The sequence below is a fragment of the Triturus cristatus genome, chromosome 4_1, assembly GCF_964204655.1.
Source record: "Triturus cristatus chromosome 4_1, aTriCri1.1, whole genome shotgun sequence".
Lineage (NCBI taxonomy): Eukaryota > Metazoa > Chordata > Amphibia > Caudata > Salamandridae > Triturus > Triturus cristatus.
In genome coordinates, this window is record NC_140585.1 from 363,744,333 (window position 1) to 363,888,511 (window position 144,179).

Sequence of the window (144,179 nt, forward strand, 5' to 3'; positions counted from 1 at the left end):
TGTTCATCAGCATAGGTACCTAAATCCTTATATGCCCAGCTTAGGATCAGATGCCTTGAGTGCACAAAGTTCAAATGCTGCCAAAACAACCTTCTGCCATAAAGGAACAAAATACTACATACAAAATAATAGTAGTCAAAACCACATCTCTGCTGTTGTGATTCTTAAGGCTAACTTTGCTTTGCGATAACTATTTTCACACTTTTAAAAAGGCACAATATTCTTTGTTTTATAAATGTCAATAGTTTCTGGGTACTACGGGAAAACTCGCCGTAACACTCAAGATGATGTGTTTTCCTTCTGTCCAAGAAATATGGTTCTAATAATATGCGCAGTTCAAAGAGCAATGTTCCAAGTTCTAAAACAAATGTTCCAAGTTCTAATGCAAGCAGACTCACCGTGGGATAGTTGTCTTCCAAAAAATACCTTAAAGCATGTATTCTCTGTGCGCTTCCTTTCAGGGAACACGCCACGGAAGAAGACGTCGGACCTGAGACTCAGCCCGGAACCAGGAAGCCAGGAAATTGCTGATGCAAGGCTGTCAAGCAGGAGATGTCAATCGGAAAAGCTGGAGCCAGGTAAGTGTTTTGAAGCAACGAGGCCAAGCACTGAATAGTGAAGGGGAGTGGTTTAAATAGCCTCCTAAGCAGGTGCTGGGTGTGATCCAGAGTGTGGCCCATCTGTCTTTCAGGCCCAGGGTTTGTGGTAAACCGGGTGTGGCTTCCAACTGTCTTTCAGGCCCAGGGATTGCTGGGTGTGGTCCTGGGTGTGGCCCAACTGTCTTTCAGGCCCAGGGTTTGCACAGAATAACTACACATTATTCTATTACTTATCGCATGATAGAGCCACAGTTTAAGAACATGACATAATACATGAACATAATTTACAGTAAACACATATATGAACAGGATGGTATTCCATGAGTTGAAATGGAAGAAATCCATAAATTAACAGGATGCCTTCTACAAGATACCAGTGTTATATTACCTGTTTCTGCTGATATGTGTTCAAATCAAGGTGGACAGGGAAGGAGACGTGCATGGGACAATGCACCTGTAACAATTTCTCCCTTCATTTACTATGGTATTGTAACAATACTGATGGTTTTAATCATTTGTCTGCTTATGTTAGCCAAAGTACTGCATCTTGGGCACGTAGTTAAAAATAAACATTTTAAACTTTACTGTGTCTTTGGTTACTCTTGTTGTGGACTGATATGAGAATAATAACGAAACGGTGTTTCTGATTCCCACCATTCCTGAGAGTACTCTAAGTCGCTTGTTCTGGGTTGTCTAATCATTGTTAGCTTCAAGATGTTACGGAGAACGAATGAGACACTGATGCTAGTCGGATAGGGGTTCTGGGTACTAAGGTGAGTTTTTGGTACACCACCATTCACTGAGGTCCTGGTTTCCTGCGCATAGTTCTGTGCATGAGCAGAATCCCTGCAACAGCACCTCCTTCAGACCCCCAGCTGCACTTTCAGGGGCTCTGCACTGCGGCAACACCCAGGGAAGACAGCTCGGGTGATAAGATGCGTCGGAATGCGGGATGCCGCAGTCCTGGCAGGTTCACTGTGGGCCCAAAACGGAAGTCATCTAAAGATCGTCCAATGCGGCCGCCATCTTGGACACCCCCCCATTCCTTCATGGAGGTTACCATTCATTGAGGCTATCATAGACACAGTGCAATTCAAGGCCTCCCCTCTGCCACAGTAAGTCTGGGACATTTGGACTATGATCCCTATGTTTCAGCCTTGCTCCTATATGTCAGTGAGAGTAGTTGAGAGACATCTTGGCCTCTTTGCTTCCTGCATCTCCCTAGTCGACTACACCAGTTGGCTCTTGTGTGTGCTGCAATAGAACTTGAGATGCAAGTGGGTGAGCTCCAAGGAGATCGGGTCGACGCCGTCCAGATTTCAGAATAGATCTGCATCTGTGGCTGTTTGAATGTAATTAGTCCAGGGCAGGTTCTTCTCCTTTCCCCAGCCAGAGCTGATGATGTTGATGGATGCAGCATTGCTGGGTTGTAATGGAATCCGGGGGAGGAGGATATCAGGAGACTCTGGTCTCTTGTGGAAGCCCAGCTCAATATCAGGAGTTGTAGGCCGCTGGTCTGTCTTTGAAGTTCTTCCTGCCATCCATCAAAGGGAGGCTGATGCAGGTTCTCGTGGACAACACCACCGTCATGTAGTACTGAAAGAAGCAGGGCAGAGTAGGGCCCTGGGTCCTGTACCAAGAGTTGCGGTGCCTTTGAAGTTGACTGCAGCATCAGGGCATTTCACTAGTTGTGAACCACCTGGCGGGATCGTTTAATGCCAGAGCGGATGAGTTCAGCCAGTTTTGTCTGGCAGATCATGAATGGAGTCACATTGCAAGTTGGCGCAGGGCATCTCCAAAGAGTAGGGAGAACCCTGGCTAGATCTTTTGGCAACCATCGAGAATGTGCAGTGTCTAAGATTTTACGAGTTGGAGTTTCTGTGAAGACTGGAATGGAACACAGGACTCCTTTACGCATTCCCACCCACACCTCATCTGTCCTGAGTTCTGAAAAAGATGAGGAACCACCGACCCCAAGTTATCCTAGTAGTTCTGGATTTGGCCAGTGGAGTGTGGAACATAAAACCTCTGACTATGAGCATCTGCACTCCGATCAGCAGGACAGGGCCCTTCACCCAAACCTGTGGAATCTACACTTCCATGCGTGCAGATTGAGCAGCAACAGTTAATTGTGTTTGATCTTCCGCTGGAAGTGTCAGATGTCATCCTCACTGACAGAGACCCTTCCATTAAGGCCTGAACTTGGTCTTGATGTTTAACATGTGTACGCCCTTAGAGCAGATGCACAGCTGTTCATTACATGTTCTGACTCTAAAGCAGGAGTCTCCAACTCTTGGTGTAAAAAGAGCTACTTATTTTTAATGAAAATCTTCACAAGCTACGAATATTAGGGATATAATATTAACCATATCGGATAAGATTACATCTGTGGTAACCATATAAAAGATTATCAGCAGTGATCACAGAGCATCAGGCACAGTTGCGAGCTGTAATGTAAACAAGTTTTTGCAATGCAGTCGGTCTCACATTTGTTTGAGTTAGAGCATTTGTCAATGTCAATGGCAATGATTTTTACTAATGTGTTATAGAGTGTATGTTTGTGGTGCATAGTGGAATTATGTGGGTTGGATTCGTTATTTGTGAAATTGTGTGGTGTGGAATTGCATGTTTTGAAGTGGATTTGTGTTGTGGAATTATGTGGCATGATGTGATGTGTAGTTACGTGTCATGGTGTAATGTGGAATTATGTGGTTAGTAATTATGTGGGATTGAGTGTACTGGAACTATGTGGGGTAGGATTGTGTGTTAGGGAGTGTAATTATGTGGAATGGTATTTTGTGTTGTAGAGTGGTATGTAGTGGAGTTTAATTATGTGGTCTGCTGTTGAATTTTGTGGCATGTTGTGGAATTGTGTGTTGTGGATTGGATGCATGTTGTGTGTTGTGAAATTGTGTTGTTGAGTTGAATTATGGGTTTTGTGTGGAATTATGTTGTGTGGATTGGAAATTTGTGGTGTTGAAATTTGTCTACGTGGAACTGTGTGGAAAGCTTTTCCCTTTTGGTGATTACTACTATCGCCTCAAGCTCTGATATGAAAGTTAATGCAAATCAGGAATTAAACTTTCATTAATTGTTGGCATCTGTGCTTAAGCAAAGAGGAGTTAGGTACCTGGTGGTATGGGCTACAGGCTTCTGCAAAATATGTCGGGGGGAACCATAAACCTGGTACATAACATCCAAACAGCTCATGGCTGTAGGCAGCTGATGTTTTCATTAGTGTCCTTGCAACTCTTGTTCTGCAGGGGACAAGTGGTAGCTTCTTGGCAGACCTCCCTCAATAACGTTAAAAATATAATCTTAATATTGGCTGGGCAACTCATATTTTTCTCTCGTATGTTATTTTACATCATGCCTGCTTTGGTGAGGATAAGATATTTTATTTTTGCTACAAATGTGAGACTGGAGATTATCATTGTGTTAACCCCACATTGGATGTAGTGGTTTTATTTGTTTGCAGTATCTGGATGTCTAATGTCATCTAGACATAGAGTCCAGAGTGTAGAGTGTGGTTAATCCTGGCATGCATTGTTTGTGCAGGTTTATGGCTTAAATTAATTATGGTGCTGCCCCATCTCTGGTTAAATTCTGTTCATTTAATATTTTGTATATGTTGTGTAACATGGTAGTGAGTCCATTATATGTCTTTCTTTTGCTGAGGCAGAAGTTGATAAACCTTCTCCTTATTCCTTTGCGTGTGCTTAATGCATTGTGTTTTGGACTACGAGTAAATCTGTATGGTGGTCATGGGATGTGAAAGGACTGCAGCTGGCCTATCTAATGTGGAATTATACTTATTTAAAGACCTGTAGATGCACCCACTCACTCACCAATACAGTCACTCGCACAACCAGTCATATCGACATACAAACACTTACACACCCACTCATATGCCCATATTGCTGCTCACACACAGTCCGTCACTCATACAGCTACTCACACTCCTACTCACTCACCCATACAGTCACTCACATAGCCATCCACTCACCCATACAGTTACTTACAGCCGCACACTCACTCAGTAATACAGATACTATCACATGTAGTCACTCACCTATATAGTCACTAACATAGCCATTCACACATCCACTCACTCACCCATACATCACTGACACACCAACTCACTCACCCACACACAGTCACTCACTCACCCATACAGCCACTCACACTCACACACCAGTACAGACACTCACCCATACAACCACTCACACATACCAATAGAGCCACTGAGACACCTACTCACACATGGATACACATTGTCACACAGCCACTCACATAATATGTGTTAAAAATAGTATCACTCATCAGTGGTGCACAAAGTATACTAGTTTATCTTCGGTAGTATCTTAGTGTATATCTTAAAAACACAGAAACGTTCAGAAAACACTCATGATCACTGGATGATGTCATCAGGGGTGTGATTTGAAATGTCATCAGTGATGTCACTGACCATGGCATGAGTGAGGTCAGACGCAGTGCATTGCGGGAACGTATGTTATAGTTAGCGCAGGTAGCTATAACTGCTGAATTCCTAAGGTTTTGTACAAGTGAAATCTGAGCCTAACTATAACGTCGCTGTAACATTTGTTTTTTTAGTGAGAAAAAAAGAATATATATATATATGTCATGTGATCAAGGCCCGAGTGGGGGCTGAAACGCGTCATGTCGGACTGGCTTAGACATACTTTGGTTCCTCAACGACCACCGCCTGTCAGATGATCTAGCCGCACTCTCTGCCACCTCTCCAAATAACGGCACTGCACAAAGTCAAGGTGATAGTGAATATTTATATTTATATTATGGTATTTGTCATAGCAAAACCCCCCATGGAACGCCTATGCGTTTTGGCTCACGCCTTCCACCGGGCTATCCGTTAACCCACAAACTCTGTGTTTAAAAAGAAACGAGGGACTGATACATCCTCTTGGCTCTCTTCCTGTTGACAGAATCTAGAGCACCTACTTATCCATAGTGTCACAGGCCTTCAGCCATATTGGAATTACAAATTATGCAATATGAGTCTATACAGACACCATTATCATTATGCAACACATCAAATGGGGATATATTATTCATTTATAATGCATTTACGAAAGGATACCTCCAATTATTCCCTCATACATAGACAATGTATATATAACATCTCTTTGGAACATGTGATTGTTATAAGCAGTGTTTAGGGCTCATTTCCTGTTGTAAAATATTGTTTCAACATCAGTAGCTGATAAGTGGCACCTGCCTTTCAGTTATCTAATATACTAACCATTCAATCATAACAAATAAAATATAATTCAATTATGCATGGTAATTTTTATATAAATATCCTGTGCATCCACGTAAAGTGCAAGTGCCTCCTTTCCTACCGATAATGCACCAACCCCATAAAGTGCAAATGCTTCTTCCTAAACAGTGTTGTTATGCATACTAATGGTCACTGAGCTACACTGTTAATACCATTATCAAACTATTCTGCAGTTCCCATATCCACTGTAAAGTGCAAGTGCTACTGTAAACAACCTATTTCATTCACAATATCAAAAAGATACTTCCAATTCATGTCTAAACAATAAAAATAATAACTAAGTACTCAATTATGAACATGAATAATAAAAAAAAATGCAGACCAAAGTGTTATAGATCCCTATTCAACATAGCCCAATATTATATAATGTGCAAGTGTAGTACAGGACTGGAGATCAGAGATGTATAAATAAAAACCAATTCATATTAAGCAAATTTCACATAATTCTCAGATCAAGGAGGGTCACATATTAAAATCTTTGAAAAGCTCAGAATTGAGTTGTAATTTCTGGACTATGACTGTCCCAGATAGATGGATATGTAGCTCAACATCAAGATGATGTCACCATGGTCTCTCAGAGCCTAAGAGAATAATCATCTGTGATTCGCACTGGCGTACTTCCAAGTCCCTATTGCCTCTACGTGGATGGGCTTCAATATGTTTTATAATTAATTACCACCAACAGGGGCAGCCCTAAGACCTGAACCTGGAGCAAAGTGAAGACTAGAATCCTAACATAGGTTCAAGTTAAAATTCTAACGTAAAATACACATTAACAATAACCATAAGTTAAACCCAAAATTAATAGATTAAAGAAAAACAAGACAATATTAAAAACTGTTTTGTGAAATCAAAATTGTGAATAGATTTCTAACAAATGACACCCCTACGTAAATTCACAGAAATATATACCAAATGTTTAATAAGACAAAAACAACAATGGCGCTCAATAAGTTATAGAAACAACCATACAGACAATACACTCTGTAAACAGAAGATGTAGCTGAGGAAAATTACAGATATGTAGTTTGTACAAAACAAAAACAAAACATAGCAAAGAATGTGTCCTCTACAATCAGGGCCACAGGAAGGCATCAACGGCGTTTCAACCACATTAAAATTTGGTGGTCATCATCAGGATGTCAGGATCCCTCGGACTGCCCACCGCCTTCAGCACTCCAGCAATAGTGGGGGAACTATTCAGGGTGAAACCCAGGGTGCTAGGTGCATTTCACTCACTTACATCCTACCTAGGAAGACTGCCTGTTGGGTGTGGGCTCCCAGCAGGTTCTCAACACATGCCTCTCGTCCCCTCTTTTACTCCCCGTGTTCCCTGAGGAAGAAAAGCTGACTTATATTTCTTTAATTCTCTGCTCCGGTATGTGGTGGTGTTTTCCTTATCTTTGTTTCCCAGGCCACACCAGAGTTCGACTCCGCAACCTCCATGACTCAGCAGCCTCCGTGACTCAACAAGCCTTCGTGACTCAGCAACCCTCATGACTCAGCAGCCTCCATGACTCAGGTAAGCTACTTGGCTGGATTCTGGTAATTTCCTCCTCATATCATTTATGTAATTCGTGCAAAGTTCTTGCTGATAAAAGTGTATATTATTATTGCAGTGTTTATTGTTATCCTGTTACGTCTCTGTTTGTTTCTCGCTGAAAGAAGGTCTTGGTAATGCTCTCAAGCCTTGGACATACTTCAGCTGAAGGATACAGATTATGTCTTATCTCATTGAAATAAGAATGTATGGTGTGTTTATGTGTAATCTTCGTTGGCACAATATTGTGTGTGTGTGTATTTATCTTTGGCGCCATATGGTGTGAGTGCAGTTCTGATTTATTTTAATCATTCAAAATTAAGTCATTGATTATTTGTTTTCTTATTGATGTCTTTTACTACTGCTACAGGAGCTGGTCTCCATACTCATTCCTAGCTTTAGGACAGATGTCCCAGATTGGTCTGTGACCCGGAGTTTGCTTCTCCACTGGCACGAACGCGCACCAGTTGTTTCTTTATTTTAGCTTCTTATTTTAACAATTTATTTTAGTTTATTGTTCATTCCCCCTTCCCTTGAGATTATCGGATGAGCACTGATGTCTCTGGTTCAGTGTTCGTCGGATGATTTTCGGGGAATTGTTGGTGTCCAGCTGCCTTTGCGTGTCCAGTAGAGAGAAGAACGCGTTCCAACGTTCATCTTCCCAGATTGGTTCCTGATACAGGACAGACTTGATCCTTGTCCCTCATGACCACTGTTCCCATTAAGCTGCGCGCATGCGCGCCCGCGCACCTCTGTTGCCATGAGCGCGCAGTGCCGTGTGTGAAGCGTGCACAAACACACACATGATCCCGCAAGAGCATTCGCGCCGCTGCTTTTAATAAAGTGAGTGGCACGAATAATTGGTATTGCCTGGGCGGAATAAACTAATTTGAAAAGAAGATGAGGGAGTGGCAGGTAAGTCTTGCAGCAGCATGTGGGATTATGGAGGGCACTTGCTTTATTCTTTTGCACCTAGAGCGCGCAGCGGGGCATTTTGTGTGCTTTTGTTTAAGTATTCATGTTAATTGCAGCACCCGTCATGAGCTGCGATTAACACGAATACTTTAAACAAAACCTTACAATCTGCCCACAGCAGCGCTTTAGTAACAAAAGAAATTCAGCAAGTCTACAAACACAGCGTGTAAAGCACACGTCCTGTTTGTGGACTTGCTGAATTTCTCTTCTTAACAGAGCTGGGCTGCAGGGTGATTGTGTGACTTTGTTAAACTTTTCTTGTTAATTGCAGCTCCTGACGGGCGCTGGGATTAACCTGAAAACTTTAGCTAAGTCACACAATCACCCCGCTGCCCAGCTCTATTAAGAAAAGATATGCAGCAACTCTACAAACACGGCGTGTGTAGACTTGCTGGATTTCTCTTCTTAATAGAGCACAGCTTGGGGGTGATTGTGTGACTTATTCAACTTTTCTGTGCTGGGCATATTGTGCAACTCGACTTGTATTTTCCTGTTTCTGTCATTGCATCCAGATTTATGATACACATTTTTTCTGAAGAAAATATAGTCTAAGGCAGGGGTACTCACAAACTTTCTCTCGGGGGCCAAATTTACAGTGTGGTTTGTGGCCGAGGGCTGGACCGGTGGGGGCGGGGGCAGTGGGGGAGGGGGCGGGGCTAGAGCAAAAAAAAAAACTGTGACCATGAGGTTGAACACAGGCCCCTGCAGCAGACGCCTTCGTCCACTGAGCCACCAGACCTGGCATTCACACATCTCTATCTATCTATCTATCTATCTATCTATCTATCTATCTATCTATCTATCTATCTATCTATCTATCTATCTATCTATCTATCTATCTATCCATCCATCCATCCATCCATCCATCCATCCATCCATCCATCCATCCATCCATCCATCCATCCATCCATCCATCCATCCATCCATCCATCCATCCATCCATCCATCCATCCATCCATCCATCCATCCATCTATCTATCTATCTATCTATCTATCTATCTATCTATCTATCTATCTATCTATCTATCTATCTATCTATCTCTGTCTCCCTCCCTCCCTCTATCACTCTCCCTCTTTCACTCTCCCTATCTCTGTCTCCCTCTCTCTCTATCTATTTCTCTCTCTCTCTCTCCCTGTCTCCCTTTCTCTCTCTCTCCCTTCCTCAGTCTCCATCTCCCTCTGTCTCACTAACTCTGTCTCCCTCCCTCTCTCTGTCTCAGTCCCTCCCTCCATCCCTCCCTCTCCCTCCCTCTTGTCTCCCTCCCTCTATCTCCCTCCCTCTGTGTCTCCCTCTCTCTCTGTCTCCCTCCCTCTGTCTCCCTCTCTCCCTCGGTCTCCCTCTCTCTCCCTCCCTCTCCCTGTCTCCCTCCCTCTCCCTGTCTCCCTCCCTCTCCCTGTCTCCCTCCCTCTCCCTCTTCCTCTATCTCTCTCTCTCTCCCTCTGCCTCACTCACTGTGTTTGTCTCCCTCCCTCTCTGTCTCCCTCCATGTCTCCCTCCCTCCCCCTGTCTCCCTCCTTCCCTCTCTCTCTCTCCCTCCCTCTCTGTCTCCCTCCCTCTCTCTCCCTCCCTCCCTCTCCCTCTCTCTCCTTCCCTCTCTCTCTCCCTGTCTCCCTCCCTCTCTCTATCTCCCTCTCTCTCAATCAGTTTGTCTCCCTTTCTCTCTGTCTCCATCCCTCTGTCTCCCTCCCTCTCTGTCTCCCACCCTCTCCATCTGTTCTCCCTCTGTCCCCCTCCCTCCCTCTCCCAACTTGTCTGTCTCTCTCTCGCTGTCTCTCCCTCCCTGTCTCCTGCTCTGTCTTCCCCCTCTCCCTCTCTCCCTCCCTCTGTCGCACTCTGTCTTCCTCCCGCTTTAAACTCACTGCCTGCTCTCACTAGCTGCTGCCCCCTCCCCCCCCCCTCCGTCACCTCACCCGGCGCTGAGTCAGCTTCCCTGGAACACAAACAGCCGCCGCACCCAAGTACTTCACAGGTCTTTTAAAGGCCAAGTCACTTGTTAATGAGGCTTTGTTGTATATCATCTCTTCTTAGCGCCCCTGTATCTCCACTCATTCAGAGGGGAGATGCAGGGGCGCTAAGAAGAGGTGAAATACAACAAAGCCTCATTAACAAGTGACTTGGCTTTTAAAAGAATCGCCCGGCCCCCATAGCTCTGCGCTGCTGCAACAGGCGGTGCTTGCACAGGTACGATGTCTGCAAGGTCCGCGGGCCGCCAGGGAAGGCTTGCCGGGCCGCTGGTGGCCCGCGGGCCGTACTAGGAGTACCCCTGGTCTAAGGTGTTCATTCTCTCTCTCTTACTCTCTCTCTCTCCCTCCCTAACTACGGCCTAAGCCTTTCCCTGGCTGGCACTTATAAACTCTAATTGTTGTAAATTGCAACTTCGATGTGATTAAGCATTTACTAAAGACATGAATTCTCCTCCCTTACACATGTTCCTTTTGTTATGTTGACTGAAGTCTGGACTCCATTTTGTATTGTCATGTCTCCACGTGCTCAGCACGAGAAGAGTCTTATCTTTGTGTTAGTTGCTCTTGTAATCTGCCTAGTAACAGTCTATAAATAGTTCCTTTGTCCGTCTGGCGCATGCCCAGACTTGACCACATCTGTTATCAGTTAGTCCTTGCTTGACCATGTTTTCGCGGGCTTAAGGAGTATGTCAGCTCCGCCCACATATCGATCTAGTATTGCAAATGTCCATAAAAGGTAACATTCCTCGTCTCATGTCGTATAAAAGGGGACCGTGTATGCAAGTTCTGTGTGCTACTCTATGCAATACTGAAGGGTATTGTATGGATTGTAGGACCACCCTTAAGGGTTAATAAACCGTGTCTTTGTACTTTGCAGTTTCCGTGCCAACTTCCTTATAGGTTTCCTTACAGGAGAGCGAACCCTTGCGTCCTGCGGGCCTAGCTGGGGCCTGTATTCATCAATTGGCGCCCGTCACGTGGGGCTCATCGGCGACTCGGATGCTCGAAGGATTGGTCGCGACGAAGGTGAGGAATTTGGCCGGGGATGTGATCACTGCCAGAGGCACTTTAGTCCTGGCATCCCGAGGTTTTTCTTCCTTCCCTTCCGAGCTGACCATCTGGGTGGCGCCGGTCCTCGACTGAGACCTCTTCTGTCGGTTCTGCCGTGACAGCCGTTTGGGCGAATTTCGGAGCTTGGCAGTTGGAATCTGGACTCTTGATTGGTAAGAACCGTTGTACGGTACTTGCTCCGAGTTTTTGAAGCCTGGGTTGGCTATTTGAGTTTGATTTGTGATGACCGGTCATATTTTGTATTGATTATTGTGAGAATATATGCGTTGCAACACATATAGGCAGGTAATGTGGAGATATTTCTCCGGAACTGTGTAACTTTGACCAGCACAACGTTTAAGTGCCATTTTTTTTGATAATACTGCATATTCTGCATTATTTTTGAGCATGCCTGCTTTTAGCGCACTCCGTAAGTGGTGCTGCTGCTTTGGAAACCGGTTAAACCTCGAGGAATCTGCTCCAGCTCCCCCAGAGGGGACTCCTAATAGGGATATGTATGTGAAGCATGGTCTTTCCTCCATAATGTACAGCACAGTATGGAGGAAATATACCAAGAAGGATCCTGAGTTGCGGTGGCCGTTGTATGGGTCGTTTGATATACGTAAGATTGAGTATGTGGAACAGTGTATGTGTAAACGGCGTGCACGTCAAGACATGTTTGAATGTGTGCGACTATGGGTGAAGGAAGTGCGTGAGCGAGAGAAACGCGAGAAAGCGCTGTTTGATAAAGAGCAACGAAAGAATGATCATGTGAGAGCGCAGGAAGCAAAGCGTCGGGAGGAAAGAGAACAGACGGAGAAACAAGAGAAAGAACATAGGTTACAAGTCTCGGGTCAATATGCTGTTCGTCAGCCACTTTATCCTGTCCTTAATAATCATGACGATGATTTTTATTTATTAGATCGTTCTCCGCCTCCGTATGTTGGCGCGTCTGCCCCGAGGCCACAAGATTCTGGATCGGGTTCGAGTAAGGTAGACACGCGGTCCATGTTATCGGCCGAGCGAATGGGTGAGCTTCGACAGTTTTCCTATCGTGCATGTAAGGGCAAGTTATCCCTTGATGAACTGTTGGCTTCTTGGGAGTCGTGGCAGGATAGAGAAAGGTTGTATTTCTTGGGACACTTTTCTGATGAAGTGATTGCTGCCTTTCGGAAATATTCCAGTGTCTTTGAACCTGCTGATGTGGTATTAGATTCTAAAGCATTGCGTAATGGTGTTTTCTCTCCCTCTAAGGCGCCTGAGGCGGTTCGGCGACTGTTTGCGTTGCGGGATGCGGCAGCAGACCTTAAAGAGAAAGCGCGCCAGCATCTTGAGGAGGAAAAGCGGTCGGATTCGCGTACTGGAGGCGGCCATTCATCCACCTCTCAATCAGATAAGAGCGATCCAGTACATGCTAAACCAATGCGCGAGGCGGCGCCTTTGTATGTTCCTCCTAAAGGAGCGGGGACTAGCTCGGATATTACCTCCGCCGATGCTAAGGGATATTTTGTGTATAATTGGGTCTATACTCCCTGGCACAGGGCTGACGTCATGGCATTAAAGAATGCGTTGCCTGATCCCCGCAAGAATCCAGCGGCCTTTTACGAAGAAGTCGAGGGGGCCTTGAATTCTTGTATTATGACTTTAGCAGATATAGATTTGTTCTTTGGGCTTATTCTACCACCAGATATGTGGCGATCCGTGCGGAAGGTGGATGATGCTGCCACTTTTAAGGCTCGATGGTCTGAACTTGAGGATGAGGATAGGGAGAGAAAGCCCGCGCAGAAACCACCTCAGATTATCTTAGACCTCCCCACTGCTATTCTGACTAAGTTGAAGACCATCATTCCTCCTAAAAAGATTGACTGGAATATGCTAGCCTCGTGTAAGCAGAAAGCCGATGAATCAGTTGCAGATTTCTTTACGCGCTTTGAGGAGACGTTCCATGATTTTAGTGGTCAGTCGCTTACGGATGATACGGGTCGGCACCTTTTTGCTGACAAATATGTGGCGAATCTATTACCGGCAATTGCAGCTCGCCTTAAAGCGAGTGAAAGTTCTTGGTCTACTACGACCCCGACAGCCCTCCTGACTATAGCTCAGTACTATGAGCGCCAGGAGCTAGAAGCGAAGGGGCAGGAGGAAAAGAAATCGAAGGATTTAAAAACGAAGGTGATGTTAGCACAGGTATATGGTCCGCCCCGACGGGGTGTAAATAGAGGTAGGGGAGGATTTTATGGTCCTCCCTCGGGCCGATCTGATCTGAATAGGAATCAATGTGCGTATTGTAAGCAATCGGGGCACTGGGCCAGAGAATGCCCAGCGTTGCATGCTTCACGGCAGGGACACAGTCAGGGACACACTCAGGGCGGCCCGAGAGGTAGAGGGGGTTTCTCGAATTTTAGAGGGAATTCTAATGATCACGCTCGTTTTGACCTTGCTGGGCAGCAACGAGATAGGTCAAATGTTTTTGATCGACAAAATCAGTATCAAGTGTCGGGGATTGACCGTTCTGGGTACCATGATTCTCAGCATGCATAGGAATGCGTTGGATGGGGGTTGGAATCAGTCGAGGTGCCAGTTGATCAGAGGGGTCCTTACGTATCAGCTGAGGTTTTGGGCTCCACTGATCAGTTTCTAGTGGACACAGGAGCGACTCGTAGTGCGCTGTCTAAACAATTGGTTCCGAGGGCTCCCCCATCTGGCTTAATGGTTACATCGGTAGGGTTCGATGGAACACTCTCCCGAAGCCCTCTTTCGCAGCCCCTCACATTTCAGGTTAATTCCTTTTCTGCACCCTGTCCGTTTTTGTTAGCTCCGAACACGCCGGATAATATTATGGGCCTTGATATGCTGAAGCACTTCAGAGCTACGATCCGGTGTTCTCCTGCTGGAGTGCGGGTGATATTGAATGACAATTACCCCCTGTCTGAACGGACGTGTGTGGTTACAGAAGATGCTGTGTTAGCTGCCCTCCCTCGTGCTCTGTGGGCCACCTCGGATACTGATGTGGGACAGATGGTGATTCCGCCCGTTCACATTAGTGTCCAGGAGGGGGCGGTGTTACCACGCCTTCCCCAGTATCGTATTTCGCAGGAGGGGGAAGAGGCTCTTATACAGATTGTGCAGGATTTGATTAAGGTGGGAGTGGTGGAAGAAGTTCCCTATAATGTTTGTAATAGCCCGATTCTACCCATTCTGAAAAAGGATACGGATGCCAAAGTTTATCGGTTTATCATTGATTTGAGAGAAGTGAACAAGATCGTGATACCTCAGTACCCAGTGGTTTCGGATATCACGACGTTGCTTACTTTGGTCCCGCCTACGGCGACCACGTTTTCAGTTATTGATTTGAAAAATGCATTCTTTTCGATTCCCATTCATCCCGATAGTCGATACCTTTTTGGTTTCACTCTCAATAATAGGTCTTACCGATTTTGTAGAATTCCCCAGGGCTATACGGAAAGCCCTAGCATCTACAGTCAAGCCTTGAAAAGACAATTGGACTCCTTTGTTCTGCCCGAGGGTGTCGCCCTCATTCAATATGTCGATGACATCTTGCTGGCGGCTGACACCCCGGAGTTGTGTGAAACGAGTACGTTGTCCTTGCTTTCCTTTTTGGCATCCCACAATCACAAAGTTTCTCGGAAAAAGTTGCAATTCTGTAGACCAAAGGTGACTTATTTAGGTCACCTTTTGTCTAAGGAGGGCCGTGCACTCACATCAGACCGTGTTCAAGTGATTCTGGATACACCGACGCCGTCCACGCAGAAGGACGTGCGCGCATTTTTGGGTCTTGTTTCTTTTTGCAGGCAGTGGATATTAGGGTTTTCGTACATAGCCAAGCCATTATTAGCTCTTTTGACAAAAGATACACCTATCCCGCTTCCTTGGACGAATGAGTGTGATACTGCCTTTCAGAAACTGCGACAGGCCCTCTGTTCAGCACCAGTATTAGGGACTCCTGATTATACCAAGCCTTTTTCGCTGTATGTGCATGAGAAAGATGGATGCTCATTATCAGTTTTAGTGCAGATGCACGGCGACAAGCAGCGCCCTTGTGCATATTTTTCGGCTGTACTTGATCCTGTTGCTCGAGCATTGCCTGGTTGTTTTCGCTCGGTTGCGGCGACAGCTGTGTCAATACGCCAGAGCGAGGGAATTGTGTTATCTCATAAGCTGTTGGTATTAGTCCCCCATGCTGTTGATGCCCTGCTTAATCAGACAAAGACGCAGCATTTGACCAGTGCCCGTTTAACGGGATATGAGCTGACGCTTTTGGCTCCTCATATCACGTTGAAGAGGTGCGTGACGTTAAATCCTGCCACATTGCTGCCATACCCCGAGACTCGGTCTGAAGCACGAGAAGCACATGATTGTATCCTTGTGACCGAGGAACAAACAAAGGGTCGTATTGATCTCCAGGATACGCCCTTTTCAGATGTAGATGGAGAACTGTGGGTGGATGGGTCATGCCTGAAGCTACCAGATGGTACGACTTCGGCAGCGTATGCGATTACCACATTGCAAACAATAGTGGAGACAGCACGCATACCACAGAAATCAGCTCAAGCAGCGGAACTGATAGCATTAACACGAGCATGTGAGCTCAGTACAGGATTGTGTGTGAATGTTTATACAGATAGCCGCTATGCCTTCGGAGTAGCGCACGATTTCGGCCTGCTCTGGAAGAAAAGAGGGTTCTTAACGTCGCATGGAGTACAAATAATGCATGGGGAGTTAGTTCATAATCTTTTAACTGCATTGACATATCCGAAGAGAATTGCCATCATTAAATGTAGCGCCCATAGGAAAGTAGTCGATAAAGTTGGAGAAGGGAATGCGTTAGCAGACCGGGTGGCGCGGGAGACTGCGATGCAGCCCGGTGCTACTGCCATGTATGTAGTGAAGTCACAAGTAGAAAGATGGCATGATGCGAAGGAAGAAGTGCGAGAAATACAGAGGACCGCTTCTGATAAAGAACGGGAGCAATGGTCCAGTGAGGGAGAATTGGATGATGAGGGTTGCTGGAGAAATAAGCAGATGGATCGATGGAAATTACCCACAGCTTTTGTACAACCTATGGTTCAGATGGCGCATGGGCTAGCACATGTTGGAGCTTCCGCAATTGTAAAATTGCTTACCCAAGTCTGGGAGCATCCAGAGATTGCTAGCACGGCAAAGAGGGTGGTACACACCTGTATGATCTGCCTGAGGTACAACCCAGGAAAGGGGACTCGGACCCCAGCAGGAGGGTTCGTAACGCCTACTGCACCCTTTGAGGTTTTACAGATGGATTACATTCAGCTCGAGCGTTGTAACAATTTGAAGTATGTTCTAGTGGTGGTGTGTGCCTTTAGCAAATGGGTTTAGGCCTACCCTACGAAAGACAATACTGCAATGACTACCGCTAAGATGCTGTTGAAGGAGTTCTTCCCTCGATATGGCGTTTGTAGACTTCTGTGGAGTGATAACGGGCCCCACTTTATAGCGGATGTTATAAAGTATGTTCTGAAGGGTCTAGGCATCACCCAGAAGTTCCACGCAGTATTCCACCCTCAATCTGCAGGACTAGTCGAGAAGTATAATGGTACACTGAAGCTCAAGATCGCTAAAATTCAAGCTTCAACGTCTTTGACTTGGCCAGATGCTTTACCGCTGGCATTGTTGTCAATTAGATCGGTACCGCACTCTCGAATCGGTCTTACACCGTATGAGATTGTCTTTGGACGTCCAATGAATATTTGGGGTCCACCAAAACCTAAGACTGTGTATGATGTACCTTGTGTAATGATGAATGATTATCTGGCACAGTTAACGGATAACTTGGTTTCCATTCATCAACAGGTCCGGGAGGCGCTCCCTGATCGGTCCACCGGCGAAGGACATAGTCTCCGGCCTGGAGACTATGTCATGTTGAAAATCTTCGACAGGACGAACAGCCTGGAGCCGAGATGGGTTGGCCCTGAGCAAGTCTTACTGGCAACGAGGACGGCTGTGCGAGTTTCCAACAGAAAGAATTGGATCCATTCCCTGCACTGCCGCAAAGTACCGCCCGGATTGGTGGAGCCCGCTGTACTGACCGATCAACGAGAGATTCTGACCACAGAGAAAGGCCGTGCTGTGGAATCGAACGATGCTGAGGAGCTCTTTCCGGACCACGCGACTTCTGGAGGAAGGCGATATCATCTGAGGCCAAGAAAGTGAATCCTTCAGTATCGGGACATGTTGTCAGAACGACCCTTGGGTTAGTGAAACGGAGAGCCAGTGAGGCAAGGGGGGGGGATCAGCCCTGCATTAGTGTAGCGACACCCGTCTTGGCCCGTTGGTGAAGAAATCGACCGCTGCCCAAGGGGAAGAGTTCTGACAAACCTTTAGTTTCAGGAAGATATTGATTTTCTATTTTTGACATGGAGAAAAAGAAGATCCTTTGTGCAATAGGTTTTATGCTCACAGTAGCTATTGTTGGGATAACCACATGGTTTGTGGAGAATGTGACTCCTGCCCGAGAGTTGCTTGTGTTGACCACTCCAGTGCCTGCGGAGCACTATTTCTATACCCTTCCGTATCAAGAATTGAAGCATCGTCAGTCCTATTTGAATAACACTTTCATTCAGATGTTACACCATACCCATGTTGCCACCAATGCTACGAACTGTTGGATATGTGGTATGATGCCAGCTCATCAGAAGAAGGGAGGAACGCCATTCATACCTCTTCCTTTCTCTCATAATGGCTCTTGTAGAGCATGGTACACTTTGCTTTTTGCCACTCGGAAACCCACAGTGGGACGATTACTCTTCAGACTCAATAAAGAATGTCATCAGGATAAAGATGGATATCCGCAAGCGAATGGGACAATTTGGGAATGGGAAGAGTATCGACCAGACAATGAATCGATTCCATATGTTTTCACGAACACCAGAGACACTGTGGGAAAAGACAGATTTGTGATTCAAGTGGCACAAGCTCAAGCGGACCTGTGTGTCCAAAGTGTGGGTTATATTCCTGTCGGTGTTAGCGATTGTATTACCATATTAAACATCGATGGGTTGAATAACAGTACTTTCTTAGCATCCCATAATACGTATTTTGTGTGTGGAACTAAAGGTTATTACCGTTTGCCAGCCGGTTGGTCTGGAGTATGTTATGTATCATTTTTGTTACCTCCTGTATTTCTGGCACCTGCATCCTATCATAAGGATTTAAAGTTGTTAAATAATGTGACTGTAAATAGGTATAAACGTACTTTATCAATTGATGATGTGGATCAGACTGACACCAGTTTACAGCAGTATATCGACTTCAATCTAGGATTGTTTTTCTTCGTTGGAGCTGCCCTAAATAGTAGGAAAGTTCGAAGATTAACACGAGTGGTAGAGGCTGTGACAAACCAAACCGCTGCTGCTCTTGGGAATCTTACGGAAGAATTACAGATTACCAGAATTGTTGCATTGCAGAATCGTATGGTGTTAGATGTTATGTTAGCTGATCGAGGTGGAGCTTGTAAAATTATCGGAAGCAGTTGCTGTGTGTTTATTCCTGACCACACACCTTCAGTCTATAATGCAATTAATAGGTTGCATAAAATTGCAGCTGAAATCCATACAGAAAACGGCACTTGGTCCTTTTCTGGATGGGTTTGGGCATTGATCACTGCTTGGGGTTGGAAGGTTTTGACTGGCCTCTGCATAATTATAGCAGTTCTGTTTTCTTGCTGTATCTGTATTCAATGTGGTCCCTTGCTCTGTTCCGTATGTGTATCATTTTGTATCCCCGATAAAAAAGCTATTGCCAATGTCACCTATCAGAAACGTTTAGCTAAGGAAGTAGAAGAAATGATGATAATCGATATATATGATGATTATTTTAACAAGCCGGATGTCTTCAGTAAATGCTGAAAGGGTCGTCTGTTGTAAATTGCAACTTCGATGTGATTAAGCATTTACTAAAGACATGAATTCTCCTCCCTTACACATGTTCCTTTTGTTATGTTGACTGAAGTCTGGACTCCATTTTGTATTGTCATGTCTCCACGTGCTCAGCACGAGAAGAGTCTTATCTTTGTGTTAGTTGCTCTTGTAATCTGCCTAGTAACAGTCTATAAATAGTTCCTTTGTCCGTCTGGCGCATGCCCAGACTTGACCACATCTGTTATCAGTTAGTCCTTGCTTGACCATGTTTTCGCGGGCTTAAGGAGTATGTCAGCTCCGCCCACATATCGATCTAGTATTGCAAATGTCCATAAAAGGTAACATTCCTCGTCTCATGTCGTATCCTCCCACTTATGAGCCCCTCTGTTGTGTTTAAAAGGGGACCGTGTATGCAAGTTCTGTGTGCTACTCTATGCAATACTGAAGGGTATTGTATGGATTGTAGGACCACCCTTAAGGGTTAATAAACCGTGTCTTTGTACTTTGCAGTTTCCGTGCCAACTTCCTTATAGGTTTCCTTACAGGAGAGCGAACCCTTGCGTCCTGCGGGCCTAGCTGGGGCCTGTATTCATCATAATGTGCCACTGCTGACTCATGCCTGTTTACCTGCTCTGAGGCCCTCCAGAAAGTAACTCTTGCAGAAAGCAATTACAGCTAGAACTTGAACTCAGATACCCTGCGGCTGAGAGTGCAACACTCTTCATAAGAGCAGTTATGAGTTGTACTCGTCTGGTGCTTTGACATTATGCACACAGGGTTTAATCATATCTGAATATTAAGCGCCCTTTATTCCTTACACTCACATTCCAATCCACTCGGGTGACAACTGTTTAAATCCCCAAACGAAGATATATGTCCAGTCTGACACAATAGTATGTTACGCCTAAATCAGCATTATTTCCCTTTATCCAGGGCTTTAAGTGGGATTTAAAAAACTGGGGGGTCTCATAAAGGGGCGTGACCAATGTAATTAAGGGTGTGGCTTAAAAACATCTAAGCTAAAAAAATCTGTGTTTAGCATAGTGTGCCGCCTGACTTGTATTTTGCTGTTTCTGTCATTGCATCCAGCTATGATACAGCAAGTAACATCATACCTACAACAAGTTGGACTATTGGCTTCGTCAGTGGTTGTTAGTTGCATAAGATAAATAAGCAGCAACTATGGCTTGTGTATAATATTGAAAAAGCTTCCACTTAAAGCCCTGGTGACACCACAACAATGTTGCTGCTCCTGCATTTCAAAAAGAGAAGGGAAATCCAGAGAGAAAATGACTCTTTGAAGCATTTCCCTTCCCCTACAACGCTCAGCTGGCATGACGTCATGCCATAACTTCTTCACTAGTGAGAAGTGAGCAGTGTGAGTACGCACACATTGATGTGCCTGCTGTCACTGCAGTCTGGAAAAAAAGAGGACCGCCTGTGCCAGGACACAAAACAGAGCCCGATAGAGACTCATTTAGAGACCCTCTTTAAAAAGCTGCCGGTGCTCAGCACCGGTGAGACACAGCCCACTTAAAGCCCTGAATGTAGTGTCCATCGTAAGTCACCCACTGTCAGAGTTTATATCTGCCAGTTAGCACATGAGACCTGGCACCATATGTGAGATTTGGAGACTACCAGGAACAAGGGAGCTTTCTCGGTGGAAGCCAAAAACTGCTGGAAGCGTTGAGTCTTCCATGCAGGGGGGGTTACTCTGGATAGACTACGTGCCAGTGCAAGACTAGTCCATTCATAGCACCTGCAGCCGGAGCTCGTGCCTGCAGGAAGTGGTTTGGAGAGTGTTGTAGGAAATGAGCAAGTGTTAGTGAAGAGAATACTCCCGACAGATGGATCAGTCATTTACACACTTGAAGCTGCCATCTGCTCAGACCTGCATCTTGGCAAAATTCAAAATCTTGGCAAGGCCTAACCAGCCTTCCACCCTTCTTAGTTCGTTCAAGTGAGCACGGTTACATAGAGCGAGTGTTTAAAAATGACAAGATGGTGAAAAAGTCTTCTTTAGAACCCCAACGTCAATATGCAGAGATGCTACTTCTGAAGCCTTGCCGTATCACACTCGCTGTCTTCTCTGACATATCTTTTGTCCTTTTTTCTTCCACTCCTCAGCTGCTCTCGCCGTTTCCCTCTCTTCTTTTTCCTCTTACTCATATCTGTCCCACTCCACGTTTACCCACTTTCTCTTTCTCCCCCATCCCATTCTTGTCTCCATTTCCCTCTCGCTTCCTGTTCTTTGCTTTCTCTCTTACCGGTTTTCCATTCTCCATTCTCCCTCCCAGTTCTCCACACCCTCTGGCTGCCTTTCTTTTTCCATCCCTCTCTTACCAATTTCTCCATTACGCCACTCATACCAGTGAAAGGTGTTAAGCACTTTACATTGCATACACATTACACAGAGACACTGAATCATAGTATGTAAATCAATGTTTATGAAATGTTACATCAGACAGAGGAATACAATTTCTCTTCTTAACAGAGCTGGGCTGTAGGGTGAATGGTTTTTTAAGCAAAAGTTTGGAGTGATATCTGGCGCTGCACACACGTGCGGTCTGGTTCCTGGCGCACGTAGCCATGGCTGCAGCGCACAGAGACCCTACACTGCCGCTCACATAGGAAAGAAATTTGAGGGAACATTGCTCATGACCCCTGTTGCGGTTGTGGATTTAGCCTGGGTGTACAGCAACTGCTCCCTATTTTTGGTTTGGACCCTCTGCTTAGCTTCTGTGAGAACTCATGTTGGATATCCCCTTTTGGAGAATCGAATAATCATCATCCTGGCTTCCATTCCAAACAACACCTCAGTTGAGCAGATCCTGCGTGCCCTGAGTAACTAACTATACGGCTTACTCCATTTCAGAGAGAGAGGATGGCCACTATTACCATGCAGAATGGAATTGCAAGTGGTCTTTTTCCAGAAAACCTTAGTCTGAATGGAGTTCCCAACCACTTGTAGTTTTACATCCAGAAAATCTATTTCCTGTGTGCTCCAATTTGCAGTCAACTGCATATTGTAAGGATTAGCATTTAAAATGGCAATGTACTCATTCAACAACGACTTATCTCCCTCCCACAGAATGAACAAATCGTCAATAAAAAGCACCCAAATTGCAATCCTTCTAGTGTAGTGTGCATTACATTCTGCCCAATCAACTTCTTTCTCCCACCTGCCGATAAAGATGTTAGGGGCGAAGGCTGCCCCTATCACTGTACCCTATGTCTGGAGATATGTTTTTTTTAATCAAAGAGAAAGACGTTGTGGGTACTGCAGAAGAACAGCATCGTGAGGAACATCGTAGTGTGCTAAGGAACTTGATATTAGGAAATAGTGGCATGCCTCTATACCACTCTATACCGTACTTATGAGAAATCGAAGTAGTCAGAGAGCAGAGATCCATCATTACCATGATGTAACCACTACGCCAGGGGATGTTATTTACCTTACTTAAAAAGTAATTAGTATCTTGTATATATGATGCAAGGCGGGTGACACAATGACATAAAAACAGATCTAAAAATCTGGAGCTGTTCTCTAATAGTGACCTGTTCATGCTGACAATAGGCCTCCCCGGGGTTCTTGAAGGTTTTTGTGCACCTTCCGGAGACAATAAACGACCAGCATCGTGGGTTGATGAATCTTTAAATACAAATGTTGCTCAAGTGATAACAAACCCTGTTTTGCCCATCCTTGGAGCATGACGTTATATTCTTTTTGATAGTCACAAATTGGGTTACTTCTCAGTTCTTGGTAATGCTTTTTATCCTTCAGCTGCCTTCTCATTTCCCTGGTATATTGGTTGGTGCCTCCTTTGTCTGAGGGCTTGAGGATGATAGATTTGTTATTCCTCAATGCATTTAATTCACGCCAATCCTGAGCTGTAAAGTTATTATGACTCTTCCATAATTCTGCTGCTCTTAGTTTGTTGATATCATCTGTGAGCATCTCATAAAACACATCAACCAAATTACCAGTCGGCAGTTGTGGTTTAAACCTACTACCAGGCCTCAGACCACTGTCAATGGTATGATCAGTAGAGAACCCTATTTGATTAAGCAGAGGGATATTGGTTTCGTTAAAGGCCAGTGTGGGGTCACTTGCCTCTCCTCCTATGTCTTTATTGTAAATTTTTGATATGTCCAAAAACCCATACCCACCCTGAACCTAAAAATTCCCTTGCCACCCAAAAACCCAAACTAACCTACAACCCTAAAAATTCACTCGGCACCCAGCTTAAACCCGATAATTATAGTTGGGACCTAGTTTCCATTGGAAAAGCATTTTTTGATTTGCCAATATTATCCATCTATCTATCTATCTATCTATCTATCTATCTATCTATCTATCTATCTATCTATCTATCTATCTATCTATCTATCTATCTATCTATCTATCTATCTATCTATCTACATTCATGTTAGACTTGGGGGTCTATAGTTGTCAAAGGTATGCACTTGTGACAAATAGGGACCCTCGCCTCTAGTCAGGGTAAAGGGGTACACTCCTAAAATAACACATGCTTACCCCCTTGGTAGCTTGGCACGTGCAGACAGGCTTATCTCAGAGGCAGTGTGTAAAACATTTGTGAACACATACAGTAATCAAGTGACAACACTACAGATGGACACCACACAGGTTTTATATAAAAAATAAGTATTCCTTATATAGATTTACCACAAGTCCATAAATGACAAAAATCCACAATACTGTTACTTTAAGATGGTAGAATTTAGCTTAGTTCTCTTTAGTTCTTAAATGCAACACTTTAAGTCAATATATCTTTTAGATGCGACACGCAGGGCAACAAAAGTGTTGCAACGATGTTGATGCGTTGAAGATTTTGGTGCAAAGAAATAAAGACTTAAAGATCTTCCAGAAGCGGCACACTTCTCCGATATTGCGAGAAGACTCGACTCGATGCGTCAGCTACAGCGGCGACACCCCTTTACGCGATGGGACGACAGCGGCTTTGGCGGCTACACTCTTCTCCGACGTTGCGAGACGCTTCCGCTTGATATGACAACTGCAGTGGCGACACCCCTTTACGCGATGCGACAACAACATCTCCGACGGCGGTACGCTTCTCCGTGGATGCGAGGCACTTTACTTGATGCGGTGCAATGCGACAGCTACAGCGGCGTCATCCAAGATGCGACGGCAGAGGCTGCGATGGCGACACGCTTCTTCCTCGATGCAAGACTCTTCTCTTCATGCGGGGCAATGCGTCAGCTACGATGGCTGCGATGGGTACACGGTTCTACGGCTTTGCAAGACCCTTCTTCGAAGATGCGAGATGCTTTTCGCTCGATGCGACAACTGTGTTATCCCTTTACGCGATGCGACAAGAACAGCTCCCACGGCAGCACGCTTCTCCTTCTTGATTCGCGCTTCCAGCTCCTTGCAACACGCAGTCCCTCAGAAGGCCCCAAAACAGCAGCAGGCACTTCCAAAGAACTCACTTTGGGGAGCTGGTGGTTGAAGTCTGTTGTCCCTGAGACTTCAGCAGGAGGCAAGCTCTTTTCTTGGAGATCCTTCACAAGTTGAGCAAAAGTACCCACAAAGTTCCTTTCTCCTCTCTTTGGCAGTAGGCAACCCCTGCAGGCCAAGCCCCCCAGTTTCAGGGATAGTCTCTCCTCAGTTTCTTCTTGGTTCCTCTCCTCAGCAGAGGTTTCTTCTTGTTTTCCGAAAGTGATCTAAATTCTTGGGATCAGGGTCCCAATACCTATACCCCAAAATCCTTTGTCCTTTGAGGGCAGAAACCAGTTCTGGTCAGTCCTGGAGCACTTTGTTTACCTGACTCCTTCTTTCCTTTCAGAGTGCAGGGCAGATACATCAGACGCACCACAGGGGGTGGAGCCAGCAATGTGGAGGTAAGGCACAGCCCTATTCAGGTCCCAGGTGCAACTCCTCCCTCCCATCTAGATGCAGATCTCTCTATTCACCACTGGGCTACCTCACCCTGTCTCCTGGAATTCCCCAGCCCTGTCACTCAAATGCCAGACAAAGAATACACAGCCTAGCAGAGGCAGGTTTGAATGGTTAGACAAGAAAATACCTACTTTCTAAAAGTTGAATTTAAAACACAGAATGTTAAAACGAACTTCACTAAAAGATGTATTTTTATCATTCTGAGTTCAGGCATACTAAATTCGAATTTCTACCATGTTCCCTGAGTCAGTTAGGATTATAAAATGTAATAATCAAATTGCCCATTCTGGCCTATGGAGAACAGGTAGCCTTGCAATAGTGAAAAACGAAAATGGCTGTAATTCACTTTTAGAACATGCCACACACACACCTGGGCATGTCCTACCTTATCCTTACAATGCACCCTGCCATTGGGCCTACCATAGGGGTGTCTGATATGAAGAAAAGGTTAGGTTTAGGGACTGGCAAGTGGGTGCACTTACCCAGTCAGCATGACAGTACCAGACAGATCGCAGGCTCTGCAATGGCAGACCCTAGACACACTTTTACAGGCTGCTTCTGTGGGTGGCACACCCAGTGCTGCAAGCCCACCAGCAGTATTTGGATTTACAAGCCCTGGGAACTCCTGGTGCACTGTACTAGGGTCTGACAGGTAAACCAAACCACCCAATCATGGGATCACAAATTCATACATCAATTTACATTAGGGAGAGCATATGCACTTTAGCACTGATCAGCAGTGATAAAGTGCCCAGAGTCATAAAACAGCCAACAGCAGGTCAGAATAAATATAGGAGGAAGGCAAAAAGTTCAGGGATGACCCTGCAAAAAGGGCCAAGTCCAACAATTCACTCAAAAAAACAAAGGTTACAGTGACATTATAGTTAGACTCAGATTTCTCATGCACAAAACCAGAGAAATTCAGCACTTATAGTTAGCTGATCTAACTATAACTCACGCCGTGCAGTGCACTGCTTATGAACTCACAAATTAGATCACTCATGACATGGTCAGTAACATCACTGATAACATCACTGATGACATCTCAAATTGCATCACTGATGATCCACAGAATCTCTGACGCACCCACTCACACCCCATGTAACCTTTCATACACCCACTCCAACTTCCATACTACCTTTCTCAAAACCATTGACACACCCATACCAGTACTTACATTAGAGGTGGGCGGAGATCTCCGCTCCGCCCGTCGAGTCTGCGGAGATTTGCCTACACCGCAATCCACAAAGAACGCAGAGTAGGCAAATCCCCGCACACTCTGCAGCGAGGCGGAGCGGGCCCGCCTCCACCCCCCTATTAAGATATAAGTTAAAAGTAATTTAAAAAAAGTTAAACACACTTACCTGTTTACTGCGGCGTCCCCGGGCTTCCCTCCTCCTCTTCTTTGCCATATGGGTACTGCTTGATAGAAGCGCGCATGCACACGCGCCCGCACATGCGCATTTCTCATGAGAAATGCGCATGTGCGGGCGCACGCGCATGCACGTTTCTATCAAGCAGTACCCGTATAGCACGAGGAAGAGGAGTAGGGCAGCCCGGGGATGCCACGGTAAACAGGTAAGTGTTTTTAACTTTTTTAAAATTATTTTTAACTTATATCATTAATGGAGGGTTGGAGGCGGGCGGCGTAGCGGAGCTCCGCGGAGTTTGTTTTCAACTCCATGGCCCTCTGTGTAGCCCCGCTATGCACACTACGCCCAGGGCTAACCTATATACCCAATCATTGATTCATGGGATGCACAAGAACACGCGGAGGCACAAGATCATCGCCAAAATTGTTGTGTTGAATCGTGGACACAATAGACAGGAATCAGGATCCTTTTATGGTAAGTTTAATCCTTAGCACAACCTGGCATCCGACCACCTCGACAGTCCAGCAGCAACTGACAACTGTTGAGTGCCTTCAACCTCACCTTCTATGGAACAGAGGAGAGAGAACGTGCATGACACAGAAATTAAGCTCCACGAGGAAAGAGCTCGCTTCACTCAGGTAAGTGACATCATAACATCTACACAAACATCCACTCAATCACCCATACAGCCACTCATACACCAACTCACTCACTAATAAAGCCACTGATATATCTACTCATGCAGCCAAAAGCCACTCACATACTCTCCATCACCCATAGATCTACTCACACACCACTCACTCACCCATAGAGTCAATCACACAGCCACTTACGAACCTATACAGTTATATACATACACCAACTCACATATTAATACAGATACTAATACTCACCTATACAGCCACTGACACAAGCACACATTCACCCATACAACCACTCTCACAATCACTCACTCACACATACAGTCACTAATATACTCCAACACTCACCTATACTGCCTTTCACATATGCAGTTACCCATAAACCGCTGACACACTCATTAACTCACTGGCAGCCATACGCACACTCACAAACCCATACAGCCCCTCACAGATGCCCTCACAAACCCATACAGCCACTGATTCACCCACTCACTCATCCATGCAGGGAGTGACACACTTCCTCACCCACCCACACAGACACTCATACACCCACACAGGTACTCATTTGAGATGTCATCAGTGATGTCACTGACCATGTCCTGAGTGATGCAATATGTGAGCTCATAAGCAGTGCATTACGGGGGCACGAGTTATCTATAACTGCTGAATTTCCTTGGTTTTGTGTGTGTTAAATCTGAGCCTAACTATAACGTCCCTGTAACCTTTGGTTTTTCTTTTAGTACATATCAAAGGTGCTAATTCCCAACTATAACTTACTGGTAACCTTTGTTTTTTTCAGTGAATTTCCATGTTTTTTAAAGTAGAAATTGTGTTTGCAGAATGGTGTGGAAAGGTGGTGGGGCCTCTGACCGGCTCTCAGGAATCCCGCTTTGTAGTACTTACAGAAAGTACCAGGAGGGCTTCTTGGTCCCCAAGGTACTTTGGGATCCCAGAGAACTTTATTCTCCAACCAGTAGTGTGCCAGGAAATGCCTTTGCAGAGTGGTGCAGAAGAGGGCGTGGCCTCCGAAGACCTCTTAGGAAAGGGACTTGTGAGGGACTTGCTGGAGGTAACAGGAGGGATAGTTGGCCCCCAAATATCCTCATTAGCCAAGGGGACTTCATACCCCAACTAGTCCCGAAACCTGACGCCCTCCCCTGGTTTCCTCCGGTGACTGCTCGATCTGCGGACCTCCCTCCTATGGTGGAGTTCTGCCTGTCCGGAACAGGAATCCCCCCTCTCATCTGTGACACATTTCAGCATTTAAATGATGGCAGTGAGGGGTTTTCTGGGACCCCCCCCAACAAAACGATCTGGCCTTGGAGACTTTGTTCAAAGCTGAAATATTCTATGTAGAGCCCTCTCAGGACAGTGCCTGACCTCAAGATGTCATCTGGACTTTGCTCCGACTGTGATTTCTCACCGCTCCAACTCCCCTGCTCTACCATGACATTCTCTGATTACACCTGACCACTATCAAAACAGCGGAGTCCGAGCATTATGGCCAATGTCCGGTGGAGCTGCCTTCACAGCTTTTGAGGAGATTGGCGCTGGTTAATCCTGCCGGCCGTCATCTACCCAGCCGGACATTGGACACAGTTTCTCCCCGACTCCCTGTTCCATCTCCTTCCTCCCCCTCCCTTGACGAATTTCCTTAACATTGTCTTTTTATCCTATGTTTGTCTATGGTTAATCCTGCCGGCCGTCACCTACCCAGCTGAACATTGGACACAGTTTCTCCCCATCTCCCTGGTTTGTCTCCTTCCTTCCCCTCCCTTGACGAATTTCCTTAACATTGTTTTTTTAATCCTATGTTTGTCTATGCTCTTGTAACAAATGTAATTCATAACCTGCAACTCTCCGATCCTCATGTAAAGCGCTCTGATACCTCCGGGTCTAGTCAGCGCTATGTAAAATTCATTAAATAAAATTAACTAGTACTATGCCAGGAGGCACGTTTGCAGAGTGGTGGAGGAAGGACATCTGTGATGATTGCGCAGGTAGTGCCTGTATGATTCTATTTATGCCATTGCTAAGGACGCACTGTGAATACAGGGTGTTATTAACAAAGTGTAAAACACATATACAGACATATGTTACATAAGGTGTCAGTGTAGCTATTTAGTAAGATACTAATTTAACTTTCCCCTTTGTATTCATTTGTCAAAATAACTAAATCAAAAATGCATTTTCCTTCTTCACAGCAGCAACGGAGGTCGCAATTACATCAGTAGTGACAAATACAAATGGCAAAGTGTAAAACAGATATATAGATATGTTTTGCAAAAAGTTTGAGTCTAACTGTTTAGTAACATATTGGCTTAGCTTTATTTTAACAACACATTTATAAAAAAGAACAGTTTCAAAAAATAACTCAACATCTGAACTCACGAATAGAACATAACTACCAAATACCCATCAAACCATCCATTGGTACCCAAACTCATGGGGAATTAAAAACTGCTGCAAAGCTAGTGCAATGCACAATCTGCAAATATCAAATGAGTGGTAAAGTAAGGAATATCATTGGATAATATTCGTTTCAATAAAATGAATTGGAAGTATATACACACTCCTCCTTCTTGAATCTTCTTTTCCAAAACTTTATTGTGAGCAGGTGGTAGATTTTGGCTGGAGACTTTTTTTCATGTTATATCATCTTAAAACCTATCATTGACTATCATCTTAAAACCTATCATTGAAAACATCTCCAACTTCCGATCAAGCAGAGGGAAGCTGGAGGACCATCTACATCAGTGGCAGAAGCAACAATTCCCGGCCAGAAAGTCCCTTCAGAGGTACAGACTACTACAACAGATATTGCTCCATAGTTTTCAAGAATGGGCACGTATTGAATGGACTGTAGTTTTGCTATAAGAGCTGGTGAGCAGTGTGTTACAGCTATTCGCAATGCTGCCAAAAATCATACATGCTAAATGTTTTCCCCTTTTATATTTTTGCCCATTTCTCAGTGCACGTTTATCGAATTCCTCCTGTCCCAGATGCCATTTTTACTACCATAAAAAAATATGTTTTAAACTTTACAAAACCACAAATAAAAGTACAAAACAAAACAGAAAATGATGTCAGCTTTAAATAAAGGAATATCATTGGATAATACACTTTTCAACTAAGAGAATAAGAAGAACACACCCATTTATCTATCTAGAACATTATTTAACGGGAGGTTATAGGAAGCCTTTATAGAAGGCAACGCAAAGCTAAAGGTCCCTTGACTTCAATAGCAGCCATAACAACTCCGAAGCAAAGAGTCCATTCAAAAGTCCAATATCAACTTCAAGATTTGGCTCCACAGTTTTCTCCGATAGCAGCCTATGGCATGGATTGTGGAGTTGTAGTGAGTGCTGAAGAGCAGTTCAAAACGGCCCTTCGCAATGCAGCAATGAATAATAAATGTTGATTGTTTTTTATTTATGGGCCTTCATAGTTTGTCTACATTAGCATGCATTTTATTATCTTACAAAATGGGTATCTAATATCTATGTGTTATTCATTTTATTATCTTCTAATTTATTGTAACACTTCTAACATATAACTTGCCATATAGACAAGTCAAACCGTCCCTCTACAAATAAATACGCAGCTAACTTTTGCCAGTTATCATTATTTGTTTTCACTTTTTAAATATAAGTCAACAGTCTAATAGTAAGTGCATCAACAACATATACAAACATACTCTGGTGTGAACTATACTATTGTCCTGTTCTGCAACTCCACCTCTTAACAGCTTTTCTTTTTCCTTAGAATTCTTATCAGGACCAAAAAAACGAAACTGCACATTACCACAAACCTTTTCTACGTCTGCCACACTACCATGCAAAAGTGCTCTATTCATTTCTCTTAAACATTAAGCAGGAGTTTTCACAGATACAACCACCTAACTAAAGTTCGCATTGTTGAGTGGTATAGCTTATTTTGTGTTTTAAACTTCGACTTGGAAAGAGACGTAGGAATTTACTTACTATATCAATAGATTGCTGTCTAATACTACAAACACTACTACAATTCCATTTGTATACAAGACCCTGACTATGCCTTCCTTGTACCTCTTCTGCAATAACTTCTTCTACATTTCTAGATACCATCACCTCTTTTGCTATATTACTACCATTCTTCATTTCATAACATCGTCCTCTTTCATCAATAGCATGAGCTAATTGGTTATCCTGGAGATAACTTTCTTCATTAAAGAAAGGCTCTGTATGTATCCATTCTCAAATAAAAACTGTACAAAAGTTGCTTCTACTCACTGATCTTTTCTTCTGGTTTTGTCTCCTCGTGCACAACACTATTTTCTAAAGAGTCTTCATTCTATTTAGAATCAAAATGAAAAGCTTCTTCTTCAAAGCAAAGGCCTTATCAACTACTCTCTGAACTCGTTCTTTCTGTTTCACTGCATCTCTCCTTCTACACTTTAAAAAAAAAAATCTAAATTTAATACAGCTCTCCTATGAAACATCCTGGCTTTGATTTCCTTAAACTGTGTCTGTCTCCTGGTTATGTTGTGCCCATGTTTGTTACAATCTTTTCTCTTCTTCCAATGTACACTTTGTCCACTCTTGTTGTTTCTTATAGTCATAATTGCATTTCCTTTATTTTGTAATCTTTGTAAATGTCAACACATATTTTTAAGAAAGGACTTTGTCCTCTTACCAGTAGCTCTTTTTTCTTTCAGCACTTTTTTCTGCATGTTGCTACTTCTGTAACACATTTCTGTAGAGATACTGTAGTTGCTTCTGTTGCTTTTTCGTCTGAGCTTGTGTAGGCATTCTAACTGTTGTAGTTATGTATATCATGTTCTGTAAAAAAAAACCAGCGTATTTGAATTTTTAGCCTAGCCAGTGTACAAACTACTTTACTACTAACTTGCACATAATACAAAAACAGCTTTTATGGTATGTTGAAGTTTTAAATCTACAGATGAACCTAGCTATATTATTACATGCACCTACTTCAATATAGCAAACCCAAAGCAAAACACAAAAATTAATTAATTAGTTACCTTTTAACATTTTAGCACCCTGTCCTACAACACAGCTGCACCATGTCTCACTTCTAACTTCTACACGGTAAAAGGAAAGTTTTTCCCGTCTGCAGTAAATTTCAAAATGAACATCAAGCCAAGGGAGCATATTTACGAGCCCCATGCGCCAAAGCGTCCCTTTTTTTGACACACCATTGGCATAGTGTGATGCTCCACATTTACAAGGCCACGTAAAGCCACTCTGCGCCTTTTAAATACGGGTCCTTCTCACGCAGCACTTTGCGTGAAACGAGCATACCATGGGTGTTGCTGTGGGTGTCCAGATGCAACACATGCATTTTGCCACATTCCCTGAAGATTTACAACGATTTGTACACCTGGGAATGCGTCAGAATTCTACTCCTCCCCAGGGGAGGTGTAGGGAGGCATAACAAGGAGAAATACTTTCATTTCTCCTCTATTTTTCCTCTTTCTATGCATGCTGCATTCTGCAGAACCCACAGAAAGAGGAAAACACCTCTTGTGATTGTTTTTGTGCAGGAACATAGGCCCCCTTGCACCACGGTACAAGGGAGCCTTCATTGGAGCATTACAGCCAGTTGTGCACCAGTGCAGGGGAGAGCACAGGGATCCACCATATTGTTGTAAATATGATGCATCCCTGTGCTTTGAAAGTAATGCATCATGACGCAGCCAAATGGATTGCGGCTTTCTGCCGCATTACCCAGGTGTAGAAGTACATACAGTGTCTCAACACTGTAAATCCAAAAACACACCATAAGAGCTATTTTTGTCCCTCTCTACCAGTGTGTCACTGGTGTGTTTAGTACCTCAGTACTTTCTACTTAAATGTATCAGATTAAAATGTTAGGAAACACTGCATATAAAAATATGCACATCTATATCCAACCATATAGCTTACTAATTCTTCTGAGCACTTGCAAAGAGTGTGTGACAGGTTGCTTTTATAATGACCCACATGGTTCTTAAAGACTACGTATTCCTCAGTAAAACTTGTAAATACACGGGCTTGTGGTTGAATACATCAATACTCCCTGGATGATTGAATGAGTGCATAGGTAGTGCCTAGGTGATTCCCTGAGGATACAAGTAGTGCCTAGATGATTCCCCGAGGATACAAGTAGTGCCTTGATGATTCCCTGACTGTGTCATAACTCCATGGGTCATTCCATATCTGCCTGTGTGTTTGCATGAGTATACCACTAGTGTCTGGATGTTTGGATGAGTGCATGAGTAGAGCCTGAATGATTAGACAAGTGCGTGGGTAATGCTTTAATAATTCAATACATGTGTGGGATGATTAAATGATGACAACTCTAGTGAATGGATGATTGCAACAATGCATACATAGTATATAGGTGACTTATAGAGTGCATGGATAGTGCATACATGATTGTTTAAGTCCATGCATAACACCTAGCCTATTGGATGAGTGCATAAATAGTGGTTCAGTGATTGGATGCTGCTTATTTGTTTTTGGTTGCATAAACAGGTAGTGCCTGGATGTTTAGATAACTACATGGGTAGTGCCTGGATAATTGAATAAGTGCACCAGTAGTGCCTGGCTAATGGGACGAGTGCATGACCAGTGTCTAGTGCATGAGTCCATTGTTAAAGCTTGAGAGATTGGCTGAAAGTAAGTGTACTGCTGGGGTGATTGTATTAGTGCAAGACTATTGCCTCAGTAATTAAATGACTGCATAGGTACTGGATGGGTGATATGTTTACTACAATGGTGCTCTCTACGTAATTAGATGAGTGCATGAGTAGTGCCTGAGTGGTTCATCAGTACGTGTGTGTGCCTAATTTTTCAATAACTGCATGGGTTGTTAGTGGGTGTTTAGATGGCTGAATAAGTTCTGCGCAAATGTTATAATGATTGCATAGTTACAGCCTTGTTAATTGTATAAGCAAATAGTTTATACCTAGGTGCTTAGATGAATGTTTAGGTAGTGCCTGCATAGTTCAATGACCACATAATTTCAGCCTGCCCGATTGCAAGAGTAATCAATCAATCAATCAATGAAATAATTTGTAAAGCGCACTACATACCCGCAAGGGTTTCAAGGGGCTGAGGGTGGGGAGAGGGGGGGTGCTGTTGTTACTAGTCGAACAGCCAGGTCTTGAGTTGTCTCCTGAAGGTTAGAAGGTCTTCGGTTTGTCGTAGGATGAGGGGGAGGGTGTTCCAGGTCTTGGCGGCACGGTGCGAGAAGGATTTGCCTCTGGCTGTGGTTCTACGGATGCGTGGGACGGTAGCCAGGGAGAGGTCTGCAGAGCGGAGTTTACTGTTGGGTATGTAGAAGGAGAGTCGACTGTTGAGATAGGCTGGGCCGGTCTTGTGGAGTGCCTTGTGTGCGTGGATCAGGAGCTTGAAGGAGATCCTTTTGTCGACAGGGAGCCAGTGCAGGTTCCTCAGGTGGGGGGTGATGTGGTCGCGGTGAGGGACGTCGAGGATCAGGCGTGCAGAGGCATTCAGGATTCTTTGCAGTCTGTTGATGAGCTTGGTCGGGGCTCTGGCGTAGAGGGCGTTTCCGTAGTAGAGTCTGCTGCTGACTAGGGCCTGGGTGACTGTTTTCCTTTTGTCTGTCGGGATCCATCTGTAGATCTTGCGGATCATACGGAGGGTGTTGAAGCAGGTGGAGGAGACAGCATTGACTTGTTTGGTCATGGTGAGTTTCGAGTCGAGGATGACTCCCAGGTTGCGTGTGTGGTTAGTGGGTGTGGGGGGTGTCCCCAGCGATGCGGGCCACCAGGAGTCGTCCCATGCTGAGGGGTTGGGCCTGAGGATGAGGATCTCCGTCTTGTCTGTGTTCAGCTTAAGGCGGCTATCCTCCATCCAGTCGGCGACGGCCTTCATTCCCTGGTGGAGATTGGATTTGGCAGTGAGGGGGTCCTTGGTGATGGAGAGGATCAGTTGTGTGTCATCGGCGTAGGAGATTATGTTGAGGTCGTGATGTCGGGCGATGCGTGCGAGAGGCGCCATGTACGTTGAACAGCGTCGGGCTGAGGGAGGATCCATGCGGGACGCCGCAGATGATCTCGGAGGCTTCGGATCGGAACGGAGGGAGGCGGACTCTCTGGGTTCTGCCGGAGAGGAAGGAGGAGGTCCAGTCCAGGGCCTTGTCTCGGATCCCTGGTCATGGAGTCGTGTGCGTAGTGTGCGGTGGCAGACTGTGTCGAAGGCGGCGGAGAGGTCCAGAAGTGTGAGGGCCGCCGTGTCGCCGTTGTCCAGTAGGATCCTGATGTCGTCTGTGGCGGCAATGAGGGTGGTTTCTGCAGAATCCTGACTGGGAGGGGTCCAGGATGCTGTTGTCTTCGAGGTAGCGGGTGAGCTGGATGTTGACTATCTTCTCGATGACCTTAGCTGGGAACGGAAGCAGGGAGGTGGGCCGGATGTTTTTCAGTTCGCTCGGGTCCGCCTTGGGTTTCTTCAGTAGGGCGTTGATCTCGGCGTGTTTCCAGCTTTCAGGGAAGGTTGCGGTCTCGAAGGAGAGGTTGATGATGTTGCGTAGGTGGGGTGCGATGGAGCTGCTGGCTTTGTTGAAGATGTGGTGTGGAAAAGGGTCAGACGGCGAGCCGGAGTGGATTGTGCCCATGGTCTTGATTGTGTCTTCGATGCTCATGTTGGACCAGGTTGTCAGGGGGTTGTAGTCAATGGGGTGTGGTGGTTCCGGTGTGTTGGGGCCTGTTAGGGTCATCCGGGGGTTGAAGCTATCGTGGATGTCAGCAATCTTGTGGTGGAAGAAGGTGGCGAGGGAGTCGCACAGGGCTTGCGACGGTGGGATGTTGTTGGCGTTGGAGCTGGGGTTGGAAAGTTCCTTCACGACGTTGGAGAGCTCCTTGCTGTTTTGTGCGTTGTTGTCGAGGCGGTCTTTGAAGGAGGTCCTCCTGGCGGTCCTGATAAGGTGGTGGTGGTTGCGGATGGCGTCTTTGTGGGCTGCGCGGCTGCCCGGCGACTTCTCGCTGTGCCATATGTTCTCCAACTTTCCGGCAGGTGCGCTTTGACGCTAGGAGTTCCGGGGTGAACCAGTTGGCTCTCTTGCTGGTGTCTTTGAGGGTTTGTTTTTTCAACGGGGCTAAGGTGTTGGCGCAGTCGTCCATCCATTGTCTGAGGGTGCATGCACCATCATCGGGGTTGGTCGGTGGGTTGAGTGTGAGGTTTGTCTGTAGTTGTACTTCGGTGATTTTGCCCCAGCGGCGACGGGGGATCTGTAGGGTGCGGTGATGTGCGACGGGTTTCCGGAAGGTGAAGTGGATGCAGTGGTGGTCGGTCCAGGTGGGTTCGTAGATGTGGCTGAAGGAGACGTGTGGGCTAGAGGAGAAGATGGCGTTGGGCGTGTGTCTGGTGATGTGGGTCGGCGTCGTGACGAGCTGTTCCAGTCCGAGGTTGGCGAGGTTGTCTATCAGGGTGGAGGAGTTGCTGTTGTTGTTGTTCTCCAGATGGAAGTTCAGGTCTCTGAGGAGGATGTAGTTGGTGGAGGTCAGTGCGTGCGTGCTGATGAAGTCGGTGATGGTGTCGCAGAATTGTGGTCGGGGTCCGGGTGGTCTGTAGACGAGGGTGCCTCTTAGGGTGGTCTTAGGGTCCGTGTGGATCTGGAAGTGCATGTGTTCGGTGGTGCTGAGAGTGTCGTCGGTGTTTGTTGAGACCCTGATGGTCTTCTTGTGGACGATGGCGATTCCTCCTCCGACTCCGTTGGTGTGGTCTCTGCGGGCAATCTTGTATCCGTTCGGGATGGCTATTGCGATGTCTGGAGAGGAGGCTTCGTTCATCCAGGTCTCATTCAGGAAGGCAACGTCTGGAGATGCGGTGTCGAGTAGGTCCCAGAGCTCGACGGTGTGTTTGCGTGCGGAGCAGGTGTTGATCAGGATGCATCGGAGCTGGTTGTGTTTTGTCGTGGTGGGTGTCTCTGCGTCTTTGATGCAGGAGAAGCTGCAGTTCTGGCAGGCGAAGGGACTGTGGGTGCCCTTCAGGGTGTCCCTGCAGCAAGTGGGTGTTCGTCCTGGGTTGAGAGCGATGAGGGTGCTGGTGTCGTATCGGAGGCGGTCTTCATGGCTGGTGTGGGGGCCAGGGGTTCTGGCGCTGGGAGCGGTCCAGGCGCGGACAGGCGCAGACGGGCTTGCCTTAGGCACGGCCCCGCAGCGGCCACCATTTTAAGGGAGGAGCAGCTGGGAGGCGGGTGGCAGGGGGCAGCGAATGGGCACGGGGGGCGGCTGCAGGGGATGCAACAGCGGTAACGGGAGCGGCGCGAGCAGGCACAACAGGGGGCACGGAAGGCAAGTGGGCAGCGGGGCATAGAGGAGCAAAAAGGCACACAAGAACGGGCCACAGAAGGCAAGTGGGCAGCGGGGCACAGAGGAGCAAAAGGCACACAAGAATGGGTCACAGAAGGCAAGGGGGAAGCGGGGCACAGAAGAGCAAAAGGCACACAAGAACGGGTCACAGAAGGCAAGTGGGCAGCGGGGTACAGAGGAGCAAAAGGCACACAAGAACGGGTCACAGAAGGCAAGTGGGCAGCGGGGCACAGAGGAGCAAAAGGCGCACAAGAACGGGTCACAGAAGGCAAGTGGGCAGCGGGGCACAGAGGAGCAAAAAGGCACAGAGACACTCAGGGAGCAGGTGGAGCTGCAGCGGGGGGGAGCGACCTACCTGGCAAGGTCAAGGGTCGCTCTCCTCACCACGCAGCGGCCGCCATTTTAAGGGGAGGTGGGAGGGAGGAGCAGTTGGGAGGCGGGTGGCAGGGGGCAGCGAATGGGCGTGGGGGGGCGGGGCCACAGGGGATGCAGCGGCGGGAACGGGAGCGGCGCGAGCAGGCACAACATGGGTCACAGAAGGCAAGTGGGCAGCGGGGCACAGAGGAGCAAAAGGCACACAAGAACGGGTCACAGAAGGCAAGTGGGCAGTGGGGCACAGAGGAGCAAAAAAGCACAGAGACACTCAAGGAGCAGGTGGAGCTGCAGCGGGGGGGAGTGACCTACCTGGCAAGGTCAAGGGTCACTCCCGTACATGTGTAGTGTCTTGTTAATTGAATAACTCCATGGATAGTGAATCACTGATTTGATGACTGCTTGGCTAGAGGCTGGGTGATTGCATGAGTTCCTGAATACTGCCTGACTGACTGTGAAAGTACCTTCTTTGCTGTTAGATATATTACAGTTGTCACTATATCTCTGACTCATTGATTATCTCCTTCTGTCAGTATCAAACTACCTGTTTTACTGAATATATGTTTTTCTTCTGAGCTATGTGTAAGTGAAGCCTAGGTATCACACTTGATATATAATTGCATACATGGCTCTCTAGAAACATACATTGCTTTGTTACTGAGTGTGCACATGCATTAGTAAGTTTCTAAAACGTAAAACAACATTTTGAACCTTTTCAAAGCAAAAAACCTTTTGCGAATGGCATACCTACATCATTTCTCAAATACTTCTTCTGCTTCTAAAACATATATTCAGCATATCACAAGCAAAAGTTACACTCAAAATGAAGCTAGCACAATCCCTCTTGATGTATTCTACACTATTAATTCTCTTCAATATTAAACCATGTTTTTCTTTTGTTTTTTTTATTTACTGAGTTTTTATTAAACCAGTACAACAAGGAATACAGAGTGTACTTATGCATTTCAAAACCTATTTCCATGTTAGTATACAATCACGCCCCAGTAAATGATGAAGAGAAAAAGGACATACCAAAAATAAAAAAATAAAAACACACAGCCCCCAAGAAGAAAAGGAGTGAACAGCACAGCTTCATGAATGCATGAAGTAACTAAATAGAGCATTGTGACAGATACCACATTATTGAAAAAATAGATTTCTAAGGTGAAATATCAGGCTAGACAGCATCAAATGGCTACAGTTGACCATGAGTGGCCACACAACCCCACATCTCAACCACCCACCCCTCGCCATACTTCACCCCACCACATGTGCTGTCCTCCTAAGATTCAATTGCCTCTCCAGTCATGTGCGTCTGAGTTTTAACCCAATCTTGAAAGGGACCCCAAATATCGCGGGGTTTGAATGCCGTCGGCATCAGCTCCCAGAACATATTGAACTGCTCCTGGAAGTGTGTAATGTCAGCAATCCAGTTCTTTGTCTGTGGAACTCCCACCCTCCCCAAGACATGGCCACCCGTCTCTTCGCCAGCAAAAGCAGCATTGCCAGTAGGCGGTGAGTCTCCACAGGGGTGTCCTTCGTATATTCTAAGATGCCCAACAGGGGCGTCGGCTCCAGCCTAAGGTCTAGCATCTCATTAATAATTGCAAAAATATCCTCCTAATACTTTGCCAGTTTGGGACAGTGCCAAGCCATGTGTAAAAAGGGGGCCTGTGGTGAATTACATCGCCAACATTTGGCGTCTTCCTGGAGGCCCATGCGTAGTAGTTGTACGGGGGTCCTATAGTACCTATGCAGGAATTTAAAGTGGATTAATCGAAGCTTGTAATTTGGGTAATTTGGGGCAAGCATTTCCAACTGCCCGCAGCAAAACTTGGTCATCAGTCAGCGGCGTAGGTAAGTCTTCATTCCAGCTCTCCACAGACTTTTGTATAGCTTCCGGATAAAACAAATGCATGGCATTGTACAGGCATGTGATTAGTCTATGCTGAGAGGTATGTGTCAGTGTCCCCTCTAGCACGGTTAGTGTAGGTGGCAGCGCAGGGAAGGAGCCATGCATCTTACGACAAGAAGCTCAAATCCTAAAGTAGAGGAGCAGGTCAGAAAAATATGAGGCACCCGCCCCCTCCATGTCTGGAGGGGAGATAAAAATGACTCCAGGGTATAAATCTGCAAAGGTCTTCCACCCCAACCTTTTAGTTCGCATTACCTCTCCGCGACTCGCCAGCGCTGGCATCTGAGGATTATACACCAAGGGGGCGGAAATAGCAAACAACAGGTCATGTTTAGCCCAAATGCGTAAATTGTCCCATGCCCATCGTAGCGTTTCAGTGGTATCTATTTTGTTTTGTGGTCTTTTAAATTTGGAAAACACTTCCACGTTTAGGGGCACCAGCGCGGATTTGTCAATTTCAATAGCTTTGTGGGGTTGAAATGATGTAGGAAATATACACTGATGCAGGAACTGAGACTGCGCACAGTAGGCATACAGGGAAATATCCGGTGCACTCATTCCCCCCTGACTTAGAGACATAGAAAGGAGCTCCCAGGAGACGCATGCCTGTTTACCGGCCCATACCAAATTAATCATCAGGGATCTATGTTTTTGTAAGAATGCCTGGGTAAGAATTATGGGAAGATTGACAAATAGATATAAAAATTTGAGCAACACAACCATCTTAGCTATGGCTATTCTGCCTGCCAAAGAGAGAGGCAACCGTGCCCAAACGTCTATTTTACACTTCACTGCGCGTCCGAAGTTCTTTTTCCACAACTTCTGCACATCTCGAGTCAGCCTAATTCCCAGATATTTGACCAGGCCTTCCACCCATTTGAGTGGATAGTCCAGCGGGAACTGAATCGTACCCTTCATCAGAGGACAGATAGTCGATTTTGACTAGTTTATCTGGATTCTTGAGAGTCCCCTAAATCTGGTCAATTCACGGAGCAAAGGAAGGATAATATCCATGACGTAAAGCGTGATATCATCCACATAGAGTGAGATGGTCAGACCTCTAGTCGAAAACCCCACCCCCCTATTGGCGTGGTGTTGCCAGATTCGAGCCGCCAGCAGCTCCATTGCAATGGCAAAGAGGAGCGGGGAGAGAGGGCAGCCCTGTCTTGTGCCCATTGTTATTGGTAAATGTTCTGAGATGAGACCGTTGACCTTCAGCCGGGCTGTAGGATTTGAATAGAGAAGCCTGATTTGAGCCATGAATGCCAGGCTGAGTCCCATACGAGTCAAGACACCGAAGAGATAAGGCCATTCTACCAAGTCAAATGCCTTAGTTGCATCTAACAGAACTGCTGCTGCAGGGGCTTGGGGGTCCAGATGATGATGTAGCGCAAAGAAGTTCCTTAAGTTATGTGCAGTTGACCTGCCTGGTATAAAACCAGATTGGTCTGGCCTCGCAATTCAGGGGGGAAGTGGCTGTAGCCTCTGGGTGATTAATTTAGCCAAAATGTTATTATCTAAATTAATTAGGGATTACGGGCGGTAGGAGTCACGGCTTGTGGGATCCTTGTCAGGTTTCAGTAATGTCAGAATTACTGCCTCACGCATTGAAGGAGGCCAGTTTCCAATGACTCTTGATAGACCTCCAGCAGTCGTGGGGTCAATAGGTCACTGTATGCTTTGTAGAATGAGGCTGGTAGGCCATCCAGACCCGGCGCTTTGTTATATGAGAGGTTATTTATTACTTGCTTGATATTGGGGATTGTGGATGTGTATAACTTAGTGTAAAATTCAAATAGATGGGTCTGTATGTGTTGTGAGCCACAGATTGGGTGCCCCTCTTTGTCTTTGAGTTCAGTGATAATATTGGCAGTTCTTAGAGGGCGGGCATGCCCTCCAGTGTTCTGCCTGGTCTATCACCCTCCCCGTATCTCCTAGCTGTGCTATATTGCCCTATAAATTTTACTTCTCTGTTTACTTCATCTGTATATTCAGGCAGCAGCTCTCTAAATAATGCCAGGTGCCCCCCATCGCCTGAATAGAAAAAGTCCTTCTCTGTGTCTTTAAGTTGAGACTCTAGAGTGTGAAGCCGCTGTCTGATGGACTTCAAAACACCTGCTTAGCAATACAGCAGCCACGTATGACCACCTTAAATGCTTCCCATAGTGTTCTCGCCGATTCAACTGATCCTGAGTTTTTGCACTGTTGTATTGTTTTGTGGCCCGCCTCCACCCGCAGGCTACCACCTGTGCCTCATCCCTGATGGCCAGTGGTAGGCCGTAAGCTCTCTGAGCTCGATCTGCCCCCTGTGTGCCTTGCTGTAATTGTGCCTCTGCTCCTGTATTAGTATTATTTGTATTTCACCTTATTAGTTGTATTTCGCCCAGAAGTAATGACGTCAGAGGCCTTGGGCTGACACTGGCACATTAGTGTACACAGTTCAGGTGTGGCTGGCAATTGCTGCTGCTTTGTTCCCACTCCCCGCTCTGTGCCTGTATCCTCTTGTGCACAGCACAAGGTGCAAGTTCTGTGCCTTGATCCACCGTGCACCCCACCGCCTGCCTAGACTATGTTTACCCCTCGCCTGTTCCTCTCCCTATGTATAAACACTGCTCTTCTCACACCAGACACTACGATTCTCCCAACCTCGATTTGTCCCACCAGACCCTGCCATATTCTCCACTCCCTGGACCCTGTACCTTTGCTGGGCTGCCTGCTCCTGTACCTCTTTGACACTCCGCTACTGCCTCAACACTCTACCTTGCTTTCCCTGTTCTGTGTCCTGTGTTCTCCCCTAAACCCTGAACAGTTCCCAGAGACTCTGCACTCTATTACTCCCCAGGCAGAGCACTGCTTCCTGCCCCTGGACCGGATGTTTCTCCCTCTGGATCACAGCATTTACGATGGTAGATATGCGGAGAAAGCAAACCTGCCCAGCCTCGACCAAGCTCACAAGGTTTTTGGGCTGATTAATGCGGTACAGAATTTGAGCTTCAACTCGGGCTCTTGCTTTATTTATATCTGTAAGTGCTTCCTGGTGAGGTTCAATTTCCTGGTGAGGTTTAATTAAACTTCATCATGCCCCCGAATTCCGTTCCACCGCGGATCGCAGAGGTTTCGACATTTCCGCTTTCCGCGCGGAACGCGAAAATGCCAACATTTCGCAAGTTCCGCAAGCGGAACGGAATTTCCGCCCACCCTAGTGCTGAGTCAGTTTTTCGAGGATGCATTTTCCACGGATTTTGGATAGGAGGGGGAGATTGGAGACAGGTCTGAAGTTATTCAGTTCCTTGGAGTCAAGGCCTGTTTTTTTAAGTAGTGGCGTGACTTGGCCAACTTTGAGGCATGATTAGTTGTCTTCTTTCATTGTTAATGTCCATGTTGAACCAAGATCTGGATGGGATGTTCCTGTTTTTAGTTTCAAGGGGGCTACTTGATCTAGAATGGATGTCATGTTTGTGTTGTATTGGGAGGTGAGTTTTGTTGTGGATAGATCATCCGTGGAGGTAGTGAGGAGAGAGTTAACCCTACCCTCTAGGTCAGTCATGTTAATCTGAGTGAAGTTTCTAGTCTATTTCGGAGGGTCTTGGGTGGGGGGTTTAAGTGTGATTGGCTGAGTGAGGTGGAAAAGGATTAAGTGGTGGTCAGACCAGACCACGGGTAGGGTGCTGTCTATCGTGACAGTATCGTGCTGGGCGATAATGGCGTCTAGGATTGCTCCTTTGTTGTGTGTTTCCTCTAAGCAGTGTTGGTAAGGTCAGGCAGGCTTTGCAGGGGGAATCACTACACACATGACACCGGGTGTAGGTGCTTCAACATGTGCACTTGGCAGTTGAACATCATCATAGTAGTCCAATAAATCTGAATGAGGTGCCAGTGAATTGCGTCGAGACTCTTCGCTTTAAAAAACAAAAAAAGAGTTAAAAGCGAGGTGTTGCGCAGCGGGAAAAACCATCACCATTTTAGAGTCAGGCAAGAGGTGGCTATGAATTAGTATGGTATAATCATACCGAGTTAATAATATATCTGTCGGTCTTACTTGGTGTTGGTCGGTAACGAGCTCCGCTAAGCTAGCAGCCCGACATGCAGATGTCCATGAAAATTCACGGCATCACTAGCCGAGTTGTTAGGGTTCAGTCGCCGCCATTTTAAGCTCGCTGCAGATTCTGATTGATCCAATACTTCCCACAGCCAGGAAACTTGCCAGCAGGTGAGGCTTCACTTTAGGGGGAGAAAACTGTGTTTTGTTTCCATTCAGCTTACGGAAAATTCCAGATCGAAGGACATTCATTTTCACGTTTCCTCGTTTCCACATATTCAGGCAGCCCTGAGCTCTGCCGTGCGTTTCCGAGCTTCTGAGCGGACCAACCTGATTAGTCGGTCCCCTGCCTATTGGCTCAAGGGCGGAGGCGGCGTGGGTCCAGTTCGATGGCCCGTTGAACTACCAGTCGGGAAGATAAATTATGCCCCGCTGATCACCGCCGATCTCTCCCAGTGCCCATTCCTCCCTCAAATGGGCGCGGGTCCCGCTTGGCTCCCAGTGCCCATTTAGTCTCTCTGGGGGCACAGGTCCTGCTTGGTGACCCGTGGTCCGACCTGCCGGGAAGAGGTGAAAATACCCGGGAGACTCCTTACTCGTCACCAGTCCCTCGCCAGCCAAGAAGCTCACCTGATCAATGGAGGTTTTTCAGACTCCGCCAGGCAGACCAAGGAGGGACGCAATCGCCTCGATTCTCAAGTCGGCGGTGCGGGCAGGTGAGGATCTATTCAGCTAGGCTTTAAAGACACCACTGATCACTCGCGGGTCAAGGAAATCTCCTCTAGGAAGACTTGATCCAGTAAGGCCATAGTGGGAAGTCTCCAAGTAAAGGAGCGCCGATAAGGCACGGGGAGGTCCAACTGTAATAAGCATGGGGCGTGAACTGAGAGAGTCCAGGGCAAAAGAGAAACCTCCGAGGTTCAAGCTGCCGTGTCTCCAGAGACTATCCAGAAATCCAGCCACGGCCAGGCATTGTGTTGTGATGTAACGCATGACCCTTCCCTCTTGTCTGGATAGCGGTGCGCCATACATTCACCTGGTCATTAGTATGGAGAAGAGTATTCATGGTGGTGCTGGCAGGTGGGACGTTCCCCTTCAATCTAGAGAGTCATTCATAATTGCATTAAAATCCCCCACAGATGACTGTGTAGCAGCTCAAGCCTGCAATTTGCGCCCATATTGTACGGAAAAACTTGGGGTCATCTGTATTGGTACCATATGTTGCCACAAGATCGACTTCCGTCTCGCAAAGAGAACCTCTCAGGATAATATATCTCCCTTCAGTGTCAAGGTGAGTATGCATAGGCTTCCAGTTCAACCCTATAGCCACCCGAGCCTATTTAGAATATCCAGTGGAGTACACCTCCCCCCAATGACCATGCCCCAACCTAGGGGCTGAGGAACTGGACTGGTGAGTCTCTTGTAAGAAGCAACAGTCAATATTGTGATGAATTAGATATGCTTGGATTAGTCTGACCTTCCTATGATCGCCCAGGCCTCTAACATTCCATGTTAAGAATTTCAAAGCTGCCATTATACATCTGTGTGGTGCCACCAAAGCCTAATGGAGAATATGTATGAATCCCTTTCCGTCACTCCAAAGTAGTCCACCTAACTCTACAAGTGTTTTATATGCAATGTGCAAGAACAAAGTTGTAACCTCCTGTGCTGTACCTGTGACACCCACCCCTCCACCCACTCCAACCCACCAAATAGGTTGAGAAATAGTGACCCGCCCCCTCAAACTGCAAATAACCTCCCAACTCAAACATTCAAAATGGTAGTGGGAGATCTCCCTGGGGGCGAGGTATCTCCGGAGTACACCCTGGTCGCTGAGCATGCTAATGAGAGTGCAATATGAACAGAATTAATCATTACTACATAGATAACAGACATTTCAACTTATGCTAAGCCCAATATTACTCTTCAGGTTTAACTCGGGTCTCATTGACAGCTCCGCCGTGAGCACGCGCCTAGGCACATGTGGGCCGAACCTGACATAGAGGTCGCCAGATCAGTCATTGTCAGTTAATGTTCCTTCAGTTTGCCCTGGAGTTTTCGTCTGGCGTTTACTCCCAGCAGCCTGTTTGGCGTATTTTAGGGCCAATTTAGCATCTGTGAAAAAGTGAGAATTGCCTTCATGATGAACTTTAAGCTTCGCTGGGTACATCAAAGCATAAGTGATACCTGCCTGTCGGAGGATGCGCTTGACAGGGCCAAATTCTCTTCTCGCTGCTTGAACTGCCGTTGTAAAGTCGGGGAAGAAAGAAATCTGGTTGCCCTGATGTGTTATCTTGCCCATTTCTCTTGCCACTCTGAGGATTGCATCTCTGTCTCGGTAATTCAATATCCAAGCCAGAATAGGTCACGGAGTGCCTCCTAGTGGGGGTCTCGGAGCCACTTACCTATGGGCTCTAGCCACAATAAACAAGCTAGAGAGGGATGCAGTGAAAATCTCCTAGATAAGCGTCTCCGCAAAGTCTTCCACCCTGCCCATGGCTGTGGTTTCGAATGCTAGTTTTTCGTATGTTGTTTCTGCAGGATCTGGCTTCCAGGTCTTTATTTTTGGCCTTGATTATGTCCAGAACGTTTTCCATGTTCAATAGCTGCTCTCTCGACTCTGTCTGGAAATCATGTGCAACAGAGACCCTGTTTTCCAATTTGTCAAAGCGTATTTCGTGGATGTTGACTTGTGTTTTTTACCTGGTCCAGCCTATCCGTTAGTTCATCTATTTTGTTATAAATTGTTTTGAGGCATGATTGCACCTCTAGCAGGATGGATCGTAGATCTTCATTGCCCCCCGTTGCACCATCCCTATGTTCCAGCTCAGGGTCTGTCTCTGAGTCTGCCTGCCTGGTCTGCCTCTTATTCTTGTACAGCAGTTTAGTTTGTGTAGCATCAGTGTCTGCCCCATTTTCTCACTAAACTGCCTTTTATTAAAAGTGTAAATACTTATAGGAGGGGGGGGGTCTCCCAAGGCTAACTGACGCTGGTATTGTGCTGGGTGACGACAAATCCAATACCTCCCCACAGTGCGCTCCCTCCAGCCGGACTCTGTAAGCATCTCACCACGTGGGACCAGATCATTTTACTCTTATACGGATCTTATCCCACATATATTGCGTCCTCAGTCGTAAGAGGTTGCCTCCTGTTCCCCTAAAGAGGTCAAGTTCTTTGCTCGCGGTTCCCGCCCACTGCTACGTGTCCAGGGACGGGATCCAGATGCCTCACTCAGGGAGGTTGAGACACCAGCATATGGGATCACTGACCCATATAGTAATGTCCGGAGCAAATAGCTGACTTGTAAAATGTAGTAGCACTGCAAGAGAGGAGCCCGACTTTCAAATGCACTGCTTTTTTGCACCCCTCTCAATTTAAATGTGGTGTTGCTAGTGCATATTGTAACACAGCGCTTTCTCACACAGGATGTAACACCGCGCACCTCTCTGGAACCGCACGGTATGGGTTTTCACCTACCCGATTGAACCACATGAGCCAGAGTTGTGAGCCTCAGCGCTTGGCCGGACCGGTGTGTGCATCCTCCGTACCAGCCCACTTCAGGCCTCAGGCTCGCCACTGTCTCCCGCCCCGATCGCCGCACGACCAGAGGCTCCTTCCGGCACAGCAGCCCAGGCTGGTTCTCAGCAGCAGCAATGTATGGGGCCTCTCGGACGAGGGGAACAGCACTCTCACAGACTCCCAGGACAGACTAGGAGGCAGGCCCCCAACGATGCAGCCGCACCCGTTCTACATCCGCCGGTACTGCTCCTCTCACCTCTCACAGGCCCGGGAACTCTCCACAGGCCTAGGGGAGCCCCAATCAATAATCGCCGTGTCAGGAAGGTCAGTCCTGTGCTCCCGTCGCAGCCCAGACGGGTCGGCACCCGGACGCCTCCACAGGGGCACAGTCTCCGCGTGTCGAAGTGCTCTCTGCTCACGGTCTCAGCGCTCCGTCTCAGGCCCCGTCTGACTCAGCCTTTAGCGGTCACGCCGCCCAGCGCTCGGTTTCCCTATGGGCCACAATAAGCTCCTAGCGCAATGGTCAAACAGATACGTTTACAGTTTTACAACAACACTCTGGGCCCGATTCACAGAACTAACTTAAGACAAAATCCTAAACTTACTACTTTTGGTATTCACAGAAGTTAGGATTTTGTCTTAAGTTTGTCTTAAGACAAACTTAAGACAGACTTAAGACAGTCTTAAGACAGATTTAAGACAGTCTTAAGTTAGACTTAAGACAGTCTTAAGACAGACGTAAGACAAACTTAAAACTGACTTAAGACAGACTTAATTTAGGATTTTGTCTTAAGTCTGTCTTAAGTCTGTCTTAAGTCTGTCTTAAGTTTGTCTTAAGTCTGTCTTAAGACTGTCTTAAGTCTGTCTTAAGACTGTCTTAAGTTTGTCCTAAGACAAACTTAAGACAAAATCCTAACTTCTGTGAATACCAAAAGTAGTAAGTTTAGGATTTTGTCTTAAGTTAGTTCTGTGAATGCCCCGCCCCCCCCAGTTTTTATCGGATTTTGTATGGATATTTTCCCAGCCAGCGGAGCCTACTCAAAGAGCGGCCATGTCGCAGCTCGGCTAAGCCATGGCCCAATATTAAACCATGTTTAAAGAAAAAACACTACCCTCTCCATGTACATGAAATTTTCATCAGCCGTACTGAACATAGATCACTATGTAAACATATATGCGATTTCCTTATAGATGTACACCTTCGAGCCATCTTTCTAAAAATTATACCTCTCTGCATCTTTAAGTAAACTCAAAATCCCACCGTATATATAGCTATGTGCAAGCACAAAAACCATATCTCACCATCTAAGCATAATCAAAGCGGTCATATAAGTTAAAAACCACATTGACAAACACTTCCCAATACATTCCTAACAAGTATAACTTCTTTCTATTCAGGCAGATAACATGTTCTCATCTTTTATTTCTTACTACACTATTCCTGTTTTATAATGTTACTAAAAGTACTACAACTCCAAGAATGCAAACAATAGATGTATCTATTCTGCACATGATGTTTAGACATTTAAAACATTCTTAGTTCCTCATTGCAACTTTCCACAAGACTATACTGTTATTATTCAATCAAAATACAAAATGTAATAAAGAGGCACTAATTTTTCTCTTGTTTCCCAAAACATTCACCACTAACCTCTTAAACACATACCCTCTAATAGATACAGTTATCTCATATATTTCTTCACATGAGTGTGATACTCTTTTTATAAACAATCTCCTTTCTAATATCGTTTTTTAAAGGATTAAAAAGTTATGTACATAACAGTAAATTGAGTTTGTAGATTAAATTGTTGTTTTAGCTCTCTGTGGGTACTTTTGACACTGTTGGGATTTGTAAAAACTAAGCTTAAAAATGGTACACCGCTCTCATACAAAGCAACTCTAAAATGGCAACCTCGTCAACTTTCCACTCTATCATCATGAGAAAGACAGCAAATGAAATCATATCTTTCATTTTAGACTACTGCATCTCCACTTGTGAATGGTTAGCATCTGTTAACTCTTTCTCTCTCTTTCAAGACGAGATTCATGTCAGCACATTTTCGTGGTGTTTTCATGATCGTCGTGGAGTTTTCGTGAAAAAAGAACAGGAGTTCAAACCCATATCTAGGTTCATTTTTCAGAAATTTCACTACTACACAACAGTTTATTATATAGTCCTGAGTTGGAAATTAAAACTTGCCATTAATTAAATTGTCTCATCACTCCCTAACTTAAAAAAAAAAAGGTCTCTCTCTTTAACACCCTTCCCCCCAATAAACTCTTAGCTCAGTGTACCTAGCAACCCAGTGGAACCAGTAGGTCACAAGTTCACAGCACATTTTAGAAGGAACATGCTGCTTCTAAATAAGATACAAAAGGGGGTGGTGATGGACGGAGCATCAGAACCAATCAAACACTCACACCCGGTCAACAGATCCGGGTTTGATCCATCACCGTTCTTTAGCCCACTCTGCAACCCCAGTTCAGACATGGCCATATGCAAATCAGTCTGACCCTGTACCTCATGGGAACAGTCCAGCCCGAACTGCCAAGCCATGCCTTCCCTGGACCGGAAACAAGCTTCCTAGGACCAGTTTCTGGCATTTCAGCCGTCTTCAGCCAGGCTTGCTTGAATCCAGTGGCAAAGTGAGCAAGGGACTCACGTCTGAGCAAACCCTGCCAACTTATGGCGAACAAATCGGTACAAAAGGGGGTGGTGATGGACGGAGCAACAGATCTGTTGACTGGGTGTGAGTGTTTGATTGGTTCTGATGCTCCGTCCATCACCACCCCCTTTTGTACCGCTTTGTTCGCCATAAGTTGGCAGGGTATGCTCAGACGTGAGTCCCTTGCTCACTTTGCCACTGGATTCAAGCAAGCCTGGCTGAAGACGGCTGAAATGCCAGAAACTGGTCCTAGGAAGCTTGTTTCCGGTCCAGGGAAGGCATGGCTTGGCAGTTCGGGCTGGACTGTTCCCATGAGGCACAGGGTCAGACTGATTTGCATATGGCCATGTCTGAACTGGGGTGGCAGAGTGGGCTAAAGAACGGTGATGGATCAAACCCGGATCTATTGACTGGGTGTGAGTGTTTGATTGGTTCTGATGCTCCGTCCATCACCATCCCCTTTTGTACCGCTTTGTTCGCCATAAGTTGGCAGGGTGTGCTCAGACGTGAGTCCCTTGCTCACTTTGCCACTGGATTCAAGCAAGCCTGGCTGAAGACGGCTGAAATGCCAGAAACTGGTCCTAGGAAGCTTGTTTCCGGTCCAGGGAGGGCATGGCTTGGCAGTTCGGGCTGGACTGTTCCCATGAGGCACAGGGTCAGACTGATTTGCATATGGCCATGTCTGAACTGGGGTGGCAGAGTGGGCTAAAGAACGGTGATGGATCAAACCAAGATCTGTTGACTGGGTGTGAGTGTTTGATTGGTTCTGATGCTCCGTCCATCACCACCCCCTTTTGTACCGCTTTGTTCGCCATAAGTTGGCAGGGTATGCTCAGACGTGAGTCCCTTGCTCACTTTGCCACTGGATTCAAGCAAGCCTGGCTGAAGACATCTGAAATGCCAGAAACCGGTCCTAGGAAGCTTGTTTCCGGTCCAGGGAAGGCATGGCTTGGCAGTTCGGGCTGGACTGTTCCCATGAGGCACAGGGTCAGACTGATTTGCATATGGCCATGTCTGAACTGGGGTGGCAGAGTGGGCTAAAGAACGGTGATGGATCAAACCCAGATCTGTTGACTGGGTGTGAGTGTTTGATTGGTTCTGATGCTCCGTCCATCACCACCCCCTTTTGTACCGCTTTGTTCGCCATAAGTTGGCAGGGTATGCTCAGACGTGAGTCCCTTGCTCACTTTGCCACTGGATTCAAGCAAGCCTGGCTGAAGACTGCTGAAATGCCAGAAACCGGTCCTAGGAAGCTTGTTTCCGGTCCAGGGAAGGCATGGCTTGGCAGTTCGGGCTGGACTTTTCCCATGAGGCAAAGGGTCAGACTGATTTGCATATGGCCATGTCTGAACTGGGGTGGCAGAGTGGGCTAAAGAACGGTGATGGATCAAACCCAGATCTGTTGACTGGTGTGAGTGTTTGATTGGTTCTGATGCTCCGTCCATCACCACCCCCTTTTGTACCGCTTTGTTCACCATAAGTAGGCAGGGTAAGCTCAGACGTGAGTCCCTTGCTCACTTTGCCACTGGATTCAAGCAAGCCTGGCTGAAGACGGCTGAAATGCCAGAAACCGGTCCTAGGAAGCTTGTTTCCGGTCCAGGAAAGGCATGGCTTGGCAGTTCGGGCTGGACTGTTCCCATGAGTCACAGGGTCAGACTGATTTGCATATGACCATGTCTGAACTGGGGTGGCAGAGTGGGCTAAAGAACGGTGATGGATCAAACCCAGATCTGTTGACTGGGTGTGAGTGTTTGATTGGTTCTGATGCTCCGTCCATCACCACCCCCTTTTGTACCGCTTTGTTCGCCATAAGTTGGCAGGGTATGCTCAGACGTGAGTCCCTTGCTCACTTTGCCACTGGATTCAAGCAAGCCTGGCTGAAGACGGCTGAAATGCCAGAAACGGGTCCAAGGAAGCTTGTTTCCGGTCCAGGGAAGGCATGGCTTGGCAGTTCGGGCTGGACTGTTCCCATGAGGCACAGGGTCAGACTGATTTGGATATGGCCATGTCTGAACTGGGGTGGCAGAGTGGGCTAAAGAACGGTGAAGGATCAAACCCAGATCTGTTGACTCGGTGTGAGTGTTTGATTGTTTCTGATACTCCGTCCATCACCACCCCCTTTTGTACCGCTTTGTTCGCCATAAGTTGGCAGGGTATGCTCAGACGTGAGTCCCTTGCTCACTTTGCCACTGGATTCAAGCAAGCCTGGCTGAAGACGGCTGAAATGCCAGAAACCGGTCCTAGGAAGCTTGTTTCCGGTCCAGGGAAGGCATGGCTTGGCAGTTCGGGCTGGACTGTTCCCATGAGGCACAGGGTCAGACTGATTTGCATATGGCCATGTCTGAACTGGGGTGGCAGAGTGGGCTAAAGAACGGTGATGGATCAAACCCAGATCTGTTGACTGGGTGTGAGTGTTTGATTGGTTCTGATGCTCCGTCCATCACCACCCCCTTTTGTACTGCTTTGTTCGCCATAAGTTGGCAGGGTATGCTCAGACGTGAGTCCCTTGCTCACTTTGCCACTGGATTCAAGCAAGCCTGGCTGAAGACGGCTGAAATGCCAGAAACCGGTCCTAGGAAGCTTGTTTCTGGTCCTGGGAAGGCATGGCTTGGCAGTTCGGGCTGGACTTTTCCCCTGAGGCACAGGGTCAGACTGATTTGCATATGGCCATGTCTGAACTGGGGTGGCAGAATGGGCTAAAGAACGGTGATGGATCAAACCCAGATCTGTTGACTGGGTGTGAGTGTTTGATTGGTTCTGATGCTCCGTCCATCACCACCCCCTTTTGTACCGCTTTGTTCGCCATAAGTTGGCAGGGTATGCTCAGACGTGAGTCCCTTGCTCACTTTGCCACTGGATTCAAGCAAGCCTGGCTGAAGACTGCTGAAATGCCAGAAACCGGTCCTAGGAAGCTTGTTTCCGGTCCAGGGAAGGCATGGCTTGGCAGTTCGGGCTGGACTTTTCCCATGAGGCAAAGGGTCAGACTGATTTGCATATGGCCATGTCTGAACTGGGGTGGCAGAGTGGGCTAAAGAACGGTGATGGATTAAACCCAGATCTGTTGACTGGTGTGAGTGTTTGATTGGTTCTGATGCTCCGTCCATCACCACCCCCTTTTGTACCGCTTTGTTCACCATAAGTAGGCAGGGTAAGCTCAGACGTGAGTCCCTTGCTCACTTTGCCACTGGATTCAAGCAAGCCTGGCTGAAGACGGCTGAAATGCCAGAAACCGGTCCTAGGAAGCTTGTTTCCGGTCCAGGAAAGGCATGGCTTGGCAGTTCGGGCTGGACTGTTCCCATGAGGCACAGGGTCAGACTGATTTGCATATGACCATGTCTGAACTGGGGTGGCAGAGTGGGCTAAAGAACGGTGATGGATCAAACCCAGATCTGTTGACTGGGTGTGAGTGTTTGATTGGTTCTGATGCTCCGTCCATCACCACCCCCTTTTGTACCGCTTTGTTCGCCATAAGTTGGCAGGGTATGCTCAGACGTGAGTCCCTTGCTCACTTTGCCACTGGATTCAAGCAAGCCTGGCTGAAGACGGCTGAAATGCCAGAAACGGGTCCAAGGAAGCTTGTTTCCGGTCCAGGGAAGGCATGGCTTGGCAGTTCGGGCTGGACTGTTCCCATGAGGCACAGGGTCAGACTGATTTGGATATGGCCATGTCTGAACTGGGGTGGCAGAGTGGGCTAAAGAACGGTGAAGGATCAAACCCAGATCTGTTGACTCGGTGTGAGTGTTTGATTGTTTCTGATACTCCGTCCATCACCACCCCCTTTTGTACCGCTTTGTTCGCCATAAGTTGGCAGGGTATGCTCAGACGTGAGTCCCTTGCTCACTTTGCCACTGGATTCAAGCAAGCCTGGCTGAAGACGGCTGAAATGCCAGAAACCGGTCCTAGGAAGCTTGTTTCCGGTCCAGGGAAGGCATGGCTTGGCAGTTCGGGCTGGACTGTTCCCATGAGGCACAGGGTCAGACTGATTTGCATATGGCCATGTCTGAACTGGGGTGGCAGAGTGGGCTAAAGAACGGTGATGGATCAAACCCAGATCTGTTGACTGGGTGTGAGTGTTTGATTGGTTCTGATGCTCCGTCCATCACCACCCCCTTTTGTACTGCTTTGTTCGCCATAAGTTGGCAGGGTATGCTCAGACGTGAGTCCCTTGCTCACTTTGCCACTGGATTCAAGCAAGCCTGGCTGAAGACGGCTGAAATGCCAGAAACCGGTCCTAGGAAGCTTGTTTCTGGTCCTGGGAAGGCATGGCTTGGCAGTTCGGGCTGGACTTTTCCCCTGAGGCACAGGGTCAGACTGATTTGCATATGGCCATGTCTGAACTGGGGTGGCAGAGTGGGCTAAAGAACGGTGATGGATCAAACCCAGATCTGTTGACTGGGTGTGAGTGTTTGATTGGTTCTGATGCTCCGTCCATCACCACCCCCTTTTGTACCGCTTTGTTCACCATAAGTTGGCAGGGTATGCTCAGACGTGAGTCCCTTGCTCACTTTGCCACTGGATTCAAGCAAGCCTGGCTGAAGACGGCTGAAATGCCAGAAACCGGTCCTAGGAAGCTTGTTTCTGGTCCTGGGAAGGCATGGCTTGGCAGTTCGGGCTGGACTTTTCCCCTGAGGCACAGGGTCAGACTGATTTGCATATGGCCATGTCTGAACTGGGGTGGCAGAATGGGCTAAAGAACGGTGATGGATCAAACCCAGATCTGTTGACTGGGTGTGAGTGTTTGATTGGTTCTGATGCTCCGTCCATCACCACCCCCTTTTGTACCGCTTTGTTCGCCATAAGTTGGCAGGGTATGCTCAGACGTGAGTCTCTTGCTCACTTTGCCACTGGATTCAAGCAAGCCTGGCTGAAGACGGCTGAAATGCCAGTAACCGGTCCTAGGAAGCTTGTTTCCGGTCCAGGGAAGGCATGGCTTGGCAGTTCGGGCTGTACTGTTCCCATGAGGCACAGGGTCAGACTGATTTGCATATGGCCATGTCTGAACTGGGGTGGCAGAGTGGGCTAAAGAACGGTGATGGATCAAACCCAGATCTGTTGACTGGGTGTGAGTGTTTGATTGGTTCTGATGCTCCGTCCATCACCACCCCCTTTTGTACCGCTTTGTTCACCATAAGTTGGCAGGGTATGCTCAGACGTGAGTCCCTTGCTCACTTTGCCACTGGATTCAAGCAAGCCTGGCTGAAGACGGCTGAAATGCCAGAAACCGGTCCTAGGAAGCTTGTTTCCGGTCCAGGGAAGGCATGGCTTGGCAGTTCGGGCTGGACTGTTCCCATGAGGCACAGGGTCAGACTGATTTGCATATGGCCATGTCTGAACTGGGGTGGCAGAGTGGGCTAAAGAACGGTGATGGATCAAACCCAGATCTGTTGACTGGGTGTGAGTGTTTGATTGGTTCTGATGCTCCGTCCATCACCGCCCCCTTTTGTACTGCTTTGTTCGCCATAAGTTGGCAGGGTATGCTCAGACGTGAGTCCCTTGCTCACTTTGCCACTGGATTCAAGCAAGCCTGGCTGAAGACGGCTGAAATGCCAGAAACCGGTCCTAAGAAGCTTGTTTCCGGTGCAGGGAAGGCATGGCTTGGCAGTTCGGGCTGTACTGTTCCCATGAGGCACAGGGTCAGACTGATTTGCATATGGCCATGTCTGAACTGGAGTGGCAGAGTGGGCTAAAGAGCGGTGATGGATCAAACCCAGATCTGTTGACTGGGTGTGAGTGTTTGATTGGTTCTGATGCTCCGTCCATCACCACCCACTTTTGTACCGCTTTGTTCGCCATAAGTTGGCAGGGTATGCTCAGACGTGAGTCCCTTGCTCACTTTGCCACTGAATTCAAGCAAGCCTGGCTGAAGACGGCTGAAATGCCAGAAACCGGTCCTAGGAAGGTTGTTTCCGGTCCAGGGAAGGCATGGCTTGGCAGTTCGGGCTGGACTGTTCCCATGAGGCACAGGGTCAGACTGATTTGCATATGGCCATGTCTGAACTGGGGTGGCAGAGTGGGCTAAAGAACGGTGATGGATCAAACCCAGATCTGTTGACTGGGTGTGAGTGTTTGATTGGTTCTGATGCTCCGTCCATCACCACCCCCTTTTGTACTGCTTTGTTCGCCATAAGTTGGCAGGGTATGCTCAGACGTGAGTCCCTTGCTCACTTTGCCACTGGATTCAAGCAAGCCTGGCTGAAGACGGCTGAAATGCCAGAAACCGGTCCTAGGAAGCTTGTTTCCGGTCCTGGGAAGGCATGGCTTGGCAGTTCGGGCTGGACTTTTCCCCTGAGGCACAGGGTCAGACTGATTTGCATATGGCCATGTCTGAACTGGGGTGGCAGAATGGGCTAAAGAACGGTGATGGATCAAACCCAGATCTGTTGACTGGGTGTGAGTGTTTGATTGGTTCTGATGCTCCGTCCATCACCACCCCCTTTTGTACCGCTTTGTTCGCCATAAGTTGGCAGGGTATGCTCAGACGTGAGTCTCTTGCTCACTTTGCCACTGGATTCAAGCAAGCCTGGCTGAAGACGGCTGAAATGCCAGTAACCGGTCCTAGGAAGCTTGTTTCCGGTCCAGGGAAGGCATGGCTTGGCAGTTCGGGCTGTACTGTTCCCATGAGGCACAGGGTCAGACTGATTTGCATATGGCCATGTCTGAACTGGGGTGGCAGAGTAGGCTAAAGAACGGTGATGGATCAAACCCAGATCTGTTGACTGGGTGTGAGTGTTTGATTGGTTCTGATGCTCCGTCCATCACCACCCCCTTTTGTACCGCTTTGTTCACCATAAGTTGGCAGGGTATGCTCAGACGTGAGTCCCTTGCTCACTTTGCCACTGGATTCAAGCAAGCCTGGCTGAAGACGGCTGAAATGCCAGAAACCGGTCCTAGGAAGCTTGTTTCCGGTCCAGGGAAGGCATGGCTTGGCAGTTCGGGCTGGACTGTTCCCATGAGGCACAGGGTCAGACTGATTTGCATATGGCCATGTCTGAACTGGGGTGGCAGAGTGGGCTAAAGAACGGTGATGGATCAAACCCAGATCTGTTGACTGGGTGTGAGTGTTTGATTGGTTCTGATGCTCCGTCCATCACCACCCCCTTTTGTACTGCTTTGTTCGCCATAAGTTGGCAGGGTATGCTCAGACGTGAGTCCCTTGCTCACTTTGCCACTGGATTCAAGCAAGCCTGGCTGAAGACGGCTGAAATGCCAGAAACCGGTCCTAGGAAGCTTGTTTCCGGTCCAGGGAAGGCATGGCTTGGCAGTTCGGGCTGGACTGTTCCCATGAGGCACAGGGTCAGACTGATTTGCATATGGCCATGTCTGAACTGGGGTGGCAGAGTGGGCTAAAGAACGGTGATGGATCAAACCCAGATCTGTTGACTGGGTGTGAGTGTTTGATTGGTTCTGATGCTCCGTCCATCACCACCCCCTTTTGTACCGCTTTGTTCGCCATAAGTTGGCAGGGTATGCTCAGACGTGAGTCCCTTGCTCACTTTGCCACTGGATTCAAGCAAGCCTGGCTGAAGACTGCTGAAATGCCAGAAACCGGTCCTAGGAAGCTTGTTTCCGGTCCAGGGAAGGCATGGCTTGGCAGTTCGGGCTGGACTTTTCCCATGAGGCAAAGGGTCAGACTGATTTGCATATGGCCATGTCTGAACTGGGGTGGCAGAGTGGGCTAAAGAACGGTGATGGATCAAACCCAGATCTGTTGACTGGTGTGAGTGTTTGATTGGTTCTGATGCTCCGTCCATCACCACCCCCTTTTGTACCGCTTTGTTCACCATAAGTAGGCAGGGTAAGCTCAGACGTGAGTCCCTTGCTCACTTTGCCACTGGATTCAAGCAAGCCTGGCTGAAGACGGCTGAAATGCCAGAAACCGGTCCTAGGAAGCTTGTTTCCGGTCCAGGAAAGGCATGGCTTGGCAGTTCGGGCTGGACTGTTCCCATGAGGCACAGGGTCAGACTGATTTGCATATGACCATGTCTGAACTGGGGTGGCAGAGTGGGCTAAAGAACGGTGATGGATCAAACCCAGATCTGTTGACTGGGTGTGAGTGTTTGATTGGTTCTGATGCTCCGTCCATCACCACCCCCTTTTGTACCGCTTTGTTCGCCATAAGTTGGCAGGGTATGCTCAGACGTGAGTCCCTTGCTCACTTTGCCACTGGATTCAAGCAAGCCTGGCTGAAGACGGCTGAAATGCCAGAAACGGGTCCAAGGAAGCTTGTTTCCGGTCCAGGGAAGGCATGGCTTGGCAGTTCGGGCTGGACTGTTCCCATGAGGCACAGGGTCAGACTGATTTGGATATGGCCATGTCTGAACTGGGGTGGCAGAGTGGGCTAAAGAACGGTGAAGGATCAAACCCAGATCTGTTGACTCGGTGTGAGTGTTTGATTGTTTCTGATACTCCGTCCATCACCACCCCCTTTTGTACCGCTTTGTTCGCCATAAGTTGGCAGGGTATGCTCAGACGTGAGTCCCTTGCTCACTTTGCCACTGGATTCAAGCAAGCCTGGCTGAAGACGGCTGAAATGCCAGAAACCGGTCCTAGGAAGCTTGTTTCCGGTCCAGGGAAGGCATGGCTTGGCAGTTCGGGCTGGACTGTTCCCATGAGGCACAGGGTCAGACTGATTTGCATATGGCCATGTCTGAACTGGGGTGGCAGAGTGGGCTAAAGAACGGTGATGGATCAAACCCAGATCTGTTGACTGGGTGTGAGTGTTTGATTGGTTCTGATGCTCCGTCCATCACCACCCCCTTTTGTACTGCTTTGTTCGCCATAAGTTGGCAGGGTATGCTCAGACGTGAGTCCCTTGCTCACTTTGCCACTGGATTCAAGCAAGCCTGGCTGAAGACGGCTGAAATGCCAGAAACCGGTCCTAGGAAGCTTGTTTCTGGTCCTGGGAAGGCATGGCTTGGCAGTTCGGGCTGGACTTTTCCCCTGAGGCACAGGGTCAGACTGATTTGCATATGGCCATGTCTGAACTGGGGTGGCAGAATGGGCTAAAGAACGGTGATGGATCAAACCCAGATCTGTTGACTGGGTGTGAGTGTTTGATTGGTTCTGATGCTCCGTCCATCACCACCCCCTTTTGTACCGCTTTGTTCGCCATAAGTTGGCAGGGTATGCTCAGACGTGAGTCCCTTGCTCACTTTGCCACTGGATTCAAGCAAGCCTGGCTGAAGACTGCTGAAATGCCAGAAACCGGTCCTAGGAAGCTTGTTTCCGGTCCAGGGAAGGCATGGCTTGGCAGTTCGGGCTGGACTTTTCCCATGAGGCAAAGGGTCAGACTGATTTGCATATGGCCATGTCTGAACTGGGGTGGCAGAGTGGGCTAAAGAACGGTGATGGATTAAACCCAGATCTGTTGACTGGTGTGAGTGTTTGATTGGTTCTGATGCTCCGTCCATCACCACCCCCTTTTGTACCGCTTTGTTCACCATAAGTAGGCAGGGTAAGCTCAGACGTGAGTCCCTTGCTCACTTTGCCACTGGATTCAAGCAAGCCTGGCTGAAGACGGCTGAAATGCCAGAAACCGGTCCTAGGAAGCTTGTTTCCGGTCCAGGAAAGGCATGGCTTGGCAGTTCGGGCTGGACTGTTCCCATGAGGCACAGGGTCAGACTGATTTGCATATGACCATGTCTGAACTGGGGTGGCAGAGTGGGCTAAAGAACGGTGATGGATCAAACCCAGATCTGTTGACTGGGTGTGAGTGTTTGATTGGTTCTGATGCTCCGTCCATCACCACCCCCTTTTGTACCGCTTTGTTCGCCATAAGTTGGCAGGGTATGCTCAGACGTGAGTCCCTTGCTCACTTTGCCACTGGATTCAAGCAAGCCTGGCTGAAGACGGCTGAAATGCCAGAAACGGGTCCAAGGAAGCTTGTTTCCGGTCCAGGGAAGGCATGGCTTGGCAGTTCGGGCTGGACTGTTCCCATGAGGCACAGGGTCAGACTGATTTGGATATGGCCATGTCTGAACTGGGGTGGCAGAGTGGGCTAAAGAACGGTGAAGGATCAAACCCAGATCTGTTGACTCGGTGTGAGTGTTTGATTGTTTCTGATACTCCGTCCATCACCACCCCCTTTTGTACCGCTTTGTTCGCCATAAGTTGGCAGGGTATGCTCAGACGTGAGTCCCTTGCTCACTTTGCCACTGGATTCAAGCAAGCCTGGCTGAAGACGGCTGAAATGCCAGAAACCGGTCCTAGGAAGCTTGTTTCCGGTCCAGGGAAGGCATGGCTTGGCAGTTCGGGCTGGACTGTTCCCATGAGGCACAGGGTCAGACTGATTTGCATATGGCCATGTCTGAACTGGGGTGGCAGAGTGGGCTAAAGAACGGTGATGGATCAAACCCAGATCTGTTGACTGGGTGTGAGTGTTTGATTGGTTCTGATGCTCCGTCCATCACCACCCCCTTTTGTACTGCTTTGTTCGCCATAAGTTGGCAGGGTATGCTCAGACGTGAGTCCCTTGCTCACTTTGCCACTGGATTCAAGCAAGCCTGGCTGAAGACGGCTGAAATGCCAGAAACCGGTCCTAGGAAGCTTGTTTCTGGTCCTGGGAAGGCATGGCTTGGCAGTTCGGGCTGGACTTTTCCCCTGAGGCACAGGGTCAGACTGATTTGCATATGGCCATGTCTGAACTGGGGTGGCAGAGTGGGCTAAAGAACGGTGATGGATCAAACCCAGATCTGTTGACTGGGTGTGAGTGTTTGATTGGTTCTGATGCTCCGTCCATCACCACCCCCTTTTGTACCGCTTTGTTCACCATAAGTTGGCAGGGTATGCTCAGACGTGAGTCCCTTGCTCACTTTGCCACTGGATTCAAGCAAGCCTGGCTGAAGACGGCTGAAATGCCAGAAACCGGTCCTAGGAAGCTTGTTTCCGGTCCAGGGAAGGCATGGCTTGGCAGTTCGGGCTGGACTGTTCCCATGAGGCACAGGGTCAGACTGATTTGCATATGGCCATGTCTGAACTGGGGTGGCAGAGTGGGCTAAAGAACGGTGATGGATCAAACCCAGATCTGTTGACTGGGTGTGAGTGTTTGATTGGTTCTGATGCTTCGTCCATCACCGCCCCCTTTTGTACTGCTTTGTTCGCCATAAGTTGGCAGGGTATGCTCAGACGTGAGTCCCTTGCTCACTTTGCCACTGGATTCAAGCAAGCCTGGCTGAAGACGGCTGAAATGCCAGAAACCGGTTCTAGGAAGCTTGTTTCCGGTCCTGGGAAGGCATGGCTTGGCAGTTCGGGCTGGACTGTTCCCATGAGGCACAGGGTCAGACTGATTTGCATATGGCCATGTCTGAACTGGGGTGGCAGAGTGGGCTAAAGAACGGTGATGGATCAAACCCAGATCTGTTGACTGAGTGTGAGTGTTTGATTGGTTCTGATGCTCCGTCCATCACCACCCCCTTTTGTACCGCTTTGTTCGCCATAAGTTGGCAGGGTATGCTCAGACGTGAGTCCCTTGCTCACTTTGCCACTGGATTCAAGCAAGCCTGGCTGAAGACGGCTGAAATGCCAGAAACCGGTCCTAGGAAGCTTGTTTCCGGTCCAGGGAAGGCATGGCTTGGCAGTTCGGGCTGGACTGTTCCCATGAGGCACAGGGTCAGACTGATTTGCATATGGCCATGTCTGAACTGGGGTGGCAGAGTGGGCTAAAGAACGGTGATGGATCAAACCCAGATCTGTTGACTGGGTGTGAGTGTTTGATTGGTTCTGATGCTCCGTCCATCACCACCCCCTTTTGTACTGCTTTGTTCGCCATAAGTTGGCAGGGTATGCTCAGACGTGAGTCCCTTGCTCACTTTGCCACTGGATTCAAGCAAGCCTGGCTGAAGACGGCTGAAATGCCAGAAACCGGTCCTAGGAAGCTTGTTTCTGGTCCTGGGAAGGCATGGCTTGGCAGTTCGGGCTGGACTTTTCCCCTGAGGCACAGGGTCAGACTGATTTGCATATGGCCATGTCTGAACTGGGGTGGCAGAATGGGCTAAAGAACGGTGATGGATCAAACCCAGATCTGTTGACTGGGTGTGAGTGTTTGATTGGTTCTGATGCTCCGTCCATCACCACCCCCTTTTGTACCGCTTTGTTCGCCATAAGTTGGCAGGGTATGCTCAGACGTGAGTCTCTTGCTCACTTTGCCACTGGATTCAAGCAAGCCTGGCTGAAGACGGCTGAAATGCCAGTAACCGGTCCTAGGAAGCTTGTTTCCGGTCCAGGGAAGGCATGGCTTGGCAGTTCGGGCTGTACTGTTCCCATGAGGCACAGGGTCAGACTGATTTGCATATGGCCATGTCTGAACTGGGGTGGCAGAGTGGGCTAAAGAACGGTGATGGATCAAACCCAGATCTGTTGACTGGGTGTGAGTGTTTGATTGGTTCTGATGCTCCGTCCATCACCACCCCCTTTTGTACCGCTTTGTTCACCATAAGTTGGCAGGGTATGCTCAGACGTGAGTCCCTTGCTCACTTTGCCACTGGATTCAAGCAAGCCTGGCTGAAGACGGCTGAAATGCCAGAAACCGGTCCTAGGAAGCTTGTTTCCGGTCCAGGGAAGGCATGGCTTGGCAGTTCGGGCTGGACTGTTCCCATGAGGCACAGGGTCAGACTGATTTGCATATGGCCATGTCTGAACTGGGGTGGCAGAGTGGGCTAAAGAACGGTGATGGATCAAACCCAGATCTGTTGACTGGGTGTGAGTGTTTGATTGGTTCTGATGCTCCGTCCATCACCGCCCCCTTTTGTACTGCTTTGTTCGCCATAAGTTGGCAGGGTATGCTCAGACGTGAGTCCCTTGCTCACTTTGCCACTGGATTCAAGCAAGCCTGGCTGAAGACGGCTGAAATGCCAGAAACCGGTCCTAGGAAGCTTGTTTCCGGTGCAGGGAAGGCATGGCTTGGCAGTTCGGGCTGTACTGTTCCCATGAGGCACAGGGTCAGACTGATTTGCATATGGCCATGTCTGAACTGGAGTGGCAGAGTGGGCTAAAGAGCGGTGATGGATCAAACCCAGATCTGTTGACTGGGTGTGAGTGTTTGATTGGTTCTGATGCTCCGTCCATCACCACCCACTTTTGTACCGCTTTGTTCGCCATAAGTTGGCAGGGTATGCTCAGACGTGAGTCCCTTGCTCACTTTGCCACTGAATTCAAGCAAGCCTGGCTGAAGACGGCTGAAATGCCAGAAACCGGTCCTAGGAAGGTTGTTTCCGGTCCAGGGAAGGCATGGCTTGGCAGTTCGGGCTGGACTGTTCCCATGAGGCACAGGGTCAGACTGATTTGCATATGGCCATGTCTGAACTGGGGTGGCAGAGTGGGCTAAAGAACGGTGATGGATCAAACCCAGATCTGTTGACTGGGTGTGAGTGTTTGATTGGTTCTGATGCTCCGTCCATCACCACCCCCTTTTGTACTGCTTTGTTCGCCATAAGTTGGCAGGGTATGCTCAGACGTGAGTCCCTTGCTCACTTTGCCACTGGATTCAAGCAAGCCTGGCTGAAGACGGCTGAAATGCCAGAAACCGGTCCTAGGAAGCTTGTTTCCGGTCCTGGGAAGGCATGGCTTGGCAGTTCGGGCTGGACTTTTCCCCTGAGGCACAGGGTCAGACTGATTTGCATATGGCCATGTCTGAACTGGGGTGGCAGAATGGGCTAAAGAACGGTGATGGATCAAACCCAGATCTGTTGACTGGGTGTGAGTGTTTGATTGGTTCTGATGCTCCGTCCATCACCACCCCCTTTTGTACCGCTTTGTTCGCCATAAGTTGGCAGGGTATGCTCAGACGTGAGTCTCTTGCTCACTTTGCCACTGGATTCAAGCAAGCCTGGCTGAAGACGGCTGAAATGCCAGTAACCGGTCCTAGGAAGCTTGTTTCCGGTCCAGGGAAGGCATGGCTTGGCAGTTCGGGCTGTACTGTTCCCATGAGGCACAGGGTCAGACTGATTTGCATATGGCCATGTCTGAACTGGGGTGGCAGAGTAGGCTAAAGAACGGTGATGGATCAAACCCAGATCTGTTGACTGGGTGTGAGTGTTTGATTGGTTCTGATGCTCCGTCCATCACCACCCCCTTTTGTACCGCTTTGTTCACCATAAGTTGGCAGGGTATGCTCAGACGTGAGTCCCTTGCTCACTTTGCCACTGGATTCAAGCAAGCCTGGCTGAAGACGGCTGAAATGCCAGAAACCGGTCCTAGGAAGCTTGTTTCCGGTCCAGGGAAGGCATGGCTTGGCAGTTCGGGCTGGACTGTTCCCATGAGGCACAGGGTCAGACTGATTTGCATATGGCCATGTCTGAACTGGGGTGGCAGAGTGGGCTAAAGAACGGTGATGGATCAAACCCAGATCTGTTGACTGGGTGTGAGTGTTTGATTGGTTCTGATGCTCCGTCCATCACCACCCCCTTTTGTACTGCTTTGTTCGCCATAAGTTGGCAGGGTATGCTCAGACGTGAGTCCCTTGCTCACTTTGCCACTGGATTCAAGCAAGCCTGGCTGAAGACGGCTGAAATGCCAGAAACCGGTTCTAGGAAGCTTGTTTCCGGTCCTGGGAAGGCATGGCTTGGCAGTTCGGGCTGGACTGTTCCCATGAGGCACAGGGTCAGACTGATTTGCATATGGCCATGTCTGAACTGGGGTGGCAGAGTGGGCTAAAGAACGGTGATGGATCAAACCCAGATCTGTTGACTGAGTGTGAGTGTTTGATTGGTTCTGATGCTCCGTCCATCACCACCCCCTTTTGTACCGCTTTGTTCGCCATAAGTTGGCAGGGTATGCTCAGATGTGAGTCCCTTGCTCACTTTGCCACTGGATTCAAGCAAGCCTGGCTGAAGACGGCTGAAATGCCAGAAACCGGTCCTAGGAAGCTTGTTTCCGGTGCAGGGAAGGCATGGCTTGGCAGTTCGGGCTGTACTGTTCCCATGAGGCACAGGGTCAGACTGATTTGCATATGGCCATGTCTGAACTGGGGTGGCAGAGTGGGCTAAAGAGCGGTGATGGATCAAACCCAGATCTGTTGACTGGGTGTGAGTGTTTGATTGGTTCTGATGCTCCGTCCATCACCACCCACTTTTGTACCGCTTTGTTCGCCATAAGTTGGCAGGGTATGCTCAGACGTGAGTCCCTTGCTCACTTTGCCACTGAATTCAAGCAAGCCTGGCTGAAGACGGCTGAAATGCCAGAAACCGGTCCTAGGAAGGTTGTTTCCGGTCCAGGGAAGGCATGGCTTGGCAGTTCGGGCTGGACTGTTCCCATGAGGCACAGGGTCAGACTGATTTGCATATGGCCATGTCTGAACTGGGGTGGCAGAGTGGGCTAAAGAACGGTGATGGATCAAACCCAGATCTGTTGACTGGGTGTGAGTGTTTGATTGGTTCTGATGCTCCGTCCATCACCACCCCCTTTTGTACTGCTTTGTTCGCCATAAGTTGGCAGGGTATGCTCAGACGTGAGTCCCTTGCTCACTTTGCCACTGGATTCAAGCAAGCCTGGCTGAAGACGGCTGAAATGCCAGAAACCGGTCCTAGGAAGCTTGTTTCCGGTCCTGGGAAGGCATGGCTTGGCAGTTCGGGCTGGACTTTTCCCCTGAGGCACAGGGTCAGACTGATTTGCATATGGCCATGTCTGAACTGGGGTGGCAGAATGGGCTAAAGAACGGTGATGGATCAAACCCAGATCTGTTGACTGGGTGTGAGTGTTTGATTGGTTCTGATGCTCCGTCCATCACCACCCCCTTTTGTACCGCTTTGTTCGCCATAAGTTGGCAGGGTATGCTCAGACGTGAGTCTCTTGCTCACTTTGCCACTGGATTCAAGCAAGCCTGGCTGAAGACGGCTGAAATGCCAGTAACCGGTCCTAGGAAGCTTGTTTCCGGTCCAGGGAAGGCATGGCTTGGCAGTTCGGGCTGTACTGTTCCCATGAGGCACAGGGTCAGACTGATTTGCATATGGCCATGTCTGAACTGGGGTGGCAGAGTGGGCTAAAGAACGGTGATGGATCAAACCCAGATCTGCTGACTGGGTGTGAGTGTTTGATTGGTTCTGATGCTCCGTCCATCACCACCCCCTTTTGTACCGCTTTGTTCACCATAAGTTGGCAGGGTATGCTCAGACGTGAGTCCCTTGCTCACTTTGCCACTGGATTCAAGCAAGCCTGGCTGAAGACGGCTGAAATGCCAGAAACCGGTCCTAGGAAGCTTGTTTCCGGTCCAGGGAAGGCATGGCTTGGCAGTTCGGGCTGGACTGTTCCCATGAGGCACAGGGTCAGACTGATTTGCATATGGCCATGTCTGAACTGGGGTGGCAGAGTGGGCTAAAGAACGGTGATGGATCAAACCCAGATCTGTTGACTGGGTGTGAGTGTTTGATTGGTTCTGATGCTCCGTCCATCACCACCCCCTTTTGTACTGCTTTGTTCGCCATAAGTTGGCAGGGTATGCTCAGACGTGAGTCCATTGCTCACTTTGCCACTGGATTCAAGCAAGCCTGGCTGAAGACGGCTGAAATGCCAGAAACCGGTTCTAGGAAGCTTGTTTCCGGTCCTGGGAAGGCATGGCTTGGCAGTTCGGGCTGGACTGTTCCCATGAGGCACAGGGTCAGACTGATTTGCATATGGCCATGTCTGAACTGGGGTGGCAGAGTGGGCTAAAGAACGGTGATGGATCAAACCCAGATCTGTTGACTGAGTGTGAGTGTTTGATTGGTTCTGATGCTCCGTCCATCACCACCCCCTTTTGTACCGCTTTGTTCGCCATAAGTTGGCAGGGTATGCTCAGATGTGAGTCCCTTGCTCACTTTGCCACTGGATTCAAGCAAGCCTGGCTGAAGACGGCTGAAATGCCAGAAACCGGTCCTAGGAAGCTTGTTTCCGGTGCAGGGAAGGCATGGCTTGGCAGTTCGGGCTGTACTGTTCCCATGAGGCACAGGGTCAGACTGATTTGCATATGGCCATGTCTGAACTGGGGTGGCAGAGTGGGCTAAAGAGCGGTGATGGATCAAACCCAGATCTGTTGACTGGGTGTGAGTGTTTGATTGGTTCTGATGCTCCGTCCATCACCACCCACTTTTGTACCGCTTTGTTCGCCATAAGTTGGCAGGGTATGCTCAGACGTGAGTCCCTTGCTCACTTTGCCACTGGATTCAAGCAAGCCTGGCTGAAGACGGCTGAAATGCCAGAAACCGGTCCTAGGAAGCTTGTTTCCGGTCCAGGGAAGGCATGGCTTGGCAGTTCGGGCTGGACTGTTCCCATGAGGTACAGGGTCAGACTGATTTGCATATGACCATGTCTGAACTGGGGTGGCAGAGTGGGCTAAAGAACGGTGATGGATCAAACCCAGATCTGTTGACTGGGTGTGAGTGTTTGATTGGTTCTGATGCTCCGTCCATCACCACCCCCTTTTGTACCGCTTTGTTCGCCATAAGTTGGCAGGGTATGCTCAGACGTGAGTCCCTTGCTCACTTTGCCACTGGATTCAAGCAAGCCTGGCTGAAGACGGCTGAAATGCCAGAAACGGGTCCTAGGAAGCTTGTTTCCGGTCCAGGGAAGGCATGGCTTGGCAGTTCGGGCTGGACTGTTCCCATGAGGCACAGGGTCAGACTGATTTGCATATGGCCATGTCTGAACTGGGGTGGCAGATTGGGCTAAAGAACGGTGATGGATCAAACCCAGATCTGTTGACTCGGTGTGAGTGTTTGATTGGTTCTGATACTCCGTCCATCACCACCCCCTTTTGTACCGCTTGGTTCGCCATAAGTTGGCAGGGTATGCTCAGACGTGAGTCCCTTGCTCACTTTGCCACTGGATTCAAGCAAGCCTGGCTGAAGACGGCTGAAATGCCAGAAACCGGTCCTAGGAAGCTTGTTTCCGGTCCAGGGAAGGCATGGCTTGGCAGTTCGGGCTGGACTGTTCCCATGAGGCACAGGATCAGACTGATTTGCATATGGCCATGTCTGAACTGGGGTGGCAGAGTGGGCTAAAGAACGGTGATGGATCAAACCCAGATCTGTTGACTGGGTGTGAGTGTTTGATTGGTTCTGATGCTCCGTCCATCACCACCCCCTTTTGTACTGCTTTGTTCGCCATAAGTTGGCAGGGTATGCTCAGACGTGAGTCCCTTGCTCACTTTGCCACTGGATTCAAGCAAGCCTGGCTGAAGACGGCTGAAATGCCAGAAACCGGTCCTAGGAAGCTTGTTTCCGGTCCTGGGAAGGCATGGCTTGGCAGTTCGGGCTGGACTTTTCCCCTGAGGCACAGGGTCAGACTGATTTGCATATGGCCATGTCTGAACTGGGGTGGCAGAATGGGCTAAAGAACGGTGATGGATCAAACCCAGATCTGTTGACTGGGTGTGTGTGTTTGATTGGTTCTGATGCTCCGTCCATCACCACCCCCTTTTGTACCGCTTTGTTCGCCATAGGTTGGCAGGGTATGCTCAGACGTGAGTCTCTTGCTCACTTTGCCACTGGATTCAAGCAAGCCTGGCTGAAGACGGCTGAAATGCCAGTAACCGGTCCTAGGAAGCTTGTTTCCGGTCCAGGGAAGGCATGGCTTGGCAGTTCGGGCTGTACTGTTCCCATGAGGCACAGGGTCAGACTGTTTTGCATATGGCCATGTCTGAACTGGGGTGGCAGAGTGGGCTAAAGAACGGTGATGGATCAAACCCAGATCTGTTGACTGGGTGTGAGTGTTTGATTGGTTCTGATGCTCCGTCCATCACCACCCCCTTTTGTACCGCTTTGTTCACCATAAGTTGGCAGGGTATGCTCAGACGTGAGTCCCTTGCTCACTTTGCCACTGGATTCAAGCAAGCCTGGCTGAAGACGGCTGAAATGCCAGAAACCGGTCCTAGGAAGCTTGTTTCCGGTCCAGGGAAGGCATGGCTTGGCAGTTCGGGCTGGACTGTTCCCATGAGGCACAGGGTCAGACTGATTTGCATATGGCCATGTCTGAACTGGGGTGGCAGAGTGGGCTAAAGAACGGTGATGGATCAAACCCAGATCTGTTGACTGGGTGTGAGTGTTTGATTGGTTCTGATGCTCCGTCCATCACCACCCCCTTTTGTACTGCTTTGTTTGCCATAAGTTGGCAGGGTATGCTCAGACGTGAGTCTCTTGCTCACTTTGCCACTGGATTCAAGCAAGCCTGGCTGAAGACGGCTGAAATGCCAGTAACCGGTCCTAGGAAGCTTGTTTCCGGTCCAGGGAAGGCATGGCTTGGCAGTTCGGGCTGGACTGTTCCCATGAGGCACAGGATCAGACTGATTTGCATATGGCCATGTCTGAACTGGGGTGGCAGAGTGGGCTAAAGAACGGTGATGGATCAAACCCAGATCTGTTGACTGGGTGTGAGTGTTTGATTGGTTCTGATGCTCCGTCCATCACCACCCCCTTTTGTACTGCTTTGTTCGCCATAAGTTGGCAGGGTATGCTCAGACGTGAGTCCCTTGCTCACTTTGCCACTGGATTCAAGCAAGCCTGGCTGAAGACGGCTGAAATGCCAGAAACCGGTCCTAGGAAGCTTGTTTCCGGTCCTGGGAAGGCATGGCTTGGCAGTTCGGGCTGGACTTTTCCCCTGAGGCACAGGGTCAGACTGATTTGCATATGGCCATGTCTGAACTGGGGTGGCAGAATGGGCTAAAGAACGGTGATGGATCAAACCCAGATCTGTTGACTGGGTGTGTGTGTTTGATTGGTTCTGATGCTCCGTCCATCACCACCCCCTTTTGTACCGCTTTGTTCGCCATAGGTTGGCAGGGTATGCTCAGACGTGAGTCTCTTGCTCACTTTGCCACTGGATTCAAGCAAGCCTGGCTGAAGACGGCTGAAATGCCAGTAACCGGTCCTAGGAAGCTTGTTTCCGGTCCAGGGAAGGCATGGCTTGGCAGTTCGGGCTGTACTGTTCCCATGAGGCACAGGGTCAGACTGTTTTGCATATGGCCATGTCTGAACTGGGGTGGCAGAGTGGGCTAAAGAACGGTGATGGATCAAACCCAGATCTGTTGACTGGGTGTGAGTGTTTGATTGGTTCTGATGCTCCGTCCATCACCACCCCCTTTTGTACCGCTTTGTTCACCATAAGTTGGCAGGGTATGCTCAGACGTGAGTCCCTTGCTCACTTTGCCACTGGATTCAAGCAAGCCTGGCTGAAGACGGCTGAAATGCCAGAAACCGGTCCTAGGAAGCTTGTTTCCGGTCCAGGGAAGGCATGGCTTGGCAGTTCGGGCTGGACTGTTCCCATGAGGCACAGGGTCAGACTGATTTGCATATGGCCATGTCTGAACTGGGGTGGCAGAGTGGGCTAAAGAACGGTGATGGATCAAACCCAGATCTGTTGACTGGGTGTGAGTGTTTGATTGGTTCTGATGCTCCGTCCATCACCACCCCCTTTTGTACTGCTTTGTTTGCCATAAGTTGGCAGGGTATGCTCAGACGTGAGTCTCTTGCTCACTTTGCCACTGGATTCAAGCAAGCCTGGCTGAAGACGGCTGAAATGCCAGTAACCGGTCCTAGGAAGCTTGTTTCCGGTCCAGGGAAGGCATGGCTTGGCAGTTCGGGCTGTACTGTTCCCATGAGGCACAGGGTCAGACTGATTTGCATATGGCCATGTCTGAACTGGGGTGGCAGAGTGGGCTAAAGAACGGTGATGGATCAAACCCAGATCTGTTGACTGGGTGTGAGTGTTTGATTGGTTCTGATGCTCCGTCCATCACCACCCCCTTTTGTACCGCTTTGTTCACCATAAGTTGGCAGGGTATGCTCAGACGTGAGTCCCTTGCTCACTTTGCCACTGGATTCAAGCAAGCCTGGCTGAAGACGGCTGAAATGCCAGAAACCGGTCCTAGGAAGCTTGTTTCCGGTCCAGGGAAGGCATGGCTTGGCAGTTCGGGCTGGACTGTTCCCATGAGGCACAGGGTCAGACTGATTTGCATATGGCCATGTCTGAACTGGGGTGGCAGAGTGGGCTAAAGAACGGTGATGGATCAAACCCAGATCTGTTGACTGGGTGTGAGTGTTTGATTGGTTCTGATGCTCCGTCCATCACCACCCCCTTTTGTACTGCTTTGTTCGCCATAAGTTGGCAGGGTATGCTCAGACGTGAGTCCCTTGCTCACTTTGCCACTGGATTCAAGCAAGCCTGGCTGAAGACGGCTGAAATGCCAGAAACCGGTTCTAGGAAGCTTGTTTCCGGTCCTGGGAAGGCATGGCTTGGCAGTTCGGGCTGGACTGTTCCCATGAGGCACAGGGTCAGACTGATTTGCATATGGCCATGTCTGAACTGGGGTGGCAGAGTGGGCTAAAGAACGGTGATGGATCAAACCCAGATCTGTTGACTGAGTGTGAGTGTTTGATTGGTTCTGATGCTCCGTCCATCACCACCCCCTTTTGTACCGCTTTGTTCGCCATAAGTTGGCAGGGTATGCTCAGATGTGAGTCCCTTGCTCACTTTGCCACTGGATTCAAGCAAGCCTGGCTGAAGACGGCTGAAATGCCAGAAACCGGTCCTAGGAAGCTTGTTTCCGGTGCAGGGAAGGCATGGCTTGGCAGTTCGGGCTGTACTGTTCCCATGAGGCACAGGGTCAGACTGATTTGCATATGGCCATGTCTGAACTGGGGTGGCAGAGTGGGCTAAAGAGCGGTGATGGATCAAACCCAGATCTGTTGACTGGGTGTGAGTGTTTGATTGGTTCTGATGCTCCGTCCATCACCACCCACTTTTGTACCGCTTTGTTCGCCATAAGTTGGCAGGGTATGCTCAGACGTGAGTCCCTTGCTCACTTTGCCACTGAATTCAAGCAAGCCTGGCTGAAGACGGCTGAAATGCCAGAAACCGGTCCTAGGAAGGTTGTTTCCGGTCCAGGGAAGGCATGGCTTGGCAGTTCGGGCTGGACTGTTCCCATGAGGCACAGGGTCAGACTGATTTGCATATGGCCATGTCTGAACTGGGGTGGCAGAGTGGGCTAAAGAACGGTGATGGATCAAACCCAGATCTGTTGACTGGGTGTGAGTGTTTGATTGGTTCTGATGCTCCGTCCATCACCACCCCCTTTTGTACTGCTTTGTTCGCCATAAGTTGGCAGGGTATGCTCAGACGTGAGTCCCTTGCTCACTTTGCCACTGGATTCAAGCAAGCCTGGCTGAAGACGGCTGAAATGCCAGAAACCGGTCCTAGGAAGCTTGTTTCCGGTCCTGGGAAGGCATGGCTTGGCAGTTCGGGCTGGACTTTTCCCCTGAGGCACAGGGTCAGACTGATTTGCATATGGCCATGTCTGAACTGGGGTGGCAGAATGGGCTAAAGAACGGTGATGGATCAAACCCAGATCTGTTGACTGGGTGTGAGTGTTTGATTGGTTCTGATGCTCCGTCCATCACCACCCCCTTTTGTACCGCTTTGTTCGCCATAAGTTGGCAGGGTATGCTCAGACGTGAGTCTCTTGCTCACTTTGCCACTGGATTCAAGCAAGCCTGGCTGAAGACGGCTGAAATGCCAGTAACCGGTCCTAGGAAGCTTGTTTCCGGTCCAGGGAAGGCATGGCTTGGCAGTTCGGGCTGTACTGTTCCCATGAGGCACAGGGTCAGACTGATTTGCATATGGCCATGTCTGAACTGGGGTGGCAGAGTGGGCTAAAGAACGGTGATGGATCAAACCCAGATCTGTTGACTGGGTGTGAGTGTTTGATTGGTTCTGATGCTCCGTCCATCACCACCCCCTTTTGTACCGCTTTGTTCACCATAAGTTGGCAGGGTATGCTCAGACGTGAGTCCCTTGCTCACTTTGCCACTGGATTCAAGCAAGCCTGGCTGAAGACGGCTGAAATGCCAGAAACCGGTCCTAGGAAGCTTGTTTCCGGTCCAGGGAAGGCATGGCTTGGCAGTTCGGGCTGGACTGTTCCCATGAGGCACAGGGTCAGACTGATTTGCATATGGCCATGTCTGAACTGGGGTGGCAGAGTGGGCTAAAGAACGGTGATGGATCAAACCCAGATCTGTTGACTGGGTGTGAGTGTTTGATTGGTTCTGATGCTCCGTCCATCACCACCCCCTTTTGTACTGCTTTGTTCGCCATAAGTTGGCAGGGTATGCTCAGACGTGAGTCCATTGCTCACTTTGCCACTGGATTCAAGCAAGCCTGGCTGAAGACGGCTGAAATGCCAGAAACCGGTTCTAGGAAGCTTGTTTCCGGTCCTGGGAAGGCATGGCTTGGCAGTTCGGGCTGGACTGTTCCCATGAGGCACAGGGTCAGACTGATTTGCATATGGCCATGTCTGAACTGGGGTGGCAGAGTGGGCTAAAGAACGGTGATGGATCAAACCCAGATCTGTTGACTGAGTGTGAGTGTTTGATTGGTTCTGATGCTCCGTCCATCACCACCCCCTTTTGTACCGCTTTGTTCGCCATAAGTTGGCAGGGTATGCTCAGATGTGAGTCCCTTGCTCACTGTGCCACTGGATTCAAGCAAGCCTGGCTGAAGACGGCTGAAATGCCAGAAACCGGTCCTAGGAAGCTTGTTTCCGGTGCAGGGAAGGCATGGCTTGGCAGTTCGGGCTGTACTGTTCCCATGAGGCACAGGGTCAGACTGATTTGCATATGGCCATGTCTGAACTGGGGTGGCAGAGTGGGCTAAAGAGCGGTGATGGATCAAACCCAGATCTGTTGACTGGGTGTGAGTGTTTGATTGGTTCTGATGCTCCGTCCATCACCACCCACTTTTGTACCGCTTTGTTCGCCATAAGTTGGCAGGGTATGCTCAGACGTGAGTCCCTTGCTCACTTTGCCACTGGATTCAAGCAAGCCTGGCTGAAGACGGCTGAAATGCCAGAAACCGGTCCTAGGAAGCTTGTTTCCGGTCCAGGGAAGGCATGGCTTGGCAGTTCGGGCTGGACTGTTCCCATGAGGTACAGGGTCAGACTGATTTGCATATGACCATGTCTGAACTGGGGTGGCAGAGTGGGCTAAAGAACGGTGATGGATCAAACCCAGATCTGTTGACTGGGTGTGAGTGTTTGATTGGTTCTGATGCTCCGTCCATCACCACCCCCTTTTGTACCGCTTTGTTCGCCATAAGTTGGCAGGGTATGCTCAGACGTGAGTCCCTTGCTCACTTTGCCACTGGATTCAAGCAAGCCTGGCTGAAGACGGCTGAAATGCCAGAAACGGGTCCTAGGAAGCTTGTTTCCGGTCCAGGGAAGGCATGGCTTGGCAGTTCGGGCTGGACTGTTCCCATGAGGCACAGGGTCAGACTGATTTGCATATGGCCATGTCTGAACTGGGGTGGCAGATTGGGCTAAAGAACGGTGATGGATCAAACCCAGATCTGTTGACTCGGTGTGAGTGTTTGATTGGTTCTGATACTCCGTCCATCACCACCCCCTTTTGTACCGCTTGGTTCGCCATAAGTTGGCAGGGTATGCTCAGACGTGAGTCCCTTGCTCACTTTGCCACTGGATTCAAGCAAGCCTGGCTGAAGACGGCTGAAATGCCAGAAACCGGTCCTAGGAAGCTTGTTTCCGGTCCAGGGAAGGCATGGCTTGGCAGTTCGGGCTGGACTGTTCCCATGAGGCACAGGGTCAGACTGATTTGCATATGGCCATGTCTGAACTGGGGTGGCAGAGTGGGCTAAAGAACGGTGATGGATCAAACCCAGATCTGTTGACTGGGTGTGAGTGTTTGATTGGTTCTGATGCTCCGTCCATCACCACCCCCTTTTGTACTGCTTTGTTCGCCATAAGTTGGCAGGGTATGCTCAGACGTGAGTCCCTTGCTCACTTTGCCACTGGATTCAAGCAAGCCTGGCTGAAGACGGCTGAAATGCCAGAAACCGGTCCTAGGAAGCTTGTTTCCGGTCCTGGGAAGGCATGGCTTGGCAGTTCGGGCTGGACTTTTCCCCTGAGGCACAGGGTCAGACTGATTTGCATATGGCCATGTCTGAACTGGGGTGGCAGAATGGGCTAAAGAACGGTGATGGATCAAACCCAGATCTGTTGACTGGGTGTGTGTGTTTGATTGGTTCTGATGCTCCGTCCATCACCACCCCCTTTTGTACCGCTTTGTTCGCCATAGGTTGGCAGGGTATGCTCAGACGTGAGTCTCTTGCTCACTTTGCCACTGGATTCAAGCAAGCCTGGCTGAAGACGGCTGAAATGCCAGTAACCGGTCCTAGGAAGCTTGTTTCCGGTCCAGGGAAGGCATGGCTTGGCAGTTCAGGCTGTACTGTTCCCATGAGGCACAGGGTCAGACTGTTTTGCATATGGCCATGTCTGAACTGGGGTGGCAGAGTGGGCTAAAGAACGGTGATGGATCAAACCCAGATCTGTTGACTGGGTGTGAGTGTTTGATTGGTTCTGATGCTCCGTCCATCACCACCCCCTTTTGTACCGCTTTGTTCACCATAAGTTGGCAGGGTATGCTCAGACGTGAGTCCCTTGCTCACTTTGCCACTGGATTCAAGCAAGCCTGGCTGAAGACGGCTGAAATGCCAGAAACCGGTCCTAGGAAGCTTGTTTCCGGTCCAGGGAAGGCATGGCTTGGCAGTTCGGGCTGGACTGTTCCCATGAGGCACAGGGTCAGACTGATTTGCATATGGCCATGTCTGAACTGGGGTGGCAGAGTGGGCTAAAGAACGGTGATGGATCAAACCCAGATCTGTTGACTGGGTGTGAGTGTTTGATTGGTTCTGATGCTCCGTCCATCACCACCCCCTTTTGTACTGCTTTGTTTGCCATAAGTTGGCAGGGTATGCTCAGACGTGAGTCCCTTGCTCACTTTGCCACTGGATTCAAGCAAGCCTGGCTGAAGTCGGCTGAAATGCCAGAAACCGGTTCTAGGAAGCTTGTTTCCGGTCCTGGGAAGGCATGGCTTGGCAGTTCGGGCTGGACTGTTCCCATGAGGCACAGGGTCAGACTGATTTGCATATGGCCATGTCTGAACTGGGGTGGCAGAGTGGGCTAAAGAACGGTGATGGATCAAACAAAGATCTGTTGACTGAGTGTGAGTGTTTGATTGGTTCTGATGCTCCGTCCATCACCCCCCCCTTTTGTACCGCTTTGTTCGCCATAAGTTGGCAGGGTATGCTCAGATGTGAGTCCCTTGCTCACTTTGCCACTGGATTCAAGCAAGCCTGGCTGAAGACGGCTGAAATGCCAGAAACCGGTCCTAGGAAGCTTGTTTCCGGTGCAGGGAAGGCATGGCTTGGCAGTTCGGGCTGTACTGTTCCCATGAGGCACAGGGTCAGACTGATTTGCATATGGCCATGTCTGAACTGGGGTGGCAGAGTGGGCTAAAGAACGGTGATGGATCAAACCCAGATCTGTTGACTGGGTGTGAGTGTTTGATTGGTTCTGATGCTCCGTCCATCACCACCCACTTTTGTACCGCTTTGTTCGCCATAAGTTGGCAGGGTATGCTCAGACGTGAGTCCCTTGCTCACTTTGCCACTGGATTCAAGCAAGCCTGGCTGAAGACGGCTGAAATGCCAGAAACCGGTCCTAGGAAGCTTGTTTCCGGTCCAGGGAAGGCATGGCTTGGCAGTTCGGGCTGGACTGTTCCCATGAGGCACAGGGTCAGACTGATTTGCATATGGCCATGTCTGAACTGGGGTGGCAGAGTGGGCTAAAGAACGGTGATGGATCAAACCCAGATCTGTTGACTGGGTGTGAGTGTTTGATTGGTTCTGATGCTCCGTCCATCACCACCCCCTTTTGTACCGCTTTGTTCGCCATAAGTTGGCAGGGTATGCTCAGACGTGAGTCCCTTGCTCACTTTGCCACTGGATTCAAGCAAGCCTGGCTGAAGACGGCTGAAATGCCAGAGACCGGTCCTAGGAAGCTTGTTTCCTGTCCAGGGAAGGCATGGCTTGGAAGTTCGGGCTGGACTGTTCCCATGAGGCACAGGGTCAGACTGATTTGCATATGGCCATGTCTGAACTGGGGTGGCAGAGTGGGCTAAAGAACGGTGATGGATCTAACCCAGATCTGTTGACTGGGTGTGAGTGTTTGATTGGTTCTGATGCTCCGTCCAACACCACCCCCTTTTGTACCGCTTTGTTCGCCATAAGTTGGCAGGGTATGCTCAGATGTGAGTCCCTTGCTCACTTTGCCACTGGATTCAAGCAAGCCTGGCTGAAGACGGCTGAAATGCCAGAAACCGGTCCTAGGAAGCTTGTTTCCGGTCCAGGAAAGGCATGGCTTGGTAGTTCGGGCTGGACTGTTCCCATGAGGCACAGGGTCAGACTGATTTGCATATGGCCATGTCTGAACTGGGGTGGCAGAGTGGGCTAAAGAACGGTGATGGATCAAACCCAGATCTGTTGACTGGGTGTGAGTGTTTGATTGGTTCTGATGCTCCGTCCATCACCACCCCCTTTTGTACCGCTTTGTTCGCCATAAGTTGGCAGGGTATGCTCAGACGTGAGTCCCTTGCTCACTTTGCCACTGGATTCAAGCAAGCCTGACAGAAGACTGCTGAAATGCCAGAAACCGGTCCTAGGAAGCTTGTTTCCTATCCAGGGAGGGCATGGCTTGGCAGTTCGGGCTGGACTGTTCCCATGAGGCACAGGGTCACGCTACTGGTGCTGCTGCCCGCTCAGCTCGCTTGCGGCTTGCTGTTTGTCTTTCCTGCCTTACCTGCCTTTCCTGTTGCCTGCGGTCATTTCACCCACAACCGCGGCCGCCTTCGCCAAATTTCATCGGAGAAACTCTGGCCGGCTTTTCCTACCTGCTCGGAACCGCTCGGACCCGCTCACAGCTGCTCACGGAGAGCTGCTGTTCACCCGGCCTGACCTGACCCGCTGTTGATCCCGCTGGTCCCTGCCACTGAATCGGACTGTACCGGACTGTACCGCCGGAGAAACCAGAAGCTGGACTGTTGGCAGCAGAGGGCAGCCGAGGGTGGCAGAGGGCGGCAGAGGACAGCAGAGGAGACGCGAAGGTGAGAGGTGCAAGGGGTTTTTCCTGCAGTATCCCGGGCCAAACTACAGCATCATTGTTTGAAATCAGCATTGTGTGATTTTAGAGGAGCAAGTAACGGGGCACTCACCTCGTTCCCTTTCCACCGCCGCCGCCGCAGCCATTCTCTTTCAGCCGCGGGGCCCAGCAAGGACCATAGCCCCCAAGCTCCCTAGCAGCGGAAGCCCGCCTTCGTCACCAGCGCGCCAGGAGGCGTTTAAATCCGAGGACGTCCCCCGCGCCGGGGGCTAAGCCCGGGCAAAGGGCGGGCCGTCCCCGAGGGCGACCGAGGACGGGACGGGCCACACTATTGTCATCTGTTACATTGTGCTTCCACTACTGAGTCTCAGCCTGTTCAGGTACTGTTGTGTCTTGAGCATAACTACGGATTGCACCATTGACAATTGACTTATTGTAGGTATTGCCATAAGCACCGTGGTAGCATGTCTAAACAAAAAAAAACCTCGATTTCGAACACTATGGACAACTATTTGGTGCAGATTGTCAGTAAAATTAACAACTACAGGAGGGCGTCATTAGGGCTAAATTGTTCCCTTAATCTCCCATTGTCAATTCCTCTGTCGGAATCATTGTTGGTCTCTCCTTCACAGGTTAATTGTAGTACTCCAACTGATTTAGAGGTCTCAGACTGTGATATTCTTGAACAGAGTGTGCCACCAGCCACTAACCCGCTATCTAATCCTGATTTAGATCTAGTCTTGGATATTGATGCAGCAGATCTCCAGTCCCCTGCCCCTCCTCCTAGAATCAGGGCATTAAGAGCATGTAGGAAACCCCAGACTAAAAATAATGGGTCTCGCTTAGGAAGGAAAAAACTACCTGTTGAAACTAAAAGCTCGAATAAGGCAGAGGCATTAGGGTTACATGACAGTAATGACCCTGAGAATGAGATATCCACAAAAATCGTTAGTATGATCGATACCAAAATAGAGAGTATCATTATACCCTTGGTAACTAAAATCGATCAGCTTATGGCAGAGGTTGCAAGATTGAGTGCTCTGATAAATATGCCAGTGGAAGAAGTGGCTAGGGAATTGTCCACGGTACAAAGTAAATCTACATTGAATGCGGTGCCCTCGAGGGGTGGAGAAAATGCTGCAGAAAAAGAGGTAGTGCATCCCCCACCTTTGCATCCTATTACTGACAAGAATCTTCAGAAGGCACCTAAAGCAGGTCCCTTATTCAGCCATATTGCCTCGCACCCAGAGAGTGATCAATTTCAATGTATTGTTGAGGCCAACCCCCTTACATTGGTTCTTGCTAATGTACCTACCTTGTCGCCTGGCAAAGTAGAATCTACATCCTCTTTGATCAGCAAATCTTTGCATTGGATGACAAATAATATGAGGATGTCCCCCGGGGCGAGCAACAACTAGCAGGGGAAATCATTATGGCAAGAAGAGTACCATGGCTTGGGCATAACACCAGAAAATTTGAGGGAGACTGTGTAGTTCTTAACTTTTCAAACCCAGACGTCCTCCCTAATGTCCTGAGCAATATACTCCCCCCTCAACGAAGGTATGGTGCTATTATTCCACTAACCCTAAAATATTTTTATTGCATGAAAAGCTGGAAAGCTAACCGAGCGTTACTGAGGTCAGGGTGGATTCCGGCCCCTAGCAGAGGGGGTAGGAGTGACTCAATTAGTAAGTGGAACATTAGCTTAGAAAACAGGTATGGGGTCTTGTCAGATTTAAATGATTGTGATTGACTTGATGGAAACCTAGATCAATGAATAAGAACGTAATATTGTCTGATGGGTTGACCGCCCCTATAGCTCCTGCCAGCTGCCAAGAAAAGAGGGTAGTATGTAACTCCACAGAAATCCAGGAAGAGGTAATTGAATTGCACACGTTAACATCCTCCAGCCCTTCAGAATGTGAAAGCTTAGAATCCAAGGTATTAGCACACGAACCACCAGGTACTTTAGGCATTAACGTTGAACACGTGATTAGGATAGCAGGTGAGATCCAAGGCCCACAAACAACAAAAGAGCCCTTCTGTTTCCCTAAAGCCGAGTCACGGCTGACTTTTCTATCTTGGAATCTTGCAGGAATTGGCAACAAGCTACATTCTACTGAATGGTGCAGCTTTGTTGACCAGTTTGACATTATCCTTTTTCAGGAATCATGGTCATTGGTTCCAGTTTTTCGTATGGGATTCCTCAATTTTTATATACCTGCCACTAAAAAACCCAAAGGCCGTCCTTCAGGTGGCTTAATAATTTGGATCCGCCAATCATTATGTTGTAAAATTAATCAACAGTGCCTTCCATTGAATGATATTCTGTCACTAAACATTACTTGGCCTAATGGCCAGGGAATGGCAATCTTTAACATTTATGCCAGAGGGATGGTTGGAGGATCCCTATCTGACGTGATTTCTGCCCTCGATTATCATCTTTCAGCACTTCCAACTAAGATGCTTATGATTGTAGGAGGAGATTTCAATACAACATTTGAGCCCCTTGGCCCTGAGGACCAGTTTCTTTCTGTTGAGGAGGATAGTAGGTGGGGTGTTCCTCAGCTGGACCTCCCCGCAGTTAAGAGATGGTCAGCAGTAGCCATTCAACTTAAAGCACTTTGCTTAGAGAGAGGGCTCAGAGCAGCCAATGGGCGCACTCAGTCAGATCGCCAGGGTGCAAGTACATTTGACAATGGTAGGTCCCTTAGTCGCATAGATTACTTCCTGGTGGATATTAGAGTTTGGTATAGACTGAACGATATGATTATAATTCCACGGGAGGAAAGCGATCACAATCCCCTGTGTATGGAATTAAAAGCTCCTAATGGGCTTAGAGAACTTAAAATTGGAGGGGAGAAAACTACTCTGGATATTGTCGTATCAAATAATATGCGACATGTTAAATGGGATAGATTCATAGAGAAGCCAGAGACAGTAGAGGACCTTAAAAAAGTGGTCATTAACGAAGTGGCCAATTTAAACATCCAATCGGCCAACAAAAATTTCCCCTCAATTATGCTTGAGGCTCATACCATCTTTTTCGCAAAACTTCAAGGGTTTTTTTCAAAGCCCTGTAAGACTGGAAAAGATAATAAGAGAAAACCTCCGGAGGTGGGATGGTTTAACAATGCTTGTAAAGTAGCTCGACAGAATTTGAGTGTAGCCCTCAGATCAAGAAATATTGAAGGCGTGAGATCCGCTAGGAAGCTATATAGGCAAGCACAGTTAGTGGCTAAGAAAGAGTGGGACGAGGAGCATTGGCAAGATTTGAAACTCGCCTGCATAGCCAAAGACCAAAAACAATTTTGGGCTATAGTTAAGTGGGACAGAGGTGGGATTGCTCCATCACCCCAAAACAATGTTGCAAAAAATCAGTGGGTTGACTTCTTCAGACCGCAATATGCTTCTATCTTATCTGAAGGAGGGCATTCACTCCCCCCAACTATTTATTTTCAAACACAGGTGTTTTCGATTAAAGATGTTAACATAGCTCTAGATTGTGTAACCGGGGGCAGAGCCCCAGGAATGGATGGGATACCTGCGGACGTATTTTTAACTGATAGATTATCCTGGTGTCAATATTTCCAATGGCTAGCTAATTCTGTTGCTATGGGTGCACCCATTCCCCCTTCATGGAAAGGCGCGGAAATAATCCCGGTCTTTAAAAAAGGTGATAAATCACTACCAAGTAACTATAGACCTATTAGTCTTATAGACTCAGCTCAAAAACTAATAGGCCGATTAGTGCAAAATAAATTACAATCTTGGGTAGAAGAAAATAACATTTTATCCCCGTATCAAGCTGGGTTTAGACCCTGTACCAGCTCTGTTGACCAGGTTTTTTATTTTCTAGCACTCTACTGGAGGAATGTGAAGCTGACTAATGGGACCCTTTATGCGGTCTTTATAGACTTGAAATCAGCTTTTGACCTAGTGCCCCGCTCTAAACTTTGGAGGGTTCTCGATGACGCAGGGATGGCCCCAGAACTGTTAACGCTTGCATGAGAACAATTATGCACGTATCAGGTGGGGAACCCAGGGGGAGGTGACTGACCCATCTCCTGTTGAGCGTGGTGTTCGGCAGGGATGTGTCCTGGCACCTACGTTATTCTCCTTGTACATCAATGGCACAGTTTATCATCTCAGATGCTCCCCCACAGATGCCCCTGTATTGGCAGGGTCTCGTGTGCCAGTCCTCATGTTCGCGGACGACACGCTGATAGTCTCACGGACACCAAGTGGGCTACAGAAGGCATTAAATATATTCAGTGACTTTTGTCAAGAACGTGGTCTTGAGATAAATATCTCCAAAACTAAGTTTATGTGCCTAAACCAGCGGAAAAACTTTAAAGGTGTTATTAATTTTAATGGCATTCCGTTGGAACAAGTTGAGGCATTTACATACTTAGGAATATCCCTTCAGAACAATATGAAATGGACAAACCACATTGATATGGCTGCTCTAAAATTCCATCAGCTAGCAGGTGCAATTGTTTCCAAATATAAATCTTCTCTGACCAAGCCCATTACTCCTGCCCTGGAAATTTATAATATGAAAGTCGTTAGTGCTTCCTTGTATGGTTCGGAATTATGGGGCTTTGCTAATTTGAAGCAATTAAGATTGGCAGAAAATAAGTTTTTACGCTGCCTAACAGGAGTTCCCCAAAGTACCCCAATGATTCCGCTTACATATGACCTAGGCAGGAAAAAAGTTGAGGATTTGGCACGATTACGCCCACTCCTTTATTGGCGACGGATTATGGTAACTCCTGAACTAGTCCATTATGCCATCGCCTTGAAGGACATTATTAGGGCCGATCGTTTACATTCCATTTCATGGCTTAAGGAAATCAGAGATCTGCTAATAAAATTGGAACTAGGGCATTTATGGAATGACTCAGATGGTTCAAGTTTCCCATCTAAGTCAATCCTTAAAAAATTGTACTGGGATATGACCTTGACATCTGCCTTTAGCTCTGGCCAAAATGCTAACCTAACGGGTCGCTTTTTTGACATCAAATCTATACCATCTTGCGAGGCATATTGGGATATTATAGAAAGGCCCACTGACAGAAAGTTGTACTTTCAGTTCAGAATTGGGTCCCTTCCTGTAAAAGCGTTTACCCATAGATGGTCATCTACCCGAGATAATAAATGCCCCTGTTGCTTAGATTTGATTGAGGACATAGGTCATTTGCTGTTTGTGTGTCCGTTGTACATCGCTCCACGTCATAGGTGGTTAAAACCAGTATGTTTAAATTTGGGAACACGTAGGTATAAGGAGGCCCTAAGAATACTTGAAACCGATTGCTCTCCCTGTTTGGCTATTGCTGTTGCTAAATTCTTAGGGTGGGCCTGGATAATACGCTTTCGCACCCTAAAATCTTTAGAAGCTGGCCAGTGAACTCTTGACACCAAATGATGTATGATCAATTTTAAATAATTATGATCTTATCTTTTTTAATTGATTCAAATTACTGATGATGTTTATTTTTCAAAATTATTCGCCAGCAAACATGATTTAATGTATTTTTAAATTTATATATTGTATTTTAATATAGTATTTATAGTATTGTTAGGATGTCTACCTGCTTTTATGACACGCTGTCGAATAAAGCTTTGAAACTTGAACTTGATTTGCATATGGCCATGTCTGAACTGGGGTGGCAGAGTGGGCTAAAGAACGTGATGGATCAAACCCAGATCTGTTGACTGGGTGTGAGTGTTTGATTGGTTCTTATGCTCCGTCCATCACCACCCCCTTTTCTACCGCTTGGTTCGCCATAAGTTGGCAGGGTATGCTCAGACGTGAGTCCCTTGCTCACTTTGCCACTGGATTCAAGCAAGCCTGGCTGAAGACGGCTGAAATGCCAGAAAACGGTCCTAGGAAGCTTGTTTCCGGTCCAGGGAAGGCATGGATTGGCAGTTCGGGCTGGACTGTTCCCATGAGGCACAGGGTCAGACTGATTTGCATATGGCCATGTCTGAACTGGGGTGGCAGAGTGGGCTAAAGAACGGTGATGGATCAAACCCAGATCTGTTGACTGGGTGTGAGAGTTTGATTGGTTCTGATGCTCCGTCCATCACCACCCCCTTTTGTACCGCTTTGTTCGCCATAAGTTGGCAGGGTATGCTCAGACGTGAGTCCCTTGCTCACTTTGCCACTGGATTCAAGCAAGCCTGGCTGAAGACGGCTGAAATGCCAGAAACCGGTCCTAGGAAGCTTGTTTCCGGTCCAGGGAAGGCATGGCTTGGCAGTTCGGGCTGGACTGTTCCCATGAGGCACAGGGTCAGACTGATTTGCATATGGCCATGTCTGAACTGGGGTGGCAGAGTGGGCTAAAGAACGGTGATGGATCAAACCCAGATCTGTTGACTGGGTGTGAGTGTTTGATTGGTTCTGATGCTCCGTCCATCACCACCCCCTTTTGTACCGCTTTGTTCGCCATAAGTTGGCAGGGTATGCTCAGACGTGAGTCCCTTGCTCACTTTGCCACTGGATTCAAGCAAGCCTGGCTGAAGACGGCTGAAATGCCAGAAAACGGTCCTAGGAAGCTTGTTTCCGGTCCAGGGAAGGCATGGCTTGGCAGTTCGGGCTGGACTGTTCCCATGAGGCACAGGGTCAGACTGATTCTCCGTCCATCACCACCCCCTTTTGTACCGTCTAAATAAGATACAGCAGGTGTGCTTCACTCCACAGATTCAAAAGCATATCCATGTCTGTATTACATTACATTTTTATTTATTTTTTTATTTTTTTATTTTTACAAAATAGCCAATAATAAGACTTCATGCTAAGGCATCCAACACACGATCAGGTGGTTAGGGGAACATGGCGGCCGCTGCCTGAACGGCCGCGGGAGCTCCTCTCCGGGCTCCGTGCTACCGGTTGTAATGGCTTATCCGAAGGCGAAAGCGATGTGTTAAAATACCCTGTTTTGCCCATAAATCATGGTGTGCTTCCAGAATCCCTTTTTTTACATACCGAAGCCTTTTTCGACGACGACGCTACTGGCGGTTGCGGCAGCAGATCCGGAGCGGATAGACTCTCCCCGATTTCTTGATTCCTGCTCCAGCGGTCGGATCAGCTGGTGCGGAGGCTGGGTCGTGTACGGAATTCCGTCGGGGAGGGGCGAACTCGGAGCTGCTGAACTTTTTGATCTCCCTATTGAAGCGCACCATTTTGAAAGATCATACTGGCATAGATTTAAGTTATGAAATCCAGAGAGTGCACAGGGACCCATTCAAAAGAAATCCCGGTCGGTTGAAACTCCGGAAAATTCTGGTTAACTTTTTATCTTATTCTGTGAAAGAACTGATCCTATCCGCCGCTTTAAAAGAAGGTGCTATCCCCTCGCCATTTTCAGAACAAGCCCTCCTTTCTTTTTTCATAAGATCTGACATTTCCCATATAACAGCGGAAAGACAATGGGAATTGGGGAAAAGACTACCAGAACTGAATGGGTTGGGGGCAAAGGCCCAATTGAGGTTTCCAGCCATACTGAGGGTGATGTGGAACAACCATATGCACATGATACGCTCATCGCAAGAAGTCGACACCCTAATTGCAAAAATTCAGCATGACAAACAGGGAGGTCTGTGAGGCCCGTGAGGTGCCTCAGTTAAGTCAAGCTGTTAAGTTAATCAAATTGGTAGCCCGGAGAGGAAATTAGCCCAAATAGGCATTTGCCTTTTGGAAGGTAGGGTTCCTCAGGGAGTAAGGAAGGTAGGGGGTCACGAAGGGTGGAAGGGGAAGGGGGTGGGAAGAGGGGAGCACCGGGTGGCAGGAAAAACAGGAAAAATGAAAAAAAGGAAAAATCCTCATTTCACCGATTATTTAGAATAAATTGTAAGTGCTGTCTGTCAAGTAATGAATTAACTTCGGAAGGATAAAAGAAAAGGGAGGTAGTAAGATTCAAGTTATTTCATGGAATATAAATGGTTTAAGATGTCCTAGAAGACAAAGACTGATTTTTAAGTATTTAGAGATGCTACCAGTTCAGGTCTGTTTACTGCAGGAAACTCATCTCAACCAAGAAGAGTCTAAGAGTATTTTCTCTAAACTCCCATGGATACAATCTTTCTGTCACTCCCAACAATCAGTGAACTGCCGCGGGGTGGCAATCTTGGTTAAGAGGGGAATGTCCTGTGAAATAAAATCAGTTTTAACAGATCAAACAGGAAGATGGATTATAGCCCAGTTGGACTTTGGAGGGGAAAAATTGACTTGTTCTTCCTTTTATGGTCCCAACGTGGACGATCCCTCTTTCCTGGTTAAATTACAGGATAATCTTATTTCAGTACCCCCCCCCCCGCCCCCGATTGTGGGAGGTGATTTTAATGTGCGGTTGGACCCGGTTAAGGACAGGTCAAATCAGAGTCATACTATCGGCTCTCCAAGATCTCGAAGGGTCATGAAAAACCTCCTATTAAATATCAATATGGTGGATGTTTGGAGATCCAAGATGGGTAGTGTTCAGGGCTTTACTTTTTATAGTAAAAAGTATCGTCATTCGGCCAGGATAGATTATGTACTGATAAATAAAGAGGCCCTGGACAGGATCCTCAATATCTCCATCCTTCCGAGCCATCTTTCAGACCACGCACCTTTACTTCTGCAACATTCTATGAGTAATACACGTCCGCAATCAAGGTGGACCCTGAATAGAGTATTTCTGTCAGATCCAGGGATTATCCAGGCAGCTAAAGAGGCTACAACTGAATTTTTTGTTTTTAATATCGGTTCTGCCCCAATAGACCAGGTTTGGGAGGCATATAAAGCTAATCTGAGAGGGGTGCTGGGTAGTCAAATAGGAAAAAAAAATAAAAAAAAGATCCTGGAATTACAGTCATTAGAGCTAAGAATATCTGCCCTTGAAAAAGAAAGGAATTGTATTAACCCTGAGAGGACTAGGGATATGGATAAGTTAGAGAAAGAACTTGAGGATGCTCGACAGAATCTCAGGATTTTTTTAGATGAGAAATGTAAGGCCCAGTGGCGTGTACGGAATATGGAGAATTTCGAATATGGGGAAAGAGCCGGAGCACTACTGGCCTGGAAAGCTAGATTAGATCGGGCAAAAAACGATATAAATGAACTCATTATAGACAGTGGTGGTACTAAATCCAGCATACAAGTAGAAATGCAGGAATGTCTTCGGTCTCTTTTCTCAAAGTTGTACAGTGAAGACATTACTCCTTCCGCTGAATCAATCAGCTCATGGTTAAGGGATAAGTCCTTACCTATGTTAACTGAAGCCGCCAAAGGTCAGTTAGAAGCACCAATCTCTATTGAGGAGATAAGGGCCCAAATTAAGAGGGCAAAAAATAGGAAAGCGGCAGGTCTTGATTCTCTCCCTAATGAGGTCTATAAATTGTTAGTAGAAGAACTCCTGCCAATTCTCCATACACTCTTTAATGCAGTTTACAGTACCTCCGGGGTGGTCCCTAGATCTTGGAAAGAGGCCATAATAGTTTTAATATTGAAACCAGGAAAAAATCCCCTGGCGGCAGACTCTTATCGACCAATCTCTCTGCTGAATGCAGACTATAAAATCTTTGTGGGCATTTTAGCAGAGAGACTAGCAAAATTGGCACCAAATCTAATAAATATAGATCAGAAGGGTTTTATGGTCGGGAGATCTATTCAGGAACAAACCCAAATCTTGATTGGAAATATTGACTTGGCAGAGATCAGAGGTGACCCCTTGGCGGTAGTGGCCTTAGATGCCGCTAAGGCCTTTGATCGAGTATGTTGGAGCTTCCTATGGGGAGCGCTAGAGACAGCAGGTATAGGCCCGATATTTATTCAGACCCTAAAAAATTGCTATGCTGGGGCATCGGCGAAAATTCTACTAAATGGTTCTCTGATTCCCAGCTTTGAAATAAGGAGAGGAACAAGGCAGGGATGTCCTCTGTCCCCTCTTTTGTTCAATATATATATTGAACCTTTGGCGCAAATGATTAGGCTGGATAAAGATATAAGTCCATTTGTATCACAGGACTATGATAGTAAAATTGCACTTTACGCCAATGATATTATTATCTACACCAGTGACCACAATACAGCAATTCCCCGGATTGAGATATTGCTGCAAGAGTTCGGTGCATTGTCAGGATATCTAGCAAACCCGGATAAAACAGAAATTATGTGCTGGAACACTACATATAGCCTAGGTCCTGAGAGTGGGGAGTTTAGATATCTCGGAATAAAAATAGTGAAAGACCTCTCCTAAATATCGCCAAAATTGAAAATGACATAGATTATCTCTTTGCTAGGTGGAAGAACCTTCCTATGACGATATACAGAAGAGTAAACCTAGTAAAGATGTTGTTGCAGGGATTCTGCTTATACACAGAACTATGCGTAGAACCCCAGGACCTCAGTGAGTTGTGGTGTACCAGAAACTCACCTCAGAACCCAGAACCCAGTATCCGGCTAGCATAAGTGTCCCATTCGTTATCCAAGATTTAGCTCGGCGGTCCCAATGAAAAGACAACCCAGAACAAGCGACTCAGTACATACTCAGGAATGGTGGGAATCGGAAATACCTGTTCGTATATTATTCTCACATCAGTCCACAACAAGAATCAACAGAGACACGGTGAAAATAAAAAGAGTTTATTTTTATAGACCACGTGTCCTAATATGCAGTACTTTGGCTAATACAAGCAGACAAATGATTAAAATCAAAACCATCAGCATAGTTACAATTCCATAGAATATAAAAGGGGTGATCATGTTATAATGACAGTGGATACTACCACCTTCCCTTTACTAAGAAGCTAATATTATTATTAGACTAACAGAAGGTCTCTTAGGCTTGAATAGGGGACCCCATACCTCAAAGATCAGCTTAGTGAAATCACATCACAGGAGCATCAGGAGTCTTCTCGCAGGAAGGCTCGTCTTCGGTCTGAATAATAAACATGATGTCCGTGATATTAAAAGCACCAACTTTCAGGTATGTGCAGCTGCTCGTGTGTTATGACTAAATAGTGGGTCGATCAACCTAGAGTGGAAAACATGCATTGTCTAACAACTCAGACTGTTTGTCACATCAGGTGCAGACCAAGGTCGCTTCGCAGAGCTCGGGATGGTAACAACAGATTGCTCTCGTGTGAGGCAAAACTCGAGTCAGCAGTTTGTTTAAGCAATAACATGTGAACGCAGTGTCGTGTGCAAAAGCAGCAAGATGGCTTTCTAACTTCTAACGTGGTTATGCTAACTTAACAATGTATGTACGTATTAAGGGAGTCCTTACTACATGCCCCCTTGATCGAAGCACTACTTAGTATGCAAGAAAAGAGAGAACGCAGAGTTCAAGCGCGACAGAGCAGAACAAGGCGTATCCAATTTAAAAAACACTGATCAGTTCAGGCAAAGTCCGAATAGGAAAAAACCAAAAATGGAAGGAAAAAACAAAAAAACCTCAAACGTGCCGTGTGGGGTGAAAAAATGAAAAAACGCCTCACCGGGCAGAAGTGCAGACGTACAGGGACAGTTCAAGACACATGAGGAAAACACAGTGGACGATAGTTCACTCAATCCATAAAAGTATATGCAGCATATGTGGCCACTGCTTCCAGCAGAAAATCATTGGCACGGCCACTGAAGGTTTCAGCCATCCAGTCAAGTAAAGAAAAGGAACATACGTGTTCTTCTATTAGCGGAGCCTCTAGCACCATCAGAGGGCAACCAGCGTGTACTTCCAAATAACTCATATCCAAGAAGTCATATGCCGCTCTCACGATGTCCCAATTACCCAGGATACCATGCGCCGCACCGCAGGCCATAATCCGAACACCAGAACAGGCAGACTCGTGAGACACTAAGGGCCTCATCAGTCGATCATAATCCGGGTCCGGAGACACCATGTTGGATAAGCACAAATCCATAGGCCATTCAAAGGGACAATCTAGGCAGTGGAAGACAGGTTGCACGCAGGTGAAGTAGGAATACCGGAAGGATAATCCATATGCCAGGCTCAAAGTCGCCAACGGCAGGACACCATAGTAATCAAGCATCCTGTCACGAAGAAGCTGCAGGCGGGACAGGCTGTCGTGTGGCACAGAAAGAGCAGCCATTCCGCAAGATGAAAAGTAAAAGCAGCACACCTGCCACTAGCGCCAGAATTAACGGGACACCTCCAAAGACGCTTGAGAAAATAGAATGAAAAAATGCCGGAATCACACCAAAAATAGTTTGGAAAGAGGTCACGAGGCCCGAGCCCACAAGTTTAAAAAAATGAGCCAGGCCAGTCGTGGACGAGGCATTGAAAATTGTTTGGATCAAAGCTCCAAAATGCAGGGGGAGGTCAGTATTCAAAAGCGCCTGCACCTCAGTGTGCGTATTTGCCACGTGAAGGACAAATGTTTCCCGGGAGGAAGTCAATGGCACCTCCTTTTGGGACAATAGCGCTCTTATTCTGCTCATCTTGTTGAACTCTGCTTTCAAGGTTGGAATCGAAGGCCAGATGGAAGCATCCAGCCTCCCATGCGGGGGTGGAAACAGGACGTTATTGCAGCAGACAACCCTCTGTGATACAGTTACTATATACGGGATCCCTACTAACATCCCGCAGCAAGCTTCATTGTTTAAAATTAAATAACTACCGTTTGCAAGCAGCGTGAAAGATGGCGTAATCACTGGTACCGGGATACCTTTGAGGACGCAGGCCAAATTCGGAGCGTGTACATTACAAGCTCCGTGCAATTGAATGTGCCTACATACAACAGAATGATCAGGTGACGTTGTACATTCTTCACCCTTCAGATAAACCTCAGTACTGTCCCTTGTACATCTATACGTAAAGGGGAGGGACCAGACTTCATGTATGAAAGCGGTACCCAACTGTTCATATCTACCCAGAGCATAGTGTTTCATACAAGAGGTAAACTTAAAAAGTGCGAACGGTAGAGTTATCAATCCGTGTAAGAGCCACACAGCGGAGTCGACTTCCGCTACAGAGAAAGGTAACGGCTCCAATTTTTCAATATGTAGCAAGGAATATGTAGCATCCTTCATGGACATGAACTGCTGTTTGTCAGTAAGGTTAAAGGGAAGAAATAACGATGTTGTATTCAGATAGTCCCAAGGGACCTTCCCTGCCTTCAATGTTTGTAATGTCCATGCAAACTGCATAACAGAACGCAACTGGTTTTGACCATGATACAACACAGACATATCATCCTGCACAATATCCACAATTGAAGAAACAATATTATCTAATGTATAAATGCGAGAAGAAAGAGTGGTAATGCTGTTATCAATAACTGCTAATACTTTTTCCATATTAGCCTGATCAATAGCTCTCAATCTTGAAGCTGCCTCAATTTGCGACAGTTTCCATACTTCGTTGTAAATAGCATACGCCCATCTCTTGGACCTGCCACCCACAGGACCTTTAACAAAATCATTCAAATCTATTTTGTCATGTAACTTTGATAAATGAACTTTGACAGATGCCAAGGTGGAATGTCGCAGCCAGGACTGACATAATTTCCCTACAGAGTATGTCGTTACTGTATGTGACGACTCAAACCGGGGGTCCACGCGATCTTGAGTATACCCCGGTTTCAGTCCTAGAAAACGACGTTGACAGGTATCAGAACTGCTTTGCCAAATTAACCATCCCTCATTATTAAATTTCGAAATATTGAAAGATGAATTAGAAACTAATAACTGCAAAGCAGGAAGGGACAGATCTGTGTGATTATTCCAATTTGGGTAAGCACCCAGATCCGGCACAGAAGGCGAATTTAGTTTTTTAGAAGTGGCCAATCCGAAACAGGTGGTTTGGAAGATGGTTGCATTTAAAAACAACATATGATTTGGTACTAGACAGGCACGGTGTAAAGCTTCAGTTCACTGAACCTGCCACGGTTTGGAACCCCAAACCGACTTAAGATCAATAGTAGCCTTCCATAGATCATAACCTTTGATTGACAACTCATCCATAAAGGACTTAGAATATAGCAATTTGGTGTGTGTCAGTCTAACCTTGGAGGCAGACTCAGGCTTAACTTTAAAATAAAAGGATGCCGGGGCTGAAACACCGAAATCAGTAAAATAAGTAAACTTATCAACTAATGTATGTGAACTGCCAAACGAGGGGGTGGGACAATGTTCCCACTGGGTAAAATTTACAAAATTTCTAAACGAATTCGATTTATGTAGGAAGTGATTGCCATAATGTTGAAAACAATACTGTTCCGCATAATTAGCCGCATTTTCATACAAATCCTCAGCATCAAAGGCGGCATAATATTTCAAATCTGAAAACAGTGCTTCAATGGCGTGTACATCCCAATCATCAGAACGTATGTTCTGTTTAACTACATCACCCATAGAAACACGAAATACATTAGGCACATTAATGACCTCTGTAGGCCCATGAATTTGAAATTTAACTGCATCCCATGCGATTCCATCCATGACGGGCCAGGCAGTAATATTCACAAAAGTCTGGTCCCTTTTCATGATGTGGGATGAGGAGTGGGGGGGCCAAAATTCCATTGATAAGTCTAATTGTCGATCTCTCTTTGAGATAATGGCCATCCACCAAACGGAAGAAAACTACAACAAATCCAATGGACATGAACAAAAAAATACCAAAAAGCATCAACCAGATGTATGTCCAAGGGGCTATCAAAAAATGTTTCTTAAACCAACTTACAAAAACAGCAATGTTTGATGGGGGAGTTGAGGGCAAAGAGTTAGTGTCAAAGGAAAAACGGGACTGGCCAAGCGCTGTAGATTGTAAAACAGGCGAGGGTCCACGTGTAGGATAAGCATACTCAGTCTCTTCGGGCAAACCACCAGCCGGTTGTATCAGCAAGGGATCAGTAACCGAATGCATCTCGATGGCAACATCAGACAAGGTGGTAGAAGCAGGAACCAACATCGAATGTCTTTGCATTGTCTGGCATGAAACTGCCGGAGTCATACTAAGAAGTATCGGCCACTCGCTGAAGTTTGACATTGTCAATAGAGATGTACCTGTTTTCTTTGCGACCAGGAAGTGGAGGTAAAATGACTGTTCTTGTACCCTGCACTCCAAGCACTGGAACTGGTGCACGATAAGAGGGGCCGAACTCCTTCTTGTTCTCCACCTTCTCAAGGACCAGATCTCCAACTCGGGGTAGCCAGCCGACTACCGGAATCTGAACCTCAGCTTCAGATGTGGAGGGCAAATGTTCTTTCGAAAGAGAGTCTCTGGCTTCTTGTAGAGTCTGCAAAACAGCACAGTGATCATCTACGTCAAAGGGTGCGGTCGACGCCGCAATGTCTAGACCATCAAGGTCTGGAACAAACATTCTGATTCCGAAGAGCATCATGTACGGGGTCCGCCCACCCAGAGACCTTCTAGGGAGATTATTAAGTGCACGTTGGACGTTATACAAATGGGCTAGCCAGTTCCGGCCTGTGCCCAAAACACGTGCTGTCAATGATTGCTTTAAGTCACGGTTCATTCGCTCCACCACACTATTACCCTCAGGTCGGTAGGGAGACGAAAATTTGACTAGGACCCCCAAATTTTTCATAGCCTCCTTGTAAGCCTTAGAGGCGAACGCAGGGCCCTGATCAGAATGGAAGGTACCACACGCAAAAGTTCCCAAAAAGACACGCAAATCCCTGATGACAGTCTGCGAGTCAGCACTCCTTTGTGGCCATACCCATAGAAAACTTGTGCACGAATCCACTGCAACCAAGATGTACTTGTACGCAGTATCAGAGGAAAAAGGACCGCAGTGATCTAAATAAACACAACCAAATGGCTTATTAGAGATGTACAGCTGTGTCTGTGGTGGGCGCGCAACAGTAGAAGGTTTAATCTGTTGGCAAATGTCACAATCAAGAACATAAGCGCGCGCTTGTTTATATAAACCAAACCACCAGTAACGTTGTTGTAGCAGAGATATTGTAGCTGACACACCGGCGTGGGCTGACGCCAACCCCTCGTGCGCAGCTAGGATCAGTGCTGGTCTGCAGTCCGCGTTGGGAATAATTCTGTCACCAACGTCGTTAATCCTCACTAATGGGACGTTATCAGGACTTAAATGATAAATATAACGAGAGGGGAAACCCTTCGGGTAATCACCTCCCTTCTCTGTAGCAGCAATAGCTGCCAAGATGTCATCATCAATCTTACTTTTGGATCTTGTAACTGCTGCAACTAAGTATGTAGCCACTGCTGTTTTCGCTGCCTCGTCAGCTAAGCTGTTGCCGACAGCATGGACACCAAGCCGCTGGTGACCAAGAGTGTGAATAACACTCACGAGAGGGAGACGTTCTTTAAAGTCTGCCACTCGAACCCAAAGCGTTTTATGCTTAATTGTGCTACCTTTAGTGTCGCGGTAATCATTCTGAGACCAGAAGTGTAAATTGTCATTGTAGGACTGGACACAGTAGAAGGAGTCACTCACTATAAGAGTAGTGACTCGGGGATCAGCAAACTCCAGTGCAAGCACCAGAGCCCGGAGCTCCGCTAATTGCGCGGTACAATCACCCAATGACTGCGTATGCACTGCATCAGATTGGAATTCACCATTTACGAATGTACCTACGACAATTGCGCAAGCCGCTGAATAAGCGTGCTTCGATCCAATTGCGGGTTGCGCAGACCCGTCAGTGTATATGACACAATGGTATTCTTCGAGCGGGCGCAAAGACAGAGGTGCCGGATGAACGAATTCATACTGCAAGTACTCTTGAGTCTGTAATGAGGCATCAAAGATGTAAGTGACATATGGCGACGTCAGTGTTGTGGCCCATTGTATCCACCGTGGATGCAAAGCTTTAGAATTTGGTACACTTGCTTTAGTCACTGCCTCTAAAGCAGGATATGGTGTTACAACCAGAATCTGTTTTCCATGCGACAGTGCGCGTTCCTTGAGGATCGCCATCTGCACAGCAGTCAGAACTTTTTCGACCGTGGAAAAACGTAATTCAGCAGAGGTGTACAAGTGGGATTTGTACGCAATGGGGACTGTGTCGCCCTCATTAAACGTCAAATACGTGAACCCCACGGCGCCTGGTACTATTCTTATTACCAGGTTAGTGCGGTTATCACGTGTCAGCAAGTATTGTGAAGCAAGAAGGTCAGCCTGTAAAGACTGTAAAATTGCAGAGTGTTCTTACTGCCAGCTAGACTTCGAAAACGAAGGTTGTACCAAGGCGTAAAGCGGCTTGATACGCTGGGCATAATCAGGAATGTACGTACGGCCGAAATTCAGAAAGCCCAGCAGAGATTGTAATTTCTTCAGTGTCGTAGGAGCACTTAAGCGTGCACACTTCTCCAGAAAGTGGGGGGCTAACCCCTTACCTTCATTGTTGAGCTCGTAGCCCAAAAACAACACCGTATATTCTGCGATGTGTGACTTCGCAAAATTGAATTTGTAGCCATAGTCAGCAAAACTCACGATAATATTGTCGACTCGAGACAGATGTGGCATCAGCTCATCATCCGTAAGATAGATATCGTCAACATAGGAGTATGCGTCGGGGTCTATTCTTTCTAAGAGAGAAACCACGCGAGCAGAAAAGACGCCAGGGCTATTTTTGTAACCCATGGCTAATCTTGTAAACTGTTTTTGTTTGCCGCCCGATGTAAACGCTGTCCACTGGCTACTCAGTGTGGACAGGTTGTGGCTAAAAAAGCCATTGGAAATGTCAAGTGTCGTTTTAAACCTTTTACGCACGAGACTGTCGACCAAAGCCGAGCTATGTGTATTTTGTACCGCGCAGGTCCGGCAATGGGAGTTTAGGTGCCGGTAATCCAAAACTAAACGGTACGAGCCGTCAGGCTTCGTTACAGTGAATAAAGGGTTATTCATAGGGGACACACATGTTTCAATAACACCCTGATATTCCAATTGTTCAAGGATTGCCGCGACGTGGGGTCTCGCTTCACGACGCATAGGATATTGAGGTTGAGGCTGGGGCATAGACCGCAATGGAATCTCATGGCAGGGGACAATCTGTCCCATCCCACCTGAGTACGATACACCGCCGGCGCAAGCGCAAGCGCCCACTCCCCAGCATACACTTCAGCTTGGTCCTTAGGCACTGTGTGCGCAAAGGACGGGAGGATTACTTCCTCCCCTCTAGGAGCCTCTAAAATGAAAGCTGGGGGCCAATCTGCCTCCGCTAGGAGGATATCATAGGTGGTGGTCAGATTATCCCAAAAAATCCCTTTTATTGTACGTTGTATGTCACCCTCAATTAATAAGACTATTTCATAAAGTCTGTCAGGGGGAGCCACTCTGGTGTCAGCTGTTTCAACAGTAACCGAGATATCAGTTGCTGTCACCGCCAGAAATGGACGCAGAGCTTGACGGACTATGGTAATTTCCGCTGCGCTGTCCAGGAGCGTCAGCGCCCATGTCCGGTTCCGAAGCTGTGTCCGCACTATCTGAGGCATACCTTGCCGTCAGAGCCGCCACTTTCTTCTTCTGAAACGGGGGTCTTTGTCGTGCAAATTCGTCCTGCTTGCCTTTACCCTCAGTCTGTCGGGGCTGGTCACGCTGTTGTGGAGCACCCCGACCTTTGCCACCGCCTCCGCCACCGGACTGTGTAGCCGATGTTTCCTGTGAAGAACGAGGAGAGCGCTGTTCAGAAACCTGAAATCTATCAGGAGACTTTATAGCAGCACGATCGCGCAGATCATAAGTGCGTTCACTACTTGACTGTACGGGAGAGGCAGGCCGAGAGCCCTGTTTCTGTTGCTGCTGCTTTCCCTGTTGTTTAAACTGCCATTTTTGTTTTGGAAAAATGGGTCGTTCGTCCTTACCAGACGTTTCTGCCTTACCCTGCTGTTTTAGATCGGGATTCTTTATGACAGGCTTAACTCCTAAAGAGCTACGACCCAAATCCCGATATGCCTCTGCGATTATTTTCGCAAATTCCTGCGGTTTGTCCTCCTCAGCAACTCGCTTCAGTTCATTACGAACCTGGAAATGCAAAGCATCACCCTTTAGGTTTCCAATTATCATGGTAGCCACCAGGTCAAATTGACCGAGGAGCCGCATCCCTAACTCTATCGCAGACTCCGCACCATGGTTCTCTTGAACTCTTTTGATAACGGAGGGCAGCTGCAACATAGACGGAGTGCCAAAGCACTGCGCGTACGTCGCTGCAAAGACCTTGCCCCAATTTACACAATCATCTATGTGGGGGACCAAGTCTTTAGGCAAACTAATGGTGAGGATCCTGTGTTTCTCCACAGGAGTAGTATTCGGGTAAACCGCTTCTATCTGGTCAAATTTCTCAGCAAGCCAAAAGGGGAAATCATCCCTATTTTGGGGGCGCTTGCCCATAACAGAATTAACCATAACAGGACTAATGACCACCGCGTGATGATCAGTAGGCTGCCCCGCAACAGCAGGTGCCCCCGCCAGCATATTGCGCGACACGTACTGCACCAACGCCCTATATACCGTAATTAGGGCAGTGTGTAGCACACGCAACTCAGCTACCGTCACCGTGAGGTAACGGGGATGAGGCGTAAATCCGGCTAGTACCGGCCAAGTGGCCCCTGCAATTGATAAAGGGCCCATTCTCGGCGGTATAACCGCATGGGGAAGGGCGCCATTAAACCAAATAAGATGCTGCCAAGCAGATATCGGTATTTCCTGTGTCCTATACGGCGTATAGCTCGCTGGCACGGCAGCGGCAGTGTAAGAATGAAAGGTGTCATCATCCCCCACCGCCGGAATCGTCACCCAAGAGTAGAACAACTCATAGGGATGAGCCGCATCGGCTCCCACCACAAAGATGACATTCATACCAGTGTCCGGCACCCCATACTGCGTCAAATGACGTTTCAGAGCTGCACGGCTATGCGCCGCAATATCCACCGACATTAGGACAACACACACTCGAAACTATCAGTAGCACAAGGGTTCAATAACCTTTTTAATTATCAAGCTTGAAAGAACCTATATCAATAGACCTAGGTAGGTTTTAAATCCGTCAGACTTGTTATCCGGAAACAAGAATGAGGGTGTTGTGGACAAACGCGAGCACTACTAAGGCGTTTCAACTCATAGACCAAACGTTAGGTGCGCCATGTTGCAGGGATTCTGCTTATACACAGAACTATGCGTAGAACCCCAGGACCTCAGTGAGTTGTGGTGTACCAGAAACTCACCTCAGAACCCAGAACCCAGTATCCGGCTAGCATAAGTGTCCCATTCGTTATCCGAGATTTAGCTCGGCGGTCCCAATGAAAAGACAACCCAGAACAAGCGACTCAGTACATACTCAGGAATGGTGGGAATCGGAAATACCTGTTCGTATATTATTCTCACATCAGTCCACAACAAGAATCAACAGAGACACGGTGAAAATAAAAAGAGTTTATTTTTATAGACCACGTGTCCTAATATGCAGTACTTTGGCTAATACAAGCAGACAAATGATTAAAATCAAAACCATCAGCATAGTTACAATTCCATAGAATATAAAAGGGGTGATCATGTTATAATGACAGTGGATACTACCACCTTCCCTTTACTAAGAAGCTAATATTATTATTAGACTAACAGAAGGTCTCTTAGGCTTGAATAGGGGACCCCATACCTCAAAGATCAGCTTAGTGAAATCACATCACAGGAGCATCAGGAGTCTTCTCGCAGGAAGGCTCGTCTTCGGTCTGAATAATAAACATGATGTCCGTGATATTAAAAGCACCAACTTTCAGGTATGTGCAGCTGCTCGTGTGTTATGACTAAATAGTGGGTCGATCAACCTAGAGTGGAAAACATGCATTGTCTAACAACTCAGACTGTTTGTCACATCGTGTGCAGACCAAGGTCGCTTCGCAGAGCTCGGGATGGTAACAACAGATTGCTCTCGTGTGAGGCAAAACTCGAGTCAGCAGTTTGTTTAAGCAATAACATGTGTCGTGTGCAAAAGCAGCAAGATGGCTTTCTAACTTCTAACGTGGTTATGCTAACTTAACAATGTATGTACGTATTAAGGGAGTCCTTACTACAATGTCGGTTCTTCCAAAATTGACATATCTCTTTAATACGATCCCCCTCACTTTTCCACCAAAAATTATTAGTAAAATTCAGGGCAAAATTGGAAGTTTTATATGGGCGCAGAAGAGTGCAAGACTTTCGTGGAAAAAACTAAGAAGAAAGCTTCTGAAGGGCGGCCTGGCCCTACCAGATATTAATTGGTATCTAATGGCATTCCAGTTCAAGGGCACTAGGATGTTATTAACAACTCTGGTGGAATCTAGATGGGGCAGGCTGTTGGGGGAAATGATTTCAGCAGAGGGGGAAATTGGACAAAGTGGGTTTCTGTATAAATTTGGGGCCCCCAGATTTTTTAAACGTGTACGCCTTAAAGTTCTGAAAACTGCTTTATTAAACTGGTATAAAATAAGGCGAACTCTGGGTATAGGCTATTCCTCCCACTTTGCCCCAATATGGGATTCACCAGGGACCCCAGAGTGTTCGAAGGACGGCTTAGCTATCCCTATAAGGAAGGCGTGTCTGGGGAGATGGTCCGACCTGGTAGACTCAGAGGGGGTACTCCCGTGGGAGCTGTTAGAGGCCAAGATTGGCCCCACCCTTTCGAGGTTCAAATACCTTCAGTTAAGATCATGGCATGAGGCAGAAGTGAGTGAAATCAAAGGGAATTGGGACATGGAGCAATTACTTCAGGATCCACATGCAAGGAAAAAAGAAATATCCCTATGTTATACAAATCTGCTGGAGGCGGAGGATAGAGAGATCGTGCCTCAAGCATTGGTGTGGAGCCCTCTCCCTCAAGCCCACCCTATTGAAGCACGTTATCAATCTTCCTTTAAGTTACTCTATAGATATATAAAGCCTGCTAGGCTGAAAAAAAATCACTTTTTTGTGCTGAATAGGCTTTATTACACTCCCGCCAGACTTGCTAGGTTTGCCCCGGTCCCGACTCCACAATGCCCCAGATGTAAATATGACAAAGCGGATGATATCCATATGTTTTTTGATTGTATAGAATTGTGTTCATTTTGGAGGAATGTGGGGGATATCTTGACTGCTATTTTTGATATAGAATTGGAAGTTGATGTAAACCTTGTATGTTTTGGTTCAAACGACCCTATAAAGGAAGCATTGTCCCAATTAGAAAGGGGATTACTATTATATCTAATTATTTTGGCTAGGAGAGAGATCTGTCTAAGGTGGAAGGATCCGATCCCTCCCAATAGAGAAGACTGGGTAAAAGCCGCGCTGAATATGGCATGTTTGAACCAGGAAGACAGGACAGAAGTAGACGGAAACATCTGGTCCCCCCTATTAGTGTGGGGAGGTCGTTTGCAACTGATCAATCACTAGTGCCATGAAGGCTGAATCCTGGTCCAATGATTACACCTATCCTCAACAGCGTGGGGAAGCCCAAGGGGGCAGCGACCAAGGCAGTGAGTCGAAGGGCGCCCAGTTTCTCAATTCTCGGCTTGTAAAATCTGCCTAGGTTTATAGGTGAGATGAGGACAAAAAAAGAAAAAAAAAGGCATCCATCACACTACCTAATTGTATTCACTTTCATGAGGACAGCATCCTATGAAATATATGTTTTTAAAAGCACGTCCATTTTAACTGATTTTCCTTTGGAAAACTGCCTCATTCAGCTCCAGCCTTCTCCTGACTACTATTGCTCCTTCACTTCAAAATGGGGCCACAGCTATATCTATTAGGGTAAAGAGGCTGCAAAAAAGATAGGTATTGACAGGGACTTGGGTTTGCCAAATGTGTAGATTACTAGGTTTGGCCAGAAGGTTAAAGTTTCACCAGTTGCTGGCTTTGGTTAGATCCATTGTGGATTCCCAGCTCCTGAACTCAAGATTGTGCACTGGGGTGGTAATGGCCTAGGCACATTGACTGGAGTAGGGCTGGAAATCCTAATGAAAGAAACCTTTGTAGAACTGATGTCGCTTTTCCCTCACACTGTCCAGGTGTACTCTTATATATGCTAAAGACAGAAATGGAAGTGGTTAAAATTGATTCTGTCCACAGATTGACAGGGCCAGGAAGCATGTTAATAAAACAGTTTCTGCATTCCTCAGAGATCATCACATGAGCTGTATCTATAACAACAATCTGCATTTTGACATGCATGGAATTAATGAAATGATGGAGTGCACTTTACAGATGAAGGCAATAGGGTGTTTCTAAGTAACATGAAACTCTGCATCCGGTCTTATGTATAACAGCCATATACACACAAACAACTTGACAGCTCTTGTCAGAGCCACCCTATTATCCGAAATATTAAGAAGTTTTTTCTAAAGGCTTTTTTTTTCTTTGGTTTTTGGGGATCTTCTCGACAATGTCACGATCCCTGCAGGTACATGCCAAAACAGAAAACAAAAGCAGACATTAAAGGGACACCATCATATCCACAAATAATATGTAAAAAAATCAATTTTGATCATTGCACTACACATATTACTACATACATACTTCTTTCAACGCATGTTTAAACTCAGATTCTTGTACTAAGTTTCTTTAAAAACCATCTTTCAGACCTATTTTCCATTTTTGTGGTTAATCGGGACATTGGGATGACGTTGTTAACCCTGACGATTGCGCCTTTTCCATAAAGTCTAAAACACATATATCCACACATACTACAGTATTTTACACACTAGGGGTTTATTACTGTACACTTCAAACTCATGTTTTTCAAGTGCATTTCTAGAACAACCATCTCTAAAACCTATTTTCTGTTCTCAAGGTGAGGCCAGTGATCGCAATGACGTTGGTCATCGTGAACTCCACGGTTACGTCGCAAAAGTGCAAAGCAACAGCAGGGATTCAATAGCCACCACCATACTCAAAAACTATAACTATGTAATTAATTCTAACCATCACAGTAGATAAGTCACTATATAAATAACTCTATAAAAACATTTATCAAAATCTCAATATCGCTATAACAATGCATTTTAATGATTCACTAATATATTTTTTTTATATTTCCACCAATATTCTAGACAACGTCGATAGTCGCGATGTCCCTGCAATTATACACAAGGGGCCATGCTGGCACTCGCGTTGTCGTCACTGTGAATATAATGCACGATTAAACAAATCTATTTTGTACATATAACTTGTGTCACTAGCAACCCAAGTGGTCAAACATGAGGTCAGAGTACCTCTACTCTGACCCCGTTATGTTTGCTTTTTCAGAAATGTTCAGCCCTAGGACCCGTTTCTGTTCAGCTTCTGTCCAGCCAATCAGAGCATTCCCGTTGGCTCGTGCATTCGCGAGTAATCACAAATACCAACGCAAAATATTCACGGCCAGAGATATCACTATAATTTTCGACTTAAATTTTGCAAAACTACTGAACAGATTTACACCAAATAGGCAAAAGGAACTTCCTTGAACCAACATCTACCTCCCTGCCAAATTTGGTGTAAGTCCATTCAGCTGGTCGGGCTGTAGGTGTGGTTAAAGGTTCCTACGGGAATTAGCATTACAAATGCACCATTATTTTGCGCCCCAAATTCTCGATCCCCACTGCACGGATCACCCCCAAACTTTCCATGAGAACCAGAACCTACCATGACACGTTTTTGGGAAAACGACGCCAAAAAATGCTTTTCCAATGGAAACATGGTCCAGACTATAACTACCTTCTGGCGACAGCCAATAGGTAATACATATGTATATATAATACAATACACTTACCTGCTAAAAGGTACTTATTCTGTGGTAATGGCATGTGTTGTTGCTCCATTGGGAATGAACCTGAATGCTTTTTGGGGGCCTTTTTAGGTCGAGCCTGTGCCAGCACGCATGCTCTGCTCTCCGAGGATTCTTGTAAGCACTTAAAACGTCTATGTGTGGGTCTGACTCCCCCTACACACTGGGTTGGCTGTTGCCTGTGTCCACTTCCTATTTTAGCCTGCAAATGGCTAAAGGCGGGCGCATGTCTCACCTTTTTGCCAAATGTTCACTTCCACAGCGTTTTGCTTGTGGGTGCGAGCAGGGGCGTGCAGGCTGGCAGCTGCATTCCTCTCCTTGTGGGTCAGGTTACACGTACAGCGCCGTGAGGAATTCCCGTGCCTTGTGCGGATCTTGTTTTCATTGAGCTGGGTGATTTATGAACTTTCGGGAGTAATGTTTTCCACCTGCGAAGTTGCGCAAATATCAACAGTGTCAAGTGACATTTTCCAACAAGCCAGATGCTGCTGGAACAGAAAAACTCCAATAACACAATTATGCGTAAGGTCACATGTCTAAGAAAGTGAGCCTTTTGTAAACAGAGATGTGGGCAAAAAAAGGACGCGCAGACAGAAACCTGCCAAAATCTGAACGCAAGAGTGGGATAAACATTAATTTTGAATAACATGTTTGGAAATGTAAGCTTTCTAATATGAATAAATATATTTTAAATAACTACAATTCGTAAGTAACTTTGTTCCACACATAAGTTTTTTTAAATGAGATGTTTGATGGGCAGCATCTCTTGAAATTATTTTTCCCTTTTAAACCCAGTTCAATGCTGCTTGCTTGCACTGACCTTTAACAGATTTAATCTGGAAAAGATTGACCCTCTTCCTTTTAGAAGATGCAAAATAGATGCTTAATATTAATGGAGGGCCACCTGCGCTCTCTGTGCCCTCCACCTCCTCTCTCTGTGCCCTCCACCTCCTCTCTCTGTGCCCTTCACCTCCTCTCCCTGTGCCCTCCACCACCTCCTCTCTCTGTGCCCTCCACCACCTCCTCTCTCATTGCCCTCCACTACCTCCTCTCTCATTGCCCTCTACCACCTGCGCTCTCTGCCCTCCACCACCTGCGCTCTCTGTGCCCTCCACCACCTGCACTCTCTGTGCCCTCCACCTCCTGCACTCTCTATGCCCTCACCTCCTCTCTCTGTGCCCTCCACCTCCTCTCTCTCTGCCCTCCACCTCCTCTCTCTGTCCGCCACCTCCTCTCTCTGTGCCCTCCACCTCCTCTCTCTCTGCCCTCCACCACCTCATCTCTCTCTGCCCTCCACCACATGTGCTCTCTATGCCCTCCACCACCTGCGCTCTCTGTGCCCTCCACCACCAGCACTCTCTGTGCCCTCCACCTCCTCCTCTCTCTGTGCCCTCCACCTCCTTTCCCTGTGACATCCACCACCTCCTCTCTCTGTGCCCTCCACCACCTGCGCTCACTGACTAACTGACTGACTCACTCACTCACTGCCTTACTCTCTCACTCTCACTCACTGACTGACTGACTCTCTGACTGACTGACTGACTAGCTCTCTCACTGACTCTGACTGACTGTCTCACTCTCTCTCTCGCTCTCTCTCTCTCTCTCTGACTGACTGACTTTCTGACTGACTGACTGACTCACTGACTGACTTACTCACTGTCTGACTCTCTCACTGACTGAATCACTGATTGACTCTCTCACTGACTGACTGACTCTCTCACTCTCTCTCTCTCATTGACTGACTGACTGACTCTCTCATTGACTGACTGACTGAATCTCTCACTCGCTCTCTCACTCACTGACTGACTCTCACTCTCTCTCACTGACTGACTGACTCTCTCTGACTCCCTGACTCTCTCTCTCACTGACTGACTGACTGACTCACCGACTGACTGACTCTCTCACTGACTGACTCTCTCACTCTCTCTCTTACTGACTGACCCTCTCTCACTGACTGACTCTCAATCTCTCTCTCACTGACTGACTGACTGACTCTCACACTCTTTCACTGACTGATTGACTATCTGACTGACTCTCTGACTGACTGACTGACTCTCTCACTCACTCTCTCACTGACTGACTGACTCTCTCACTGACTGACCTACTCTCTCACTGACTGACTGACTCACTGACTGACTCTCACTCTCTCTCTGACTCTCTGACTAACTCTCTCACTCTCTCTTCCATTGACTGACTGGCCGGCTATCTCACTGACAAACTCTCTTTCTCACTGACTGACTCTCTCACTGACTAACTGTCTCTCTCACTGACTAACTGACTTACTGCCTCTCTCTCTGAGTGACTGACTCACTGACTGACTCTCTCGCTCTCTCTCACTGACTGACTGACTAACTCACTCTCTCAATCTCTCTCTGACTCACTCTCTCACTGACTGATTGACTCACTGACTCTCTGACTGACTGACTGGCTGACTCTCTCACTCTCTCTCACTAACTGACTGACTAAATGACTGACTCTCTTACTCTCTCTCACTGACTTTCTCACTCTCTCTCTCTCACTGACTGACTGACTGACTCTCTCTCTCTCTCTCACTGACTGGCTGCCTGAATCTCTAAATCTCTCTCCCACTGACTGACTCTCTCATTCTCTCACTGACTGACTGACTCTCACTGACTCGCTGACTGACTGATTGACTCTCTCACTCTCTCTCACTGACTGACTGACTGACTGACTGAGTCACTCTCCCATTGACTGACTCACTGACTCTCTCACTGACTGACTGACTCTCTCACTCTCTTAATCACTCACTGACCTACTGACTCTCTCACTCTCTCTCTCACTGACTGACTGACTCTCCCACTGATTTACTGACTGACTCTCCCTCTCACTAACTGACTGACTCTCTCTCACTGACTAACTCTCTCTCACTGACTGACTCTCTCACTCTCTCTCTCACTGACTGACTTACTCTCTTACTGACTGACTGACTCTCCCTCTCACTGACTGACTGACTCTCTCACTAACTGACTGACTCTCTCTCACTGACTAACTCTCTCTCTCTCACTGACTGACTCTCTTACTCTCTCTCACTGACTGACTCTCTCTCCCACTGACTGGCTCTCTCACTCTGTATCACTGACTGACTGACTGACTCTCTCACTGACTGACTGACTCACTGAATGACTCTCTCACTGACTGATTAACTCACTCTCTCAATCTCTCTCTCACTTACTGGCTCTCTCACCGACTGACTCTCACTGACTGACTGACTCTCTGACTCTCTCTCTCTCACTGACTGACTCTCTCACTACTGACACTCTCTCTCACTGTCTTACTAACTGACTGACTGACTGACTCTCTCACTCTCTCTCTCACTGACTGACTCTCTCACTAACTGACTCTCTCACTGACTGACTGACTCTCTCACTCTCTGACTCTCTCTCACTGACTGACTCTCTGACTCTCTCTTTTCTCACTGACTGACTCTCTCACTCACTGACTGGCTCTCTGTCTCTCACTGACTGACTCTCTCTCACTGAGTGACTCTCCCTTTCTCTCACTGACTAACTCTCTCACTCTCTCTCACTGACTGACTGACTCTTATTCTCTCTCTCACTGACTGACTGACTCACTGACTGCCTCTCACTGACTCTCTGACTGACTGACTGACTGGCTCTCACTCTCTCTCTCACTGACTGACTAATTAACTGACTCTCTCACTGACTGACTATTTCCCAACCTGCACCCTCCTGTCATTTATGCCTCCCCGTGACAATACAACCATAGCAAGCAACCATTGGGACTGGCAGATAGAAGTTGCCAGCATTGAAAGGACAAAAAGAACTCAAGACATTATTTATTGTTAATACTTTTTTAATATGGTCGTTCAGTTGTACATAATGCTTTCTTGGTCATAAATAAGGTAACAAAATTGCTTCTGTCACTTCTTTATTATAACTTTTCAGCATGCTGCAGACATCTGTACAGCACAGCTTAAAGACATAGGCAAAGTCAATATCTCTGGCTAAACACTTATAAGGTCCCAAAGGTGAGACCTATTGGCTATGCCAGTGGTTGTTTAAGTTTGCACCTGGTTACCATCAGATCGAAGTTGATGATGCTAACATTTCCTAATTGCCTTTTTCGCAATTAGGAAATGCGATGTAAATGTTGTTTCCGAGTCGCAAGTAGGAAATGCCTATTTTCGATTTCCTATTTTGTGAATCACAAAATGGGATTTCTATTGGGTAGAAAGTGCATTTTGTGAAGCCACATATGCTTTTGTACATTAGGAAAGGCAGTTTTGAATTTCTTAACGAGCCAAAATAGTGATTGAACCCGTTAATAGCATTGAACATATATGCCTATAATCCTACATTCTTGCATCTAAGCACATCCTACAGAGTAGTGTGCTACCATCTACTGCTAGTGGTATGGCGCCTCAAACACTTTATGAAAACACTATATCAACACTATATAAATGCAGTTACAATATAACATAGAACCCATTGCTTGCACTTACACAGGTTACAGGGATGGCTAGAAGCCCTGGTTTTCTGTCAGCGTCTCTCCCTGCGCACAGAGGGCGCTCACGGGTTTAGCTGGAATGCCTTTAAGGCCCAACAGGGACAGGAGTACAAGGAACTGAACTGACACGCACCGCGCCATACAAGAACAGCGTAACGACGCATAATGTAAATGAAATGCATGGATGCCTGAGCCCTGTAGATGTGGACTTAACATCAGCATTGACAGGTGGTGCTGAAATCGAATGGGCAAACCCCTGCTGTTAATACACCCCGGACAGAACCTGCGTTGGCAGCTCTGGGTGCGGACTGCACAGTGCAAACGCCCCCGGGTTCGCCTCTGCTGGCGGTGGCTCTCGCTGAGCATCTTATTCATCTAAAAAATAATTCGCATTTTCAGACATACATCTGTACAGAAAGGCCAGAATTGTGGGGGGCGGGGAGGGGGGGGGGCGTGGCGGGACTCAATCACTGTTAGGGAAAAAAAGTCATTGGGAAGTACTACCTATTGTTGAATCTAACAAAGGTGTATTACCATTTCAAATACTTTCAAATGCGAATTTACAATAGACAGGCAAGATTCAAGAAGAGAACGAAACTTTGTGAACATGTTTCTTTCTGAAATTCCCGAGATGAAATCTGCAGTGTTTCGTTTTCTAGTATCCGATAGCCAGGTGACCAGGTCCAGGCGTCCAAACACATTCAAGGCTCGGCTCCCCCATCGCCAAGGAGGAGATGTGGTAGAATTTTGCCAAACTTGGAATATACTGCCGGGATTTATAATCCTGCTTTCAGCACTTGGCTAAAAAAATCGAGTGTTTTTTGGGGCAAATATCACTCTCTTCCTGTGCCTGAAATAAAGAGCATGCGAGTACAGTCCAGAACAAACGTCTTTGTTCTAATTACGGGATCCGATTCCGATCTCAGCCGGAGTTCTGTAATCCGGGTTTACATGGAACATACACCATTCTAAGGCGGGCACCTCCTGCAATAGGAGCCTACTCTGCTGCTGCCGCTGCCAGGACCCTGGTCTGAGAAATGTCAAGGGAAGATAAGCCTGCATAAAGATGTCAGCTGAAAGAGGCTGTTTCGGCTTTTCTTGCAGAGCACATCAAAGACTTCCTTAGAGCACTCCACTAACTGACACACTTGAAAGTACACCGATGTCTGCTCCCTCGGTCACGTTTTATTAACCTAGCTGTTACATCAAAGGGACAGGATCAAGGGGCATCTCGATTTACACAGAGGTGCCCAAAAGCCCTAAAGTAGCTCTGGCATGTTTAGGGTTTTCCTTTTGTGCTGCCATTTGGTTTGATGTAAGACACTAGATTTACTTTAAAAGCATTGACCCAAAAGTAAAATGCCACAGGGTTACGCCTTGAGTAAATGTTTTATGAACTGGCTATTCACAAACATGTTAATTTATACCTGGGCCGAACTGGGCATAGGGCATAGTGCAAGCAGAGGTTTGAAATTTAAGCAAATCAAGTGAAGTTTAGTACCAGGTCTAGAAGACTGCGCTGGCGCTATTAAGGGGCATGGTGCCAAATACCAAGGCTGGGTAGTCTTGATTCCACCTCATGCCTTTTTAATCCACTACCAAATACTCTGGGATTCTTAATCTTCCATGTCTTTTTAATCTGTGATTTCTTCCTTTGTCACAGTCATCCCGTCGTTCTCTTCCTATGTATTCCAGTTTTTCGCTCTCTCTTGCTCTGGATCAAAGTCTGTTGAGGAAAAATAAGTGCTGGTCCCCAAAAGTGAGTACGGGTGGGCCCCACCTGCAACCACTGTCTCAAATCAAGCATTGGTTCCAAGGAAGGAACATTGTCATTGACAAAGCCCATGAGGAAAATAGTTTAAAACACCACATTGACTCAGAAATGTACAAGAGCAGTGGACATGTTGAACAAAGTAAACACCCCATAAATCACAAATACCCAGCTGTCCTTGAGGGAATTGCACATTTGAATGTACTACCTAATTTTCGTTGTGTGTCATTGGCTCTTTCTAGAAAACTTTCTTTTCATAGTTGCAAATGAGGTTATTTTTACGTTCCTCTCCATTGTATGCCATTTTATGCCAGTATTTGGGGTTGCATGCAATTTGCATATGTTCAAAATGCACAAATGTCCTGCAAGATGCAGACACAGTGCAAATTGTGCTCTGGCATTTACAGGACTTCTATATGCATCTTCCACTTTTTCTTTGGTGAATCTTCAGCATTTTGTCCCCTACTAATTACACTCTGTTATGGGCACAAATCCATATGGGAGCATAGGTTTGTGAACCTGGTCCATAGAATCTTATGGGTACACTGGACTTCTGTCCCACTTATTTTGATGATCATTGGTCTCACTACCACTGTAGTTGACTCCTCGCCCCCATTTTAGTGGGTTCAACTCCAATTTGTCTCTATTTCTCTATTTGTCTTCTATCTGGATTCCCCTCTTGGAATGGTGAGAATCTTTACTTCATTGGGGTAGTGGATAGATAGTGATATAATCCAGTGTCACCGATAAATTGTAGTTGATTCCCCTCACTGTTTGCCTTAGTTTTAGCCTTGGAACCACAAAGAAGCAGCTGTCTGGCAGAAACATCATATAACGGAGGCGCTCATATGTGGATGGCGATGTAGGGGCAATGTTCTGTGGTGATGATGCGTGGCTGATTCCTGAAAACTCATGATTTTCCGAGAGAGGCTGAGATATATGGATATAAAATTGACTTGGTGTAAAAGCAAGGTGCTCACTGTGACAACTGCAACCTTGACATCTTTACTGGGCTTCACCACACAGGTTTACTTTGTGGGATACAGTGCAGATGATGGAAATGGTGACAGACCCCCAGTTTGAGTACATATTTGGGATACTACCATTACTAACACAGGCAAACATCTCATGCATAACGACATTTGAGCCAAAAGACAGATCTAGGCCATATGCAATGGCAAAAAATTCTAAACTGCATCTTCGCATACGAGTGGGAGGAATGAGTCTATCAGGCGTTTTAAGGCACAGGAAAATTTCCACCTGTTTATTATCCTTTCTGAAGGTCTGATTCAGAAAAGAATGTGTCTCGTTGCAATCTGGTCTACCTGTACAGCATGTTGACACCGAACATGTGTGCTGAAAACAGGATTTACTGAACGGCTGTGCACAAAATGGCATAAAGGTCTAAAAATAGATGCGGGACAATGAAAGAAATCAAACAGTGAATCCACTGACAGATGTTTGCCAACTTAAGCACTTTCAGACTCCCAAACAACGAATTCTACATTGATAAGCCCTTAGCCTACAAATACAAGCACTCTGTAAAGAGCAGAGCATTAGAGGGTAGTGACATTGTATTGTATTGTAATTGCATTTATGTAGCGCTTACTTCCCCTGACGAGGCGTCAAAATGCTTTTTCGGCGAGTAGCAAGCTACTCTGGAACCCATAAGGATTAGTGTTGAATTAGTATATTGAAATATGAAATATGTTAGTCAAGTCAAGTCAATGAAGCTTTATTCGATTAAAATCATTAATCATAAAAGCAAGAACACAGTGCATAAGAACAATAAACATAGCTACATTAACAATTGATTTCTTGATTTAAAAATAGATTTTAAAAAGGCTGTAACGGAGGCTACGACATAGGGTGAATCTAGCATTTGTAGGGCTAAAAGTGCAGGGCGACATTGCCTAATGCCAAAAGATTTCAGAACCGTCACAATCCATCTTTTCCTAGGAATGGTATAAAATTTACATAGAAAAACAACATGTAATGTGGATTGGGTAGATAGATCATCGCATGGACAGTTACAAAGAAATTTGGACCAGTCATTGCATATAGGAAAACTTAATAACCTGTGAACAATTCCCAAGCGAAAACGGACCAACAAAAATCTATCAAAATCACCAGTGACAATTGATATGTAAGATTGAATTGAAGGACACGTAGAAATCAACTGGTGTGCCTGTACAGAGATCTTTTTCTGTTCTGAAGTCAGTCTACAGACATTTAAAAAGTCCAGACACAATTTTTTCAGATCCTTTTTCGCGATTAGGGACAAAGAGGTAGGGTCGTCATAAAATTCACGGCAATCCATGTTACAGAAAAAGGATTTAATATAAGATAACCATCTTATCCTTGGCGCCCCATCCAATTTTAAAACGTCTGTAATAATTGTACGATTCAGGGCCAAATTTTCTGATGTCCAGATCCTATGCCATTGTAGTAGTGGTTGTATTTTGATAACATCTTCTAGATAACCAATTCCCAGTTCGGCATGGCATTTGTATGTTGATGTAGAGGCAGGAACACCCAGTAAAAACCGTAGAAATTTGTTTTCTACAGTCTGCAGGGAAGTAGTGTCAATGATCCCCCAAAGACCTGCACCATAAGTGGCAACGGAGACACATTTTGCCTTAAAAATTTTCAACAGCTCCGGCGGTGGCCTCCTGCCAAGTTTCTTACTAAAATTATGCAGGGCAGTTACAGTTCTAGTGAACAGGGCCGTCCTGGTTTTTATTGCACGTTGCCAACTAAGTTTATTATCAAATAAAATGCCCAAATAGGTAAATGATTTGGTGTATTCTATCGGCTTGTCATACACAAACATAGTCTTCAAACCCTTACTAAGGCTAGTGCCAACAGTCATAGCAAAGGTTTTGGAGACATTAATAGTGAGCCCCAGGTTAGACATACATTTTTCAAAAGAGGAAATTACTCTTTGCAAAGCAAGTGGGGTGCGGGCCATTAGGACGGCATCTTCAGCATATAATAAGGCCGGGATGGTTCTTAGATCAATTTGGGGGAGGTCATGACAATTTTGTACGAGGTATTTTTCTAAGCCGTTAATATATAGATTAAAAAGGAAGGGAGCAAGGACACACCCCTGTCTCACTCCTTTTCCTATGTTAAAATCAGTTGTACATTGACCCGCCGTCCCATATCGAACCCTAGCCTTGGCCCCTGCATAAAGCTGTCTAAGGAAGTTGACTAGAACAATGTCCACCCCGAGCCCATCTAAGATTTCCCATAACTTTGCATGTACAACACAATCGAAGGCTGATGATAAATCAACAAACGTTAGATAAAAGTTAGCCCTTTTAGCCACCGTATATTTAGCCATTAAAAGATTTAGATTAATACTCTGATCCACAGTTCCCATTCCCTTGCGAAAGCCATATTGGATATCGCATAAAATTCCCCGGTCCTCAGCCCAATCTTGTAATTTGTTTAAAATAACTCTGCCAGCTATTTTCATTGAGGAGTCTAACAGAGAAATCGGACGATAACAGGCCGGATTATCTCTGTCTCCTTTTTTAAAAATAGGAACTAAAATTGAGACCAGCCACGTTGGAGGGAGCCAATTTTCTACAGAAGCATTAAAAAGTGAAGTTAAAAGTGGTCCCCATAATTCCAGGTTAGATTTAAAAAGGTCGGCAGGTACGCCATCTGGGCCTGGTGCCTTGCCCCATTGAGTTGTCGTTATGGCCTCAGTTACTTCCTGTATGTCGAAGACCAGATGTTTCTCAGTTTGACGTCCCCGAGGCAAGAGCACATGTGGATGTGGGCCTGGGGAATCCAAAGCGACGACTGGACAGTCATAAAGATGTGTATAATGACTAATCCAATCATTTTCAGGAATTGCAATCTCAATGTTGGCTCTATCCGAATTACGTAAAAAAGGAGCATTAATCGCCTTCCAGAAGGCCGCCGAGTCTTTCACCAAAGCTGCATCATGTAGTGCCAACCACATTAACTTTTTTAGCTCTTGTTTCCTAATATTCAGAGCTATTTTGTACTCCCTTCTGGCATTCCTGATATAAAGAATGTTTTTAGGTTTGGCATGGAGCACAGACTTCAACTTTGCATAAGCTTGGGTGCATGACTGATCGAACCAACCATTCTTCACAGATTTACCTTTTTTGGTTTCAACAAAGTGAGCCGATTTAATGGTTGCAGTGATTATTGAGAAATTCTTCACAATGTCGCTTTTATCGGCCTCCTCATTTAGGCAAAGCATAAAATTAATACGACAATCTGTGACTATTTTACTCAAAAGCTCTTCGTGGTTCACACGTTCCCAATTTAAAGCATAACCATTCTGCCTACTAAGGTTAATATTATCAATATCGTTAATATTCAAACCCTTTGATCTTACAATTTGACATTGTGTCAGCAGATTTATACTTATTGGAAAGTGGTCACTTAGGGCCATATCATGTGTATTAAAGTTTTTTAATCTAGAAGAATGCCTGTTAAACGTCAAAATAAAATCTATTGTGGACAGGACACCACGACCATTAAAAGTTGGGGAGAAATCAGTGATAGGGGTGGTTAACATATTACAGAAGCCTAGGTCATGTGTTAGTAGTATGTCATTGAATAAATCCCCTTGAACCGTGTGCACAAAGTGCGAGAGGCAATCTACGTCATCATAATCATACATTAAACCACAAGTCCCTTTGCCTGTATAATTAACAACCGAGATAGACCACAGTATTTTGATATTTGAACTTTTCTTGTTTTTATATATTGCAGAGCCCATTGTGATTAGTGTTGATTCTTGAGCATAATGTGGCATTGGCATCATATGCTTTCCATATACAGTCCGATTTTCGATGAGATACATTATGTTATTTAATTATTAAGGGAAGGGCTATTCAAAATGTGCCATTTTATCATTTGAGATTACGCACTTGTAAGAGACCTTGTTATTTAGTCCAAACCTCCCAGTACAGGCGGCTCTTTGTGCCATTTATCCTTGCACATACTCGAATGTGGGCTCATCTTGCACTTTTTGAGCTTGTATTAGCTAGTGCTTTTTATGTGTGCTGTATCTATTAGTGTCAAATAATGTCAGTAGAATAGCGTGAGTTTTGGGAACCTCTCCTCCTATTTGTGTGTGTTTTATGAACAACCAGAGTTCCAGTGAGAGGGGTATTAATTTATCGTATTTTTTGATTTTTTATTAGGTAATACCGTGACTATCATATCACATAGATTGTCAAATTGGTCTACATCAGAATAATTGCATATATGGCTCACATTATGCTTACCACATAGAAGGTAGGTTGGATATTGGTGCCCATTGGGGGTGGATGGTCAAAACATGCATAAATGTGGTATGCGTCTTTCTTTGGCTTGGACTTAGATTTTGCTATTTGGTTTGTTGTTGGATTTTTTTAGCAGACCCAAATTCAATGTGTTGAAAACACGTTCCGGACTTAAGACAACATGGTCATAGATTTACAATCGGAACATTCGTGGACATTAAGAATGGTATGTCCTTTGATGTTAGTTGCGTTCTGTTTCTCTGTCTGTCTTTTATTGACTATTCTCTCTTTGGTTTTCTCCTTTTTCGTTTTTTTGCCTCTCTCTTTTTCAGTGCTTTTCTAATTTTATTTTAATTTTATTTTTGTGCTTTTTTACTTTCTGATACAAACATCTAGGAATGCACAATGCTATACTTATATGGATGGATGTCTTTTGTAGTAATTACATTTGTTGGTTCTCAGAGCCTCAGATTCTCTCCATCTAGGGGCTTTTGAGGTTTCATCATACCTTGGGTATGTTGGTATTAATTTGGGGAGCCTATTTGTCTGGTATGGTCATACATTTGTCAATTTCCGTTGAATAGATTGTGTTAACTCTTACCATATTTAGGATATAATAGAATATCTGTGGCGCTTTTGTGTTTTTTGTTTATGCAATGTCCTTATTTGGTTTTTATAACATGAATTTGTTACTGTATGTGTTTTAATGTTATGTATATATTTGTATGTATGTCACAAACAATGTGTGTTTTTATCTATGTTTTAACTCTACAGCCCTGAAGAAGTTCTCTGTTGAGAACGAAACGCGTTGGCTGTGTTTTTCCAAAAAGAAGAAGATATAAAAATAAAGATGGACAATTAAATAATTCATGGACTGATTGCAAACCTTTCAAGTACACTGATCATTAGTGGTGCAACCACAATATTTGTTTATTTCCCTTTGCCTGTATATTTACATAAAGAGCAATTAAAATCACCCCCCCATAGAATGATTACATCCTTGTCCGTTGAATCATGGGATCTCTCTATACCATCCAAAAGAGATTTCAAAATACTTGCAAGAAGATGCTGAGGAGTGTTGTTATAAAAATTAACAATAATCATCTTCACGTGTTGAGGACAAGTTAAACCAATGATTTGATAGTAAGGGTCATCCAAAAAACTACATTTATCATAGTTCACAAGGTTAGAAATGTAAGTGCAGAGTCCTCCCCTTGCTCTGCCACTGGAGGACGGAACGGCTGAAGTAAAGAAAGTTCGGTATCCTGCCAAATGGACAGGCTCTACTAGCTACTTGTAGGCAGAGAATGTCATAATTCCTTGTAAACTCCAACCACAAATAATTAATAATCTTCCAACATTCCAATACACAATATGAAGGCCCTCATGACCCATTCTAGACGTATTGTTGTTTACCCGACTTCCAATGCCCAAAATTGTTGGGTGTGACAATGAATGTGAAGGGATTTGAGAGTCGATAGTGGACCCCTGACCCAGGATCATATTATTATCTTTTGGGGAAATTTTACGGGTCATGGGATCAGGACTAAATCTGTCAGTACCAACAGGGAGACAAGGCCTAACATAAGCCTCGCAAGATCTCTTCACCCTAGTCGCATTATACGCGCCATTTTGCATAAAGTTGGCTACAGGTAAAGTCAAACCACCATTATGAAAAAGAGTAGGTAGACCAACACCTGGGACTGCATCCCTCTTATCCCCAGATTTCACCAGTCTACTATGTCAATCAACCTCTTCTAAAGAAGGTAAATACTGGAAACGATTATGTGTTGGGATGGAATATTTGTAGCCATAGTCAGTAATTGGGGATTTCAATTGCGAAACACAAGGTTTATAGAAAAAACCTAAAGGAAACACACCAATGTTACCTAAGGCTAATGCATGATGGTCCATGTTACGCAATATCCAGCGAACGAATTGGGGAGTCTTAAAATTCAGAACCACGCAGTCGCCTGGGAAGAGTTTAGGTTCTTTACCCAGCCAACTAACCCTTCTTACCATTTTGAATTCCGTGAACAGCCTATCAGTTTCACCCACCCTAGATCCCAGCCAAGCTAAGGACTTATTTCTTAGCACCTGCCATGATTCAGGTAAATCATCTCTCAAATTGGGTACATTAGTTAAGATAACTGTATAAGGCGTGGCAGCAGGTGGTAGGTCCAGAACAGGGCCAGGAAAAGCATAGGCACGATTTACAGCCGATGCGTCATTATGCCTATTGCCATCGCCAACATGAGAGTCAGCCGGGATAGGCCTGGGTTTTAAAAGGGTTATGGCATTTCCTTGGGAAGAAGATGCATGGTCCTCAGGATGTCTCAAATTCGATTGTATACTCCCCAGCTTTGGTAAAGATTTACCCTGGTCGTTGTTTATCACAGGTTTAGGAATACTAGAGGTGGATGATGGCGCGTCAATAATTATCTGGGATTTCGACTGTTTAAGTAATATTTCTTCTATCACGCCAAGCCTTGTAGTAATATTAGTCAGAGAGTCTCTGATAAATATATCCATTGCCTCAATTTTAGTTTGGATAGCCAATAAGTTAGTATGTGTTAAGACATGAGTGGGGGTTGACATAACCCCACGGGACGCTTTTTTCAATTTGGGGAGGGATTTATAAATTCCCTTGCTACTAGATTTCTGTGGGTTAGCCTTAGCGCTTGATGTTAATTCTGTCAATACCTCTACAGTAGAAACTGGGTTTTTTGAACGTTTAATGGGTGGCTGAAACTCAACGTCCTGATCAGAAAAGGAAATATGGTCTGAAATGTCCAAAGCACATCCATTACTAGTAACACCGGGCTTATCTACTACTTGTTTGTTATGAGATGTTAACAGGTCCCCCGAGGAAGTGGTAGCAACCGTACTGTCACGGGAGATTGCTTCTTCGACAGAAACAATCTGCTCCTCCAGGGCTCCCATAGCGCCCGTTAAATAGTTTAGAATGGAAACACACAAACCCTCTCCAGATTTTGTCAGCTTCTTGGGTTGTGAGCTTACACCCTTTCTTTTCACCATTATGACGGGGTGATTAAGAAATAGGCTAAAGAGAGACAATAGATCTAGCAAATAAAAGAAAGGAAAACTATCAGAGGGTCACAGAATATAGATAACAATGCCAGGCCAAGTGTCTTAGAGTATAAGAGTGTGTCTATCAACAGTCTACTGGACATACAACTCGAGAACAAATCAGGGAGACACACTACCAAAAACAGATTATGGGAATATATTATCTGGCAAGCAGCAAGTACTTATCTGTTGCAGTGGATGTAGTAATAGAATAAAAAACCAAAGTCTATGGCCCAGCCCAGCCTACTCCTGGCTGTCTTCGCCCGGGCCGAGCCCGCGCGCGTCCCGCGCTGCGGGACCTCGTCTCCGATGATAAGGGCTCAGCAAGGGGCCGGGTTGAAAGTGCTGCGTGGAATCATGGGTGCCAGGGACTGTGCAAAAGTGCTTCTCTCCTCCGTTCTCCGACCGAGGTCTCCCGCGCTGCGGGACCTCGTCTCCGATGATAAGGGCTCAGCCAGAGGCCGTGTTGAAAGTGCTGCGTGCAATCCTGGGTGCCAGGGACTGTGCAAAAGTGCTTCTCTCCTCCGTTCTCCGACCGAGGTCTCCCGCGCTGCGGGACCTCGTCTCCGATGATAAGGGCTCAGCAAGGGGCCGGGTTGAAAGTGCTGCGTGCAATCCTGGGTGCCAGGGACTGTGCAAAAGTGCTTCTCTCCTCCGTTCTCCGACCGAGGTCAGTTATTTGGATTGAGGAGGGTTGGGGAGGGGTAGAAAAGGGAAAAGGTTTGCATTTATATAGCACTTGTAACCCTGATGGGGTGTTGAAGCGCTTTATTGGCGACCAGCATGCTACTCCGGAACCTATAAAGGATTAGTGTTGAAAATTAGTACAGTGAAATATGAAAGTAGTTTGAGTGGTGGATGTGTTATTCAGTTGGATAGAGAAAGGTAGGGGAGGGATAAAGAGGGAAAAAGGTTTGCATTTATTTAATGCTTGCTTACCTCTGATGAGGTGTTGAAACTCTTTATTGGTGAGTAGCATGCTACTCTGGGACCCATACAGGATTAGTGGTGAATTAGTATAGTGGAATATGAAATCTTACAGGAGCATTTCCTTCTCGCCATCTAATGGGAACTTCAGGGGTATAGCCTCCAGAATATACAAAGAAGCGATAGTATCATTTCATTCAAAACCCGCATTTGCAGCTCTACGAGAAAACCCCAAGGAGATGCTGGAGGCACAGATAACAGAGGACTCATAGAAGCATGTCTGAGGGACAGGACAAAGACCTACAAGAGTTAAAATCGTATGTCTGCTGTTTCATGATCACACCGAATTCGTATAGAACATTACAGCTATTATCTAAAGCAAGGTTACAAGAGGACTCAAAATGCTGCAAATATAATTGATTGAACGTAGACAATGATGACGTTAAGCAAGCTATGATGTTTATGACTTTAATATGAACCAAAAAATCTCAAAACATATTAGACAGGAATTTGAAAACTTAATTGGCTTGCAATTAATATTCCTTTTAGTTGCTAATCAACTTGTGTAGAAAAGTAGAAGGCTCTATCCTCTGATCCACTCTTGTTGTGTTCCTTTTTGTAACTTAGCTAACATTTGCACATTAAAGCAGGTGTTTTCCGAAGTACACTGATTTTCATTTAAATAGTGTTGAGTTTGAGAGCTCACTAAAAAGTATTCAGGTTTTAGGCCATTGCAACAAATAGACATTGATAAACTGAACGGAAACATTCTATGCTGTTCATGTGTACAATCACTCACAAGTGTTTTGTCATACATTATGTATGACAATAGTGCAAATTGAACATATCTCTGCACAGTAGTGGAATAGAGAACAAGTTTGCCCTTGGAAATGTTTCTTAAACTTAAGGTTTTTAAATGTTTAATGCCGGAATACAATCAATGTTGCTTTGACTGAAAATTCTCACATCACATTCCATATTTGTGGAAATGCTTGAAAAAGAGCTGTGAAAGGTCACCTTTCCAGTTTCCACTAGACACTAGACTGTTTTTAGTTTTTGTAAAAAGGTTGACCATGAAAGGTCATGTACGTTCATTAACAATTTCAAATTTAGGGCCATGCACGTTCACTAACATATTTAAAACAGTCATTGGCAAAACCATTAGGGTCTGGGTTTAATGTTCTAACGGGTGCAGCCTCAGCACATAATAGCAAGACACTTAAGGGAGAACTCGCAGGAGAACTAAAGGTGTAATTAGTCTCTCAATTGGTTCAGGACAAACACTGGTGTTGAGGCAGAAGGATATACTCTAACAGCTAAATGCATTGGGTGAGAGATGAACACTCCACTGGTCTGAACCAAGACAGCATTGATAAAGTCTCCAGCTAATAGCTAAGAGGTTGGTAAAAGAAAATATATGACTGAATGTGGTGGACCCAAAGACCACTGTATGTGTATTGTTAGCAAAAGGTCTGTTTGACAGCTGCAAGGACAAAAACTAGACCTGAGTAGAATAAGATTTGATTTTAAAGATCATTAAAAGATCAATGATTTCACTACATTGGCAATAAATAAATATAGCATGGTTTGACACAACAAATACTTTTGAAAGTGAAATTGCAATTGTATTATCTGACTCAGGGGTTCTAGTAAAATAGTACATATTATGTATATGTTGTCATAAACATATTTTTTTACTGTTCCAAAGAAATAGGCCTGTAAGCCACTGCGAAGAAAGTGGTTTAGGTTCCTGGTCTAGGTTCTTGAAATGGGATAAATGCATTGATTGCAACTTCACATGTCCTGTTGTTCTATGCCAGGTGAGTAATAGAATTTTTTTCTTTTCCGTTTGCATTCAGGTATATGTAGTTTTGATGTGTTCTGTATTAATGCGAAGTTGCATGCCCTTGAATCATGAACGAAAATAGGAGTGGTGTTCTCAGTGTTCTTACTTGCTGTGCACTGCGAATTAAGGGATCACCCATGACTCATGCAAATATCGCACATAGGCACAGGTGGAACTGACCCAATCTGGCGGGGTTGCAGTAAAGAGTTTGGGCCCGATTCACAGAACTAACTTAAGACAAAATCCTAAACTTACTACCATTTTCGTATTCACAGAAGGCACTTACTCATTTTGGTATTCACAGAAGACACTTACTCACTTCGGTATTCACAGAAGTTAGGAGTCCTAACTTTAGGACTCCTAAATGCCTTCTGTGAATACCGAAAGTCTTAAAATTAGGATTTTTCTCAGTTTAGGAGTCCTAAAGTTAGGACTCCTAACTTTACTACTACTAAACTGAGAAAAATCCTAATTTTAAGGCTTTCGGTATTCACAGAAGGCATTTAGGAGTCCTAAAGTTAGGAGTCCTAACTTTACTACTACTAAATTGAGAAAAATCCTAAATTTAAGACTTTCGGTATTCACAGTAGGCATTTAGGAGTCCTAAAGTTAGGAGTCCTAACTATACTACTACTAAACTGAGAAAAATACTAATTTTAAGACTTTTGGTATTCACAGAAGGCATTTAGGAGTCCTAAAGTTAGGACTCCTAACTTCTGTGAATACCGAAATGAGTAAGTGCCTTCTGTGAATACCAAAATGAGTAAGTGCCTTCTGTGAATACCAAAATGGTAGTAAGTTTAGGATTTTGTCTTAAGTTAGTTCTGTGAATCGGGCCCTTTGTGCCCTGCTGCTTCAGGGTCACTTCACTGTAGGTATTCACATTATTTAGGAGATGCTCTAATGCTGACAATATGTTTTTAACTCTGCATTTAGCAGGTTCTTTTAAAGTTTTGCTTACAGACCGCTTTTTTCCGGTTGTTGTCAAAGGCCTTTTGTATACAATGCCAATACATAGAGTGTGCTTTGGATCAATCCATTGCTGGTCATTAGCGGAATTTCTTGTCAGTCTCATCTGTTTGCTTCTTTTGCATTCACTTTCCTTTCTCTTCCTGGGTTTGTCCCTCCTTTAGAGGATAACTTACTATCCTTTTGACTAAATGACTTGTAACCTTCCTTGGCTTACATCAGGGAGCTGCTTCTTCTTCTTAGCAACCCATAGGAGTAGAGGTTGTTAGCATCGGATTGATTTATAGATAGGTCTCACTCACACCACAGAGCAACTGTTGCCAGCACAACCCAAATTCACCACAAAACATTCGTTAGGGTTTCAGAGTGACTCATTATCCGATAAACATAACACAGCTGCCCTCTGTTCACATCTGGCACTTCCCGTGATGGAAAAACCAGATATGGAACAAGCCTCAAACACGCCTGAAAGTTTGCAGCAGTAAATCACAGGATGTAATTCCTAAAGAATGAGTCAGATGCGCCCACTCATAAACACAAATAAATGTGAAGCAGAGGGCCTGCATTCTGGCCCAAGGACACAATACCAGAGCAGCTGGTCAGTTGCATTCACCAGAGAAAGTCAAAACAATGCCTAGTGTGGGATTGTGTTTTCCTATCATGCTTGGAATCCATTTTGTTTTACTCAGTTCTATGAAACCCAATGAAAGTGAGGCCTGAAAAATGAAATACATGACATTTTGTGAACTATTCTTTTTCTACAGTCAACAAGCTTGAAACGCAGTATGATGCAAGCCTTGCTTAATAAACAGCATGTGTAATTTTCCCAGGGGCGGCTTGTGCAGGTAACAGCAGTGGGGAGGTGGGTTAGGGTGGGGGGGGGGGGGACTCGACAGACGAGAAGGGAAAACTAATAGTTTATTTAATTTTCACTCGTTGTCATCTGTGGAGTGCCACACCGCTCTTATCTGCACGAGCTGCTCCTGGATTTTCCATAGCATGCTAGGTCAGCCATAAGACACTATTTATGGATGATACATCTGCTTATTGGTTTCTATATTTCTCAATCATGGAAATACCAAACAGCCGAAAAATAAGGCACGTGGGCTACCATTCTGAAATATCTTGTCATGAACTATTAATCTTTGTTCTGATTGGGTTCTATGTGTATCTATTTTGGAATCTTGATTTACTGTTACTAGACAGGTGATGTACTAGTCCAGATTTTCCAAGAAATTATCATGTACTAAATATATATGTGGACAATTAATGAAATTCCTAGTTACGCCCTTTGTGGTTTAAGTCAATAGAAAGTCTAGAGTAGCTTCTGTTTTTGGGCATTTGGTTGATAGCCAGATTGCTCCTGTGTCACCTTAAACAAACCTTTATTTCTTCGTATGATCGATGGCTTTTATCTTTGATTGTATTTAGGCTTCTACACTATGACACACCCGGCCACCTAGACCACCTCAGTTTATGACCTCCAGTTGGTATATATGGCCCCCTCCACCAGAGTGGAATCAAGCATCTAAACATGCAATTTATGACCCACTGTACTAGTATTTTCTACCAAAGGGGGGACGAGCTTCACTTTATTGCACCCATTGTATAGTATAAAGCATGCTATGCACCCAATGCAAATTGAATTTCAGCACGCAACTGTAAGAGATGTGGATGCTATTCATGGCCGTTATTGTTTAATTAAATGTAAACTGTTCCTGATTGCCAAGCCTCGCTGTTCTCCTTTTGTTGATAATCAGAACCTGCTTCATCAAGGTGTTTTCTTGTTGTCTCCCCCATGTGCTGTTTCTCCTTTAAATCCCCGCCTTCAGCTCTCTTTGTTGCTCTCCCCTTCCTAGCTCATCGGTAAAACCACAGTAACAGTTATGTTTTTTGCTACTTTTGACTAAAGAGCAATTGTCATTGGATTCCATTTTAGGTCGAGCCTAGCATCAGCGTGTATGCACTGCTCGCTGTGCAAGACTGCTGTAGTAGAGTATGGGAGAGAAGCCGCGCCCACTCTCCTTCCATATTTTTCATTGGCTTGTGTCATTGTCTTTCGTAAATGCTGCCTTTGGATTTGCTAATAGGCTTGTTAGTCTCTCCTTAGTACGGCCTTGTCTTCATTTGTACCCTCCCACGGCGACTGGCCCTTTTACTTCAGTTGTTACACGGGACCTGTTATTCAGTTTCTAAGCACTGTTTACTTCTTTGAGCTTCTCTTACTGCAGGTCGGACATGCGATGCTTCAGCTGAAACCGCTTGTGTGTTTTTTAAGCAGCACGGCTGCCCCCGTAACACGGGCGCCTGCTTTCAATCACTTTAACAAGGCATTAGCTTGTATCTGTTTCAATCTCCCCAAGTAAAATGGATTTAGAAATGATTAGCGAATTAAGTCATGTGAATTCCAGGTACCACATATCCATGGGGTAATGGGCAGAAGCTGACAACAGCACATCTGTGTTACATGCAATCTGTACTAAAGCCCCCTGAGGGGTTGTTTTCAAAAGCCTGTTTTATTACCACCACCACCAATTCCACCTCCGCCAATTCCGCCACCACCATCAATAGCACCACCACCACCAATACCACCACCATCAATAACACCACCTCCACCAATACCAGCAATACCACCACCACCAATACCACCACCAATACCACCATCAACACCACCACAAATACCACCACCGCCAATACCAATACCACCACCACCAATACCACCAGTAATACCACTGCCACCAATACCACCACCACCAATACCTCCACCACCAAAACTACCAATACCACTACCACCACACCCACCATCAATACCACCACCTCCACCACCACCATTACCACCACCGCCAATACCACCACCACCACCAATACCAACACCATCACCAATACCACCACCACCAATACCACCACCTCCACCAATACCACCACTAATACCAACACCACTACCAATACCACCACCAACATCAACCCTGCCAATACTACCACCACCACCAATACCACCACCACCAATACCACCACCACCATCAATCCCACTACCACCACCACCAATATCACTAATACCACCCCACCACTAATATCACCACCTCCAATACCACCTCCACCAATACCACCACTACCAATACCACTACTAATACCACCACCTATACCAATACCACCAATAATACCACCACCACCACAACCACCAATACCACCACCACAATACCACTACCACCACCAATACCTCCACCAATACCACCACCACCAATACCACTACCACCACCCCCACCCCCACCAACACCTCCACCAACACCACCAACACCACAATACCACCACCCCATACCACAACCTCCACCACCACCAATACCACCAATACCACCACTACCAATACTGCCACCTTCAATAACACCAATACCACCACCACCAATACCACCACTAATACCACCACCACCAGTACCACCACCAATACCACCACTACCAATACCACCACCACCAATACCACTACCAATACCACCATCACCACTACCACCAATACCACTACCATCAATACCAATACCACCACCACCAATACCATCACCACCAATACCACCACCAATACCATCACCACCACCAATACCATCACCACCATCAATACCATCACCACTAGCTAAACCACCACCACCATTACCACCACTACCAATACCACCACCACCAATACAACCACCACTACCACCACCACTACCAATACCACCACCACCAATACCACCACCACCAATACCACTACCACCAGTACCAATACCACTACCAATATCACCACCAATATCACCACCAATACCAGCACCACCACCACCACTACCAATACCACCACCACCAATACCACCACTACCAATACCACCATCAACAATACCACCACCAATACCCCACCTCCAATACCACAACCACCAATACCAGTACTGCCACCACCAATACCACCACCACTAATACCAGTACCACCTCCGCCAATTCCACCACCACCATCAATAGTACCACCACCAATACCACCGCCATCAATACCACCACCTCCACCAATACCACCACCACCAATACCACCAACACCACCCCCATCAGCACCACCAATACCACCACAAATACTGCCACCACCAATAACAATACCACCAGTAATACCACTGCCACCAATACCACCACCACCAATACAACCACCAATACTACCACCACCATCAATACCACCACCACCACCAATACCTCCACCACCAAAACCACCAATACCATTACCACCACACCACCATCAATACCACTACCACTGTCAATACCACCACCAATACCAGCACCACCAATACCACCACCACTACCAATACCACCACCACCAATACCACCACCACCACCAATACCACCATCAACAATACCAACACCAATATCCCACCTCCAATAGCACCACCACCTATACCACCACCACCATCAATACCACAACCACCCCCACCACCAATACCTCCACCACCAAAATCACCATCACCAATACCACTACCACCACACCCACCATCAATACCACCACCTCCACCACCACCAATACCACCACCACCAATACCACCACCTCCACCAATACCACCACTAATACCAACACCACTACCAATACCACCACCACCATCAATCCCATTACCACCACCACCAATATCACTAATACCACCCCACCACTAATATCACCAATACCACCTCCACCAATACCACCACTACCAATACCACCACTAATACCACCACCAATGCCACCACCAATACCACCACCACCACTAACACCACAACCACCAATACCACCACCACCAATACCACTACCACCACCAATACCTCCACCAATGCCACCACCACCACCCCCACCAACACCTCCACCAACACCACCACCACCACAATACCACCACCCCGTACCACAACCTCCACCACCACCAATACCACCATCAAAACCACCACCACCAATACCACCACCACCAATACTGCCACCTTCAATAACACCAATACCAACACGACCAATACCACCACTAATACCACCACCAGTACCACCACCAATACCACCACAACCAATACCACCACCACCAATACCACTGCCAATACCACCATCACCAATACCACTACCACCAATACCACTACCACCAATACCAATACCACCACCACCAATACTATCACCACCAATACCACCACCAATACCATCACCACTAACATCACCACCATCAATACCATCACCACTAGCTAAACCACCACCACCATTACCACCACCTCAGCGCCTCTTACTCACTAGTAATAGCAGGGGCACTGTACGCGGCTGGAGCTGCAGCCGAGACCATCCACCCCTCCCTCCCTCTATGCCTGCGATAAAGCACAGCCCGCCCTGCACCAGGAGGTGAAGCCAGGGCCTTACTACAACTGGAGTGGTTTTTTTTAGGCCAAAGATAGCAATGACATTACGCAATGCCACACTGCACACTCAAATCATGGAGAGGGCAGAAAATAGACCCCCCCGCTATTCCTCCTGAGCCACGACAGTATAATCACAGAGTGAAAGGTGTTGGAGCGCTTTGTTAGTGTTTATAGCTCAGATCATATAAATCTCTCCCTTCATACTTTGTGTCTGTGTCATTTACAACACTTACACATCGTCTTCACTGCACTATTTATCACTTCTTTGAAGACGTTGCAGGCCGGGCTCTTCCTCTGATATTTACAATCTAACAAGCGGTCGAGAAGGCCCTTTATTGCAATGCAATAGGTTTCGTATTTGCGAAAGTTTAAGCTATTAGTATTGTAAATGACAATGCCTTTTATTTATGTTTTAAAACCCAAAACATAAATAAAAGGCATTGTCATTTACAATGCTAGTAGCTCAAACTCACGTGAATGCGAGACCTATTGCATTGCAAATGCGTTTTATTTATTTCCTGCCTTCCATTGTGCATTATGGGGCTGGGAGAGGAGCAGGCTGTTACACTCAGCCTCAAGTTGTGGCAGAATATTTACTTTAGAGGGACTGGCCAGAAGCTGTCTCTTCTCTCGTAGGCCCATAAATCTAATCCCATGGCTGCTGTAGAGACCAAATGCTAGAGCATTTGTTCCAGTTCCAAGTCCTGTGGATAGTAAATGGCAAGCGTTTTCCTTTCAATACTGACACAGTTTCTCAGACAAATGTTATTTTCGTTTAAGTACCTTTAGCTAGTCCTCTGTGTTAAGTTTAAGCTAGATTTTCCCTAACAGGCTTTTAAAATTCTGTTCAGAGTTTCCTGTTTGAAAGCTGAAAATATGAAACATGTTTTTGAAACCACTGAATTGTTTTCAAGACACCTTAAGAAATGTGTGATTGAGGATCGTGTTCCAAGGTGTGGTTTGCCTTGGAAATTAGTACATTTGATGGCTTTCACAAACTCCTATCAGTTTCCATTTCCAGCCTGAAAAGAGTCATATTTTTTCTCCAATCAATCACATTCTGGTGTAATTCCCTTTCTAGGGTGGGAAGAGGAATGGATCACTTCTAAATTTGATGGGGATAGAGGGTAAGGGATTTCTCCATGGGGAAAAGAAATTTCCCAGCAGGAAAAAAAGAATAAAAAAGGTGCATTTCCACAGGGAAATATTTTTTCCCTGTGCAGAATTCTACGCCAGGGAAACCTCTATACAGTGGGAATTGATTAAAAGCTTGTGATTTCCTATGGAATCCACAAGGAAACCTGCAGCTTTCCATGCAGATTCCAGTCATAATTTGTGAATTCCAAAAGGTGGTAAAACTACACATGGCAGTGGAATTAAAAATCAGTGTAGTTTTACTATTTTTTGTTGGTGAATTGGCACCTATAAATTGAAAATGAACTATGCTGTCAGCTTAAATTATTCATTATCGTTAATACTTCTTGGCACATAGGAGAAGATTGTGTTCGAACATATACATTTTTATGTAGTCACTATAATAAAATGCGACAACAAGTAAAAACGTTATTTTTTTTTTACTACGTTTAATTTTTATTTAATCATAAGAGTGTGAACTGTGCTACCAGATCCCAGCGGGTACTGCAAAAAGTAAACAGTGCTCATCAAAACACTGTTTATAATCTGCTCTTGGCACCGCCTTGTGACTTCTGAAGCCATGGGTAGCAAAGGCAGCACCAGGGGTCACAAGAGACAAGCCAAGGGTCGCAACTGCGACCCCTATATGGCTTCCATGCAGCTGTTCCTCTAACTGCAGTGCAGGGATCCAGTTAGGAAGCAAACTGCCTTGAGCTGATTCGTGTCTATACTTCATTCTGCAGCAGAGAGCATCCAGTAACCTGTAAATAGCATGTAATTATCAAATTTAAATGACAGATTTCATAGTAGGGGATGTTTAATGTGGGCAAGAAATGGATATAACTATCAATGGTTACAGAAGGTGCAGTAGCAGCTGAGGCCAGGACTCTGAGAGAACTTCTGTATCCCAAAAATTGGTGGGCTCATTTACCATGGCATACTTGCTACCCTACTCTGGGAAAGCTAGCAAAGCATTCCTTGAAAGTGAGGCAAGTAATTATCACATGAAGGCTGCATGAAAACATACACCATGATCGTCCTTTTACAGTCTTTCCAAATGTCAGAATGAGCTTATTTTGTTGTTAAGGGCATGTGTTCCCAATATAAATGACTGAAAAATTGTTATGTTTTGCTAGCTGTTAAAAAAGCCATAGCAAATCACATAAAGTTTTAAGGTGTATTTTTCTCAATAAGGCAATGTTTTGCTCACTATAAAATAGTGCTTTCAGGTATCCCAAATTACATACCATTTAGACTAAAAGAAATATTGACACAAATGTGGAATGCACCACCGAAACCAAGAAAGATTATGTCCATCCACTGTTGATAATAGATAAACAGTTTCTTTATTCTTCCAGTTCAATAAAATAACATCCAAACAGCCGAAGCGTTTCGTCCAACTGGTGTGGACTTCATCAGAGCTGTGAAATACATAAAACATATAGTGTATAATACAACAAAAATAGCCACAGATGGGCATAGGACACATGACAACATACAAATATTAACACTTGGAAGGGCAGAATAGATTTGCCTATGAAAAAAATTACTACATGAAACACATTACATTTAAAAGGCCAAGGAACTAAGACTTTTCCTACACGGGGCTTGGTGTTCTACCTTTTCTATCTATTCTACTTATTTGACCTTTAACTCATTCACAAACCTGTTCCATCTGCTGTGTCCTAAACTTGCTCCCTCTCCTTCCTATGGTGTTATACCGTGAACACTATTTTTGTGAATTTTATATGTTCATTTCACTAATTCTTTTTCATAGTCTTCGATTGCAAAGTGTTAATGTGTCCCTGTCATGTTGGCCTTTGAAATGTAATGTGTTTCATTTAGTATTTTGTTTCATGGGCATATCTATTCTGTCCTTCCAATTGTTAATATTTGTATGTTGTCATGTGTCCACCAGTTGAACGAAACGCATCGGCTGTTATTTTATTGAACTGGAAGAATAAAGAAACTGTTTATATATTATCAACAGTGGATGGCCATAATCTTTCTTGATGTCGGTGGTGCATTCCACATTTGTGTGAATCTGGATATTGGTCTTGGAGACTGCTCCTTGGAGGCAGCAGAAGCAGTGGATATGCACACCGTTTGAGCAAAATTGCTCACAATTTGGGACTCTTTGGGTGATTGTTGTGTGGAGAGGTGCGTCACAAGTACACAGTGATATTCTTGTCTTGGCTAGCTGTTTCAAGTTTGGGAGTGTAAAAGAGATATTGGTATGTTTATGATGCTGCTTACTATCGAATTATAATGCCACTTCTGCACTGCAGAGATCCTTCCTCCTAATTTCCATGTAAACAAATGCTGCCCACTCACAGGAATTTCCACACCGCTGAATTCAACAGCACCGGGCACCTTGTGGCACCCCGCCCACTCCTGAATTTTCATATTACAAGACAGCAATGGGATTAAATTTGTTATTTACGCCATTAATGATTCTAGGATGAATCAATAAAGAAAATGGGTTAGTGAGCACTTCAATCATGAGCATTACAGCTGTTTTACTGCAGTTGTCAGACTACTGCATTGTACAGAAGTAGCTAATATGTGAACTTTGCTTGATACATGCTCATAACTGTACTCGTGATACAGTGTCACTCACTCAGTGTCACACATGATGCAGTTAAATGCCCCTTAATGGCACTCAGAAAAAAATCAACCCTGAAAGCACAAAACAAAAAAGTCAAACCTAGCCACACTGAAAATTTGGCAACCATTGTAAACGTTTAAAATACATAGGGTAAGCCTTTCTCCACCGACTGCAATATTTGTCTCTCACCCTCGTATAGTGACTGAATAGGAAGAGATTCCATTGGAATGAACAAGGTATAGTTTTACTTCAGAGAAGTAAACTCAATTGTAGCACTGTCGGATTAGTTATCAGATATGTGCATTCTGTGTAAAACACAGTTCATTTTTGCTCCTTTCTTCCGCCCAGAATCGGAAAAGCAAATAGATCTGGCTTTAATTAATCAGCAGCATTTGTGCACTATGGTGTTTATATGTGTTAGTAGCACATTAAAGCCTCACATATTCACCTTGCCAGAGCTTATTAGACGGCTAAGTGAGTCCCTCGCTCCAATCCCTTGCCCGGATTAGCACTTTGCCTCCCATATTTTTCCCAGCATTAAAAAAAAAAAGGTCAGAAGGATTCCTGTTCCCACTACATCCATTATTTTTTGTCAAGGAAGTCATTTACTCGGAAAAGTTGAGCATTGCCGTCTGCCCACCCCACCCATTGCGCTTGTGGCAACTCCTGCACAAAACATTTATAGCAAATTGCGTTTCCGTTCAGGTTGCCTTCTCTTACTTCAGGTTTATGCTAGCCTCTAGTTGGTCATCTGCAGCCTGTCTGAACAATTAAAATCATGCTGTCCCGTCAGTGCTAAGAACTTACCCTGCCTAAACCATTTTGACTTTTCTTTGAGCAAACATACACACCTCTACACTGATTAGTTCTGAATTTGTAAAAGAATGAGGGCCGGTGCCCAAAGCTCTGCTGAGAATGCTGCGACCTTGCTATTAAATTATTAAATGCTGTTTTGCAGAATACCAAGGTGGCGTGGTCTTGAATCTACCACATGCCTCTTTAATTACCTACCAGACACTCCCTTTGAGATGATTTTTCCGTCTTTCTCTTCCCCTGTCTTTCCACTTTGTGTGTTTTTCCCTCTCTTGCACTCAGTAAATGTCTGATGCAGAAAAATAAGCAATAGTTCCCAAAAATGAGTGCTCATAGGCCCCACTGTCAACAGCCGTCTTTTGCGGGGATGAACAAATAGTTAGTCTCGCTGCTGCTGTGTTCCAGATTACTCCATATAAGTTTAAGATTCTACCATTGCTCACATGCGGGTTATTGTGTGATTTCTCAATTTTCTCAAGTTACTGCCATTGTTATTCTTTACTTTGTCTTCTTTCTTTCAGGTTGTTGGATGGTCACCAAAGTGTGTTCAGGGATGAACGTCATGAGAATTGATCAAAAGACCTCCTTCAAACACTGAAGTCCAATTGCGAATTCCCAAACCATACGGAAGCTCATATGTGTTGGGTATCTGGATAAAAAGCAACAATTACTGACACAGGCTTTGCTTAAATAATGAGCCACGCCCAACATGGCCACCACTCTCGCAAAATTTTAGGATGTTTTGAAGAGCATAGTCACACTGTAGATCTTTATCCTTTGTTTTTCCCAAAAATGCAAATGGACACTGACCACATTCAAGACTCACGGCCAGAAGCATATTCCTAAAAGGGGGGTAAAGTGTGAGATACATGAGCATTCCCAAACGTGCAGGTGATGCGGGCCTGACAAGGACTGAGAAAGGGCCTCTGATGTCTACAGCTAACTTTCTCCAAGGTCCACTAGACAATTGTACCGATCTAGCAGGTACGCATCATTCTGTAGTAGTTTTACCACTTGTGCAACAAACCTCACAACTTCTCACCCATCTGTCAATAGACACATCAATGCCAGGTCACAAAAATACTCCCTAGCCTTCCTTTTCATGCTAAACATGCCACATTGCCCCTTTTCATAAAGCTTTATATTTCCATCTGTAACCTTTAAGGTAGTACAACCTTATCACCTCTAACCTGTATTTTGTTGTTCACCATCAATTGCTCCTTTAGTTTGCCATAAGCTCAGCAGTCATAAGGCATACGATTGTTTGATCCCAATAAATAGTAATAATTGTTCTTTACATGTCTCTTCATTCATTTCTCTCACTTCTTCCTCCTTTTGTTGGTCAACATTTTTAGGTATCACGTTCCTTAATTATTCCATATTCGTTTTTTAAAACTTGCAGTTAAGGTGTTTGATTGTCATCCCTGCATTTTGTAAAGCTATTAATAGTTTTGTCATATTTGGATCATGCTCTTCCTTGTTTTTTTTTTCAATACCAAAATGTCATTTTGAAAAACCTTCACTCCTTGTAATTCCTCTAAGATCCCAACTCATTAGTCTCTGAAAAACAGCTATTGCACTTGCCAACCTGAGCAGCACCCTCTTGTATTGCGATGCGCCTTCCACGGTGATTAAAACTGTGAAATATCTCAAATGTTCCTCCAATTATGTCTTGTGGATTGCACTGACTGAATCTATATCGGGCAAAACTGTGACCACTGAAATTGCTGCGAGCAACTTGTGCAGATTCTCAAGTGTAAAATCTATATCTCATCATTGAAACAGTTAATTTAAAGACTCAGCTTGTTGTAATTCTTCAAAGAAATAACAAGACCAAGCTTGCAATGGAAGCAACTAAGGGATTCATTTAGAGTTTGGCAAATGGGATACTCCGTCACAAACATGGTGGATATCTCATTCACTAATTAAAATAGTTGTGAAGGTTATAATGCACTTGTGATATGGAGGAGGGCATACCGTCAACAATTATGATGGTGTGTCCCATCCATCAAACTCTAAATGTAGCCCATTGTCTTTTGTACACAAGTCCTTTAAAATCTTTCTCAGTTTTGCCTTGGACATAAATTGTACATTCCTATCCTGCTGCCTAACAGGGTTTACATCATGCTTTACTGCAAACTCAAGTTTGAACTATGAATTTCCCCAACTTATACTTAAATACACCACTAAAACCCTTTTTCAATTTCATGTACTCCCCCGCACATGTACCTCTTCATCTTTCCCCAACCAGATACACTGGAGGATCTTCCCCTTAGTCAACCTTGATATCTAGCTCTTTTTAATATGGCCCTCTAAAATTGTCTACTTTCACTGTTGTATAGATCCTGCCTTGCATTATTTTTCCATTTAAACACAGATCTAACCAAATATAGCCCATTTTAGGTAACTTGTATGAATGGAATAACATCCTAGCAATGTGTCCTTGTGTATAAACTTTCTCCCTGGCTACAATTTCTCAGGCTGCGACTTGCCCATAATAATATACCACGTGCACAGAACCACCATCACATTCACTAGCTCACCATCCATGAGTGTATCACACATGGGTAGACTCTTTCCTTTCATTCAATAAGATTCTTCTCCTAAACACAAAAGTACCCCATCCTGTTCACAACACAGTTCACTCTTTTTACCCATCCCCTCACACACTCTCCCCAAATGGCATTTACTTTTTCAGTGGTTACAGATTTTGGCTTTGACAGTTCCTAGCATTGCCACACTTGTTACAAAAATCTTGCTTCCTCAATGATGTGTTTTCCACTCACTTTTCTTCACTATTTAGGTCATTGTCATTTTCCTTCCAAACAAAATTAAGGTTCTCCTCAAGGAGATCTTCATTGTAAGGCATAAGCACTGATTAGTCTTGCACAAGTGCAGGATCCTTGAGCACTTTTTTAATAGTGCATATGAAATGAAAAAGCACACTCTAATTTTTCGAAAAAAGCCAATACTTTTTTTGCAAAATAAATTTTAGATGAGCCTATAATAGGGTATGTCTGCCAATTTGTGAGTATTTACTTTAAAGAAAGGTAACACATTTAGGAAAATAAATGCAAAGTCACTAAATGAAAACTAGTGACCTTAAAAGCACTTTCACAAACCTTTTTTAAAGGAAGGCTAAGAAAAACAGGAACAATGTAGCTGGGAGAAAATCCATCATCCCATCATGTCATGTCGGTGGCAGTTGAGCCAGTTCTGTTTTTTTAGGCTCCTGCTGACAGGATCCTGGAGCATTGAGCACAAACCTTTTGTTTTTTCCCCTTTAGGGACCCTTTGTAAACCTGACCAAAATACTTTTGATCAACGTTTTTTATGACTACAAGTGCATTTTGTCTGACGGAAAAATATTTTTGGTTTCAGTAAATGCCACCCCTTTTTGTTAAATCCTCTAACTATGGGAGAAAAAAGACCTCCCAGCATCTCATCATCCTCAGTCCTTTGAATTCTGGGAGAAGTTTTCGCTAAGAACTTTAAGAAAGAAGATAAAACGTTATGGTCTTCCGGAACAGCTGCGCAACCATGAAGAAGCAACCAGAAGGATGTGGAGAGGGAGTTCCCTCTACGTCTGTTACTTCTACCATCTTCAAGGGCTCCGCCACATGTGACATCCAGAGACAGATCCCACATCAGGAGAATACAACTGTCACATTCAACGTTGAGGTCTTGGATGTCGAGGGTGCTCCGTGTCAACACTTGCTTGCTGTAAAAGACTGTCTTGATGTCGAGGAGACATTTGAACTTGAGGGACTCATCTCTTAGCGCATCTTACTACCTTACCGCTCACTATGTCCACAAATTGGAAAAAAAGTGATCTGCAGTCTCCATATTCTGACTACTCAATGTCTCTGTCCAGGGAAGTTTTGCCAGTGGTAACCTTGTCTTCCGCCTCTCCTGATGATGCAGTTGTACCAGCACCTTAATGTGAGAAAGTAATCCTTTATGCCCTGTTCACCCCTATTTTGTTTTACTGATACTGGTGGTAACTGACTCTAACTGTGCCCTGGGCTCTGCTAATCAGGCCCAGGGCCAGTGCTCTGATTAAAAAGGTATATGGTAATTAGGTATAATTACAATTGGCAATGACAGGTCCCTGTAAGTCCCTTAGTACATAATAAGGCTAGGGGGATTCAAACTACCTATAAGTCACTAGTATATGATAGGGCAGGGAGGTTTAGAGGCCTAGTAGATTTCCTTCACTGGAGGGTGCACTGCTGTGTTGCCAGCTCTCATTTATTTTTAAAGGCAGCCCTGCTTGCAGACTGTCTTTAATAGTACATTTTATGCAAATTCTACTTTGGTACTTCAAAAGTGGGAATCTACCTTATTTATACATATGTCACGCCTAAGGTCTCCCCTAGGTGCCCCAGGGGTGGGGTTCCATGTAACTATAAGCATAAAATATGTTTTACATGCCCTGGTGAGGGAAAAAATGCCACTTTTGTTTTTCATCATTGTAGATATTTAGTTCCATAGGCTAACAGTGCAATAGTTTATTTAAGTATAACTATTGCTAGGAAGGAGCTAAAGATATCATTCAAGGACTCCAAAGATTGGTAATGATAAATCCAACAACTTGCCTATGTTGAATTTATCATAACCAATACAGAAGAGCAGTTATAGGACTTTATTTTCTGTGAGCCAAAATCCAGCCTTCTAGCAACCTCTCCTGGTTGGTCAGCCTTAAGAGACTTAGCCAAGCTTCTTTGATGAGATGATAGGTGGCCTGCATACAGCAGAGGTTGTTTGGTGGGGGGAGTGCAATGCTTTGTGGGACAAGAATATGCCACACTTTGGAGGAAGCTGTCATGCTTTAGGGTGACACCCTGCACCTTATTCGACAGGGGTGCCCCCCTACTTGTTACCCCAAATCATTTAATAAATATGTGAGAGCTACATAGCAACTCAGCTAGGCTGTCTGAAACTACAAGGTGAAGGACTGCCCTGCTGGAACCCTGGTCTGCACCCCAAAGGCTTGCACTCTGAAGGACTGTGCCTGCTGCACAATGGGAACTACATTCCCAAGGAGTTTGCTTTACTTCAAAAAGAATTAAGGAATGGACTCCCTGAAAGCAACAGGTTAACAGAGAAGCATCCCTGCACCATAACCCTCAAGAAGTCCTCAACCTGGAGTTCTTCCAGTGGACATGTAAGGATTTGGCCAGTGGCATTGTGGGAATTGCTGTCCTAAACTTCCATTGACCATCTCAGAGCTTCTAGACCCTTGAACTTGTGTTTTGGATACTTTGAACCCTCAAGGGAAACTTCAGTAAGAAGTTCCAGAAGTTTGGAAAAAGCTCCATAAGGGGACCGACTCGACATCAGGAGTCAAGGTGGCTTTCTTGAACCGTGACCCGGCCTGGATGTCAGGTTTGCCTCGCTGAACGCTTTGGAGCTCCAGACTTTCAGGAATTGACCGGGGGCTTGTGGAATAGCAATCTGACTATGTCACTTCGAAATCGGCCTGCTGGAGGGGACCGCACGAAGTTGAGAGAAATTCCTCCATACATTTCCCAAGTCCCAAGGTAAAAGTTTGAATGGGGCCTCCTGCTTAGTGTATCTGACCAGGGCTCCATCGCGGTCGGCCTCAAACTTTGACTTTGTTGCAGTCAAGCATACCCAGATGTCCCAAGTTGACGCTATGTTTTTAAGTACTAGAAAGTGTTTAATCTCTAAAAATTGACATCTTTGGTTACCTGTATTGTATTTTTGTCATTTTAAAGATAAAAATATTTCCAATTTTCATAAATTGGTGTGGGTTTTTTATTGTGTGTTATGTTGTACTTATTAAATGTATTGATGTTTTTAAATGCTTCACATACCTGTTTCCTGAGTTAAGTCTGTCTAATTGCAGCCAGCTACCAAGGTGTTGAGCCAGGGACTAATGTATTAGGACCTAGACTGGATCTTAAATTGCGTTGGTGGCCGTATTGCTAGTGCTAGGTGCATATTTACCCCTACTAATAATCCACTTTCCAACACCTAACCAACGCCATCAAAACCAACTGTTATGCCCACGTCACCTCCGCCTAAGCAGCCAATTGTGCCTTCTACACCACAGCCTACGTTGGCCGGCTGTACTTTCTCTGATCTGGCCTCTTTTGATCACGTGTCTGCCAACTGCTGAGTATCCAGTGACACCAGGTAGGAGACTGAGACCTTCTAGTACAAGGTCCAGATCTCTGAGGAGACATTCCAGAAGTCAGAGCAGATGTCACCATTCTCACCATTCTCATCATTGGAGTCCTGCATATCAGCTGTTGAGACTCCGATCTAGATATACTCATTAGTCAAGGTCAATGCTTTGGTCCAGATCTTCACAACACTTGAGATCCTCTCATCACACTTACTCTACTACTTCATCTTCAGTTCGTCACTAATCTCTGATTCGCCACCAGCCTTGAGGTTTTGGTGAGAGGGGCCAACAAACTTAATATACACATTTCGATGGCCCAATCTAAGCCTTCAGTCATCTGTGAAACAAGTCTCCTGAGTAAGACCTTCTCTTCCTGCATGCAGACCCTGTTTCTGACTCTGTCATAGAGGCGGCAGTAACAAAACGCCAACTCACATTGTCAGCCTCCACCGCAACTCCTGAGAAGGAGAGTAAGAAGATGCATAAGGGAGGTAGGAAAATCTGTGGTACAGTGACCACTTCTTTGAAAACAGCCAGCACCACTTACCTTCATCACCAAAAATAGCCACTTTGAAGTTAATGCATACTTTCACAGAGCATTATTGTCTTGATGCAGATTCCAGAGCAGATGCCCAGGTGGGGCACACCTGTCTTCGAAATCTGTTTGTTTACTGCAGGTATTTTTCCTCTGCCTCTTCTTCTCCATCTTTTATAGAGATATGCTTGCTATTCTATCCAGTGCCTATGACTTATAATGAAGATATACTGAAAGAGAAGGAATAGTCTCTTACCTGAAATCCTAGTTCTCCCCCGGGGGAATATTCATTGTAGTCATAAACAACCCTCCCTCCCCCTGGAAGAAATGACAAAGGTAATTGCTCTTACTTCTCATATGATTCATCAATGCTGTAGAAAAATGAATGACTTGAAAGCCATCTTGAGGGCATGATGGATAATGGAGGTGCTTTGTGCCTTAAAGACGCAGCATCGTTTTCTCTCTCTGCACTATTGTTCCTGTTTTTCTCACTCTTATTTTAAAAAACGTTTCTGAAAGGGATTTTCATGTGTCTATTGACTTTGTATATATTTTTAAGAATAGTTACCTTTCTTTAAAGTAAATACAAAGAAATTGGCCAATATAGCCTGTTAGTAGGCTGTTCTAAATCTTTTATTTACAAAAATAATTTCCTTTAAAGAAAACAAGTGTCTATTTTTATTTAATATATGCTTTATGAAAAGGTGCTCTGAAAATCTATGTGGGACTTTTCATTGCTTATGACCATAATGAAGATTCCCCTGGAGGAGAACTACGCTTTCAGGTAAGAAATTATTCTTGATTAAACATTTTCTTCCTTATGTCTAGCATCTATTTTTGAGGTTATTCAATACTTCTGGCTACACTTGTAGAACATATATATTTGGTATCTAGAGTAGCCAATAGCAGCTCTTGAATTTTCTTAGATTTTGTTTCTGATTAAATTTCAATCAGCCTATAAGTTAGAGATCACAAATGTTATCCATGGCTTTCACCAGTGCTCTATAGTGGTCAATTGTTTGTCCCTCTCTTTGAGCCTTCAAATGAAATAAATGAAAAAGCTCAAACACAGTGTCAGCTTTCTTCAAAGACTTTTCTTTCATTTGCTTTGCAGCTCCCTGGTATGCGATTGCAAAAGACAAGGCCTTTTCTTCAAACAAGGGGTCTGATGAGTATATATTTCAATAATCATTAGTCAGGAAATGTACAGCCTTTTATCTGTTTAAACATATTTCACATTTTTTTTACAGATAACAGAAGATGATTGACATCTCAACTCTTCCACACAAGTTCTCCTTTATCCTCCATCCAAACCTAAACCTTCATCAACACATGTGACTTTGGTCAATCCACTTTATAGCAAACATTATAGCTAAAATGTGTTTCTTCTCAACTCCCCCCTTTGAAGCTGTCCATGTTGGTCTACTCCTCAATAAGCAACAACCTCTGTATCCTTTTTTTCTTTCTCCTCCCAGTCACTCCCATCTCTCCTGGTAACCTTAAGTTTCTTGAACCTCTCCCTGACCCTCTCTTGTGCTTGCCTCATAAGGTACTTCTGATGGATACTTCTAACCTCAGATTCCTCACCGTTAGAATATTACCATGCACCAGACAAGATCTGGGGATTTTTTTCATCATGCTCCCTGCTTGCCGATAGTCGGAGCTGCATGGCTCCACAGTGACTTCACATCACCCAGGCAGTGGCTGAGTAATGTCATGTATAATCACCGCCCCTGTGTGTTGACATAGGTCACTTCTTTTTGCACCTTTCAGTGAAGATCTGGAGCTTTGCTTCCAACTTTGTTGCCAGACATTGTGCCATAGAAAATGTCTCCCAGAAATAATCAGGATCAAAGAAGTGCCACGACTGTAGGAAGCTGATGCTGTTCACTGACCTACACAACATGTATCTGTGGTGCTTGGGTTACTGATCTTGTCTAGGGCTGTGCGAAATTTGCGTAATTACTCAAAATGTTTGGCAAAATGATGGGCAATTGTGAGCAATGCAAATCCATGATTTACTAATGACTAATTTAGCGTGAAATACCTTTTCACCTCGATTTGTGACACAAGGACGCATTGCCCCCTAAACAATTGTACAAAAAAAAATAAAAGCTTTGCAAACAACAGCTGCTCACATTGTGTTGTTCCCTTGCATACCCTGTGGATGTTTACAGTAAAGGCAGCATAATTGTGCAAAGTAACGTAGAGGTGTAATTTTGCGAATTTCACGTAATAATTGTAACAAAAAGTTTCCCCAATTATGCAAATTGTGCTAGCGTACTTTCAATTTTACCCACACCTAATCATGACTTGAAGTTGTTCTGTAAGACCGCCTTCAGGTTCTAGTCAAAACCGCTCCATACATGCAATAAAGCCAAGCAGGATTCATCCCCATCCTGCCACTAGGAGTCTAACGAGGAGTACCATGGCTGTCACTCGAAGAGTCCAGCAATTTCTGACTCCGAGCAGATCCTAATTTGGTCCTGGCGTAAAGTATGTGTTACATACAGGCCTGGACATCACTGACTTCAGATGCCATTCTATTGCTACCAGTGTAGTGCTCTAAAGACATGCCTGGATGCCATGAACTGGAATTTTTCATGGGATGTCCAATCATTCCCCATGTAAAGGCCCTTTAATGCGTCTAGATGGTTAAGAGAAAAAGCCGACTTGATGCTCAAGTGATTCAAGGATAGCTGCACCACAGCTTGGTCCTTGGCATTGTTGTCAGTGGCCACACAATTCCAGTAGGGGGCTGGCGAAGGCTACCATCGAACAAGTGCCGGACGCTGAGGGCTCCTTCAGTCAGTGTTTTACATAGTAATTCTGTATAAACTTCAGTGCAATGTATCCCAGAGACACTGGATGAATCTGCCATCTCCACTTAGGGAGGTGGGCCAAGGTGACTTGCCCTATCAGGCCTGCAATCAGCCTTTGGGGGGCAGGATACAGTATTTCCTCCCCGAATGGATATCTATCACCTCAGACCGATGGGTTTCACAATTTTGCTGGTAGGGCTGCACCATAAATGTAATTTCTTCCCAACTTCATATACAACACATGCCATAATTTAAAGACCATCCCTCAATGTAAACGCAAGAAATCAACCTCCTGCTGGCCAAGGCTGCCATTGAATGAGTGCTGGAGTTTTAAAGGGGTGAAGGGGGTTCGGGGGGAGGCTAAGGTCATTTCTTTAAGTAAATAGTTAGAAAAAACTTCAGCGCAAGATACCCCATTAGCCACTAAGAGCCCCAGTAGGCTTTGATTGATATGCCAATCAAACGAATGTGCCAAAGCATCAACTAAGGTCAATGCCAGGCTTCTGCGTGCTCCTCATTTGTCTTCTTTTTCTTTAAGCTTTAATGCTTCTTTTCTTCTGTTATTTGTTTCTTCCAATTTGCTCCCCCTGCTATGAGCCTTGCAAATTAGTTCTGAGGAACATCTTCCTTGTCAGTTATTAGAATGATGTGCATGTATTTGCCTCAAAGAGACATAGGGACAGTCGGAGCAGGACGAGTAAAATGGGCTCTCTGCAGTAAAAGTATGAATGAGAGCAGGTCTGCACCTCCTAAAGGGCCGGCGGCTTATCAGATGGCCATCAAAGTAGGAATGAGCACGTGCTTGTGGTTAAATACATGGTGCGCCCTAACAGCAAGAAATGAAAAGTTGCAATTTTCATAGCCATGTACATTTGAATTGTCACGGCTGACTCTTTCAAACACACGTTGTTGTTAAAAGGAAAAATATGCCCAACTCAGTGGGAAGCATTTCATAAGTGGGATTTAGCTGCTAGAGGTTTGAGTTTGACCAGTGTTATAAAAGGTAAAGTATATAGGGAGCCACTTTCTTTGGATCCTAAAAACTATTTAAGGGTCCAGTGCTGGGTGCAAAAGTGTAAGGAGCAATGGCAACAAGAGGTTGGCATCTATTCCTCTCTCCTGGGTGCTGACACTGGAGGAGAAAGGTCATGATCCTCCCCTAATGCGGAAATGCACGTTGGCACGCTGAATATAAGCCACCTCTCTATGGAGATGGCAGATTCGCCCAGTGACTCTTAAGAAAAATTGCACAAAGGCTTTTTCTAAATTAGTACGCAAAAAAGCAATTGAACCAGACTTTCATAAAACAACAGATAAGGTCCCTTTCTCCCAATTATTAAAGGAGACTGCAAGCTAAGTTATAACTGCTTATGAGGATCTTCATAGATTTATTCAAGAATGTGCAACATACGGAATAACCATTCGGTTGCATTTAGCAGGAGAGCATGTAAGACCACAACATTTGACAATAACCTCCCAGCTTCTGAAATGTCCACATCTCCCTCAGCCAGCTTATAATGGAGATGGCCTCATGTGCCTGTGTGTGGACAGAGGAGGGCTGTGACTTGGCAAGCGCTTGAGCCCAGTTCAAGGATAATAATAATGAAGTCCTTGTTTGACCAGAACGAGGTTGATCAGAATAGAATGTTTACTCTGCAGAATTGAAATGTTCACATATTTTAAATGACATTCTGAATGGTTGCCTCCACTTAATTGTCTAACGTGTTCCAAGGACCAATTAGCTTTAGTCTAGCTCAAGATATGGCTTTTGAGACAGCTTCCGGCTTCCATGCCACTAATAGAAATTATGTGTGGGCAGTGGAACAAAAGACCAGGAACTAACTACCAGACCACTACCTCTGGTCGCCTCTGAAAATGTCCTTTCCAAAGGACCAGTTTCTCACATGGGTCTGTCCTAAATTATTATTCCACCTTGAAAAAGTTAATACTCGAATACAACATTGTAGTGCTTATTTATTAGACTAGATGCTAAACTATGGAAATATCAATGAAATACTGACAACGTAACTGACATAGTACCCACCATCTTCTCTGAAGTTCTGCTTTTACAGGAAGTACTCAGTGGTGAAGATGGGCATCCTGCTTTCATTGGACATGGGTGGACCTTTTGTCTTTTACTAAAGATTTTCCCAGATTGTGAGAGGATCCTCACCTCTGGTACATAGAACGTAATAAGCTTATAGCTATGAGGTGCCCTTTGTGGAAAGATCTACTCTACATGTATTATTTCATATTATCATACATAAAGATGTAATGGAAGGATGTCAAAAAGCTGTGAAATGGCCGGCCCAAGAGGCCCTAAGGAGGGAGATGGAGTCGACCGTACCACCAGGTTTGATAGATGCCCCCTACCTACCTAATCATACCCTTGCTACACCACAATCACCTCCACGGCCAGTGCAGTCCCGGAAACACTGGGTCACTGATACAAATACAACAGATGGCTATTATCCACCGTATCCTCCACCATACAGGACATTATATGGCTGAATGCTTACAAATAATCCTTACATTACTGGGAGGATAATGGATAAACCTATACCTTGTACATTCAGCAATACGTGTCTCTACACTGAAGGCAGCTTATGTGCCTAATGCCTTCTTTCAGGAACAACCATTAAGGCAGATAGACTAATAGAAGGGTTAGGACCTGTTTTAGAGATTGCTGGACGGAAGTTCGCCTGCCCAGAGATGTTCACCGGCCCAAAGATATGTCTTGCATTTACAGGAACTGCCGTCATGGCGGTTCCTGTAAATTTATTGAAAATTTGACTCACAGCTCTGACAATATGGTGGAGCCTTGCTGCACACTTCTAATGTTTTTTATTTTCAAAAAGAAAATCACAAAAAGGGAGATTCCTTCAGGGAAAAAAAAACAACGATCCCCTTGCCTGGGGAGATTTCTCCTATGATGTGAGTGTAATTTTACAGTTTTCACTATCTCTTTTCACCGGATTTTACCTGGCAGTGATGGCCATTTGTCCTCCTACTCTGAATAGGGTGGGTGGACATATGGGCAAACCTCTGATGGCCATTACTCTGTTGGCTGTTGGAGGTGTATGTTGTCGGCTGATACAGATCAGTCTCTGCCATCGACATACTGAAGGTCTGCCCGACTATAGATAAGGTGGGCAGACGTTCAGTCTCAGCCAAGCTATAAATCACACTCTTATTTAGGAACCGACCTACAATGCCCCTGGAAATAGTGATAGGCCCATTGACAGCACATCATCAGTTTCTCTTAAGTCACAGACCCTTTTCCCCCGACCCTTACTTCCCCCATATCCAACGTCATCTCCAATCCAGTGGTCACTCTCCCCCCTACTACCACTGCACACTCACCCTCCGATGTCCCACAGACACAACCGGTTTCCACCGATTACCTCACTGACAACCCCCGTGACATCCCCATGGCCAACGTCGTCACCAATCCTATAAACTCGTTCCCCCCTATTATCACTACACGCTCCCCCTCCGCCATCGCACACCCACATACACAACCTGCTTCCACCGCTAATCTCATTGACATTCCCCGGAACTCTGACTTCTTACCTAGAATTTCTCTCCCTCCTCACTTGGACAGTAGATCCTCTACTCC

At 46.0% G+C, this 144,179-nt stretch overlaps 1 long non-coding RNA gene across 1 annotated transcript; it reads left to right on the top strand.

Annotated features, from left to right (window-relative positions):
• The first annotated feature begins 5,291 nt into the window (after window positions 1-5,291).
• On the top strand, window positions 5,292-114,323 carry LOC146854957 (uncharacterized). Its single transcript, XR_014980772.1, has 3 exons — window positions 5,292-5,389; window positions 7,334-7,441; window positions 114,230-114,323. It is a non-coding gene; the product is annotated as an uncharacterized LOC146854957 (long non-coding RNA).
• Window positions 114,324-144,179: the final 29,856 nt, after the last annotated feature.